At 44.3% G+C, this 101,865-nt stretch overlaps 2 protein-coding genes, 1 long non-coding RNA gene and 1 other non-coding gene across 5 annotated transcripts; 1 reads left to right on the forward strand and 3 right to left on the reverse strand.

Moving 5' to 3' along the window:
• Positions 1 to 3,797: 3,797 nt before the first annotated feature.
• TBC1D2B (TBC1 domain family member 2B) lies at positions 3,798 to 49,195 on the reverse strand. Its single transcript, XM_035130903.3, has 13 exons — positions 48,607 to 49,195; positions 44,066 to 44,219; positions 38,221 to 38,386; positions 30,997 to 31,148; positions 29,671 to 29,888; positions 25,474 to 25,869; positions 24,382 to 24,492; positions 23,554 to 23,747; positions 19,908 to 20,402; positions 17,154 to 17,271; positions 15,841 to 16,026; positions 14,415 to 14,536; positions 3,798 to 8,064 (listed from the first exon to the last, which is right to left on the reverse strand). The coding sequence occupies exons 1-13, from the start codon at positions 49,087 to 49,089 to the stop codon at positions 7,869 to 7,871; spliced, it is 2,991 nt and encodes a 996-aa protein (XP_034986794.1). The 5' UTR covers positions 49,090 to 49,195; the 3' UTR covers positions 3,798 to 7,868.
• On the forward strand, positions 8,875 to 9,008 carry LOC118093335 (small nucleolar RNA SNORA72). Its single transcript, XR_004693626.1, has one exon. It is a non-coding gene; the product is annotated as a small nucleolar RNA SNORA72 (small nucleolar RNA).
• Positions 49,196 to 55,881: 6,686 nt separating the features above from the next.
• On the reverse strand, positions 55,882 to 95,709 carry FAM81A (family with sequence similarity 81 member A). Of its 2 annotated transcripts, none has more exons than XM_035132252.3 (9): positions 95,407 to 95,709; positions 83,010 to 83,079; positions 80,021 to 80,294; positions 78,387 to 78,505; positions 68,907 to 69,036; positions 64,563 to 64,669; positions 63,686 to 63,821; positions 61,999 to 62,194; positions 55,882 to 59,744 (listed from the first exon to the last, which is right to left on the reverse strand). In XM_035132252.3, exons 2-9 carry the CDS (start codon positions 83,054 to 83,056, stop codon positions 59,638 to 59,640), a joined length of 1,116 nt encoding a protein of 371 aa, XP_034988143.1. In that variant the 5' UTR covers positions 83,057 to 83,079; positions 95,407 to 95,709; the 3' UTR covers positions 55,882 to 59,637. The 2 variants fall into 2 exon arrangements, with proteins under 2 accessions (XP_034988143.1, XP_088513421.1); XM_088657295.1 differs by lacking the exon at positions 95,407 to 95,709 and adding an exon at positions 95,038 to 95,212.
• Positions 95,710 to 96,664: 955 nt separating this feature from the next.
• Positions 96,665 to 98,427, reverse strand: LOC148683612 (uncharacterized). The gene is made up of 2 exons (XR_015946824.1): positions 98,126 to 98,427; positions 96,665 to 97,586 (listed from the first exon to the last, which is right to left on the reverse strand). It is a non-coding gene; the product is annotated as an uncharacterized LOC148683612 (long non-coding RNA).
• Positions 98,428 to 101,865: the final 3,438 nt, after the last annotated feature.

Here is a 101,865-nt window from a genome sequence, read left to right on the forward strand (position 1 = left end):
CCTGGAGGGGCAGCTGCCCCCCCAAAACCATAGCTAACTGAGATCCCCCCCAACAACAAAAATCCTGGCTATGCCCTTGGTTGGCTGGCTGATTAACATTAACTTGCATATAAAAGTCAAGAACAATGTATAGGATGGCAATTCATCAGACATATGTAAAATAATACATTTTTACCTAAGTTTTTTATATAATAGGAACATCAGAGGCTGCCTTATACTGAATCAAACATTAGTTCATCTAGCTCTGTATTGTCTACACTGACTGGCAGCAGCTCTTCAGGATTTCAGGCAGAAGTCTCTCCCTACCCTACCTAGAGATGCCACAGATTGAACCTGGGACCTTCTGCTGGCGAGGCTGGCACTCTACAACTGGCCCTTCCCATAATCACTTCTTTCTTTCTTTCTTTTTATTTCTTTTGTTATAAATTGCTTTCAAAGTGTTCTACAGTAAGATAAAATAAAAAAGATTACCAACTCAATAAACTGAAAGCACTAAAATCATTTCTACAACTGCCCAATTAATATTCCATAAACTAACTGGGTCACATTCTAGGGTGAACCTTCTTAAAGAAAAATGTATTTAATAGCTACCTACAAGACTTACACAATTACAGTATATTCTTATTATAAGGCAAGGGAGTAAAGGTCTAATCACGAAAGTACACAATGAACAGCAGTAAGGGTGTCTTCTTCTGTGGCTAATGAGTAGCTATGTACGTATTTCATATTAATGTTCCTATCCTGAAATATATTTTCTCCCAAGAAAGTATTGTCGCTTTGATGTGGTTAACTTTTAAATAAGCTTGATTAGGATCACATCCTTATATAAACCTTCAGACACCCAACCAACCAACCAACCAACCACAGAGAGAGAATGAATTAGTTATAGTTTATATGTGAAAATTGCCTCTTTTAAGCAAATCACACAGGGCAAGCAACAAAGAAGGTGGGGAGGACAGAGAGAAGCTGCTTGTTTGGGAGGCCCTTAACCCTTCCTGTCACCAATTGGGTGAGATTAAGAGATAAAACAATATATCCTGATGGCATACTTACTTACAAAAATCAAGTGCTTTATTTATTTTTGGATCTTGCTTTGCAAAACAGCTTCTCAATCTGTGTAAATCTTTGTGTAGGAAGCATGTTTAGCATGGGAAACTGTTGGATAGTGTCACACCCAGTCTTTAAAATGCCAGAGGATTTTTTAAATAGTTACTCCCCCACCTTTCTTTCTTTCTTTCTTTCTTTCTTTCCTTACTTACTTACTTACTTACTTACTTACTTATTACTGGTTGAAGAGGAATGTTTCACCTGGCACCTAAAATATATAATGAAGGTGCCAGGTGAACTTCTCTGGGGAATGCCTTACATGGTTTCCAGTTATTTTCTCCTCTCCACAGAAAGGGCATCACACAGCTCAGTGATAAAACATCTGCTCTGCCTGCAGAAGGCCCCACATTCAATCACCAGCATCTCCAGGTAGGGCAGGAAAAAGGCTCCCATCCGAGACCCAATGCCAAACAGTGAAGACAATTCTGATCCACCATTGATGGGCTCAGGATAATTAAGCTGCTTCTGTCCATATGTTTCCCATAGGTGGTCCATCCCTGTTTTAAATTCACTCAGCTTTGTCCCAGTGGTGTTGTTTTGTATTTGTTGCCAAGAAACTAGTCTTCTGGAACAAGCTAGCTTAAAATAAAAATATCCAGCCAGCTTTATTCAAGTATATTATGTTATATATGGTATTGTGCTCTTCTAAAAATTCTCATGAGGCCGCTCACAACATATAAAAATTACAACCAGAGATAGTAATGATAGTGAATGTCTAAAGGTAAAGGTACTCCTGACCATTAGGCCCAGTCGCGGACGACTCCGGGGTTGCGCGCTCATCTCACTTTATAGGCCGAGGGAGCCAGTGTTTGTCCACAGACAACTTCCGGGTCATGTGGCCAGCATGACTAAGCCACTTCTGGTGAATCAGAGCAGCGCATGGAAACACCGTTTACCTTCCCGCTGTAGCGGTATCTATCTAATTGCACTTGATGTGTTTTTGAACTGCTAGGTGGGCAGGAGCTGGGACCAAACAACGGGAGCTCACCCCATCGTGGGGATTCAAACCACCAACCTTCTGATCAGGAAGCCCAAGGCTCAGTGGTTTAGACCACCGTGCCACCCGCTGTGCTGCTAATTGTTGACAGGAAACTTAAGTCCCTTTCTGCTCTTCCTTTTTTATATTTGTACATAATTTTTTTCTTACAAAATATGTCCACCCTAAGGCACAAAAACTTGAATACAGCCAGTTACAGCTACAAAGACATGAGGCATAAAAGGCCAGATTCTTGCATTTCATAATCATGGTTTGGGTGGCAAAGGTAGGGCTTGAATATCAAAGTTTGTGAGAGTGCCTTAAAAACAAAACCACATTTTTTTCATTAGAAGACTATGTGTGCAGCTTGCATGTTTCAGCTTGACAGGAGGTGATGGCAATTATTGCATATCTTGTGATGGGAAGTCTGTCTCCCTCCCCTCTCCAAATTTACCTCCGTCTCTAGAGCTCAGTGGTGAGAGGGACTGCAGAGGAAGAATCACCAGGGACCACCTCTTGGGATGCTCCTGACCTGGCAACCCTAGTGCAGGAAGAAGCCCTGTTGCTAAGCCACGAAGTGCTTCCTTGTGCTAATGGAAGTACTTTGTTGGCGATCATTTCTTAAACCAGAGAGGGCTGTTCTCTGTAAAGTCGGGAACAACAGACACCCTATTGCTTTGTATCATGGACAAAGCAATAATCCTGGATAAAGCTCTCACTTCAGAGCCTTTTCTGTGGTGGGATGAAAACTTAGCAAAACTTCCTTCAGAAGGAGTCTTGCCAGCCTTGTTCTACTAAAATTTTAAAGAAAATTTAGGCCTGGGAAAAAGGTCTCAGCCTGAAATTCCAAAGTCACCAGAAGGCTGGAACCAAAATCCCAGTGCCTTAGCATCAAGAAACTGCCGGGCTGCAGGCCCCACTTGGCATATCTTTTTAAATGTCCACCAGCCCCACAAATTAACTGGTGCTACTGAAAAGCAAGGCATGTCAAGCATGATGGGAAGTAAAATGGCAATGTTACTGCCATCGCTGAGATGAACATGCTCTGATCTGCTCTAGGGTTACCTGGGCACCCTGACCATCACCAACATTTAGATTGGATCACTCCTTCCCAAGTCTCTCAATGGCAGCAGGTAACATTCTGGTACTGGCCAGAGAAGTTTAATGTCAAGGACTGGCTGGACAAGGAAGACTGGTGGCAGCCAGTAGTCCAGGAGGCACCTGACGGGGAATGGGATTCTGAACCAGGTTCAGACTGGTGGGAAAGGGAGGAATCTTCAGCAGAGAGTGAGAGTGAAGGGGAGAAGCTTGAGGTAGCCACAGACGCTGATAAGAGAAGGAGCAGGGGGTGCATCTCCTGCTCTGCAACAGATTAATCCTGATTCCGCTCCTTCCCCTCCCCCACTCTCAGCACAGGAAAGAAGGGTTGAGAAAACGCTAGAACATGGCTGTGTGAAGAATCTCAGGCTTCCTCCAAAAGGATGCATATGCTGGTCTTCCGCCCACTGTCATCTCCACCAGCCACATCAACTGCTGCTTCCCAGACCAAGCTCTTCCCAGGCAGAGTAATATTTTGCTCCTATTGGTACTGAATGAGGCTTAAGTATCCCCCAGAACCTTCCAGCCTGAAGGCCCTGGAAAGAGTCCCAGAACACCCACGCCGGATATAAAATCGCTATCAGTCTCAATTTAGCAACAAAGTCAAACTAAAGCATTACAAAATTACTGATTTTTATTATTTTTGGCAAAGATTTCCAGTACAGAACCAGGTTACAGTTCAAGGATGCAACCATTGTGCCAACATCCCTGGTTGTTTCTAATACATAATACTTCCCAAGGGATGATTTAAGAGCTGTACAAAAGTTTAACAACACCAAAAGAGAAACAAGTTTTTAAATTTCTTCATGAGGGACCAAAGCAAAGCATGATTATGAATGTGTTTGTCAAATTGACTAAGTAGTGGTTTGTAATGGCTTGGACAAACGACAAGCCTAATTCCTCATGCTAATGCAGAAGACAACTACAGCTGTAGGAAGAGGAAAGAGTTGTTCAAGTTCAATGTTTAACAAGGGACTTTCCAGTAGGAACATATTCCATGTAAGCCCCACTCAAAAGAGGAAGGCTCATCCACACTTCCTATTCATTTTAGCCAGGCTTGCACAAAAGATGCTCCAGCTCAGCCCTGGCCAACTCAGCGCCCTCCAGATGTTTTGGAGTACAACTCTCATGAGACCCAGCATTGTAGGGTGTGCTGGCTGGGGCTAATTTGAGTTGTAGTCCAACACACATGAAAGGCTCCAGGTTGGCAAATACTGTTCTAGATTAAGGGGACTGGGCATGATCAGTTTCTGCCTACTGAGTAGCACTTGACAACTATAGAGAAAATCTGCCTACTGTGCAGTAAAGGGCTAGACATGTACTGCTTGATCCCCATTCTCTCTGCCTCTAGTGTAATAAAAAATTGGTCTGTGATTTGGAAACTTGCACAAACTGCTTCAGTGGTGTGGATTATACAATACTTAAAAGAGAAATCATGCATAAGATACTTTGCATATATAATATGTAACACATTTTGAAATTCTTTACAAAAAAAGAAAGAGTAACCAGAAAAACCTCATTGCAGTAAATGAGACCTGAAAAAGATGGCACATATTGAGTGGCGGGGGGCAGGGGGCGGTTGTTCAAACTTTCTTTTTCTTTTTCTTTTTTGAAAAACTTTATTGAGAAAAAAAAATCAGATACATCTAATTTTCAGAACCAAAAAGAAAGATTATATGTATCTATATAAAGTGTAGAATTTAAAATATAAGTTGTTCAAACTTTCTTTGTTGATCTCTGCTCTTAGGTTTTCAAATATTCTTGCCTTGTTCGATCCTAAAGTTTGAGGCTTGGAATCATCTCACAGAACTGTGGTCTGTCTCATGGGTTTGATTTCTAGGCCAGCATACAAATGTCAGGCAGCAGGAGCTTGTCATCCAATTTCCAAAGTGGGTCCAACCCCCCCCCCGGGGGGGGGGGATAACTCTTTCACATGTGAGTTCAGGTGCACTGAACATAACCGTCTTTGCAGTGGCAATAACAGCATTTGCAATAATCGATTTTTTTCTGTTTAACTAGTCGAACATCCTTAACAATCTAGTAGATTCAAGGTAAGTAATAACAAAGATGCTACAAAACTGAGGAGGATTTGCAGCAGCCTACAAAATAACATTGGCACAATGGGTGTTGTCTTCACTCTCCACCATCACCTATGTTTAGTTGTTTGTGGGAATTCTTCAAGCATATAAAAGTCAGGTGTTTCAACTACTATTCACTATCCAAATATTGGAGTTTCAAAGAACACAGATGGATCCCCTTTAACAAGCAAGTGCTAAGAAAACAAAAATATTCTACCCCACATTTGGTTTGAGACTCTTTCAGCCCTATCAGAAGACAGTTAAGAAAATCTGACAGCCTGGCATAAATCCAAGTGGTTCCATCTGTGGTTTTCAACACTTCTTACAACAGGAATTGAAGATATAGTACATGTAATACTACACGGAGGAATCTTAGTATTATTCAGGTACAATGTATTTAAAAATGGTAAGTGGCACTAATGTATTCCGAGGCCCATCTGTTCAGCTTGCACTGTATCTATCTCCTGTGTCCTCCCTTGCTTGCCCCACGGATGGTTCCGATCCTGCCGTCAAAGGACTGAGTGCTGCCAGATAGTACCAAGCTGACATGCCACATGAAATAAAGAGTGAAATAAAATGGTACACTCTTGCACTGCTATGAGCACAGGTGAAAATTTCATGGCCAAAATATTCCCTAGCTCCAAAAACCCCACAACAAAATTGTCAATTGATGATACGTTTTAGAAACCATCAGAAAGAGAATGGCCACAGTCTGGAAAAAGAGGCTTTATAACATGCTCACAGATTCTTGCGCATAGGTAGAGAGGTGCTCTTTCTCTCCGCATTCCCTGCACGCCACTCCTGCAAACAATCTCTAAGCCTTTGCTGTCAAGAGCAGCTTACAAGGTGGCAGAGGAGGAAACTGTTCTTCAGAGAAAGGAATCTTGACTGCAGGCCACTTGTCGGATGAAGGTAAACATCCCCAGGGCTGAAAAGGCCATGGCGACTTTTGGAAGGAGAGCATGTAAGGAAGGAATTCTTTTTTACATAAATAATAAAATTATTATTATTGCATTCATATCCGTATCTTCTTCTAATAAGGCAAGTTGGGGTATTACTTTTCCCTTCTCCACACTGTAGTCTACCTTTTTTTCTTGAGAATTATACTGCCTAATAAAAAGGCACATCAAGTGTGGGAAAGATGAAGGGGAGAGTCTCAGAACAGTCATCTTTAATAATGAAAAAGAACACCCATCCCTCAAAAAAATGAACCACCTGAACCACCTGCCTTCATTTTCTCCAGGTTCATCAACTGTATCTAAGATAACACATATTTCTGCAAAGATCAGAATAATACAATAGAAGGAATCCACCTGTAATTTCACTGGCGTTAAGTTTCAGCAAAATGACAGGAGCCAAGCACCTAAAAATGTGCAACAGAAAGAAGTACAGAGGTGCAGAAAGAAAAAGAAAAAACAAGTTTAAATATTATCAGAAATTAAACCTTTCATAAGAGATAGGAAATACACAATTCACATTGTTTGATTCTTTTAGGGTTAATCTTAGCCAAACCTCTCTGTGGCAGAAAAATCAGGTGAATTTATAGCACTTTCACAGGTCATTAAGTCAAGCCAATATGATTGCTTAGTTGAGCAATCTGCCACTCATAAAAAAAATGCATCTCAATATAAATCTCCAAGGATCAAGTGCTCATTGGGATTACATGGAGGGGGAAGCCCATCAGGCAAGAGCACCCTCACCTGGCCAGAACAGGTAGGTGCTGGCAAAACACAACATATCCTTCTGCCATCCTGGAGAGGACTCCTATGCCTTTAAGAGTATCATGTAAGGGAGAAAGCACAATTTATTTCATTCCCATAGTACCCAGAGAAAACTCTTCCAGCAGAACTACTTCTTGCCTTCCACAGTTCTTAAAGTGAGATAGACCAATGGTGTCCAAGGCAGCCTTATTAATAGTCCTCAAGGTGCTCATTTAGCACTATGTGAAAACAGACGTCAGCAATTCTTCTTGCTAAAAACAGAGCCACTAGGACCAATGGAATGATGTCTTCAGAGGACTTTGCTCCCTGGCAAAAGCACTGAAAGGCTTTTGACTGGCTCCATGCAGCCTCTTCACATTTTCATGGTTTTTAAGTACGTGCACAGATATGCTGAAGAACTGTCAATATTTGGGCTGGTTTTAAACAAACATAGGTGGACTGCCAATGAAAAATGCCAGCTTAGTTCAATATTCTCAAGGCTAATGAGGAGCGATTCTCCCAAATGGATTTTGGGGCAGGGGAAAGATTGGGGAAAGCAACCGGGAAATAAGTGTAAGATGGTGGATATTAAAAAGATTAAGGACTTTGCGCTACTGCTTCCTATGTGTAGGCACTTCAAAAATGAGTCCTTCAGAGAAGGGGGAAAGCGGCAGCTCAGATGCAAGGTGCAAGAAAAAGTGCTCTTTAACACTCTGGCAAAAAAAGAGAAATGGAAAGAGAAATTTTAGCAGGGGGTGGAGATTTCTGCAACGGCATGCTAAAGACTTGGAAATCTGTCCTGCAAATTTCCAGCTGATGTTGCTTAGTTTTGCTGGATCCTTACGGAAGAGGCCACTTCACAAAACTTTGGTCAAGCTTCCAGAAAGAGTCTTGTCCCCTGGGGCTTCCTCAACCATCTTCTTCATCATCACTAATGAGGTCCCTTTTATCTGGGTTAGTTTCTCGCTCACGCAAGAAGTCTTCCCGAATGGCTTCAAGTTCCATGAGCTCCAGGCGGACTTTCTCCAGGTGGTAGGCCCTCCGATTTCTTATCTGGCGCAATGGAAAGGGATTCAGATCCCCAAAAGCAATACTGATAAGTTTCCTGGGATAAAAGAAAAAAGAAAATACAGATGACCAACCACATTCCTTTAAAAAGGGTTTGTTGTGTAATCCACCAAAGTTCAGTCCCAAACAGATTTCTGCTGTTGCAACACACTCCCAAAACTCATGAACAAATGATAACCAGCACAAAACTCATGAACAAATGATAACCAGGGATGGGGGAGCCTGGCACAGGGACTCCTTGCTCATTTTTGTTTGTAAGTGGGCTAGACCAGTGTTTCCCAACCAGTGGCCATATGGCCCTCTGTGGGGGCAGGATATTCCAAGGGGGCACGTGAAAATCACGCAAATGGGGGGCACAGAGGGAAGTGAGAGGTGATGGGAATAAAAAAAGGTCCTGATTAATTGGCTATCCGCTTGGCCAATCACAAGTGGGTAAGGGGGCAGCCCACCAGGGTCCAATGCTCCTTTTCACCACATGCTTTTTCTTGGAGCAGCCCTGGTTTATTTCCATAGTGAGATAGGGATAGCTGAGTGTCCCATTTTGACCAGTAGAGCCTGCGATCCAAAACCCCAGGTCACATTAGTGCGGTAGCAATGGGCAGGGCTGGGCGAGCTGGAGCTGCTTGTTGCTGCTGCCAGTGCTGGGCCCAACTCTGCAGAGTGCAGGGCCCTAGCAGATCAGGGCCTTCGGATGTTGCCGAGGGACAGAGGGCCTGTTGGCAGCGTTGGCCCAGCTCTGCAAGGTGCAGGGTAAAATCCACCCCAGCACCTAGCTGAGTGGGGTCATCTGGTGCTGCTGACTTGCATCTAGTAAATAACTATATGTCTACTCAGATGAAAGCCACACTTGCCATTATTCTCGTTGTCCTGATATTTCAGTGATCAGGACAGGCTAGACATTCACTATATTAAAACTATGTGGTGTGTCCCCAGAGCTAGTTTTGCCTCCTTAGTTCTGGTTTTTAACTGCAAGAGTGTACTTCCCCATATAATTAAAAGTTTTGAATTTATGCTAGAAAAGTGTTCATATGAATGGACGTCTAAAAGGAAGAATGGGTTTCTGGCATCTTGATATGAAGAATTGTGCAGTGCCATTTGCTATGAAGTGTTTGTTAAAAATATGTCTTTTCCCCCTCTTCCCCCAAAAGAAGAAGAAAGCCACACTGAGTTCAGTGGGCCTTACTCCCAGGTAAGGGCATGTGGGGCTATAGTGTTTTATCTAGGCAGCCAGGGCTCCTCTGGATGATAGTATATTTTTGCACCATGTCAGTGAGGGCCACTTGCTTTTTAAAATTCTCATATATTCAGAACTCCCTGTGCACCTTTTGGACTAAATCTGTAGGTTTCCTCTGTGTCAAATAACTGGGGTCAAATAAGTGTTGTTTACTTCTGGAGGTTCTGGACTCTCATTCCTTGAGGTTTCTAAGCAGAGGTAGGATGGCCACCTGGCATGGATGCTTTAGCGGAGTTTCCTACATTGCAGGGGGTTTACAAACAAAACATTTAAATAGCTACCTTTCTAGGACGGGAGGGGACATGAGCATAGATTTGGGGAGGGGCTTTTGTATTGATTTTTACTTACTGGGGGCAGCTGCCCCCCTGCACGCCTTGGCTACGCCCATGGGGGGGCACAGAAAGGAAACAAGGTTGGAATGTGGCCATGGTTGGAAAAATGTTGAGAATATGGAATAGATGAGGTCTTAACGTTTCTGCTTTTCATGGAGCTGAAATCTAAAGGGCAACGAAGTGTAAATGTAAACCCACTAAAGATGTGGAAGGAGTGTGCAAAAGAGATTACCCCCCGCCACTGCCTAAATTTGCCTCGTTAAATAATAGGTGGCATAAAGTAGATTGGGAGTGATCTGCAGTAGATTAGCAAGGATTTCTGACTCCCACAAAGCAGATTCTGCAAGTTAGAAGTCTGTTGACCCCAAATATGTATCATTCAGTGCAAGTCTGCTAACCTACTTGGGTAACTTTGCTAAAAAAAAAACCCCACCAAAGCCTCTCTCACGTTCCTAAATTTAACTGGACACACAATTTGCAAAATTAAAATTGCTCAAATGCTCCCAGCTTGTAGAAATTAGCTGCAGATCCAAGTCTAGATCCGGTTTACAAAGAGAGGAAGTCTCATGTTCCTGAGAAGTATGAAGCCATGCTTGGTCTACTCAAGCAGTGCTGCAGGTTCCAGCTGTTTCTCATCATTCTGTCTCCTTTGTTTATGATGAAACATTTCATCTGTCGTGGCAAAGAGGAACTGGATGCTGTTTGCTTATTTCCCTCTCAAAATCTGCCTAGAAGTATACATCATTTTCAAAGGTAAAAAACAAACAAAGAACTACAACTTGAAAAAAGAAACAAGGCATGCACTTTTGTAAACAAAGAAAAAAGTACATCTATCTATCTCTGCCTAGAAAAAACTTCTTGCTGTTTCAGTGTAACTTCACTGTACTCAATGAACCTAAATGCACATTTATCAGGAAGATGAGCTCCTGCAGCATTTCCCCATAATTCTCCCCATTACTTATGCATCACAAAAATCTTAAAGAACTTATACTACTTTGTGTGTAAAATGGGCACAGCTAGTGTCTGTATTATAGAAAAAGTTTTGTATTTGCGTTAGTACTGTAATGTATGATTGGGGTCCATGTAGTGGAGGCAGGAACAGCATAAACAATGACATCAAGTCTATGAAGAGTTCAGAAGTCTGACTGTAGCTAGTTGAATTTAATCGGCCAGGGGGTGCTATATTCCAGCACCATAGATAGTGCTTGAAAAGGACTGACTGCTCTAGTTGGGAATGGGAGGTTTCCAACTTTGCTAGGTCAACAATGCAGAAAGTCAGGTCAGGTTTCTAAACCTTGGCCTTCAGGAACAAACTAACACATTTATTGAGCTTGACACCTACAACTTAGGAACACGGCTATCACTGGAGTTTTTGAGATCTTGTTGGACTGCTTAGTGGTCAACAACCTCAAGTACCTGGGCCTGTACATTTCAAAACAAGAAAGAACATGATGCAATGTAAGTTGGCTAAAAGTCTCCTGAGAAGAGAAGGCAATTCATCTGTTTCTGAATGAAAACCTCAGGTGTCACTCCTGAGGGAAAAATCTGGGACCAAGCTATTCCTGTGTTGAGTTGCCTTTTAAACATTCACCACCCCACTTGCCAGAATGATCAGGACATAACCAGACATGTACCTTCAATAAGTGACTAGGAATGTATCCCTTTTCACTGGAGTCACAATGCACTATCTACTCCCAACATCAACTTGCCTAATGTTCAAGTGATTTTCTGAAGTCCTTCTCCAAGTGCCCCCACAGGGGTTGAAGATCAGAGGCAGAGCCTGTTTGGTTGTGGCACCGTCTGTGGAATGTTCTCACCACTGCCAAATCTTATGTCTTCCCAGCCCCAGGGGAGTGGAACACTTATTACCTACATAGGCATTTAATAATGTTGGATATATCTATTTAATGCTGCTTTGAAGGTTTTAATTGTATTTATAAGCTGTCCTGTCAGCTGTAGAATACAGTCGTACCTTGGAAGTGAAACGGAATCCGTTCTGTAATTCCGTTCACCTTCAAAACATTTGAAAACCAAATTGCAGTTTCTGATTGGCTGCAGAAAGCTCCTGCAGCCATTCAGAAGCCGCGGAAGCCCTGTCAACACATTCAGCTTCCAAAAACAGTTCGCAAACTGGAACAGTCACTTCCGGGTTTGCGATGTTCGGGAGCCAAAATGTCTGAGCTCCAGGGCGTTCGACAACCAAGGTACAACTGTAGAAGGATGGAGAAGATTAAAAATCAATACTGTTTACATTTCCTTTTGCCTGCTTATAGTTTAATATAAATGCTAATTTAGAGCTTTTTAAAGCCCAAGTTGTTCAACTCAGACCTAAAACGTCCCCTTTTTTTCCTATTGTGGCACCCATCTGTGGAAAAGCAAGGCATGTCAGGCCCCATCATTGTACTGCTTTAGGTAGTTGTAAGAATCTGGGGTTTTTGGGTAGCCAGCCAGATACTCGTTTAATTGCTAGCTTTGGGGTTCCTTTTGGGTTAATATTGTTTTATAGATTGTAAATGCTGTATATAATGTGTTAATATGGCATCTGCTGTAATTGTGATGTTTGGCTTATGTCAAGGTTGGAACTGGGAGCAGGGAGCCAGTCAGCAATAACTCTCCAGGTGTCAGTAAAGTTAACTCTGTATTCAAAGAAGAAGCAAAACAGCTCAGGCCTAGCGAGACCAGCAATTCTTCCTGTATTTCCGAAACAATGCCCGTAAGTGGTGTCTCCTGATATCAAGGTAATTGCAGCAGTAACTCTTTATATATCTATCTGTAGTGGCAGTGGCAGAAAGCAATTGCTAGGTGGTGTGCTTGCTTCCAATGCAGCTTTGCTATATCAATCTATATAATGAGGGCTTCTGATATACCATTTATAATGAGCACTTAGCGCTAGATGCCACTATAAATCTATCAGTATAATGAAGAAGACTATAAATCTACTTGCATAATTAGAAGTTGGCATCAACCAGAGGCTAGCCAGCTGGCCTGATAAGGAAAGGAGTCAACTGTGTGACAGGCCTACCTCAACCCAGCCATGGAGCTGGCGCCCAGACATGAACTTAGCTCACCCCAAAAAATATGAAGGCAGGAAAGTATACATCGTTAAGAGCACCTGCACAACCTGGCGTGGAGCCTGTCCAATGTCTATAAATGCTACCCGTCTCAGCAAAGGAGGGAGTTCCAGAAGAAGCACTGAAGAACCAAGGAACCAGAGGGAGAAGAACTGAAGGTGAACTGACGAGGGACTGAAGAATCAGCGGTGCAGGGACCAGCTCACTTACCACCTGCCCACCAGCCTGAAGGGTCAGGAGCAGTCTTAGCAGTTGGCAGGACGTGCAGTTGAGCTTATATGATTATTTATCTTTATCTGTCTCTGTATCTGTTTGTATTTGTGCTTAGAGTCTAGCTTATAGTGTCATATTATTAATATTTATCCATTAATAAACTGCCCTCTTCTTTACCTGGTGGCCTATTGGTTCTCCATCTGCTGTGATTCAGAAGAACCTATTGCCTGCACCTTGCTCTAAAAACTAGGCTAGGCAGCTGGTAATACACTTCCCAGTAGGTCTTGCCCCCATGAGGCAGTTGCAAGGATTGAAGGTCCTTGCCTTCCCATTGCTCTCTAAGTCTCCTCCTCCCACAGGTTCTTCTGAAGCAACCCGAGACTTCTTCTCCTTGTCTGTCTTTGCTCTGCCCTCTTCATACCTCTTCAGATTCTGGGAGATATGGGGGGAGGGGAGCAGGTCTAAGCAGGAAGGGGAGACCCCCTGGCTTCTTCAGCAGCTTGCCTGATCTCTGCCTCTTGCCCCACACCTTCCAGCCTCCACTTCTGCCTCTGATTCTGGACTGCCCTATGCCACTGCCTCTTCCTGCTCACTAAACCCTGTTGCCTCTTCAGCTTCCAACACCTCCTCCCCCCAGTCTTCTCCCTCTGACCACTCCTGGTCGCCCACCACCACTCCCCTGGCTCCGGGTCTTTTTCCCTCCCACCACTCCTCTGCATCCAGCCGGTCAATGACAGCTTATTTTTTAGTTGCTGCTTTGCTAATAGTATTTTATAGGTTAAAATAGTTTTATTGGTGATTTGTTAATTGTTATGTATTATTTTTATGCTGTATTTGAATAAAAAGCAGCATTGTTGTTGTTTAGTCGTTAAGTCGTGTCTGACTCTTTGTGACCCCATGGACCAGAGCACACCAGGCACTCCTGTCTTCCACTGCCTCTCACAGTTTGGTCAGACTCATGTTGGTGGCTTCAAGAACACTGACCCCAAAGAAATACAATAAATCATATCAAACCAATCAATTTTGATGGCTGTTCTGGAACTGTTGTTTGTTTTCAGTTTGTTAATGTTCAGTTGAATTATAGGGCTTTAAGTGACTATTATTGTTTGTTTTATACTACAGTGGTGCCTCGGTTTATTAACTTAATCCGTTCCGGAAGTCTGTTCTTAAACTGAAACTGTTCTGAAACCGAGGCGCGCTTTCCCTAATGAGGCCTCCTGCCACCCTTCCACCGTTCGGATTCCATTCTTAGACTGAGGCAAAGTTTGCAAACCGGGACACTACTTCTGGCTTTGCGGAGTTTGTAAACCAAATCTTTCATAAACAGGACAGTTCTTAAACTGAGGTAGCACTGTATTTTGTTACCAATTTGTTAGTTGCCTTGAGTTTCTTTGGAAAGTTAGGCAGCACAGAAAACTTTACACTAATTTGTTTTAATTTGAGCTCATGGAATGAAGGTCAAGTCAGAGACTTAAATAAAAACAAAACAGAACATAGATATTCTTTCTAAGCAAGCAGCTTCCCAAAAGGCCCTTACCTAGCATCAAGGACTGTGCGAGTGAAGTATCTGAGGTACTTGAATATGGACATTGAGTCTTGCAGTTTTAAGATCTCCTCCTCTTTGTATTTAAAGAGCGCCAAAGCAAACCGGAACATTACCTAAATGTTTGACAAACATCAGGTTACAAAAGAGAATGAGCAGTATTTAAAATTCCTTGCCACTTCAGTTAACTGCATGGAAGAGATCACTAACTATTTAGGCCACAAAAGCCTCATCCCCTCAACTACTAGAAAATTATGGTTAGTCTTGCTTCCCACTCTGTTGGCTTCAGAAACTCCATGAGGCACTGCCCACATGCATTCAAGGCACAAGGACTAGAACCCTAGTTTTCACAAAGAAAGCAGAGATTGGTGAGATATTTAATTATAGCGCAACAGCAGAGTCTCATGTAATTCACACAGAACTATTTGTTAATATCCTTCCAGAGGTAAATTTAGTTCATCCTATCAAATTCTCTAAGCAGTATGAAATATAGTCTTCAGAAAACATTAACACTTAATGGCCTGGTTTGGACATAAAAGGTAAAGGGACCCCTGACCATTAGGTCCAGTCGTGACCGACTCTGGGGTTGCTGCGCTCATCTCGCATTATTGGCCGAGGGAGCCGGCGTACAGCTTCCAGGTCATGTGGCCAGCATGACAAAGCCGCTTCTGGTGAACCAGAGCAGCACACGGAAACATCGTTTACCTTCCCTATTTATCTACTTGCACTTTGACGTGCTTTCGAACTGCTAGGTTGGTAGGAGCTCGGACCAAGCAACGGGAGCTCACCCCGTCGCGGGGATTCGAACCGCTGACATTCTGATCGGCAAGCCCTAGACATAACACTCAACTATTGTGAACAAGATTCAGGCTGTTCATTCATTCCCCTTCCTCTCCTCCCCGTCCCCTGGCTTGGCTGCAGTTTAGCATTATGTCTGAACCCTAAACAGTGATTAATCTGAACTACATTATATTGAAACAAGTCAACTTCATAAACCAAGGTCCAGTCATAGTTGACTGGACACAGCTGGCCAGGGTGCAGCCATAACATTAAACTGCAGTAAGTTAAAACAGAAACCAAAACTTCCTATCTCCTCATGGCTGTACTGGAGGGAGGGAACAGACAAGTCTAAGGCTCATTCACATTATGCTAAATCATAGCTTAGTCTGAACACTGCCAGCAATTCAATTTCTTTCCTCAAGCAATTGTTTCATCGCCAGTCATGAGAGATACAGGGCACAACCTAGCAGAAAATTCTCCTGCCCAAGGCACATGGAAATGAGTGAGACAACTGATCAATTGCACAGCTCCTATTCATTTCACTGTTTGGCAAGAGAACATCCCACTGGGTGGCATCTCAGCTCAGCTTTACCCACAATTTCTACAAACATCAAGAAACATTCAGGGTTATGCCATGTACCTTTGGCCCCTCGTACAAAAAAGAGTCCCATATCTTGAAGAGTATGTCGCTGACCACACTGTCCACAAACACAACAAGGAACCAGTTGAAGGTGATGAGCGAGTAATCCACTCTGTATTGCTCAAAGTGGGCATGCAGCCGAGGGAGTTTCTCACTCATCAAGTCCTTGAAGACTCTCTGGTCAACCTAAAGGAGTGCAAGACAAAGGAAAACTCTCATTCAGGAAAAAATGGAACACACAGTACTACAGTGGTGCCTCGACTTACGAATTTAATCCGTTCCGAAGGCACCTTCATAAGTCGAAAAATTCGTGAGTCGAAAAACGCCATTAGAAATGCGATTTCCCATAGGAATGCATTGGAAACAAAAAAATTCGTAAGTAAAAGCAACCCTATCTAAAAATTTATAAGTCGAAAAATCCCTATCTAAAACCGCCGCGGGTTTTTTTCTGGATGTAGACACATTCGTAAGGGTGCGGCCATTACCCCCATTCGCAAGTCAAAAAATTCGGTTGTCAAGTCGTTCGTAAGTCAAGGTACCACTGTACCTTTTAAAAAAACAAACAAACATGGCAGCCTCACAAGGCCTTAAAGGAAGGTGAATGAACCTCTAATGCCAAAGCAAATTGGTATGTGATTAAAAAGGTGGCACTTAAAAGTAGGGATAATTTCTATAGACCATACAGCCCCATATGCAGAAATTTAATATACATTGGCAGAAGGGACATTTATCAGTGTGAAAGAGCAAAAATCTAAATACATACAAGTCGACTAGTAAAGGGTAAAGGAACCCCTGTCCATTAGGTCCAGTCCTGGATGACTCTGGGGTTGCGGCGCTCATCTCACTTTACTGGCCGAGGGAGGTGGCGTACAGCTTCTGGGTCATGTGGCCAGCATGACTAAGCCGCTTCCAGCGAACCAGAGCAGGGCATGGAAACACCGTTTACCTTCCCGCCGGAGCGGTACCTATTTATCTACTTGCACTGTGTGCTTTCAACTAGTGTGTCTAATTCTCAAAAAAAGCATGAGGCTCGTAACCAAGAGCCAGATTGCAGCTGAAGATTCACATGACTGGATGCTTTTACATGCAAAACAAAAGGAAAGACCCCTGTGTGTAATAATCTACCAAGTCAGGGCAACAGGTTCTAGCCTAACTTCCATTTCAGTATGTGAGTTTTCTATATGCAGGGATGTATATTTGTTGCATGTATGGAGAAAGAGCTTATTGCTTAAGCCCCTACCAAGATTCCTCTTCTGGTGTTTGAGAGAACTAGGCCTTTAGAGGCTGAATTTGCATGCTGGCACACTCCATACCTGGGAGCCTAGAAGGGTTTTAGTATAATAGTCCCGGGGCATGAAGACCTCCACTATTGTGACTAGGCACCAAAAGGCATCTTCCTGTTCCAAGTAGAGAAGCGCAATTGCCACCAGTCTGAAAGACAGAAGATAAAACAGAACCATCTTATATTACAAAACTGCAAAAGACTGGGTGCCATTAAAATTGATGCTGGTAAGTGATTGGCACTAATATATGCATTGACCACAGAGAAGGGCTAAAACGAGCGCTGCTTGGCTTGTTTAAACATATATGCATACGTATTTCACCAGCTTCATCTGGATCCTGGACAGGGATAATCCATCCATTGGGAACCTCAAGGCTAGTTTACTGCAATGTGTTCTATGTGGGGCTGCCCTCGGGCCTGGTTTAAAACCTCCAGCTGGTGCAGAATGTGGCAGCCAGACCACTGATAGGGGCACATAGCCAATGACCTATGACCCAATTGTTAAAACATCTGGACTGGCTGCCCATCTACTACTGAGCCAGGCTCAAGATTTCTGCATTAATTTACATATCACTGAACAACTTAGGTCCAGGGTGAACCTCAGGGACCATCTCAACCCTTATGTCCCAGCTCTTTCACCAGTAGAAGCATTGCTGTTTGTCCCGAGTCGCTGGGGGTCATTTGACATAAACGGTGAAGGACATCATCTCCCAGCATGTCCTCTCCATAGAATGCAGCCTAATGATCCAGTGTGCACTTACAGACAGCATGGAGCCATAAAGGGAGATGTCTGACCAGCTGAAGAGGCAAAAGCACCAGCTGTCCGTCACCATGTTCCTCTGCAAAATACCACCACCAGCAGCAGCAAGTGCATCCGAATTGCAGCCAAGCACTTCAGGATACCGGTCTATTCCTTTGTCTGTTTCCACATCATCCTTCAACGATGAGGAAGACTGAGAGCCACCACTGCCACAATTCCTGCCCATCTAGTAAGTACTGCTGGTTTTTTAAAGGGTTTTTCTAGGGGTTTCAGAGGTTTAGAGGGTATGTGTATTTCAATTACAGTGGTACCTCGACATTCGAACGATTCAACTTCCGAAGGTTTCAACTTCCGAAGTCAACAACTTCGGAAGTCTTTTTGCTGCATGTGCGTTCTGCGCCTGCGCAAAGCGGCGCACGCAGTCGGCGCATGCGCAGAAGCGGCGCTTCGACAACTGAAGACTTCGACTTACCTAGACGCCTGCGGAACGGATCGTCTTTGTAAGTCGAGGTACCACTGTATACACAATTCAGTGTATGTGTGCAGTGCCTTGGAACACAACCACTGTGTAAATTGGGAGTTGCCTGTAGCTCTAGACCAATCTGGTTTATTGCTCAAAGGAATATTGCTGATGCTATTAGAAGGGTTCTGATTATTATTATTATTGAATTTATATACTGCCCTATACCCGGGGGTCTCAGGGTGGTTCACAGAATAAAATAAAGATATAAAACCAAGATATAATTCACCATGCACGTAATTGTAATTCTTCTGTAACTTTAATTTCACTAGACACCTTCAAGACCTATGATTGTATTGAATGGAGTTATTTCAGGAGACTCTTATCAAAGAGTTGTTTGGGAACAGATTTTTACATTTACCGGTAACTGAGCATATTTATTCGGAATTCTAAGTTAACTCCACAAATTTCACAATCAAACAAGGGACCAAACAAGGCTATCCACTATTGCCACTCCAATTTGCAGCGGCAATAGAGGCTTTAGCTACAAATCTAAGAGATATCCAAATTCAGGGAACTGAACATAAACATTTGCACACGATCTGCTAATAATGTTCTATGATCCTAAAAGAGCTCTCTTGCCTCTACAAGACTCTTAGTATGTCTGCTAAGGTTTCTGGGTGTGTGTGAACATGGGTGTGAACTAGATGACCTTCTACAATTCTATGAAAAATCAATTAAAAGAAATCAGTGATGTTTCCTATTTCCATGATTTCAGAACACACCTGGTTACACTCTAATTCTGATTTTAAATTGCTATGTGGTGTATTCAGATATCTCAGAGTAGTTATAACCATGGAGTTATGTCAACTTTGCTGAAGGAATTTTGGGAATATCGACATGAGGCTACAGAAGCATTTAAATTTAAGTTGGTTAGGCCAAATTGGAGCTGTGAAGATGTGCATTCTTCATAAATCTCTATTTTTCTTTCACGCCCTGCCCATAACTATCCCTCTTTCTCAATTGGCTCAAATGGCAACACTTGATTGATAATTTTATTTCAGGAGGTAAAGAAAGCAGGGTGTGCTGTCTAACCCTGTATTGACCAAGAACGAAGGGAGGTCTTGGTACCCCAAATCTTAAGTTGTATTACGAGGCTTTCCAATTGAAACAGTTGACACATATGATTAATAACTCAGCTTCAATTCTATGGGCCAAAATGGAACTGGAACCCTTGCAACTCTCTCTTAACATCTTACCTATTCTGAAAACTTCATGGGCTCACATTAGCAAAATAAGTAACCCGTTTCTACAGCTGACTCTTTGAATATGGCATAAATGACAATCACATTTAGCTCATTTGCCGTCGCCTTTAACTCCTATTTTAGCTCACCCAGCCTTTTGCTTTAACAATAAGTATCACCAGTTCCTATTGTGGAGATAAAGGGGAATCTCTATGTAATTTGTTTCTCCTAACAAAATGACAATAAATATTTCTTTTTTAAAAATTAAATAAAAGTGAGACATGCCAAATGACTACAGAAAATGAAGAAAACAGATTCTACCTGTTGAGACCCTGACAATATCCTATGTCTGGGTTCCGCCAAGAAAATGCAAGCAAGACATTCCGCAGCTTCTGCACTCCTTCAGATGTCAGAGAAGAGTAATGCTTGTTGTTGGGCAAAGTCCGCAGAAGATCTAGCTCTATCTGCTTTGAAGCCGGGTTCTGCTTCTTCAGGGCATTCTGAAGCAGTGCTTGGAAGTAGCCTGGGTCCATGTGTTCTCTGAACTTCTTTACATGCAAGCCAATGCACCATTTCCACATCTGGGAGCGGTGGGCATGCGGAATCCCACACCGAATGAGGTTCTTGAGTTCCACAGAGCGTACCATCTCCCTGTTCATGGTGCTAGCCAGATAGTTTTCCCACTTCACCCCTGTGGACATCTCCTGGTTTTCAGTAAGGGAGAGGGATTTCAGATCCAAGGCCCGAACCTTCGCTACCAGCTTCTCTTCCTCATCATCCTCTGGGACGGTCTGAAACCCATAAATATCATATTCACTGTAAAGGAGAGAGAAAACTGATTAACTGGGAATTTTTGGAATGAAAAAAATTCAAGCAAGAGATAGATTATATTCTGGAAGTCTGCTATAGCTTTTGTGAGCTCAGATAAATGCACTAAGTCCCCCCTCCCCCATTCTGTTAACTCATTCATTTTAGTAAGGGAGCAGATGGTGTTGTGGTCTAAAACACTGAGCCTCTTGGGCTTGCTGATTGGAAGGCCAGTAGTTTGAGTCCGTGTGATGGGATGAGCTCTCATTGCTCTGTCACAGCTCCTGCTAACCTAGCAGTTTGAAAGCATATCAGTGCGAGTAGATAAATAGGTACCGCTGAGGCAGGAAGGTAAATAGCGTTTCCGTGTGCTCTGGCACTCGTCACAGTGCCCTGTTGCACTGTTTAGTCATGCTGGCCTCATGACCCAGAAATCTATCTGTAGACAAATGCCAGCTCCTTTGGCCTGAAGTGAGGTGAGTACTGCACCCCATAGTCAAGTTTGACTGGACTTAACTGTCCAGGAGTCCTTAAACCTTTAGGTATGTGTTGTTGTTGTTGTTGTTGTTTGTTTGTTTGTTTGTTGTCAATTTATTAATAATCTTTTAAGACACTGTCTCAAAGCAATTTGCATATAAGGTAATTATGAACAATGAAAAATACAAAGCCTACGAATACATTTAAAACAAGACAAAAACCCTAGCAAATGGAAAGACCTGGGAAAGCCTGTCAGAACACAAATATCTTCAATTGCTTCTGGAAAGTGCAAATAGTGGGAGTCTGTCATATCTCAACAAGAATACTATTCCATAGAACAGGGGTGGCCACCCTGAAAGTCTTGCTCTAAGATCTTCTACAGACTACAACAATTTACTGGTGGTCTCTTACACTGATTTAACACTTCAAAGCATATGTGACAGATTTAATAGCAAAATAATTGCCAATGGCAATACCAAGGATTTAATTACACCTGTGCTCACCAAAATTATTGAATGCCTCACCAGAATGGTAATGCCATCACACTGTGAAATTAAAAGTTTCTAGTCTCACACATTTTAGCCATTATTTTCCGATGGCAAGGGATAGGACTTAGACTTAGAGCTTCTCCATCCTCCCCCTTCCCAACAGCACTCAGTGATCTTCCTTCACCTCCAGTTTCCAGTCTCCTGTTTTAGAGAATATTTCCAAATATCTTGTGAACCATCCTGAAATATTTTGGTGAAGGACGGATTATTATTATTATTATTATTATTATTATTATTATTAAGTTAAATACTTCTTATAAGTGTTCAGACAACTGAAAAAAATTCTCAAGCTCTCATGCTGATTATACTTGAGTTAATTAAGTTAATCCAGGTTTTTCAACTAATTATTTAAGGGATGGTACACCCCTCTCTCTCTCTCTCTCTCTCTCTCTCTCTCTCACACACACACACACACACAGAACCCACAAAGCGTTTAAAAATATTTAAGGGGTCATCTTGCCAGGGAGGTTGCAGAAGTTCTACCCCAGAGCAGTTCCCCCTAGAAAGGTGTTAAATTCAGTCCCACCGTTCCCCAAAGAAAATACAATGCTACTGGCACCCATGCCAAATGCAAAACTGCAATTAATCCAGAATGCGGCAGCTAGACTGGTGACTGGGAGTGGCCGCCGAGACCACATAACGCCGGTCCTGAAAGACCTACATTGGCTCCCAGTACGTTTCCGAGCACAATTCAAAGTGTTGGTGCTGACCTTTGAAGCCCTAAACGGCCTCGGTCCAGTATACCTGAAGGAGCGTCTCCTCCCCCATCGTTCTGCCCGGACACTGAGATCCAGCGCCGAGGGCCTTCTGGCGGTTCCCTCGCTACAAGAAGCCAAGTTACAGGGAACCAGGCAGAGGGCCTTCTCGGTAGTGGCGCCCACCCTGTGGAATGCCCTCCCACCAGAGGTCAAAGAGAATAACAATTACCAGACCTTTAGAAGGCATCTTAAGGCAGCCCTGTTTAGGGAAGCTTTTAATGTTTGATGGATTTCTGTATTTTAATATTTTGTTGGAAGCCGCCCAGAGTGGCTGGGGAAACCCAGCCAGATGGGCGGGGTATAAATAATAAATTATTAATAAATTATTATTATTATTATAAAAGTAAATAAAGTATTTGCATTGGTGTTTTAACATAACACAACACTTCACACAAGAACATAGGAAACTGCCTTCTAACAAGTCAGACAAATGACCAGCTAGCACAGAACTATCTAGGGCACTTTGCATGCAGAAGGTCTTAGGTTATGCCTGCAGCATCTCCATGTAGAGAAGGGAAGGTCTAGAATTCTGGAGTCATTGCCAATTAATTTCCCCCCCCCTGGTAATTGCTTTTATGTTCAATTTCTAGTACACAAAATGCAGTAATAACAATAAAGAGATCAAAACAAGAAAGGAAAAGGAAGAAGGATATGAGGAGAGAAGAGGGAATGATAGTATTCTAAACATAGAACTCCAGACAATTGTCCTTCATAAGCATCTTATCCAAGAACTGCTGCCAGTCAGTGTTGACAATACTGAGCTAGATAGACCAATCATCTCACTCAGTGTATGGCAGGCATCCCCAACCTTTGGCCCTCCAGATGTTTTGGACTACAATTCCCATCATCCCCGACCACTGGTCCTGTTAGCTAGGGATCATGGGAGTTGTAGGCCAAAACATCTGGAGGGCTGCGGTTTGGGGATGTCTGGTGTATGGCATCCAATTCAGCACAAGCTCTCCAGGATTTCAGGCAGGGGATTCTCTCCTGGAAATTGACGGCTTGAACGCAGGCGCTCAGCCACTGAGGTAGTTCCATAACTCTTACAACAGTCCTAAGAACATGAGTCTTGTATTATCCTAGTACAGGTGGCAACCATTTCGCACAGAGGGCCCAGCCCCAGCCCCCATGTGTGGAGCACGCATAAGCGCGCCCCGTTTCACCCCATCCCGATTCTGCCCTCTTTCGGGTCCAAAAGGACTGCCAAAGGGCAACCAGGCAAAGACATAGTTGCAGTTAAGATTTAAAACTGAGTTCCAGCTCACTCCCTCAGCTGCTACACTGCACTAGCTCTCAGAAAAGGCTGTGGTGTTTTTAAATTTTACTTTATTTATATAGTTGTATCAAATGTGAAGTTATCAAGAGTCTTCTGTTTACCTGACCATGTGAGGTTTGAAGTATGTCTGCTCCAGGTGCTCACTGCTGTCCACTTTCAAGGCATCTTCCAGGAGCTGGGCCACCACATCATGACAAGGACCCTGCTCCTCTGAGCAAACTGGGGTCTTCATCTCTTGAAGCAAGATAAGATACTTACTTTCCACTTGGCAGAGCTTGGCTTCAAGGCTTGTATACTGCAGAGAATACACCAAAGAATTCTTTCAAATTGGCACTTGCAGAAACATTTCAGTGATGTATGGAAATCCATTTCAATAAGCAAGTGTGTGTGCACAAGTTGTCCCTCTCCCATTTAAACAAAACAGGGTTGAGAAACCTCAGTCCCAGAGGCCAAATGCAGCTACCTACACTTCTCTAACTTTATGCCTGGGATTCTCCCCAGACCGTAACACCTCCTGAAGTGCTTTTGCTTGGCCAACCGAATTTTTTGACTTGGAAGGAGGATGTAGAGATGCGTATGTGCAGTAACCAATGATATTTTGCATGGCTACAATCTTCTGCACAAAGGTAAGAGTCACATCCACTTGTGCATCTGCCCTGCCCACAACTGGTGTGTGTCGCCTGGAAGGCTGCCCGTGAAGGAATGCTGCAACCCTAAGACTGAAAAAGGGTTCCCCACCTCTGAGATAAAATGAGGATGTTGCAATTCCAGAAAAAGACAGAGGTTTCTGCAAATCAGCATAACAATAAGTTTTAAGTTCCTCTTTCTATATACTGCTTGAAATTTTCACTTCTGGCAATGAAAGCTAGCAGGATTTTACTTTCAGTGTCAAGTGAAAGCTTTACAATGAGCATCTGTGTTAAGCTGACCTTCGTCATCAAGTCTCTTTCTCTGTTTTCAGCAGTTCTCCGTAAAGCAGACAGTTCTAGGATCTCTTTATTTAAAAATTTGTTCTGGTTCTTATAACCCTGAAGACTATCCTGCGAACAACAAAAGATATGGATAAATATAGGTTATTTAAAAAATCTATCATGAGGAATACAAGCAGTAAAGACTAGCGAAGCTTGACCCAAGAAGCTCTATTTTTCTTTTGTTTTAAAACAGTATATTGACACGGGGGGGGGGGGGGCGACTCCAGAATTACAGAGAAAGTGCGCAAGTGGTGAGCTAGATAGTCAAAGAACTCAAATGCGTGCTATAAGTTCCACTCATTAGAACTTGACACGGTGGACCGTTTTAGGGCTAGAAAACTAGTAAAACTGTGCTCTCCAATTTTGTACAATGAAACTCTAATGACAAAACAATGATCTGATTCACTGACTTCCAACTGTTGCTCAATCCCTCAAGATCATGCTGAGTTTCTTGAGAAGCTCTACTTTAAAAATCAAATGTGTCTCAAGCATAAATAGGGAAATTTTATAAAAGAGTTCTATATTTTCAAATTATTAAACTGTGACTGTTTCTGCTGGGCTTTGCCTTCCCCGAAGACTCGATCTTCAGGTCTGAAGGTTGTCAAATAAGGCAGCATCTTGCCACATATATTATCTATTTCTCTTTAATCCCTGTTTGTATCATGCTATCTGGGTTCCCATATTGTTGCTCTTATGACATTTTGTTACTTATTCTTGGATGTGACCCCATTCCTTAAACCTTGTTTGCAACACCTGTTGTGATCTGAGAATTGGGTCCCCTACAGCTCAACTCAGATAGATGCAATGCCAAAACATGGTCTGGCAAGTCAGGGCCACCTTCAAATGATCCTCAATCCACCTCTCTTCCATTCACATTCTCTACTTGATAGTTTTTGCCAACCAAACTTAGCCCTTGTGTCCAAAATTAGTGAAATGTGCCTTGCTTCCAAACCAAGGTTCAAACTATTTCCTGAAAATATTCAGCTTACAGAAGGGCACATCACATGGAATTCTCATGGCCTCCACTACTGAAGCAAAAATGTTCCTTACTTTCAGCCTGTCAAGCTCCTGCAGTTCTTTGTTGATGGAAGAAGACATGGGAGAATGGGCTGATCCTCCACTCTGGCCAGATGACTGGCCCTCACATTCACTCAGCTCCCTGGAAAGTTTCATGATCACTTCATCTTTGGCTTGAATGGTCTCCATAAGCATGCCCAACTGCTCATTGAGCTCGCCCACCTTGCATTTCAAATTCTTTACTTCCTGCCGCAAACTGTCCTTCTCCAGATTAAGCTTTTCAAGCTGGTTGTTGAGACCCAATATCTGATTGTCTTTTTCATGAAGCAGCTCTAACTTATCTTTGGGGACTCCATCACAAAGATGCCCTACAAAATATTTGTCATACTGTGAAGATCTGACAGTCTGCTGCAGAAGCCGCACAAGTTCCTTTAAGGAGAAGGAAAAAAAGGATATTGGTGAACATGGTGGCATGTGCTAGTTAGATGTGTTTTACCTCTTAGCCACTGTTGATTTTAATTCCTCCTTTGACAGCTTTTATATGCTTGTGCTTAATTATTTTTACGGAGAATGTTTGTTTTCTTCCTATATACATCATGTACATCATGGCCCCCATGCCAACTCCAGTGTGACAAATGGCAGCCAGGAGGAAGGAGAGGTGCTTCACAGACTAGTTTAGCAAGCTATGGTACTCTGAAGCACCTGCCTCCATTAAATGCAGTTGCAACAAGGTTTAACCAAGGCACTTCACAGACGTTTAGCATAGCAGCTCTATTCTGAACCAGGAGAAGGCTGGCAGGAGGGGGGCTTTGGAAAGCGGTTGGCAGATAGACATGGTTGGTAAGTGGAGTGAGCAGAAGCAGTGGTCCCAATATTTTATATTTTTGTAAACTGCTTAGAGGTTTGTTTTACAATAAATAATAAACCAAATAAATAAAATCTATTTGGGTAAATAAAAGATAAACTAGGTCTGTGCAACCAAGAGGGTTCTTAACTTCCATCACTTGTGCTTCTACCCCTCGTGACAGACATTACACCAATTTTTAAATTGAGGAAAGTTTTAGAACCATTGCAACATGAAACTGAATTCTGTTTAAAGAGAAGAATCAAATCTCTGGGTAGATGCCAGCCTTTGGCCCATACCTACAGTAGATCTTCAAAACAAACAATTAGGATAGCAACTGGTACCATTTTTAAACCAAGCCCACCAAAATTCTGCTGCAAGTTAATCTCTCTCCCCACACCTACAAACATTTAAAAAAAATTCTGGACAGCTTAAGGCACGGGTGTCAAACACAAGGCCCGGGGGCCTAATCCGGCCCGCCAGACCTCGTCATGTGGCCCGCGTAGCCACCGCCGACAATATCCGCTGACAGTAGTTCTGGAGTCTGCGATTAGCCGAGGGTCAAAACTGGGGGCGGGGCTGCAGGTGGAGGCCGGGGCGCTGGAGCCGCGCTGACGGCCTTGGCCAGGGAATTTCAATTTCGAATGAGGCTGAGGGAGGCGGTGGCACAGCGGCCAGACGGGGAAGTGAGATGCAGGAGGAGGAGGAGGAAGCCCGCCGAGGAGGTAGGAAAGCCCTACAGGCGCCGCTGGCAAAGTTGGTGCCGGGACGGAGCAGCGCTGGATTTTTTTTTGGCGGGCTTTGCTGTTGTCTCCGAGAGCGAGTGAGGCGGCACTGGGGAGCCGCCGCCCGCCGCTTCCCTTCCTCTCCTCGGCTGCATCAGGGAGGTGGGCGAGCGAGCGGGCGAAAGGGACGCGGAGTGAGCCTGAGGGGGAAGTAGGCGAAGCGCAGCAGCCGCTCTCTTGATGGAGCCGGGTTTCTCTTCCCTCTTCCCCCTTTTTCTCCTCATAGACACTCGGGAGGGTGTCTGGCTTTTGCTCTGCCCCCCACCCCCGAGCCGCCCTTTGGCTTCTCAGTTCCGGCGGAGCTGCTCCCCGGGGGGCGGCCGGGAGGGAGGCGGCAACGACGGCACAGGTTCCTGCTCTTCCCGCTCTGCCACCGCCTCCTCCTCTCAGCCCCTCGTGATGTAGGGCTCCAGATGGAGTCGCCTCACGGTTTGAGTAGGTGGGAGGGGAATTTTTTTTGGGGGGGGGGAGGTTTTCAAGCCTCCTCTGCCTGCAGTCCCGGTAGGGAGAGGCGGCGGCGAAGACGACAACAGCGCGGGTGGGGGGAAGAGCAGCTCTGAGGCGAAGATGCACGTCCGCTGAGGAAGGAGGATGCAAAAGCAAAGCAGGGAGTTGGCGCTGCACCGCATGTTCCTGCCCCTCTCCAAAGCATGGGGTGGGTTGCAGCGTGTGGCATCCTGCCTAGCGGGGTTTGGGTGTGCGCAGGGCGGGAAAGGGAAGCGCTCTTTCCATCTGCAGGTTTTTAATCCCAGCAGTGGCTTTCTCCTTCCTGCCGAAGGTTTAGTTGAGCGCCCCCCCCGGAAGCCGTCAATCCCCACCTTTTGTTCAAATTTCCCTCATTTGCATCCCCTCCCACACACGCGCCACGACGCAGGAATGTGATCCGCGTGGGGGCGGGAATGAGCTTACGTTATTACAAAAAACAGTAATAATTGAATGCAGTGACAATAATTTATGATAATAAAGAGTGGACACATAGTCCTACAGACGCAACCGGCCCTTTGAGGGTGACCAAACTGCTGATGCGGCCCCCGATGAATTTGAGTTTGACACCCCTGGCTTAAGGCTTTGATTTGGGGACAATTGGCGGTGTGGGTTAAACCACAGAGCCTAGGGCTTACTGATCAGAAGCTCGGCGGTTCGAATCCCTGCAACGGGGTGAGCTCCCGTTGCTCAGTCCCAGCTCCTGCCAACCTAGCAGTTCAAAAGCACATCAAAGTGCAAGTAGATCCGGCGGGAAGGTAAACGCTGGCTCTCTCGGCCTATAGAACAAGATGAGCGCCACAACCCCAGAGTCGGACACGACTGGACCTGATGGTCAGGGGCCCCTTTACCTTTACAGGTAAGTAAAGTGAGTTCTTTCACTCATTATAATGCACATCAATCTCTGACTGGGTTTCTGGGTGTTTTCCTGTTGTTATTCTGTCTCTCAATAAACCTACCATTAAAAATATGGACTGGTCATTTCTTCGTCAGAGGGCAAACGGGCAAATTTAGCAGGGGATCAAATACTTTCCCCTCTCACTGTAGATAACAGGGGTAGCCTTCCCCCACATAGTACTCTCCAGATGCTGTCAGACTCCAGCCCTAGCTAGCATGGGCAGGGATGATGGGAATTGAAGCACAGCAACATCTAGAACAGGGATGGGGAATTTGCCCCACCGGATGCTGCAGAACTGCAACTCCCATCATCCCACAGTTCAGCAACATTGTGTCGGGGAGGACAAATGTCACCCACTCAAGATCTAGAAGAATGAGGGTGGGAAAGGCTGCACCAAGGCACAAGGATCATGTTGGGCTGGACAGCATTTTAAGCAGCCATCTCTAAATTTCTATTCAGCTCCTGTGCATGACAAAAAACAAACAACCCTCCCCCAAAGTTCTTAACAGCAGTGAGGTCTCTGTAATTCTTTAAAAATGTGTTTAAGAGGTCAGCTAGCTATTTTTAAAAAAATGCATGCTAGTTACTGTCTTCACATAGGCTACAGAGGGAAAACCTGGCCCACCCCTGGGTCTGGCAACTGCACATTTGTAGTATAAAGAACTCAGGGCAGGTGCAGAATGCCTGGGGCTGGGTCCCAGAAGATGCACATACAAAAATTTGGGAGTGTTTCATTACATCCTCTAACATGCCTCTAAGGTGAAGGACCCCTGGACGGTTACGTCCAGTCAAAGGAGACTATGGGGTTGCAGTGCTCATCTCGCTTTCAGGTCAAGGGATCTGGTGTTTGTTCACAGACAGCTTTCCAGGTTATGTGGCAAGCAGGACTACACCGCTTTTGGTGCAACAGGACACCGTGATGGAAACCAGAGCGCATGGAAATGCCATTTACCTTCCCACTGCAACAGTCTTGCACTGGCGTGCTTTCAAAATGCTAAATTGGCAGAAGCTGGGACACAGCAACAGGAGCTCACCCTGTCAAGCAGATTCAAACCACCAACCTTCTGTTCAGCAAGCCCAAGAGGCGCTGTAGTCTAAACCACCCGCCTCTAATGTGTGCCAGGCAGGTTTTCCTGTACTGCTTAGCAAAACCTGCCATATGATGCCAATGCTGGCTTCATCTCCAGCTACTGTTCCTCTCTAGCTTGTAGACCAGCTACCTTTTGACTCAACAGCTCCTTCTCGAGACTCTCCAACTCTTCCTGTTGGCTCTGGAACTTCAGCTGCATCTCGGAAGCCAGCTTGTTTCCATTACACTCATCAGGAGGAGACTCTGTGCTATTCCGGTTTTTGCTGCTTGCAATCATTTCCTTTAAAGGACGCCTTGTTCTGTGTGGAATGCGGCCAAAATCAAATGGAAAGGCTGGACCAGACACGCCTGCACAAGGAGATATATATTTTTTCCTCATTCAGACCAAAATGTATTTGGACATATTCCTCACTTTGTTAAAAGAACACAACTGTACTCAATCACCAAATCTGGAACAAAGACTGGAACAAGCACTTCCAAGTTGGTTAATTAATTGTAACTCATCTGTTCCCTTCACTTCTCTTCTCCCTGTCCCTTTTATTCTAAGCAGCGAGACCATGCACAATTAAGAAATCATATACCAGGACAAAATTAGAACTGAAAAAAGAAGTGCCTGCTACTTCAGTGGATGTTAGTTTTAACTCTTTTTGCCACTACAAGGAAGTGAGCCCTTAGTATGCACTCTCATTTATCCTCTGTGGTTTGTGTTAGTACTAGGATTACATTTGGAGATTTAGCCTCAGAATCCGTTGTCTGTAGTGAGCTCCAACTCAATACAATAGGAAAGGAAACTGAGTAGTGAAGCACGTATTTCCTTCATCAGACTAACCACAAGTCACCACAAACAACTCTGATCAGATGGAAGACCTTCCCAATTTAAAGTTGAAACAAACTCCTACCATTTTTTAAATCATCACATTTGTATCCTATCCATCTTCCTCCTCAGACTTCAGACTGACCTACCTGTAACTGAAGTTTAGCCACAATTGCCATGGCTGAGTGTGGATTTGAACTCAAGTCTCCCCACCTCCCACAACCTCTCTACTTGAATCTAAACCCCTATCAATTCACTCTTGCATATAGTACAATATAACCAATTTGCAACATATCGTTTAATAAAGAGGTATTTGTGCTTAAAAGTACACTCAAGAAAAATGCCTTGACAACAGCATGGATCTGATGGAAATAAGTCACAGCAGTGCAAGTTTGAGTCCAGGTATCCCGGTAGCTAAAGCAGAAGAATCCAAAGGCAAATTATAAAAATCAGTTTCCAATAAGAGATATTATCAGCATTCTTTATCAATGGATAACCCATTTTCATGGTGTGCCTTTAGGAGTGGACTGCATTTTCATCAACTCCTAAGGGTCAATGGTGTAGAAATATAAAGAATCTTAGAAAGTACAATAGTAGAAAAGATAGGGACGGGAAATGTGGGGAGAAGGAACACTGGAGTACCTTTGCTCTGCTCTGCTGAAAACCTCTTCCGATCTTGAACTATCGACTCCTCCAAATCCTTCGTATCTAGAAATTCCCACTCCTCTGTATAAAAAATACTCTTACGGTTGTCATTGCTTCCTTTTCCAGTTCTTAGTGAAGACACAGAGTTCCTGGCAAGTACAGAAATTAAGAAGTAGTTATACAAACAGAGAGAAGTATAATTTTTAAAATAAAGGATACACAACTGTAGAAATCAAAAGCAAACAAAACTACGGTTTTGTTCAATTTCCCTTGGTTCCAAATTTACTCCAAAGCAGAGAACTCGGTTGATGCAGATGCCTACACAACAAAAGTTTGCCAAATGTGCATTTAAATATCAAGGGCTAAGAGTTTAATTTATACACTTCTGATTAAAAGTTATTCCCAGGATGATATAGAAAGGTGCTCAGCTGACACGCACTGGCTATGGCTGATGGGAAATGCAATCCGAAACATCAAGTGGGGAAGGTTGGACTAGGCTTCAGACATTTCCCACCCTGTCAATGACAGCCTGCTCCAAATAATCCTCATAATGCCATTTGTAGCATATGGTAATGCAATAAGTGACTCTGCTACAATCTATGACAGCAACAATGGATCACTCAAGGAGTCCCTGAGCCTTTCTACTTCAAATAGTAAATCACTTCCTACTACACTTAAATTCAAAGTACTGGACAACAAAGATAAGCAGTCATAGAATCATAGAGTTGGAAGAGACACCACAAGGGCCATCCAGTCCAACCCCCTGCCAAGCAGGAAACACCATCAAAGCATTCCTGACAGATGGCTGTCAAGCCTCTGCTTAAAGACCTCCAAAGAAGGAGACTCCACCATACCCCTTGGCAGCAAATTCCACTGCCAAACAGCTCTTACTGTCAGGAAGTTCTTCCTAATGGCCTCTAGAAAATGATGACATTTTGTACCAGGGGCGTCTTAACCATAGGAGCTAGTGGCACAGGGAACCACGACACCAAGTTCTGGAGGGCGCTGTGGAAGAGGCGGAAGCTGGACGCTGCACCTCCCAGCATCAGCTCGCCGCCCTCATCCACCTCTGCCATGCCATGCATGCCCGGAGCCTCCTCACTGCCAGAGGAGCAGCCCTCCAGCTCCTACGGCAGCGCCACCCTCACCGGCCTCTACCATGCAGCACTGAGGCTGGAGCCTCCTCCCTGCCGGAGGAGCTGCCCTCCCGTCGCTCTCTGTATGCATGCATGTTTTGGAGGTGGCTCCTGGTAGGCGCTGTTATTTGGTTGCAGTTGCACTTCTTTTCTCCCCCCCCCCGCTTTCCGTCTCCTTCCTCGCACCGCTAGGTCCGAGAGAAGGGGGGCGGGTGCCGCTGCTGGGCAAGCGGAGAGGTGCGCGAGTAGAGCAGCAGGCTCCTGGCTGGCGGCCTCGGAGCTCCAAGATTCCCCTCCTCTCTCCCACCTCCCCTTTGCTCCTTCATTCACAGCTTTGGAGAGTGCAAGGGCTGCTGCTAAAAGCAGCCGCCGCAGCTGCTTGCCTAGCAAGCAGCAGCCCTCTTGGCTGGGGGGCGGGGGGGGCCTCCTTTGCACAAGACCCAGCCCAGATTTGGGGCCGCCGCCACCACTACTACTGAGCGAAAGATGCACCGAGGTTGCAGGGCTCAGACTAGAGTAGGGCAGGGAAGGAAGGGGGAAGGGGGCACTTTTCCTACTAGGGGTGGTGGTGGTAATTTCCTCCTCCTTGCCAGGCGCCTCAGTCCCCCATCCCCCCCATTGTAAGAAAAGAAACCCACCCAAGGGAATTGTTTCATTGTGGCGTTAAAATTTGTTCTCGCTGGCCACAAGGCTTAATGAGAAGGTCAAACTTAGCACGGTTTTTATGTATTTGTCTTTTTAATCGCGTTTCAGAAAGCTTGAGTCCCTCCGATTTACAAAGAGGGGAAAGAAAGGAGCATGGCTTTTTGCAAATGAACACAAAGCTTTTCTTTTCTTTTAGGAAAATGTTTTAACTCGCACCCCCCCCCCACCTGTTGGCTTCTTGTCGTGTTCCGTTGTGTCTTTTTTGCAAGATTTACTGGGCGACTGACACTGAGAATGAGGTGGGAGAAGGAATCGGGGGTTTTCACCCACCTCTCTAATGGTACATATGTTGTGTTCTTTTGCTTCCCCCCTCCTTTAAAAAAGCTGGGTGCCAGGAAGAATTAGACCATGAATCTTTTGTCATTGTTATATCCAAAATCTTGTGTTTTCTGAGTCTAGCGGACACGTCCAAATCTAGACGGTTTGCAATAAAGCTTGTGGGTTGTGTTTTTTTAGGGCAACACCTCTTATGGATTTGAGAGAGTAAACATTTTATGTAGAGAATGGTGCTATTTAGGCTCCCTCCAGCTGCTGCTGGCCCGGAGGGAAACATGGGGCCAGATACCGGTAAGCTTGAGATGGCCCTGTTTTGTACAAACCACCACCTGAAATCAAACATCAATAAAGATTCAACTGCAGAGCTAAAAACCAGTGGAAGCAAAAGTTGTACTTCAAGACTCAGCATAACAATCAGCAGATACAAATCAAGACATGTTAAATAATTCAGAGCAAGAAGTAACACTCAAGAGGTTTTAAGACATTAAAGGAGTGGTAACGGATTGGTTACAGTATTATCAACTTAATGAGATATTTAAACTAGATAAAAGGAATGGTGTTACAAATCAGAGCTCACAATCTGAAAGAGAGCTCATAGAAAATAATGAGAAAGTAATTTCAAAAATGTTTAAATTGCTATTGGAATAGGAGACTAAAGACGAGCTGGTAAAGTCAGCATTGACACCACACTAGGCAAGGAATATAGGTCACAATAGTGAAATGTGTGAATGGGAAAGACTCTGGAAAAAGGATTTAAAATGTACAGCATGTTGGGCACTACAAGAAAATTCTATGAAAATGATATATAGGTGGTATTTAACATGAAGTAAATTAGCAAAGATATATAAAGCAGAATCAGATAATGCAAAGCAAAAGAGGTTACTTTTTACCATACATAGTGGTCATGTAAGGTAGCGAAAGCCTTCTGGGAAATGATCTATAATGAACTGAAGAAAATGCTGAAAATATATTTTATTTTTGAAAAACCATAAGCTTTCCTTTTAGAAATAATAGGTTCAGAAGTACTCAAAGAACTTGGGGGGGGGGAGTGTTTATGTATGCAACAAAAGCAGCCTGGATAATTTATGATCAGAAATAGAAGGAAGATGCAGAACTAAGGAGGACTGGCAGATAAAATTGATGGACTGCGCAGAAATGGCTAAATTACTGTAACTGGAAGAGTAAGAAACCAGGAAGAAAAGAATTTCAATAGAGAATGGGAAAAATTGAGGATTATCTGAAAAATTATTGTAAGCAACTTAAAACGCTAGCAGGATTAGAATAAATTCAGCTGTTAAAATATAATTGTAAGGGGAAATGTTGGAAGTAAAATAAACAAATAAGGAAAAATGTGGATATGCAGAAAAAAAAATGGAGAAAAGGAAGGGAACCATAGAAGGGGAGGAGGGAAGTTGACCTAATTTGTATGTTTTAAATTTATAATTTATTCATTGTAAAATTGAAAATGATAATATATATATTAATATATATATATTAATATATATTAAAACAAATCAAGGCATGTAAAGCAACTTTATAAAGACTATGAGGAAACGTATAAAGAGTGAAAACTGCCATTTGTTAGTTTGATATAAGAATTCCGGTTGCAACATCTCAACATATGATTACACCACTCAAGGGTTACTACAGTACATGCATTTAAGATATGCTAATCTGCACCGAGCTTCAGGAAGTTTACCAGAACAGATGTATTTCAAGCAATCATGTTTGCCAAGAAATGAAGTCAAAAGTGCAGTGTTGAATTTGTGTAACACAATCTTGGTAACAGCAACCACTCTTTACTATGGATCTGCAACAACTGTACTAAAATTGCTCAGTAGCTGTTAAAACACATGAACACATTTTGGCTAATTTTGCAGAGAGAAACATTCAAAGCACATGATAAAACTGCTGCATTTCTGAAAGAGAAAGCCTGGTAATTTTGTTAAGCAGTCAACAAGGGGGAACTTGGTAAAGTTAATGTTATTTCCCTTGGCTGACTCTACAATTTCTGCAAGATCTTGGAACCTCCTTCATATATTTGGGGAGGGAGTTAGTGGTAAAGTACTTGTGAGAGATGCTAACCAGCCTTTGTCAACCTGGTGCCCTCCAGATGTTGGACTACAGCTCCCACAGCTCTAGACATAAAATCTGGAGGGCACCATGAGGCAAGGTTGAGGCAGTGGCCTCAGGACGGCAGGCTCCACACAGCTGCAAGGAGCAACATTTCCACCTCCTGCACTTGTTTTCTGCCTCCTTGGCTGCACACCCTTCCCCTTGCTTTCTGGCTTTCCTCTTTTTCCCTCCTCACCCCCATTTTTCTTCTCCATTTAGTCCCCCTTGCTTCACCACAATGTTTCTCCTCCCCATTTCAGAGTCTTACTTCCCCTCCCTTTCTATACCTCTATCAAACCTCTAGCCCACAGAGTCCCACTCAGCTTCTGTGCTGTGTGCACAGCTCCCTCCAGACATGCAGGCTTCCAGCTTTGCAAGAGAGCAGCTTCAGCCTCCAGCCAGGTCAGTCAGTGGAATGGAAAGAGGAGGCATGGGGGGATTTTTGCAGGGAAGGGGGGTGCTCTTCTACCACCACAGTACCGTCCTCCATCCAAAGAACCATTTCAGTCAATAAACAAAACAAAACAAAACTTGAGGGTGCAAAGCAGTACTGGAGAGGGGTGGCCTGAGCCCCAACATAGAGGTTTGGAAGGTTGCATTGGTCCCTTAGCCTGATAACCCTTAACAAACCACAATTCCCAAGGACAGCATAATTTTCTGGTTCACCTCAGGCAGCAAAGTATCTTGGGCAAGCCCTGGAACCAAGTTCGTGAAAGTTACAGTGGTGGGAAGCCTGTGCCCCTCCAGATCTTGAGGCATCAACCCACAATATCATGTAGGTGTGGTCAGAGAGGATGGGAGTTGTAGTCCAGCAACATGTGGAGGGCTGCAGGTTCCACACAATGTCCACAAAAGCTTGATCCAGCCAAGAAAAATGTTCATTTGATTTCCTAAGTAAGGAGTACCATACAAGCATGCTGGCTGGGGCTGATGGGAGCTGTAGTTCAGGACATCTGGAGGACACCAGGTTGGTAAAGGCTACTTTATGCACACAACCAGTTTGCCACCTAGGAACACAATTTGACCAGTAACACAAAACAGATGGTGGCTGAAGTTCTGTGCAGGGCTGATATTTCCCTATGTTATGCCTGAAGTAAAAGTTAACATTATACACTAGGAGCTAAAAGTCATCACATGGAGGGAGGATATGGAGTAATTCAGAGATGCCTTAGTTCTCCTACAAACAGTATGCAAGATTCAGAATCCCATTGTGGACATTTTTGTGGTCAAACTGACATGCAGAGAAAAATTCTTAGACCATATTCAGAATTGCACATCCAACGTTTTCCTTTCAAAAGCCTTTTTGTGCAACTCAATAGCATAGGGGTGGGGGTATCAATCACACTCATTGAAAACACAAGAAGGATGTGGTTTAATTTTTCCAGAGCGAACAAGGCAACAGTTGCCACATGTGCCCTGCTCCTTAACCATCTGGAAAAGTAAGCAGGGGGGTAATCCTCCAAGTACTGAAACTTTGCCCCCTTGCAAGACTTACTCCCCTGGGCAGCCTTTCAGCATTAATGAAAGGGTGCGAGTGGGGATGGTAAGAAATGCAAGAAGAGAAGTGATTGGAGGTCAGTTGCCACAAAACTGTTGCCAGAAGTTGGCCAAGGTCAAAACAGTGACTTCAGCAGCTGCTCAGGCCTTATAAATGGTTACTTCTTAGATATTCAATGTGCCTTTCCCACTGTTTAAAAAGAGAACACAAAGGCAGAGATATATTTATGGGGTGTTTCTCTTTACAATGTTTCAAGACATTTGTTTTAAAGTTGTATCAATCAATCTCTTTATTATGGTCAATGACCAATATTGTTTCAAAGATAAATGATCTAGAACTTTTTAAACAGGAGTAACAGTGTATTATGTGAACAGGGTATTATGTCCTTTTCGAAGGGCAATCAAAAGAGCTGGTGCAGCATGGTGGGTAAGAGGCTACATTTCATCATTGCTAAAACTTTCTCCTTACCAGAAAGCTGAAAGGTACCAATGTATTTTTTTATTATGAAATTACAAATCTGCCAACTAAATTCTGCTCCATGCAAACTGGTGGAAAGCATCAGTGAGGAAAAAGCTGTTCAACAAAAGAACCACCATTTGCTCATAACACAAACACGGTATGGAAAATAATCACACCATGGACAAAATTTCCTATGAGAAGAGATTTTTACTCAGAGATGCACCTTGTGCAGCAGGTTCTAGTACATTCTAATCCAGGGGTCAGCAAACATTTTCAGCAGGGGGCCGGTCCACCATCCCTCAGACCTTGGGGTGGTGGGGGCCGGACTACATTTTGAAAAAAATATATGAACAAATTCCTATGCCCCACAAATAACCCAGAGATGCATTTTAAGTAAAAGGACACATTCTACTCGTGTAAAAACACCAGGCAGGCCCCACAAATAACCCAGAGATGCATTTTAAGTAAAAGGACACATTCTACTCATGTAGAAACATGCTGATTCCCGGACCATCCGCGGGCCGGATTGAGAAGGCAATTGGGATGCATCTGGCCCCCGGGCCTTTGTTTGGGGACCCCTGTTCTAATCACTCCATTTCCACACCCTTGAGATGCTTTAGGTAGCAAACTGACTTGGGAACTGGACTCCCATATGGATTTTCATAGGTTCCCACTGTTTTAACTTTGTCTTAAAGCCCTGTTCCCTGATCACTGGCATCTCTAGTCAGCTTAACTCCATCTCCACAGCCTTGCTTAGATTTAGCCTACATGTTTCTCCTGAAACATAATAAGGTTATTATGGAAGCCAATGGGCTGCAAGTTGAATGTTGCTGCTGGAAACCTAGGTCCAAATGTTACCTCTGCTAAATCATGAACAGCTTCAGTTCCAAATGTATTATTTTGGGGGTGGGGAAGAAATATAATCTGCTCCACAGCCTTAATCTGAACATAAACATTTTTGCAATCACATAGTAGTATTTATGCCAATCCCATCAGATGAACACTGAAAGTAACACAACACACAATACTCACTTGATATCTGTACCAAGTTGCTTCAAAGAAAAGTTAATGGCACTTGGCTGGCCTGGGGCTGGTTGGCATGCTGCCTGTTCTCCCACCAGTTCTGTGCGTGCTGCCTCCGTCATTAGGACATTTCTAGCTTTCTCTGCTGATGCATTTGAAAACATGGTGGTCCAATCTAAGAAGGGCAAAAAATACCACCAGAACTTAATAATGCAGCTGACACCCCGGCAGTCCACATCAAGGCTCATGGAGGGCAAATACAGAGGACTTCTAACATGTTATGAAGGAAGGTATTGAGCTCCCCTCATAAGTAGCTCAGGAAACTATTGCAGTCCAAGAACTATGGTGCTGAAGAGTTAATACTTGCCTCAAGGCCAGCTAAGAAAGTCATGCAAATTGGCTATAACTCACAGCATCTCATGCAGCCATTAAAGCAGAGCTTTCCAAACTTTTCATATTGGTGACAGACTTTTTAGACATGCATCGTTTTGTGACACAGAAATTCAGTTTTACTAGCAAACTGGAGGTTAAACTAACCCGTTTCCAGCCCTGGGAGGAGCATGGGGAACATTTGAGTGACACACCTGCACACTGCAGCTGACACACTAATGTTTGAAAAGCTCTGCATTAAAGTTTAGAGAATAAAACTGGAATTCAGAATGAGTGTGGGGAAGGGTAACAGAAACCAACCAAGATAAACCAACAGTTATGTCAGTCTCTCACAACAGATTCTAGCACATGCAGGTATTCTAATGCTTCAGGTACCTAAGGATTAGGCCAAACATTAAAGGTAAAGGTACCCCTGACCGTTAGGTCCAGTCGCGGACAAGTCTGGGGTTGCCACGCTCATCTCGCTCTATAGGCCGAGGGAGCCAGCGTTTGTCTGTGACTAAGCCACTTCTGGTGCACCAGAGCAGTGCATGGAAACCCTGTTTACCTTCCCACCCACTTAACGTGCTTTCAAACTGCTAGGTGGACAGAAGCTGGGACCGAACAATGGGAGCTCACCCCATTGCGGGAATTCAAACCGCCGACCTTCTGATTGGCAAGCCCTAGGCTCTGTGGTTTAGACCACAGCGCCACCCGCGTACCTTTAGGCCAAACATTATTTATGTGTAATTGTGTAGCCCCCCTCCCCACTAAATGCACACAGGTATTTAAAAGTGCAAATTCAAGAGTTCGAATGAGTACATACCATCTCAGGAAGTACAAGAGGTACACTCATAATGGGCCATATTCCTCCTTTGCTCTGTCAAAGGGCCCAGAGCATGGAGAGGAGCTGGCAATCATTGGGCAGTCTAGCAGCATCTTTACATACACCTTGAAGCTTCCTCATTTATTATGCCACCTGAAGTGGGACAGCCCACCTCCAAAGTTCTGCAGGCACGCGAAAGCCATAGGGCCCAGTTTTCTTAGCAAGGAGGCCCTTCCTTCCTTCACCTCCCACTAGCCCTCAGTGTTATCAAGAGTGATAGATTAACAGGTAGTCCTTCCTAGTACTCTTCCCTCTGTCATCAGCATCACAGAAGAATAGAGCAAGAAAAAGAGAGAAAAGATTATTGAAGTATTCCTCCTCCTTGCACCAAATTGCATACATTTGATGGCTGCACCATATAAGACTTTGTCTCCATTAACAAGGGGTATACCCTGGATCTAAAGCATTCAATGATTTACAAGTTTCAAGAAAACCACTGCTCCAAGGTAAGCAAAGTTTAGAGCTGTAGACACACCTTCAACAATTTCCACTACAGTACAAAGTTATCAGCACTCTGCTAAAATGAGTACTGTGTGAAAACCAGCCGGATGAAGCAAAGCAAAGCAATTCCCCTCCCCAACCAACACGGCCCAAGGAAAGAATGCTCATGCCCAGTTAACAAGACAGTTTGCAGAATGCCCACACTTCTTGCTGTTTTATGACAGAAATGCATATACAGTAATGTAAAACCACATCACATTTGTATGGATTCTCTTCTCCAGATCACAACCAGTATGAAATCCACAGGAATGCTGGAGTGTTGTGAGGACATTTACATAACCTACAATCAAGGACACAGTCTTTCAGCTTGGATGAAGCCAAAGATCTGCTTAACACTCAGTTATTAAAATTACATAAAACAGACTACAACCATCAACGATTCGGCAGGAAAAGCTTTTAGCCAAATAAAATGCTACATCAGTGGAAGACAACCAAATACAACCTTTCTAAGTTAAGTGAGCTCTGCATGTTCCCAAATATTCATCATGTAATGTGCCCCCACAACATGAAGTTCCCTCACCTTCATTCTTGGGGCTGTTGTGATTAGCAAGGGAGGAGAGACTCCTAGGTTGAGACACAAATCTAAACAATGTCTTAGTGGCATGTGAATGGGTTGATCCTCCTCCTGGAACCTTCTCTTTCCACAAAATGGCTATGAGGAGTTTGGGAGCTTTCACTTTTTGTTGTTTACGGTTTCACCTGAACTGGGGAACTTGGGTGTTTTAAACAGGCTAGCTTGTTTAAAGTGGGCTTGTTTTGAAACAGACTTTTGTCAGTGGTCAGGCCATGAGGAAATGGGAAATCATAGTTAACTGAGAGTAAAGGCTTCCAAAGCCTTCCTCCCAACCACATAGGAGGAAGAGCATGGTAGCAGGATAGGCTCATTCACTTCATGAAAAACCATGGTGTTGGAAGAGATCAACCACAAAACTCTCAGCCTGAGAGTGCTTGCAACTGTGGTCTTGGCAGGGTAATTATGAGCTAGAAGGCGATTAATAAGTGGCATTCCCTACTGGTGACCATAGAAAAACAGTATGATGAGGCAGCAAGTTATTCAATTGCTAGGTAATTTATGTTCAACTTACTCTTAATACAAACACTGGAAGGGAGTGCCCCATATCATCTGTCCATTGCCGGTTTAATCATGACTAGGACACCTGTGGCATTCTACTGGAACAACAGGCTGTTGACTGGCATGAAACCTTGCTTGGGTTCTCATCTAGGTTTTTTTAAAAACATCTACTCAAAAGGATGGTTTTGGTGGGACCTTACATAAAACTTTTACCAGCACAGAAGGTGTTTCAACAAAAGATACCTCCACTACTTATTTTATATCAATTATAAATACAATTTAACCTAAATGAAAATGATGCAGTCAGAAATGTGCTATTTAAATTACCTTATGATCTGATAACAGCACCCGATGAATACATACAATTTCCTCAGTTATCTGTAATACTGCAGTTATTTATTGCTTGTATTCACTTACATACAAATATAGGAATGAAGCCAGAAAGACAAGACTCTGCACACAAAATCTACCGTAAATCAGAGAAAGCTCAAAGCAGTTTTCATTTGGAATAATTTTCCAAATGCTGGTAGTACAATGGTCCCCATACACAACATTGCACTATATTTTACACCCACTGCCCACTTCTTTGTAAACATGAACATTAGGAAGAAAACTACCATGAATGCCTTATTGTTTCAGCTGGATGACAAACAGTAATGCAAAATCACACTTATTGTAAATTGTAATATAAAGTTTTCATTTAAAATATTTAAAGTATCTGTATCTTGACTTATAAACATGGCAGTGCTGTCTACAAAAATTCAGTTAACAATAAATTACTTCCTTGAATTACAATCCCTAAAAATATAAGTCATAGAACAAACAGCAAAAACCCCAGCAATAGTAGATTGCCAACGTATCTCATTTTATTTATCGCAAAGTTTTTGGGTCTAGAAAGGTACAATCGGCATAACTGAATAACTATCATAAAATCAATAAGGTTTCTAAAAATGCTATTTCTCAAATCAGCTTCAAAAAAGTTGTACAGTTGTACCTCGGCTCCTGAACGCCTTGGGAGTCGAACGTTCCGGCTCCCAAACAAAAACCAGAAGTGAGTGTTCCAGTTTTCGAACGGATTTCTGGAACGGATTCTTTTCGACTTCCGAGGTATGACTGTACTTATTCTGCAGCAGATTTATGAAATTCCAGGAGTAATGAAATTAAAAAGATGGCCCATTAAGTAGAAAATCCCACTTCCCAGATCAATTGTGTTAAAAATAAAACTGCCAAGTAACTTTCAGAAGCTGAATGTTTAAAGCATGATACTAGTTGGGAAGAGAAAAGCAATCACACCCACATATAACTGTATTTTGGGTAAGGATATTACTAAGGTACCTATTTTGTCTCAACAAAATTTGACCAATTATAATTTGGCCTACTGGTCAGAACACAGACATTTGGCAATGCACTTACAGAATTATTTTGGCCCAATTTACATGTACTTTCTTTGTTGTTGTTTAGTCGTTTAGTCGTGTCCGACTCTTCGTGACCCCATGGACCATAGCACGCCAGGCACTCCTGTCTTCCTTTACCTGATCTTAAAGATTCAATCCATGACTTGTGTGAGGAAACCTCACATTCTTATGGGGAAATCTCACTCAAGCTCAGTATTCAAAACCTGGGACAACGAATTGCGGCCATTTCTGATAAGATAAGTTAACTCTTGAAAGGCACTGAGGACCTAGAAGCTCTCTCTGCTACTTAGTGGGGTTTTATTGCTTATGCCAATAATGCTGATCTACAAAGTCTATTGCCAATACAGTGGTACCTCGGGTCAAGAACTTAATTCGTTCTGGAGGTCTGTTCTTAACCTGAAACTGTTCTTAAGCTGAGGTACCACTTTAGCTATTGAGGCCTCCCGCTGCTGCCGCACGATTTCTGTTCTCATCCTGAAGCAAAGTTCTTAACCCGAGGTACTATTTCTGGGTTAGCGGAGTCTGTAACCCGAAGCATCTGTAACCTGAGGTACCACTGTATTGACAGCTAAAATTTGGAACTCTTAAAAAATGTTACATGCTAGATACTTTCTGTTTTCAGTCAGAATAGCATTTTATAGCTTTTCTAAATCTTGGTTTCCATATAGTTAATATGGTTTGTTTTTGTATTTTTTTTAAAATAAAAATCTAACTAAAGAACAGAAATTGTGAAAATGCAGTACTGTATTTTCTTCAGAAGATGACCTTCATTGGTCTGAATGCGGCTGGATTACTGGCACAACTCCACTATTTCCGGAGCTTTCTTATAATTAAAACCACATTTTGGAGGCTCTGTGCTCTACCTAATGTTCATGTACTTATATACTGTATATCTTTCACAAAAATATGGAGGGGAACCAGTATTACTATTCCCACCCATTTATAACATACACATATTATACTACTAGCACTGAACATCACACAAAGGTTAAAACATACCTGGGGCTGCTTTGAAGGATTGTGGAGATAACACTGGGACTTACAGGGCGATCCTATAAAAACCAACAAGCAACTGGGATGACCCTTGAATTGTTTACTATCCTAAGATTTCCTGTTCCAAATGTTATTTACATGAGACTGATAGATTTATTTCTTCTTTATTTATTTCTTCTCAGGATTAAGAGAATCTAATGAACTTCACAAACCTTGACATCTGTGATGGGTCGAACATGACAGATTTTATGTTTTAGCATATAGTGGTGCTGGTGTCATGCCGGTGACAAATTAAAGTTTTACATTGCATTTTATGCCACCAGTGGTTGAAATGTTCCAACTCACCCTGAGAATTTGGAGCAGGACAGGAAATCAAATTGAATATTAAATAAAGAAGCCACTAAAAGCTGAATAAGCAGTTACAGCACAATCCACTAAACATTATCAAGCACCCTCTCTACACTTCAGCTAAATGTGCCCACCATCTACCTTTCATGAAAACTAAGTTGAGCTATGTGCAGAGTTGGCAGTTGCACTTAGAATTTGAAAAACATTATGATACTGCCACCAACAAAGTTATATGAATCACATTCTCGACCGGTCTCAACATTAGCTTACCAGTATTGTCTTTGGCAACAAGCCCTTTGGAGGAGTCACATGGTGTCGGTGAAATTTGACTGACTCTCTTAGTTGCATCATGGCTGTTACAATACTCCCATCTCCTCTGCTGAAGCTCCTGAAGCCAGTACTTCATATCCTGGTGTGTTGGTGCCTGTTACACACACAAGCAAAAATGCTGAAAACATTACAAGAGGAATAATGCACAAGGAATGGAAGGTGCCTGCATATGCAGGGACACACAATAAGGTGTCTGTCATCTGTAGGAAAATACAGAAAGGCTGGTCGGCCATAAGCTGCACTAAAATGGAAATAAACCAACAACTGTGTTCAGGGATATGCATCCTTCTATGCTAAGTATTCGTTTACAAGATAAAAGATGCAGTTCTGATATGTGAATGTGGCTCATGCAGTCCAAATTTCATCTAAGTTGGGGACCTGTCAAGCAAGCCTAGCTATTGCATTTTTTGCAATGGCTTGGTATCCCATTACATGTCTACCTCTCTCTGTAGTTGACAACAGGAATATTTGACTACTATTGCCATGTTGTTATTGGAAGGCATCAGCACAGTGCTCTATGTGTTCACACTTTATCCATGCTTGCCACTACTTTCTTCAAACTGATCTAGATTTCCCCATAATAATAATAATAATAGGATCATGTTTAGTAACAGAATGAATACTTTCAGAATAATGAATCTCATATAGAAAGCAACTTGGGGCAGATGGGGAGACCACAATGGACCCTTGATTATTGGGGAGTCCATTTTTCATGATGTGGTTTACATTTTTCAGACTGCCTTTCCAAAACTTAAAATATCTGTCTAATGATGAATGTTTACAGTTTGTCTTCCTTATAAAGAAAACATGTTACACATCGATAAGATCGAGGAACAGGAAAGAAAGCTGAAACTTCAAAGAAACAGGCAACCACAACATATGCTGTAAGTTAATTCATCTTCCTGTCACAGCAAAAGCAATAAAGGTCAATATCACCCAGGCAAATAAGCATCTTAAATACTTATGAATTGATTGTGACATTAGCTTTCATAGGCACGAGCTCACTTTGTCAAAGGCATGAAATTATCTGGAAGAGACAGTGCTTGATGGCTAGTTAAGGGAAGGGATGTTCTTACTCAATAGGAAAAACCCACAAGAGGAAGCCAAATGTCAAGAAACTGCATTGCACCATGCTTGAATAACAGCACCATTCTCAGAAGTCCCACTGTAACCCCTGTAACTTTTTCTCAGGTAGGCCTAACAAGATTGGAGTTCAGTGGCGTGCATGTCTGGGTAAACAAGTACTGTATTCAATTAGGATGTACAACATTTACTTGGAAGCAACTCACAGCAACCAGTGACACTGCGACAGACACAGCTTTTCTGCAAAAAATTTTTTTGCTGTGCAACTTTTCAGTCATAACTGTCTATCAAGGTTGAGCCTGTGGGTTCTTATCTTAGGATTCAGGTTAAAAGGTAAAGGGACCCCTGACCATTAGGTTCAGCCATGACCGACTCTGGGGTTGCGGCGCTCATCTCGCATTATTGGCCGAGGGAGCCGACATACAGCTTCTAGGTCATGTGGCCAGCATGACAAAGCAGTTTCTGGCGAACCAGAGCAGCACACGGAAACACCACTGACCTTCTGATCAGCAAGCCCTAAGCTCTGTGGTTTAACCCAGAGTGCTACCCGCTGGCAGACCTAAAACCATTTTGCTCTTTCCTTATGGCTTTCACAACCTCCAGCTTAAGCCAATATAGTTCAGAAAGCATCATCACATCATTACCTACATCACATTTTGCACACTTAACATATCTGACCTTGGAACAGGAGGCTGCCTAAATGAATAGCACCCCAATGCAGCCAGAAGCCACACTGCACTAGTACAACAGGCCTGAAGTTGCTTTACACAAGCACAGCACAACTGCTAGCTGTAAAGTGGTGACTTGGAAAAACTCCCCAAAGGACACAGATTTAATATTTCCAAGTCGTTTTTAGTGCTCCTATAATATTAAGAATAATGGATGGGAGAGTCCAGACAATGATACATTCAGAAACCGTGAATAAGCAGCAAGTTTAGGAATATTAAAGCATGTGAGCATGAAGAAGCCTATGTTTGATTTGACTTTCTTCCTTGAAAATATTGTTCTGCTCTTATACAGAGTTTTTCCTTGAAAGGATAAATCCAGTAAGCTTGAAATGTAAAGCACAAATTCAGTAATGGGCTCCGTTTAATCCTGAAATAAATATTTAGGAACACCAACGCCTAAACTAAACATTTGGCAGCAAAAATATTATTCTTTTAATAGGCTTTAGGAATCCTCTTCACACCCAAACCCTAAGAGCCAATGTAGTAGGACAAGATGCTTGGATATTCCAGGATGTTCTTTCCACAGAGCCATCATTGGATTTTTTGCAAGATAAAGGAGGTTATTACTATCGTGAACAGCTACAGAACATGAAACCATGTTTCATCAACCATAGTTTCCCAGCTTGGACAAAACAGGGAGCTATGGCTTGTTTGATCACTCCTATGTGGAAAAGAATGAAGCAGCAACACATGAATGAATAAGGTTTGTTCATTTAGCAGAATGTTAAGATGAAATACAGTGGCCCGAACACAGCTAAAGAATAAGTGTAACAAGTCACAGAAGGTGGCTCAAAGCCAGCTCAGCAACATCAGAGCAAAAGGGAAGAGAAGCCCAACAAAAATGATAAAACTAACAATTAAGGAAGAACCAATTGACCACCTTATTCTTTTGTCACTCCACCCCACCAAACATTAGTGCCACCTGGTACTGTGAAATTACTGCATTGATACTCAACTAGAAAAGGGAAAGGTATGCCTCTTGCAGTCACAGGTCAAGGCTACTGGCAAGGCAACATTCAAATGTTGGAAGCAGGTACATCCAGGGTGCATTTTAACATACTGTACTCATCCTGGCTACTGAAGCAATTCATCATTTTACAGTCCCACTGTAAGTATGTTTACTCAGAAATAAACCCCACAATGTTCACCAGGACTTAATTCCAAATATGCTGCCAGCTATTATACCACATTTTGCCTTCATGCTGTATACAGATTGCTGTTCAGGCCCTCAACTCCAACCTACTGAGCAAGATGCTAGAATTCTCAGAATGATTTTGTAACAGAGCACCTAATACCTACAAGAGAAAATTACTTATGGAAACTTAACACTGAAGAGCACAGCTCTCTCAGAACTGGTTAAATCAGAGAAACATTTTCATTTACAGTTTTAAATGCATTGTTTATTAAATTATTTGTACATGGATAGCAATACCAAAGGCAGAGCAGTAAATGCAATTTCTGTTTTTTATTACTGTTTGGACATGTTTTGGTATTGCAGTTACACGTGGCATATGGCTTCAGGCACAGACAGCACTGAAATACTTTTTATTAGCTTGTGGGGCTAGACTACTCTGCTGAAGAAATAATTCTGGTATGAACTGTGGAGTAAAAGGTCTAGCTCTGTTCTGCAACTCAGTTTTTTCACCTTGCTTTTCTTGTTTTATAACGGGGAAGTGAATTGTCCCAGTTCTTCCTCAAATGCTGACTGATGGTTTCTTGGCTTACACCACACACTATCTGGACAGAGGTGCCATGTGGTCTTTGCCACCATCCCAGCTCAGCAGCTCTCTAGGTACTGCCCACAATGACATTGATAAGTGTGCACTTTAGCCATGCTTTAGGGATAGGTACCTTTGGATATGAAACTGGAAGGTTTTCCTTTCCTCAGTCTTTCTTGCTTGGGTGAAAGAGATTCAAAACAGAACCAGAAGTTATCAAAGGGGAAAGAGAACAGGTGATCCAGATTAGTTAATGCTGATTTGTGTGTGTGTTTTAGTGTAATCATATTGGTAACACAAATACAAGGTTAGGCAAACCAAATTAAATTCTCCAACAATCTCTTCCTCTGATCCTGCATATAGATGAATAAGGATTTCCAAGGAAGTGCCAGACGATATGCCCAGACAGGTTAACCTATCAGGAAAGAATATCTCTGTGCCAGAACATGCTTTGCATACAAACAGTCACAGGTATATCCAGGCAGGGCTGGGAAATACCCATTTGAAATCCTGGGGAACCCCTGCTAAGCAGTCAACACTAAGCTGGATGGAGGAATGGTCTAACTCTGCTGAAGGCACTTGCACAAACCTCTAAGTAGAAGCAGGCTCTGCTTGAGCCCAGATGATTTTGGGATCCGGTTCCTTCAGACAGGGCAATTGGTGGAGGAGCAGAGATTTGAAGGTTTGTTTTTACCAACAATCAAGCGGTATGTAAATTTTATGAAATAATTACTGTAAGCGACCTTACATGAGGAACTTACCTGAGAGCAAGCCCCGCCCCACAAGCCTAAGGGGGCTGACTTGGAGGTCCATCCCCGCCTCGGAGAGTTCCCTGCCCCGCTTGACCCTCCCTCAGGACCCCTTTGGGGAGCTCCCAACGACGAACGTGCGGCGGGGCCGGCAAAGCGGGGCAGCTACCCCGGACCCACCCTGGGGGGGGACCCCGTTCTACCTTGAGGACGGTGACGCCGCCGGGGTTGTGGATCTCGAATGTGCTGCCGAGGGCGGCCTCTACATCCCCGACACCGACGCCGACGCTGCTGCTGCCGCCGCCGCCGCCGGAAAAGGAGCAGGAGGACGAGGCGGCGGAGAAGGAGGCGGAGGCCGGGACGGCGGCGCTGGGGGCGGCAGCGCTGGGGGCCTCGGCCGGCTGGTGGTAGCTGAAGGAGGCTCCGGCGATGTCGAGGCGTCCGAGGGGCACCGCCTCCTGGGAGCCCTTGAAGTAGTAGAGGGCGCAGCAACGCGGGTCGAAGGCGAACCAGCGGCTGCGGAAGCCCCGCAGCGGGCCCTTCCCCGTCAGCTTCTGCAGGTAGCCGCAAAGCCGGGGCCTCTCCGAGGCCGAGGGGGGCGCCGCCGGAGGGCTCGCAGAGAAGGGACATTCCCCAGGGGCGGCGGCGGCGCCTTCTGCCTCCTCGCAGCAGCCCGCAGAAGGCATCGTGGCGGCAAGAGCAGCAACAGCGCCGCTGCCACCACCGCCTCTCTGCGCTCCTGAGAGGGTGTGAGGCTAGAGGGCTGGGCTGCCTTCCGCAGCGCCCTCCCCAGACCTGGCTTTGCCCCCGGAGCATGCTGGGACTTGTAGTCCGGTCTTTCTGAGGCGAAGGGCCTGGCCGCCTCCGCCTCCGCCCTCCTCGGTAGGCCCCGAGGAGGGATGGGTGAGGGCTGCCCCTGACACATAGGCCAGGAGGCGCGCAAGGGGGTTCTGCTTAGTGGTGGTGGGGTTAATTTAAATTATAAGCATTATTGCTGGCTTTTTAGTGGTTTATTTCCTGAAATCTTTTTCATACCGCGTTTCTTACAAGGAGCTCAAGGCATACTGTATCAAAGCATACTGTATATTTATGTGCTACTATTAACTTGTTTCCCATGGTGCTTCTCCTGAAACCATTGGATCAATACCGGTAGGGAAGATTGGGACACATGTAGAGACAAAGAAATGTGGTCACCTATTGACCTATTTTGAATTTTGGATTTCACAAAAACCTGATCTATTCAAAGACATAAAACACATGGGGAAACCTTCATACCTACTTTTAAATAATCTGGTACAACCCAATTAAATACATCAATTTACAGTTCCAACTAAATTCAAACTACCATATAACACAAAATACCAATTCTATATCTAATTATTTATGGAAATCTCTTGGTCTTGAAAAAATTCTTGCTGCTTTCACAAATATCTTCAATCTCCAGGAGCTTCAACTCTTAAGTTGTAGTCCAAAAATATATATTTGCAAGTCACCTTCCTCCAGGCCCCCCTTTGCCTGCCACCCCACAAGTCCTGGTTTCATGCAGATGAAAATAAATAGCTGTTGATACTTTGCTGTTATCTGGGAAGCCTTAAGCTTGCAATAAACACATTATTCTAAATAAAAAAATTCCTTCAGTAGCATCTTAAAGACCAACTAAGTTTTTATTTTGGTATGAGCTTTTGTGTGCATGCACACTTCATCAGATACCACACGAAAGCTCATATCAAAATAAAAACTTAGTTGGTCTTTAAGGTGCTACTGAAGGAATTTTTTTATTTTGTTTCGACTCAGACCAACACGGCTACCTACCTGTAACATTATTCTAAGTGATTTCCTGGCAGATTTCTTCCATTAATCAGGAGGGTTGAGATGCATCTCTGGAGCACCTAAGTCTGCAGAGAGAACAAAACTGCTTCTGGGACTGAAAACATAGTTAGTTAGCATGGGAGGGGGTTACAAATGATAAACAGGTGAAGGGTTTTCCAAAATGATGATCCTTTTTTTGTAAGCCGTAAACCATATAAAGTTTTTAAGTTAGAAAATTTATTCATCCTAGTTTATTTATAACTGTTCCTGTTATCTGCTTAATTTCCTTTACCTAGTTGCCAGTGGGAGGGAAGAGAAAGAAAATCTTTTTGGTAATTCAAATACAATAGAAAACATTCTGCTGTAGAGAGCAGTAAGAATTTCCAGACTCCTTACCTGTAGAAAGCAAAATTATTATGGAAGAAAAAACTGTTACAGTTATGGGCAGTTATTTTTACTCCAGGATAACTTATTTCCATCATGGGTTTATTCATACAAATTTTTAGCAGTGACAGATTTATTAGAAACAAAGTTTATCATTTATTCTCACATGATTAATCCATACCATGTGGGTTCAAAATTAGAATTAAAATTAATTAAAAAATTAATCAACTCTCCCTTACTGAGTTGATGCACATGTTATTTATATGTACAAGTTTGGATGCTGAACTAACTTCCAGGCTTTCTGCCATACAAACACAAGAGTTCTAAAGTTGGAGTCTCAAGTCCCATGACCCATTATTCAAGCACATAATTAAATTAATTATTTACCATTTCCGTATTGAGATATCCATTTTGAGTTTTCAGTTTTTGAACATTTCAGAACTTGAACGGTCTTCTGGAACGGTCTTCTGCAATCAGGACCGTTAGATTTTGACAGGCAGCCAATCAGATGTTGCAAAACAGTGGCCCATAGTGTCTGGAACACACAATAAGCAGGGAAGTTACTGCAATGCCCGTGCAGGACAGCCAGCTCAGCCTTGCACAGTTCACTGGGTGCCTCCCATGCTGTGCATGACGAATCAACAATGGGAGTAGAGTTCATAAAATGTATCCATTCTGGTTTTGATTGCTTAATGTGATGTAGTGGTTAAGAGCGGCAGACTCATAATCTGGTGAACAGTTTGCTTCCCCACTCCACATGCAGCTGCTGGGTGGCCTTGGGCTAGTCACACTTCTCTGAAGTCTCTCAGGCTCACTCACCTCACAGAGTGTGTGTTGTGGGGCAGGAAGGAAAAGGAGATTGTTAGCCCCTTTGAGACTCCTTCGGGCAGTGATAAAGCTTCTACTCCTTCGGGTAGTGATAAAACTCCTCCTCCACCACCACCTCCTCCTCCTCCTCTTCTTCTTCTTCTAAGTGATACAATGTAGTTTTGAACTTGGCTGAGTAGAAAATACATATTGTACAAACCTTCAGAAATTAACAGAAAATCAGCGGTTTAACCCATGGGTAGGCAAACTAAGGCCCGCGGGTCAGATCAGGCCCAATTGCCTTCTGGATCCAGCCCACGGACAGTCCAGGAATCGCCACATGGATCGCCAGCACACACGTTCTTTCCCTCTCCCGCACACGGTGTCACCACCGCCGCCTCCCTCCCTCCCTCCCTCCCTTCTCCTGGCTTCTTCCCGCCCTGCCTAGAGGAGGAAGGGGACTGGGCTTTGTTGGTGCCAGCAGTAGCAGCGCTTGAGCGGCTGTCATTTTAAGCAGCCCCTCTCCGGAGCCCTTTTGCACCCCACTCATTGTCCCTCTGCCGCTCTTGCATAATTCTCTCCCCCCCCCCATTATAATCTGGCCCGCCACAAGGTCTGAGGGACAGTGGACCAGCCCCCTGCTGAAAAAGTTTGCTGACCCCTAGTTTAACCAATCCCCTCGGTTCCAATGGCATTTTGCTCCTGTTGGAAATGTGGATCCAAGGCACCGCTTTCCTCCATAATCCTCCAAGTGTACAGTCACATACTCCCTACCCCTACATAGATATTAACACAATAGGAGACAGGATGTGTTTGGGAGTAACAATGACCCAGACAGAAATCCATTGGTAGAGTGGATTGAGACCAGGTACTGTACTTTCAAAGCCTGAAAACAGGAAAGTCCAGAGTCCAGAGGAAAAGTGTAAATATTTTTATTGTTCTTAGGGAAGCTGCTAATTAGGTGTGGAAAATAGGGGTGATTGACAGGAGTGGGTGACAGGCTCGAATTCCACATGCCACCCCCTCCTTCTATATGACAAATTTGTGATGTACTGATAATGCTGTTGGAAGTATATGATTGGAAAGGTGGGGAGAGAAGTTTTAAAAGTCTGTGCAACCCCTTGCTTGGGGTTCTTACTCGCTGTGGGTTTTGAACCTTGTTGCAACAATAAAGAACTGGGTCTATTGACTGCTGTTTTGCTTCTTCTAACTTGACTGGAGACTCTTTCTTTGCTGACCGGAGGGACCCGCAAGGAGTGGCACCCTGACAAGCTGGGCAGCGGAGCAATCCCACATCCCAAGTTTTGTTTTTCCTTATCACCAGAAACATGCCTCTGAGCTGTCACAGCATCAGTGAATTTTACTTCTGCAGGTTAGTTCTTCTGTGGAAGAAATACACACTTTCAAGCACAGATCTGAACCACATTTGTTTTCTCCTACAAGGCAGAGGTCCAGCACCCAAGAGCAAAATAAAAATGTAAGGAAAAGGAGGGAGAATAACGAAACAGGGCACCTCTCAGTTTATCTTAGCCTGGGAAATTGTTTTTAGTTCCATAACTGATATCACATTCCTTTCATACAAAAATCTATTCCTGGTTTCCCCCAAAGTTGCTTCTTTTAAGCAGCCTAATTTGGATTGAGGGGGTGAGGAGTTACTGTTGTTAAACAACTGAGAATCAGGAACCTCGATAATTCTACTGCAAATCACTAAAAGATATACCAAGAGAGCATGATCTCTACCTTCTGCCTGCCCCTGAGTATATTTTATTGTGCCATTGTTTTGTTTCTGCATTGCTATATTTAATCTTGCTGATTGCTTTGTTGTGCTTTTTAAAAGTTGTAAAAGTTTATAAATAAATGTTAACAACAGTACACGGTCCTGTTGAAGATCATGGGGTTGGAAGATTGACACATACCGGTATGCAAAAAACTTACTCTTTCTCTCCTTAACATACACCCAAGTTTCTGGGTTTGCAGAACAGAAGGTTTCTCATCAACAACTTCGGAACTTACCATTCATATTCTGATTTAAATTACTATTTGTTGAGACAGGAAAAAATACAGAGTATAATGTATAGCATGAAAATGTCAATTTTATTCAGATTTAAATGATTTTTAAAATAGATAATTCAAAAACCAGGTAACCAACTGGAATGTCTTAAGTTGTATCTAATTGTCTGTGCAAAGTTTTACAGGAAAAATTATTCAAATCTATACATATTTGTTGTTTTCCTCCATTTGTCCTCTCACAGTTATAGTTTTTACAATACCAATAAACTGTATTTTATTGTTTATAAAAGGCTAAATGGACTTTCTCCTAATATTTATGGCTGCATATTTGCTAGATTGATAACTAAAATACATGTATTTCTTTCCCCTCACAATTCTGTTGAAGAAATACCTGGAAATGTTTATTCATATCATTAGCTTTGTGTAAACAGGACAAGATTCAGCTGCCATTTGAATTTGAATTTTAAAGCAGTTATACTTCATTAACAAAGTTGAGTCAAAATAGCCTCTGGTAAGCTCTTTTGCAAGATGTTGCAAATCAAGGTGCACAGCTGGTGGGTAAACACTGTCGCTTGACAACTTTTTAATTTTTCTTATAATGGAACTATCATCACTGAAGAAAAAAAATGCTCAGCCCTAGTTTTGTGAAGTGTTTCCTCTGTGATGCTTTATTCACAATCCTGGTGGTACAACTACCTTCTGTAGTATCAGGGGCCCACTCTGCTCTCCAGATATTGATCCTGAAAAGTGAGTTCTACTGCACAAACAAGGACATAAACTGAGCTGTAAGGTACTTGTAGTGTTTTCTGGGCTGCTGCAGGACTGGATTGTACCAACAACAGGGCAGGACAGTCTCAAAGCACTGAAGCAAAGAGCTTTTTATTTGACTGATCCCCATTGAGAAGTAAGCTGGTTTAAAAATCTGCATACGCAGAGTGTACGTAAGAACAGTTTATGCATTCTAACCCATGGATATGAGCCAATTCTTGAGCAAGCACCATTGAAAGTAATAGGGGACCCAGACAGCTGTCCCTCTGCAGCTCATGTCTCTCTCCCAGAGAATCCTTAGCACAGATACTGTTGGTGTGACATGCCTGTTTCCTTAGGAACCAAGCTTTTCAAGTGGGAGCTCAGGCCATAGCCAATTGCGGAGAATGGTTGGTACCTTCTGATTTCCCCTGCAAGGGTAAAACAGAGCAAGTCAGACTGCTCTGTGCCATCCTGCTGGTGCAAGGAGGAAGAAAAATGAAAGGGCAGTCATGGGCAGAGCAGCCCACGGCCCCAGAACCAGTTGTGATGGCTCTCATCTTGATCCAAGTGCTTGGTGGGTTGCCAAGTTGGAGGTGAAAGTTGTGGGCAGAGCGGAGTTTGGTGCATAAGCAGTGAGGCTGCAAATACACCCTTGGATTGTGGGAAGGTGCTGCCCTTTAAGACTCACTGGCTCTGTGCGCCACAAGAGGGAGAGAGGCCTGCTGCAACCCCTCCCTCCCTTCTAGGGGTTGGCTAGATTGGCCTCTACCAAGGGTGCAGGCCCAGGAGGGCGCAAAAATCAAAGCTCTCCACTGTTGCTCAGAGTGGCTAGGAGCCTGCCTGCACATGCGCACACTCCCTAGTCTGCTCCTAGTCTGGAGGAGCACACAAGGAGCTGATACAGCTCCTTGCCAAGGGTGCAAGGGAGCCTAGGTATGGCTCTGCTTCTGCAGCAAGTGTTTCGTGCATTTTGGAGACTCTATCACTGGAATCCAAAAGGAACAGAACTAAACTTGGATGAATGCTCACCCACACACCTCCACCGTGCTTTCAGGAATTTACAGTTACCCAGTGACTGGTAAATAATGAGGTGCCGCCGATACTCACAGCTCGATAAAAGTGTTGTGGCTGCCAGTGCACAATGGCTGCCATGGGCAACAAGAAAAGAGGGGTCAGTCAAGTGCAGTCCAAGAGTATATCAAGAGTGGCTTATTTTAGTCCTTTAAAATAGTTAAGTGTAGGGCTGAATCTGGAGATAGCAACTTGGACTATGAAAAGTGTCAAAGCATGTCTGATAAATTTGTTACTAACAGTAAATTAATCAGCCAACCATAGCATCCCTAAGACTCAGATGAAGGGTAGTATATAAATTTAACGAATGAATGAATGAATGAATGCATTTGATGCCATGAAACACTCCTGCATGGCTTCTTCCCACCACCAGCTAAACCATCAAAGTAGAAACTGCAAATGAGCAAACCTATCAGGCTTTGCTGTTGATCAGCCTACAGGCATTCCAAATCCAGTGCAGGTGGGATTATTGCACAAGGAGCCCCCCAAATTAGGCAAGCAATGTGACTGAAGCCCATAGCCAGAAATAGGGAATACTGTATGCGGGGGGGGGGGGGGGAGGAGGATCACAGTATGTCATGCAATACAGGAAAGCCCTATGTTGCAATTAACTTAATATGTCTAAGGTTGTTTACCCATGCAAGATTGTAATAAAATCACATTTTAATAGAATTATGAAATAAACATCAAACATGTCAGTCAAACTAGTGCCTTTGTGCTCATTGGTCAAAACAATGGGAGGTGGGAGCAAGTCTGTGACTTAACAGAGTCTCTGATAGAATTCTGCCTGTATATTTTTTCCCTTTAAAAGGGCTAAAAAGGTTTAATTTTTAAGAAATTAAAGCTGAAAATCAGGAATATAGGAAGCTGTCAAATACTGTACATGAGTCAGGCTATTGCTTTATCTAGCTCAGTATTACTCACACTGACTGACAGCAGCGGCTCTCTAGGGCCTCAGACGGTGGGTGGCTGGGGAGACTTTCTCAGGCCTACCTGGAGATGCTGGGGATTGAATCTACTCTTCCACTGAGCTGTGGCTCTTCCCTGAATCTCCATGAGTGGGGCAGACCCACCAACATATTCCCTGGCACAACCAATATACACTACACTTCTGCATTTTCTATTCACTTGGTGTATCTCTTCATTATACTCTTATGAATCAGAAGGAAATGTTGCACAATATCCAGCAGCACCGTGCGCTATTACAAAAAATTGACCCTTAATCTTAATGAAACACAAGAGAGAGAAAAGGTGCTTGCTTGCCAAAGTACCTGTACAGAGTCACCTGCTGTTCTGGCTGAAGACAGCAGGGAAAGGGTCCTGTAGAAAGGCTCAAACACAAATTAAACCGAAGGTTTGCAGTGGCAGTGCAGTGTTAAGTATCGCTGATTTCAGTGGGAAACAGCTGCAGGCACGGCTGGCCCAATACATGTTTGCCTTGAGGCGAACCACAAAATGGTTCCCTCACCCCCACCAGGGAAGGAGTGAGTGAAGATTTACATCAGGAACGGGAGTTGGTGATAAACATCTACATTGGGCCAGCCCTGGTTGCAGGTGTGTTTAATTCCTGTGAAAAATAAATGGGGCTTCAAAATGCATAATTTGGACACGCGTGTGGTCTTGGCATTAAAAAACAGGCTCTGGTTTCTCCAGCAACAATTAACCATGGCTTTTTAGGGATGTGGGTGGCGCTATGGGTTAAACCACTGAGCCTGGGGCTTGCCGATCAAAAGGTTGGAGGTTCAAATCCCCGCGACAGGGTGAGCTCCTGTTGCTCGGTCCCAGCTCCTGCCAACCTAGCAGTTCGAAACCACATCAAAGTGCAAGTAGATAAATAGGTACCACTCCGGCGGGAAGGTATTCCGTGTGCTGCTCTGGTTCGCCAGAAGCGGCTTAGTCATGCTGGCCACATGACCTGGAAGCTGTACACCGGCTCCCTCGGCCAGTAAAGCGAGATGAGCGCCGCAACCCCAGAGTCGTCCGAGACTGGACCTATTGATCAGGGGTCCCTTTACCTTTATATATAAATTTTACATGCTTGGGTATAGAAGCCCATTGCTGCATTAGCTCTAGGCTCCCCTCCCATTGAACAGAGACCCCCATTGCTGAAAACAGCCCCCACGACAAAATTAGGCTTAGAAAAAAGTATTCTGCTGGCTCCCTCACCCACCAAGCCCAATTGTTGCAGGGTGGAAGAAGCAATCTGCTTCCTGCAATCTCCAGGAAGAATACCTCTGCCTCCTCCAGCAGTTTGGCTTGAAAGCAGCCAAAATACCCCTTTTCAGCCTAATTGCTGGCGTGAGGGGAGGGGAGGGAATGCATACATTAGTGTGCATACTCTTTGCATGCAAGTACATGTGTGTTGTACATGTGCTATTTGGCCATGCCCACTGTGGCCTCTGTCCCTTGGAGGGTTGGCCAAGAGGGAATTCAGCTCTCAGGCCAAGAGGTTTCCTCACTCTGTCTGAGAGAAACTAAGGCAGGAGTTTGATAACCTTGGTCTAGATGGCTTGGCAAGCTTTTGTGAAGCAGCGGGGTCTCATAACAGATGAGGGAATTTGGTGGCAGTGGACATAGACAGCTGCCTGTAGGGCAGTGTTGTCCTTTCTGAGCAGCTTATGGTTCTCCAGAGTTTCTGAGAGCAAAATGTCTTCCCTTTCACTTGTAAACTTGAGGAAGGGATAGCAGCAGAGCACCTGCTTTGCATGCAGGAGGTCTCGGGTCCAATGGAGGTCCTCGTGGCATCGCCAGTTGGACTGAAAGGGACTCCCTGCCTGAAACCCCCGGAAAGTCGCTGCCTATCATCCTATTAAGGGATACTTTTTCTAATCAAAGAGGCTTCTGGGAATTGGCCCTGGCGTCTCCTCTGTGGAAAGCAAGTGGCCATGAAGCCTCTGGCAGTGATTGGATGAGGTAGCCTACCACGACAGAGGGGCCTGGCAGGAGGATGGCAAAGACCTGAGCAGTTCAGCCAGGGAGAAGGCAAGAGCTCTGAAGGCAGGAATAAGAGTCTGAGGGAGCCAGGAGGAAGGCATAAGACACAAGAAGATACAAGAGTTGCAAGAGAGAGTGGCCTGGAAGGGGAGGGGAAAATTAAGGATCCCGGGAACAGTCAGGGCTTATCCACGCTTACCTTTTGCTCTGCCCCTTCTAGGCAGAGGTCAAGGCTTTAACGCTCCCTGTCCAAGTGTTTTGTTCTTGTTTTGCCTTGAGCTTTCCCCATGAAAACCTGCTGTTTGAAGCTGAATTGGAGCAAATGTCAATTCAGGTTTTCTGTGGATTGAGCTTTAAGAGATTATTTTCATGGGGAAAGCCCCAAAGCTGCAAAACATTTGCAATAATACTGTAACCTTCTCAATACCTTCCTTGCATGGAAAATGGACACAGAGCAGCTTGGGCAATCGCCTCATCACGCCCTGCAAGCTGAGGTGGCCTCTCTTTCCCCCCAAGAACCGCCTATAGAAGGCTGGCCAAGAACTATCCTTTCCAGAGGCAAGGAGAGATCTCAGATTCAAAAAGCTTTCTTTCCCTGTAGCTTGTCTCTTTTACTTGTACATGGTTTTAACTAATACTTATTGTTTTAACATTTTTATGTAAAGCCGCTTTCTGAGGTTTGCCGAGCAGCGGTACGTAACTAAAGAGATGGGCCCCCTACTCCCAGCAGCCAGCATGGCCAGTGATCAGGGATTGGGGGGGGCATTGGAGTCCCACAACATCTGGAAGGACACCACAGGTTTCCCATCCCTGTCTTAAATAAATAAATTAAACAAGGCAGGGTATACATCTGTGCAACCAACGGAGGAGCGTAACATGCAATAGAGCATCAGCCCTTCAGCAGCAGGCTGTGTTGCAAACACCTGTTCTGGCCAGCTGACTGATTATGGATGTTCTCTGGTGGATTTTTGTTCTTGATTTTAGTGGAATATAGATTAGCACTTTTATGCCTCACAACAGAAACCAATGATGGCAACACAGATTTAAACCCAATTCAGTCCCATGGTGGTGAATGAAACTTGATTGAATTGACCTGAATTGCTTTTAAGTGCCCTGAAGACTGGAGATCTTGCATCCTTCGGCATGTTGGAATACATGGCTCTGCTCAAGCATTTGGAGTCCCTGACAAAAATCTGTGACCCAAGTTATGTGAGATAACTCTTCTGGAGTCAATGGGGCTTAGATCTGGAGTTACAGGGCAGTGGTCCTCACAGGTCTTCCGTAAAAAGTATTTTTTGATAGCAATGCTGTCTTTTTACTATTTACAGTAATCATACAGCTCCACACGATCGGGAGCACATAGCTCTGTCCATGCATCAGATTTATATCGCAGCTTGGATCAATAACATTATAGGCAGACCAGATCCATTTTTATTCCAGCTGCTCAGGTGAGCTGCATTCAGATGCCTTTACTTCATTTGCTGAATCTGCTTCTGCAGCTCTTCCTTATCCAGTTTCATTTTGGTTTCAAGAACTTGCCGCAGGGATCCAATGCTCTCATAGATGGTCGCAAATCCTAAACGGGAAGAATTGAAATGACATTTGCTATCTTTTTTATTTTGAAACAAACTATGCTGACACTAAAAGCAAGTCTCATCTTCAGTTTATCTTTCTCAATCAATCATTTTATTGTATATAGCCAAAGGCCTTTACAATGTGCAGCAGGGGATAAGATCAAGGCTGAAATCACGCAACATGACCTATAAAAGTTGAAACATGAAAATTTTCAGTTTGAGGTTTTAAAATTAGGAATCATTCACATATCTAGAACTTATTAGCTGCCAGAGTAAACTTAGCTACCGGATGAGCAATCTTGATATCTGTATCGGCTAGGAGCTCAACTGTCATCTCCTGGGGGGATTGCCCTGAGAAACAGTCAAGAACCAATGATAAAAAACATTATATGGGCATTGAATTTAAAGGGCAAAGCAGCAGGAAATGTGCGACACCCCCAGCTTGATTGTATCCATATATGCACCTGTGTTCCATATGGGGAATTCCCAGGTATCTCCCCTCTAAATACTCTGAGGGCATCTGTTGGAACCTTAGTTCAACAAACGCCCTACACAGCTGCGGGAAAGTCAGTGTCTCAAGGTAATGGGGCCTTGAGTGGTTGATCTTGATTTGGGGGCACCAAATAGAATAACGGGCAACCATTATGGATGGTCTATCTTGGTTGGCATCCTGAGCAAATATCAAATTTCTTAGGTCACATGGACTGAGGACTAAATATTTATCCACTAGGTGTACCCGGCCCCGCGTTGCTGTGGCTCAGTCAGGGTCCCTGTTTCCCAGGAGAGAGGGATGACATAATGACACCCCTCTCTCTGTTGCCCCCGGCGCGTGGCATCATCTTCCCCCCACGTTACATGACCCTCCACCCCAATCCCTCTCTCCCCCTTGTATATCGTATGCACATTTTGGGAAGGGCCTGGGTGGTTCCCCCGGGGGATCCTGGTGGGCGAGGGGGCAGGCAGTCCAGGTGTAGTCCCTTATCGAAGGCGGACATACTGAGGGTGGGGGGGAGAGGAGAGGCGGTGGCGGCGAAGGGACAGGATCCAGCCCCCGGTCTCCCAAAAGGAGTCGCCTACTGTATGTACATTTTGGGGAGGGGGTGGTTGATTCCCCTGGCAGATTCTGGCAGCCGAGGGGGCAGTCAGTCAGCTGCAGGTCCTTATTGAAGGCGGACATGCCGAGGGTGGCGGGGAAAGCCGAGGTGCTGGCGACAAAGGGAGAGGATCGAACCCTTGCTCTCCCAGAAGTAGCTGCCGGCCATCCACTCCTAGTACCTTTACGTGGGCGCACCGGAAGGACGCCACTGCGTACCCCAAGGCATCCTGGGAGTAAAGAACTTTACCATAGGGTGTGTTGCTTTGACGTCCAATAGATGGCGCTGCATTTCCAAAAAACCATATTTTTACCTGTCACAGGTGTTACATCTATATAATCTAATAATCTACAAACACTCCCATATTCGATTGGAACGTTGTGTCGAAATTTCAAAACAATCGGTCAAGAACTTTCGGAGATTTTTGATTTTGTACAAACAGACATTTACTTTTATATATATATAGATTTGTAGATTGTAAGCCCTAAGCTTATTAACACTTTTGCACCCAGCCACCTGTTCTTAGTTGCTCTAACTAACAGAGCTTGGTAAGGATATGGTCCTCAAAGGCATTAAGTCTGCACCAGATAGGTTTGATCTATTCTGGCTGTCATTGAGGGGAGACCCAATTGGGCTCTGGGGTGAGTTGCCAGCGTCGCTGGTGGAAGCCCCAATATCTGCCTCATGAATTTATTTTGTTGGGCTTCTAGTTCTGATTTGATACTGCTTCCCCAAATCTTAGCCCCATAAAGCATTTGTGCAATGATCTTTGACATATAGATCTTGATGGCTGGATTAATTGCCCCACTTTCGTTGTGGAGGAACCTGTCCAGTAGAGTGGGCAGATAATAGCTTGATTGCATCCAGACAGGGTTTCCATGAAAGCTTTTCATCAATAAGTAATCCCAATTTATTTATCAGCATGAAAGGTTTTTTAAGAAAAAGGCCGCCTAACAGGGCTGGTGGAAATTTTAATTTATATATTTATTTGGACACCTTAACCGTAGCCCCGATAGTCGCTCTTTCTCCAATGCTGAGTTGGCCCCATTAGTCTGCTATAGAAACGTTCACTTCTTTACTTCCAATAAAGTGCCCCTGTTGTCATTTTTGAGTGGGAGCCACAATGCTGGCCAGGTTATTACATCAATAAACGCATTCTTACCAGCATTAACCTCGGCTTTCACTTCTTTTATATCTTCATTAATATCCATCTGAAGCTTGCTGAGCTGGATGTTGATTCTGTCTTCCGTCTTCTTTGCTCCGTGTTCTTCTGTGGTGATCTTTTGCCCGTCTTCCATTTTATTAAGTTTCCCTTGGATCTCGCTGAATTGCATCTCTAAGGCGCTGCTGTCCATTTCCTGGGATCAGTCAAACAATTTAAGACTTGCAATGATAAGATAAAACTGCCACATGGTTAATTTCTAGGCTAAGTCATTCAGGAAGACCCCACATGAACCAAGGCCTGTGGTCTGCAAGGGTTTTTTTCTTTTTTGCAGGATTTCCCTGGCACAAATAAAGGTGAGATGGCTTGCCTCAGGAGGCACTAAGGCATCACAGCAGGAGGCACTAAGGCATCACAGCAGGAGGCTGAAACTCAGTTCAAATATAATGGGGAACTGGCTCGCTCTTATGAGAATAAATCTGCTCAAATCTCAGGCTTACATGCTCTTTTCATTCTCCTTGGAAAATGGAAGCTTCAGATTTGGTTTAGGATGAGATGGTTTAGGGACCCAGGTGGCGCTGTGGTTAAACCACTGAGCCTAGGGCTTGCTGATCAGAAGGTCGGCGGTTCGAATCCCTGTGACGGGGTGAGCTCCCGTTGCTCGGTCCCAGCTCCTGCCCACCTAGCAGTTCGAAAGCACATCCAAGTGCAAGTAGATAAATAGGAACCGCTACAGCGGGAAGGTAAACGGCGTTTCCATGTGCTGCTCTGGTTTGCCAGAAGCGGCTTTGTCATGCTGGCCACATGACCTGGAAGCTATACGCCGGCTCCCTCGGCCAATAATGCGAGATGAGCGCGCAACCCCAGAGTCGGTCACGACTGGACCTAATGGTCAGGGGTTCCTTTACCTTTACCTTTACCTTTACCTATAGTTTTCTATTACATCTGAAATCAGGGAACTGTGTTTTTTTTCTAATTATGCTTAGTTAAAAGAAACTAGGATCAAATATGTATGGTGAGGGGCCTCAGAACCATTCTATAGAGGGCATAGGAAGATTTGGGGAGGTGTTGAAGTAACAATACATTTCCAGAGCCCATAGCACTGGTGTGGCTAAGCGATTTTAGGCCTTGGACTCAGTGGTCCCCTTTAGGCACAATGTATATTTATTAAGTTGTAAAGTTTTACATTCTTAATATATTGGAGCAGAAAACAAAAAAACAGTTGGCAACTCTGATCTTTTTATAAAAAGAATACTCTACAGAAGTAGTTTCTCAATTTAAACTCACAACTCAAAAGTCTACATTACATCTGCAGGAAGAGAGTGGAGTTTGCTTTTGCTAATTAAAATGAACATCTGTAACCATGCACATCCCCGGCTGGCTACCCACTAACTCTAAAATGTTTTAATAATTCAGAGGAAAGCAAGGATATAATAGTGACCAGCATCGGCCCCCGGTGGACCCAGTTGCTGATGGTGAGTCTGTTTGCTGCTGCCTCCTGGGTGGTTATTTGGGGGGCCCCTGGGCTGAGTGGCCCTGGATATCAGGCATGAGGTCCAGCCCTAATTGCACCATAGCAAGATCTAGAAGGGGGGGTTGTGAAGGTCTTTCCAGGTGTGTTTGTGTGGGTGGGTGGCCAGGATTGTAAAATTACTTTTCAGGAGCTTTTGGAAGACAGGAAACGTACACTTTTTTCCTTAATGGCCAGGGACAGTTGATCAATCTTCTGCAGAAACTCTTTCTCAAACCGGTCATGCTCCTGTTCCATCCAGCTTCGTGCAGATGAGATCTGGTTACTGAGGTAATCAATGGCATCCTGTAATCTAGGGGAATAAAATGAATTAAGAGAAAATATTTTTTAAACATAACCTCTGAATGAATTTGGCAGAACTGAACTGAATTTCCTTGCAAATATTCAAATTTATATTGTTCTAGTGTGGCTTTTTGTAAAAGGAAAAAGTGTAAAATACCAAATGTTGGCAAATTAATCAGTTAGTGATTTAAAATCTGAGACAATGTTAATGTTTAATTACACAGTACATCATAAATGAATTTTAAAACAATAATTTTGGATTCATAAGAGACTCTGACCTGAGGAAAATGAGCTTATGTTGAAACATGCAAGGTTAAAGAGGCAAGAACTACCCCATTGCTTCCTTATAGCTCAGCATTCCACTTTCATTTGTGGTCAGCAGTGAACAGTAGCCTGGGGAATATGGAGATCACACAGAAGCAGCCCTCCTCTCCACTGTTGTTCATCCCCTGACATCTGGTACTTAGAACTACACTGCCTTTTAACAAAGAGGCTCCATTTATTTAACTAACAGACTTTAATAGGCTTATCCCCAATTAAGTTGTCCAATTTTTTAAAAAAGGTTTTGTAGCGTGAAACCTTTTTCCTGATTGATTTTTTTCCCATTATGCAAATATAGATAATTGTGGTTTGCAAACAAGCCTTTTATTTTAGTTCTCAGAAGGTTGCTTACCCAAAAGTCTTCTGTGGTTTCACACCAAACTTTTACAAACTTAGAAAACTGGATTTTGAAATATATGGTGACACTCACTTTGTGTCCAGAAGGTGGAGCTGTTGGTTGCTCTCTTTATAGGTGAGCTTCAGTTTGGCTTCCTGTTGCATGATTGATTGTTCTATTCTGCTTAAAAGGTGTGAAATCTGAAAGGGAGGAAAGAACATTTCTTCCGCTACCTGTTTACTTAATCATGGTTTCGAAGGATAAAACACCTCTGCAAATGAGTGAAAACTGATAAACTGATAAAATTGAAAGTAGCTGAAACTTAAAACAGCTCCTTTCATTTTGCTTTTATGAAACTCCTCAACATCCTTCAGGAAAACAAAAGGCCACCCAGTGAATGAGAACCATCCTGTAACAGTGATCCACAGTGAGAGATTCCTCCCCCCCCCCAAAGAATAGAGACCCTTTGGATGGAGATGATCTTCCATCTTGGCCCTTTCTCCAAGGGAGGGGACACCTGTGCTTATACCTTTGGTTGCCTGGAATGAAAACCACCTGAATGATCACGCAGAAAGTGGCTGTTTTGGAGGCTAAACAGATGTCTTGCCTATGAAGGCTTAAGTTTGGATTTTGTCACTGTTGTGAGCTTTTGCTAGGGACTAGCAGAAGCACTGTACTGTATAGAAAAACACCCAGCAGAAGCTGGGGCAAGAGGAGAGGGAAGCACTGACCACCCACACATTCCTAGCTAGAGAGAGAGAGGAGAGATCAGAAATAGACATCGCAGATGCCTGTTCCCAAAGCCAGGTAACCAACCATGGGGTTATATATAGATATAGATATATGTATACATTCACTTACGCTGATTGCATTTGCTTGCACACTGGGGACTTTAAGTGCTCATGAGGTGTTGCTTTGTTGCAGACTTGCAGTCAGCAGAATTAAAGCTCTCATTCCACGCAGCACTTAAGAGTGTGTGCTCCCTTATCCAGCGGTACCCTTACCCACAACTAAGATGTTTTTGTAATGTTTATTCCAAAGTACATCAAGGTCAGCAAAGGTCCCTTCCAGTGTTGATTAAACGTTTCCTGCTTGCAGGACCCTTGTCCCCTTTCACGGCCCCTAGTAGGGAATCACTCCCTCTAAAAGCAAGGTGAGGAGGCTGAGTACTGAAACGACTGGAGTTGAGACAGGTCCACTGAGACACAAGAGCTTGGCATAAACCCTGATATTTGCAGTAGTTGTTTTTTTAAAAAAGTTTTAAAGAAAAAACGAAGCCCTCCCCACCTGCCACTGCCTAAAACACTCCAGCTGAATGTGGACCAAGCATGTTCATCTGTCAACGGTGAATATCAGAAAAGGAAGATGGAAAGGAGGGAGGGTCAGGAGGGCGGAATGGAATGGTCCTCTAGGGGAGAGCCTGGCTGGCAGGCAGGACCACTCCTGAGAGGATATAAAGAATGTACTGTAACATTTTGTTTCAGGTTCCACTTGTTACTCGTGAGGAGCCTGTTACTTGCTCCTTGATGAGCCTCTCTGAATTTCTCTTTCATGTTGTACATCCTTGTTTCTCCACTGGGGTGGTGGTTGGGGGGGTTAATTATTAGTTTCTTCTCATTCTTCTTCTTTTTAACAAATAGCAATATATATATACAGAAAACAGCAAGATAAAATGGGCTGACTGGCTTCCATGTAAAAATGGAGTGAACCAAGGATGACAATCCCAAACTAAACTGCTGGTGCAGGGAGCAACTGAAAATTCATCTCAAGCTCCGTGAAACCAGTAGCACTAAACTGCCTCAATCCAGATAATGTGTACTTATTTATATATTCTGCCTTTGAGGGCAAAGGTAGCCTTCCAGGGTAGCCTGCAACAAGCAATAGAAAAAGCAGTGAAACAATAACAATTTTATTTATTAAAAAAATATCTCCAGCCACACTTTTTGGCCACACTCAAAAGGTAGCAAAAAGGAACATATCTGGTTGATTTCATTGCAGCCTCCCACAGCTTCTCCCACACCTGGGTGGTGTGTTTAGTACCACAGTGTAAGTGTGATGGGAGGTTGTTTGGAATTTCAGGAGCAAAAGAGATCCACCATCCCTGCTGCTGAACCTCAAGACTGCACAGCATTTGGAAGATGAAAACTAAAATGGGTCAACTGGGGGCTAATTTCCCAGTTTAGAATCTGAATAGCCAGGCATAGCCAGCCTGCTGGATTTAGGATGACCACCTTCTTCCCCTACTGAGGAAAACCACAGATGTCTAAATACAGTACAGATGTTTTGGATGTCATGGGATCGTTTTTCCACTGTGACTAATAGACCGAAAGCGCTGCAGAGTAATGCAGGCTGGGTATGTTGGGGGGGGGGGGAGAGATGATGACTTTACATATTTTTATGGAACAAATTTCCTTGCAAATGACTTTCCAGATTGTGAGTGGGCCTTGGCAAGGCAGGATAAAAAACACGAGCTTTCTTCAAGAAGACAGATGGGTCAGAAGACATTTCCAGGACCTGTTTGCAGTTTTCCCAAAGGCATCCGGCAGAACGCAGTGGGGGAGAAATGCAGGATTGTGGTGCATAGAACTCTAGATAGAGTTGGGAGTTATTTCATCTACGGTAGTTCATCTAGTCCATTGGTCTTCAGCTGGTATGTCCAGACCCACTGGTGGGCTGTGGCCTGATCCAAGGTGGGTTGCATCAGGGGCAACACCACCATGCAAATATATGGCAAAAGATTAACAAAATGGGTCCCCAATTGCACATTTGGGTTAAAGGTGGATCCTGGGTCTGAGAAGGTAGGAGATTGCTGATCCACCTCGGCTAATACAGGAGAGCCGCTGCTACAGCATGCCTGGCAGGTGGCTCATTTACATTTTCTGTTTGTGACATTTTCTCCCTGCTGCCTTCCAATCCCAAAAGAATTCCCCAACCCAGGTGGTTTCGAACAGATTTCAAAGGATATAAGGCAGTTAATAAAAATTACGAAACAAGGCAAAAGCATCAGAACGGCATAACCTCAACAACTACAGATAGGTAGCCGTAAACTCAGCTCAACAACTACATTAGCCCACATCTACAAACAACATGAGAGTCATCTGCCACAAAGACTTTCACGAGCTGTCACCTTCGAAAGGTGAGCAGTGATGAAGCCAGGTGGGCCTCCAGCAGAGGGCATTGTAGAATTCTATTGGCATTGTGTGCATCTTTGTGGGCTGCCTCAAACAGAATGCCAGTACTGTAAAGCCAAAACGAGCTCCCACCTTCCAGCAGGTGTACAGTCTGGATTTGGGTTTCCCCTGGAGGACCTGAGGTGTTTTGTAACATTTGGTTCATATTCACATATACCAGCAGAGCATAAGTGGAGGGAAAACAGGTGGCACTCCTAGAAAGCAACAGATCCACTAACCCAAATCAGATTCCAGGAGAGAAGCCTCTCAGCTTCAAGGTGTTTTCAGCTGTCTCACAGCTCTCTTTGCCTCTCACTCTCCATTGCCAACCCTTTTGCACATACACTGTTGGCATCAGGCTCTGTCCCCCACAACCCCTTAGCTGGAGGTGGAGGGTGTCACCTACACCAAGCTGTGGCAGCACTCTCTTTTCAAAACACTCAACAGAGATTGCCACCTCTCAAAAGACCCTCCCTGGACAATCAGATCCCACCTTTGTCAGTTATTGCTCTTCTAAATGGTCAAAGCACATCTCTTGTTTACATAGAATTGTCACAGACTCTTGTCTTTTGCATTTCATGGCCATCTGGGTGTGTGTGTGTGTGTGTGTGTGTGTGGTTCATATGTAGCAATAAGCCAAATCATGGCTTAGTGTGGGTGTGTGGACCCAGACAGATCACAGCCACTTTGCTCATCTTCTGGTCCTGCTGCTGCTGAACAGCTGGCTGCACTAAACTATGGCTTGGCTTAGCATGCTTGTCAGCTCCTGAGCTCATGGTTTGTCTCACTCCAGTTTGCTTTCCATCCTTGGTGTTAGTCCTGCCCCTGTGGCCCGAGAGAGAACAAATGCCTGCTCCATCTTTTGTGTGAGAGACATCCCATCAGATAGCTAAAAACTGCCCTACCCATCTCCCCTTCAACTGTTCTTCTCCAGGCTAACCAGGCCCATATTTTTCAGCCATTCCTTATAGGACTTGGTTTCCATCCTGATCACCCTTCTCTGGACACATTCCCATTGGTCTACACTCTTCTTAAATGTAGTACCCAGAATGGAATAAAGAGTAAATGTGACTTTTCAAGATCTGGACACTATGCTCTCCTTCATGGAGCTGAGGGTTGTGTTCACCTTTTCAGGCTGCCCTATGCTGAGAATTATTTTAGGACTGGGAAATATTCCAGTTTTCCTTGATATTCATAACTGAAAAGCAGATACATCTGATACAGTAACTAAGAATTATGTGGGATCCATTGTTTTTTCATATCTTACCTGTATTTCTGCTTCTTTTATCTTAGACTCCAATATCAACTTGGTCGCCTGCTGATCTTTGCTTAGGTTCTGTAGTCTTTCATAGGTAACTTTGTGTTCAGCAGACAATCTGGCTAGCCCAGTATCACACCTATTCAGGAACAACAGGGATTATTTGGAGTTGTCATAGGCACTTTTTCTCTTGCCTCCCGGCAGCTTATTCCAAAAATACTCACCTTACCTGCCATACTATCACAGACTAGAATGTCATTTAATTGTTGATAATTTTATTACCGTGCTCTTTAAAAAAGAAGAAGTTTGAATTCGGACACACTTCTGGCACATGGGGGTTTTCAAACTCGCACTCTGAACCTATGCCAACTTACTCATAAGAAAAGCAGAAGGTTTGGCAGTAGAGTCAGAGCATTGGTCCATCTTGCTTGGTGTTGTCTATGACTGCAGCAATTAGGGGCTGCTCTACCCAAAAAACCAATACAGAATGGAAATGTATAGGGGAATACATGAAAAATATGGTGTTAATGCAGAACTTCTAATGGGCAATTGTTAAGTTATGTAAGGATAAAAGAAGCAATCGCAATTCACTAGACATTATAGAAATAAGCTCTTATGCCATTACTGTATACTAAAGCAACTAGAAACAATTTAGTGACAGTAAGATCTCACACAGGTGAAGGGAAGCAATGGGGAGGAGGGGAGGGATAGATAGTATTTAAGAAATAAAATAACATATGCGAGAGAAAAGGATGTAATAGATTCTTACAGAATAGCAACACAATGTAACTAGAACAGAAGCTAAATGAGGAAGTGAATGTATTTTTATTAATGTATTTATTATTATTATTCCTTATTGGAAGAAGGTTATGTTGACTTAGTTTCTCTTTTGTCTTTTTCTCCCCCCCCCCCCTTTATAATGTGTTGCTTGTATATGGTGTATGTGCAGAATAAATAATAATAAAAATAGTTTGGTGTTGTCTACAGTGACTAGCAGCAGCTCTCCAGGATTTCAGGCAGGAGGTTTCCCTCAGCCCCACCTGGAGATGGAACCTGGGACCTTCTGTATGCAAAAGAGGTGCTCTGCCATTGAACCCAGCCACAAAGGTGTCAGAGCTGATTCAGTGTTGATCCTCTGTGCAGTGTCCACATAGAGCCAAACTATTTTGAAAATGGGTTCTCATGTGAATCCCCTAGAGCCCGGGTCTCCACTTCCTTTTGATCCTGCAACTTCTCCACATGTGTAATCACCTCCTCATTCACTGATCTCCCTACCTGGCCTGTTCCTGTTCATAATACCAACGGCTGTTCTCTTCTGGCACAACTGTGTCACAGTTGGCAGCCACTGGCTTAGTTACGCTCACATCAGAGAGAGGTGCTGGACAAAATTGTATCTGGTAACTGAGTTGTATAACAAACATGGGGAATGGATTTCCATGTACACAATTAACAGTTGTTGAATATAGAAACTGCTAAGATAATAGACCTAGCTCCTGTGTTTTATATAAAACTAGCTGGCCCTGCCAGGCCCTGTAGGCCCTAAATGGTCCCTCAGAGTCCCCCTTCAGACCCCCCTGTAGGCCCTAAATGGTCCCTCAGAGTCCCCCTTCAGATCCCCCTGTAGGGGAGTCTGAAGGGGGACTCTGAAGACCCCTTTCACAGACAAAACCACAGGGGGGCCTACAGGGGGGTCTGAAGAAAGACTCTGAGGGCCCATTTCACAGACTAAGCCACAGCAACGCGTGGCAGGGCCAGCTAGTTAATGATAAAAATGATAAATTGGTGATAAAGCTCATATACAACAGTGGACACAAACCTCCACTATAATATGATATAATGTAATACAGATATGGATAACAACCAATAAACAACTGAAGACCCGTGTATCAATTAAAATGCATCATGATACTAAATTTAAGTTTTATTGAAGTTGAACAACCAATATGAAGGCTATCTAAAACAGAAATAACAGTCCATGAAAACTGTAACATAAATAATAGTCCAGTATAAGTTATATGAATTCCGCATATGTGAAGTCAGGTGACATGTCTGATGCATCAAATAAAGCTGATGTACAGATTCCATGTGGCAGCAAATTTAATAGGGTGAAAATTCCAGAATACTGTATGTTTTCATTTTTGTGTTTCCTCAGAAACTACTGTGATGGATGGCAGCCAAGCTTGACTCTTACCAAGAGATTCCTAGTTGCACAACAATACAAAAATCCATAGGTAACATAAAATGGTAAGCCCTCATGGCAGATGTTCTGGGCTACAAATCCCATCAGCCTCAGCCAGCAAGGTTATATGATACTGGGACTGATGGAAGCTGTGATCCAAAACTTTTGGAGGACATCAGTTCAAGGAAGGCTTCTGTTCAAGAAACATCCAAATCTGTCTAGTAAAAAGTGGACTTGGGGTACACAGTCCCTCTTTTGAACTGGCTTTTGCTGCCTGCATAAAAGCTACCAGCTCTCCCCAACTTTCAGGAAAAAATGGTTCCTGAAAAGCTTTCTCTGCCTGCTACCCAGAAATAAACCCCATGTATGCTCCAGATATATCCAGATACAGAGGGGACACAGGTGGTGCTGTGGTCTAAACCACTGAGCTTAAGGCTTGCTGATCAGAAGGTTGGTGGTTTGAATCCCTGTGATGGGGTGAGCTCCGGTTGCTCGGTCCCTGCTCCTGCCAACCTAGCAGTTTGAAAGCATGTCAACGTGCAAGTATATAAATAGGTATTGCCCCAGTGGGAAGGTAAACGGTGTTTCCGTGTGCTGCTCTGGTTTCGCCAGAAGCGGCTTAGTCATGCTGGCCACATGACCCGGAAAAACTGTCTGCGGACAAACGTCGGTTCCCTTGGCCAGTAAAGCGAGATGAGCACCGCAACCCCAGAGTCATTTGCAACTGGACTTAACTGTCAGGGGTCCTTTACCTTTACCTTTATGCTCCAGATAAGCATGCTAGTATAGTGCGGTATACAAATTTGATAGCTAGATAGCTAGATAATTGTCTGGCTTTAGCAATCAACACCTTTCTTACACACACTCTTTTGCCTAGCATAATCCTCTCCTCTGTGTGGCATCCTCTATAGGCCAATGGCCCATCTAGTCCAGCATTCAGTTCTCACAGTGGATAGAGAAGTGTCTGTGGGATGCTGACAAGCTGGACATGAACACAAGAGCACTCTCTCCTCCTGTGGCTTCCAGAAACTAGTACTGTATTAAGATGCCTGCAAATGACTAGCCTGCTAGTGTTCCCTCTACTAGCTTAATTTGTTGCACTGGGAGGGGGGGCCTACTAGGGAAGATCTGTCATTACACCCTCTCTTATCCCAAGAGCGAGGGAAGAGGAAATACTGGTAGAATCCCAGACTTAACTGCAGCTCTGTGCCCTAGTGTTAACTTTCCTGCCCTTCACACTTCCATTTGTCTAGGCACAGGTTGGCAGTAAACAACAAGTTTTCCCTATGAAAGCAGTAGGACAAAATAAAACCTATTGGACTCGTGCCTAGGAATCGCAGCACAAACGGAAGTGTAGATGCGCCTTAGGTGCTGCTGAATCAGCAGCTGATGCCGCTCTCGGTTCTTCCCCTCCTCCCCGCAGAAAACCTGCTTCCCAGAAGGGCTAAAGGTAATGGTCCAGTCGTGACCGACTCTGGGGTTGCGGCGCTCATCTCGCATTATTGGCCAAGGGAGCCGGCGTACAGCTTCCAGGTCATGTGACCAGCATGACAAAGCCGCTTCTGGCGAACTAGAGCACGGCACGGAAACGTACCTTCCCGCTGTAGCGGTTCCTATTTATCTACTTGCATTTTGACGTGCTTTCGAACTGCTGGGTTGGCAGGAGCTGGGACCAAGCAACGGGAGCTCACCCCGTCGCAGGGATTCGAACCGCCAACCTTCTGATCGGCAAGCCCTAGGCTGAGTGGTTTAACCCACAGCGCCACCTGCGTCTGTCACCTAAATGCAGTTCTAATTTCACCACGGCAGCGTCAACATAGCGCATGCACGGAGAAATGGGCTAAGCCCACACACCATTGTGGTATTTGAGATGGGCTAAGCCCACACACCATTGTGGTATTTGAGATGTTAGGATTTCTGCTCCAGGAAATAACTTTTTCCAACGAATAGGTTTTTTCCCCCAGGAAAGCCGAATAAGAAATATATTTTTTGGCATAGGCTAACTTGAAATGAGGTCATTTCTAAAACATAATGCAGTATTCAAATTAGGAAGAATAAAAAACTTTCCCCCATTTTCTTTAGTTGGAAAAGGGTCAAGTGTTAACATGTGCTACGCAATATACTTCACAACTGATTTTTATTTTTTTTTAGTTACCTGATTTTTTCCATGGGCACAGCAGTCAGCAAATCAAAACAGTTAAGTGTGTTGGCTTATAATCTCATGCATTCTTACTAGGAAATAAGTCCTACGGAACTCAGTAGGACTTGCTTATGAGGAGGCGTGTATCGGATTGCACTGTGTGCAAAGTCTTAGGCAATATGAAAGGTTGAATTACAATAAATCAAAAGATTCAGTGGAATGTGGGCTGAATTAAGATAGCTTTTTTGAGAATGGCCCCTGTTAATAATGTAACTACACCTTCTGTACTTTTGCCATAATAAATTTGTGAGCATCCACAGACTAGCATGGCTACTGTCATCCTAAACACACTTAGCCCTACAGAGCACAGTGGAGCTTACTTCTGAGTAAACAGATGTAGGATTGTGCTACACATGTTAAGATTTGCCTGTTCTAATGTGATTTATTTATTTTTACTCAAGCACTTTTTAACACCTCCTGTTTTGGATATGTTTCCCAACATCTGACTTGGACTCATAGAAAGAAATCAGTTTGCAAACCTCTGAAAGGATCTGGATTTGAAAAGCAGCAGCAGCAGCAGCAGCAAGCGGGCTCACCAACACAAAAGCAATCGGAAAGAGCTGGTTTTTGTGCTAGATAGTATAATCTTGACAAACCAGAGTGAGTGTCTAAAATAAACTGTAAAATTATGGCACAGTGCTGTCTTCCAGATCTCAAAGAGGTAAAGGGAGGATTTCTTCCACTGTGTAGCTGAAAAGCCTTTTTAAAATCGCTGACAGTTCTAAGAAGCGGCTGCATAATGTGAAAAAACTCACTGTTCTATTACTTCTGCCAAAGCTGTGCCAAACAACACGCCTTGCGCTCTGTGAGGAAGGCACAGAAAAGATGTTTTGAAGTAAGGTGGGCCCTCCCTGGCCTCCATCGCAGCATGATGTTCCTCTTTGAACAGCCTGTTCCAGTGCAACAGAGGATGGTCAGTGTGACCCTCCAGAGTTCCTGACACAGCTTTGAAAGGGGGTTAGTCAGATTTGCAGAGGATTAGTCAGTCCATCCTTGGCTAGTAATGAGAGCTGCATGAAACTTCCACATTCAGAGGCAGTCTAACATTCAGAGCCAGTTATGGGGGATAGAAAGCAATAGCAGGGAGAATGCGACCTCCCTCTGCCCACAGCTCAGCTGTTACACACACCAGTGTCAGTGTCAGGACATACTGCAAGAGCAACTAAAGTGGCAAATGAGATGTGGCTCAACATCCTCTACTAAGCTGCAGATTCAGGAGCTAAGAACCCTTCACCTGTGGGGCATGCAAGCTAAAAAGCCTCTCACAGGGCTTTGCAGGGTGTGCTGTGCAATGTGAGAACTGTGTTGTTGGGACGTTGGATCCTGAACTATGTTCCTCAGGTCTTACACTGCCATTATTCTGAGCAACAAAACATCCTGAGAGCGGTAACATGGCTAGCCTTTGGTCATGTTCACACAACACTGTAAGCTGTAAACCGTGCCCATTTGATTTCCTCCTGGCTTGTGCTGAGAATAAACAAACCATTATCCCTGGCTTGGTTCTTACACCCCAGCCTTGACAGAGTACTCTGAGGAAGCTCTACAGAGACTCATCTCCATGGAGTTTGACCTTATCATCAGCTGGATGAAGACTAACACCTTGGGTCAGAATGTCCCAGTGGTGCAGTGTTCCCTGCCTGCACCCGGGGCATACGCATGCAGGGGCCAGCACACCATGGGCGGCGGGGGGGAGGGCACACCGCCAGAGCAACCCCTACCCACTGCTGTAAAGTGGGGTACATTCACGTTGCCCCACAAGCTCAGTGTTACTTTGCAAGATTTGCAAAAATGATGCAGGGTGCCCCAAGTAGGTGTGCACCCTGGCCCCTGCAAGCTCAGCGCTGCTTTTGTGAGCGGCATTGGGCTCGCAGGGGCCAGGGTGCATGCCTGTTGCGTCCTTGTCAGCTGCCCTCAGGATGCAACAGCTCACAACGGGGCAGGGCACTGTGATGCCCCCCCCAAATTGCACTCAGGGTGATGGCCCCCCTCAGCCCCTCTCCACACCATGCCACTGAGCACTCCACACAAATCAGCATTGGTTACCACATTCTTTAGGTGGTAGATGATTTTGTCTACTTGAGCTCCACCATAACCAGCAACCTCTCAATTGACAATTGACAAAAGAGTACTGGTAAGTATGTGAGAATGTGAAGCTAACAACCAATACCAAGATGAAGATCTACCAGGTTTGTGTGTTGAACACATTGCTTTATGGAAGCGAGTTGTGGGTAACTTACAACACTCAGGAGTGATGCCTAAACACTTTCCACATGTGCTTGCGTCAGGAAGATTTTGGGCATCAAATGCCAGGACAGAGTCTCAAACAAAGATGTGCTCTCTCAAGCCCACATTCCCAGCATGTTCACACTCCTGTCTCAGCAACATCTACCCTGACTTGGTCACGTCCACGGACTTGAAGATGGCAGGATCCCCAAGGATGTGCTCTATGGGGAGCTGGCTTCAAGTACCAGGCCCACTGGCAGACCAATTCTGCAGTACAAAGATGTCTACAAATGTGACATGAAGGCTGGCAACATTAATTGTGCCATGTGGGAATCCCTCGCAGATAACCACAGCACCTGGAGATAATCAGTCTGATTGTGTATCCACAGCAGTGACCAAAAGAAGAATGACCCCGGGAGGAGCACAGAAAGAAAAAAATGCCATCGTGCATCTGCATCAGCACAACTGGATGCCTTCAACTGCCCCAGCAGCAACAAAACATGTCTCTCCTATATTGGTCTCTACAGCCACAGCAGGTGCTATAACTCTCCAATGGTTTGACTTCACCCCCCCAAAGGCACACTCTTCCACTGTCTTCCGAGACAGATGGGTGCCAACAACAACACATTATAAATGAGCAGACGCAACAACTGTGTCACAGGGAAACACAGAAAAAGCAAGAGTGGAATGGAAGGAGAAATCATAGCTAAATGTTTCGGATCCCTCAGCAAAAAGAAATAGACTGGTGGTGGTGGCTCATAGGTTGAATGGAGTCCACCAAGACTCTCTATCAAACTCCCAGGACTTTCTCCAGGCCACAATCCACGTCAATCCTGCTTCACACTCTGCTTAATTGCCCTTGCCAAGCTAGACTATGTCCTTACATTTTAATAATGCCTCTTGTGCCCTGGATGGAGGATGGAGATGGGGGGGCACTAAGTCCCTGAAAGAGCTGTTTCCATTCAGAGTAGACCAGCCTTCCCCTAACATCTGGTGCCCTACAAATGTTGCTGGGCTCCCAATGCCACCAGTCCCAGCCAGCATGGCCACTGGTCAGGGATGATGGGGGTATCTGGAGCATGCCAGGTCAGAGAAAGCTGGAGTAAGCAATTCTGGGGTAGACTGACATGTGGCCTGGCTTAAGTCTATTAATGCAACTTCATGTATGTTACCACATGTGTCATTAGGGACCGTTGGGGCTGAAAAATGATCTGCCAAGGAGCTATGATCCCTCCCCATAGGAGGTCCCAGGCTCAGTCCCTGGAATCTCCAGGTAGAAGGATCAAGTAGCAGGTGAATGGAGGAGGCAATGCAGGGCTGGATGGACAAATAGCCCATCCTGTTGTAAGACATTTCTGCATTCTCAAGAATGCATGTGTATGCATATAATGTACATGTCAAGTAGTAATTTAACTGGTGATTGAACCAGCCTGCCGTCTTAGGAAATACAGTCAAAATTATAGGAATAAACATGGAATGGATGAATCTGCCAATTTTGGTTCCCCCTCATTGTTCCAATCTCAAATTTGGTTTAATGCACCTAGCCCATCATTTGCAATTAAAAAAGAAAGTCCTCCCAAACAGTTGTCAGTATTTTAGTGACTATTTAGCCTAACGTTTTCATTTAGGATGCAATTTTGCCCAACACACACATTTTTGCAAACAATTTTCCTTAATAGAATGCATGTTTTGTGTTGTTTTCACAAATTTATGTGTTTTCTGCACACTTTCCCCTAGCATGTTCAGAGATGTGCCTTGCTTTGTGTATTGCTTTCAGTAAGGGCAACTTTAGAAGGTTCACATAGAAAGTTTTGCAACCATAATCAAATCTCTCTCTCTGCCCCATCCTTGTTATAAACAGATCTGAAACTGCCCTTGAGCAAGGCAGTGGCAAGCCAGTGAATGGCTCAGACCCCCCCAAGTGGGTGTGTTTTTGGTCCACAACCGTTTTCTCACATAATCTTCTACAAAGAAGGATAATCTGCCATGCTGCAAGATACCCCAAGTTCTACCACCAAAGGGCAGCAGCCTGCTTTTTCTGACTCACAACAATGCACATCCCTGATCACTGGCACAATTACACCTACAATTTTTCAAAGAATATGATGACACCTACAAGGAAGAAAACAACAACTAGCTTTCAGAAACACCTGACAGTTTAATGTGCAGAAGCAGTAGGCTTCAGTGTGCTATTTTTGCTTTCCTTGTGTGGGAGAACAAATGATCAACAAATTGTCATGGACAGGGAATTTTGCTGATTGCTCCCTTCAGCTGGTCTTCAGCTGCTGAGCTGTGACCCAAAGGCAGTCATTCCCCATCAGTATTGCCACCATTTTCTCTTTGTCTTCTTTAAAGTGGGGAAGGCAAAAAGATAGTGGAGAGAAAACGAGAAACAGACCTCCACTAGAGACTTTGCCTGAGTCATTGCTTTGAAAATACTGATCTTTTACATGTGAAGAACTGAATGTTTTAGGCTGGGATGAAGTCTTTGCAAAACACCTTGTTGATTACTATTGGTGTTGTGCGTGACTGGAGAGGAACCATAACACAGTATGTAGAATATGCAGCAGCCTACCCCAACCTGGGGCACTCCAGATATTTTGGACCAAAACTCCCATCAGCCCCAGTCAGCACAGCTGTATGATGTGAGAGCTGATGGGAGTTGTAGTCCAAAATGTTTGGAGGTCCTCAGGCTGGGTAAGGCTGATCTATAGATTATATTCAGTCCCAAAGCATACAAAGCTTTGCAGAAGCAGCTGCTTCTCTGGTTTGCTTCAGTGCCACTGTGGTTGCAAGTATGGCTGATTCTGCCTGCCCACCTCCCCCCAAAAAACCCAGAAATCTGCTTTAGCTGCTAGAGAAATAACAACAACAAAGAAAAAATTACCTTGCAACCCGACCTCTGAGATCTCCCAGACCAGATAACTGACGCATCTCCAGGCTCTTCAGTGTCGAATTCGTCCCGTAACTGAGGTTATCCCTCACACGGATCTGTTCCTGTAGAGCCTATAATTGCAGAGGAGTGAAATGGGCAACTCCCCTCTTAAGTGTGTGGTGCAGAGAGGCTGATGGAGCGTGTCAGCTGGCCAGAGTCCTTCACACATGCTCCAGTTACCCCGGGGTTTGACCGCAGGACCCGTAATCCCCATGCACATTCATGCATCTACCCAAATCTTATCATAGACCATGCTGGCTGGGGCTGATGGGAACTGTAGTCTAAAAACCACTGAAGGGCACCAGGGTTAGATGGAAGGCATGGAGAATGGATCTATCACTGGCAGTTTTGTTCACATTCAGCCGCACTCTGCTGCTACATACCAACTGTGAGAGGAGGGTGCTCCCTTCATGCTGAGATTGTGGGCTACCCAGAGATATCTGGTTGGTCACTGTGGCAAGGAAGATGCCACAGAGAGAGGCCTTTAGTATACCTAAGCAGGACTCTGTGCTGACTGTGTATACATATTGTTGACACATGAAAGACACGCATGATCAAGCCCATCAACCTGGCTTGTGAAAGAACCACACACACAAAAAAAAAAATCCCTCCCATTATTTGCCCGTATACCACAGCCAGTTAGGGTTGCTTCACTGACAAGTGGTGTGTGTGTGCGTGTGCGTGTGTGTGTGTGCGTGTCTCTTTGTGATTTTGGGTGAAAAACCAGAAGGTGGTAATTATGCATCTCAGATATTTTGATTAATTAAAAACAAGTAGACTGCAATGTACCTTAGTGTGGATGGTAATTATCCCAGACTAATTAACACTGTGTGTAAATGTGTGATCTTATGTGTGTGGTACTCATTTGCTCTCAAATAGAACTGTAAAGAATTTGTCCCAATTCTTCCTGTAAATAAGCCTGCACCTTAGCCTAACGGCAGGTACATGAAACAATTGCATGTTTCTTCCCTGTGTATGTCCTATGTGCATAACAGGAGCCCCCCTGGATCAGGCCAATGCCAATGGCCCATCTAATCCAGCATCCTGTTCTCACAGAGGCCAACCAGATGCCTATTATGGGATGCCCACAAGCAAGTCCTGAGTGCAACAGCAGTGCTCTCCCCACCTCTGCATCAGTCTCTACTTTCCTCTGTGCAGAAATTGAGACTGTAGGTTCTTTGGCAGCAGTGAACTGTCTACTTGTACACTATAAAACACTAGGCACGTGGATGGCACTATCCAAGCAATAAATCCAACATTTGCTTTCTCTTGATTAAAAAGGAAACATGAAGAAGGGCTGCAGATTCTTAGGTTTGAACCACTAATGTGGTGTAACTCTTAGTGTTGGATAATGACCTGTAAGGCCTGGGTTCAAATTTCCATGAAGCTCACAGGGTGACAATGAGCCTACCTCACAGGGCTGTTGTGAGGATAAAAATGGGGAGGGGAGAACCATCTATACCACGTTGAGCTCCTTGGAGGAAAAGGTGGTATATAAACGTAATAAATTTAAAAACAAACAAACAAACCATGCACCTTCAGAAATTTTAAAATGTACACCATACCACTGGAGAATTACCACTGACCTCAATGTCCCGGTTCAGCTGCCTGACGATGGCTGTGATGTTGCGGATGTGCTCCTCCAAGAGCTGCCTGGCCAGCCGGTCCCCTCCGCCTTTGTTCTGCATCCTATGCAGCGTGCAAACAATGTCCTCCTTGATGCGAAAAGCGTGTTCCACAAGGGCGGCTGTCGTCTTCTCATGGCTGAGAATCCTGTCTTCTAGCTGGTCCACGAGTCTTGCTGACCCAAGAGGAATGGCCGTCAGAGCTTGGCTGTGGAGGGGGATGTTCCGGATTCGTCTAAAAGAAGGAAGTGATGGAGATGCTTGGTTTTTGGAGCAAGTGCTCATCCAACACCCTGCTTATTTCTACAATATCTTATCCTCCCCCTCCTCCAAGGAGGTCAATAAAGCACCTCCTGCCATTTCATTGTCACAATGACACTATGCGGCAGGCCAGCCTGAGAGACAGTGACTGGTCTAGGGTCACCCAGTGAACACAGAGTGAGCGAGGATTTGAACCTGACTCTTGCCATACTTAGTGCAGCACTCTAACCACTACACTACACTGCTGAAGCCATTATAATTAACTGTTTGTTGTGCACCAGAATCAGCCAGGATATGCATTGGTCTGTGTATTGTGCAGCATTGTTGTGAGCCATGAGAGGAGCAGGATTATGCTCCCAAGGACCAGGAGGGATCCATCCACACACCTGGTAGTGAATCAGTTTCCCCTCATCTGGACTGGTGAAAACTGATTTTTGGGTCAGGCTCAGATCTTCACCTCAGCAAGAGCCAAATTCTGGCCTTTTCTCTGTGGTTTTTAGTCTCTCCAAGCATCAGTGCTTGTTCCTCTTCTGTCTCCAGGTGTGCCAGCCAGTTGTAAGAACCTAATAAGAGCCTACTGGGTCTGGCAGAAAGTGGCCCATGTAGTCCAGGACCCTGTTCTCACAGTGACCAATCAGATGCTTCTGGGAAAGTCACAAGAAGGACCTGACCACACGAGCACCAGCCCCTCCCATGGTTTCCAGCAACTGGATTCAGAAGCACAACTGCCTCTGAAGCAGAGTATAACCATGATGGCTAGTAGCCATTAATAGCTTTCTCCAACATGAATTTGTCTAATCCTCTATTATACACACCTATCTTACTTGCCTTTCTCTAAACCACCCCCCCCCCAAAAAAATACTGCAACCTTTCCTCATATGGAAGTTGTTCTATCCCCTTGATGATTTTGGCTGCTTTTCTCCCATGTTTCCTATCCACTTATTCTGCGGCCAAATGCATCCTTGGCCCAGTCCTCCTTTGAATACACCTCTGTGCTCAGATATTGGACTGCTACTGATTCCACTGCCAGATGGGCACTAGTGCTTTTGTGGCTCTTAGGAAGTGTCCTGCCAAGTCAGAGACAAGATTAGGGCAGGGCGATATCTGGTTTTCAACATCGTGATACATCACCAAATAAACATTGTGATATATCACGATGTCTGAAATAAGGATGGCGCTATGTAGAGACATTGGCTGGCAGCACAGTTTTCCTCACATTGTGATTCCTGCATAACACACACACACACACACACACACACACACTATGATTTGCGATGTATTGCCAGGTGAAAAATTATGAAACCAATATCACGATATGGACTTCAAACCGGTTTTGGATGATATATCAATATATGGCCCAGCCCTAACCAAGATCCATAGAACCCAGCATCCTCCTTCCCACATCAGCCAATCAGACGTTATCAGGAACAAGCCTACAAAGAGAGCTGGAAGGCAAGAGGCCCCCCTCTCATGGCTGCTCCCTAGCAATGGGCAAAAGCAGGCATCCCCAAACTGCGGCCCTCCAGATGTTTTGGCCTACAACTCCCACGATCCCTAGCTAACAGGGCCAGGGGTCAGGGATGATGGGAATTGTAGTCCAAAACATCTGGCATAGCTGCCAATTCAGCATAAGGGAAAATCCCTTTAAAAAAGGGATAACTTGGCAGCTATGATCTGGAGGGCCGAAGTTTGGGGATGCCTGGGCAAAAGTATTTGGGTCCAAAGAGGCAAATTCTCTTTTGACTCCTCTCACATTCAGCTGAGCCAAACCTGAAAATGCACCATAGTGGTGAAACATGAACCCTGTGTGTTTCCTGACATGCACTGAACCTGGGACGTTCTACAAGCAAAGTACCAGTTCTTTTGCCCCTGAGATTTGTCCTGACCCTGTAAGAGCTCCATGGAAGGATGGGCATAGAGTAAATGGGCCTTCCTCACCAAATCTTAAAAATCTTTAAAAGCAGAGACATCACCTTGCCAACAAAGGTTTGTATAGTTAAAGCTATGGTTTTCCCAGTAGTGATGTATGGAAGTGAGAGCTGGACCATAAAGAAGGATGATCGCCAAAGAATTGATGCTTTTGAATTATGGTGCTGGAGGAGACTCTTGAGAGTACCATGGACTGCAAGAAGATCAAACCTATCCATTCTTAAGGAAATCAGCCCTGAGTGTTCACTGGAAGGACAGATCCTGAAGCTGAGGCTTCAATACTTTGGCCACCTCATGAGAAGAGAAGACTCCCTAGAAAAGACCCTGATGTTGGGAAAGATTGAGGGCACAAGGAGAAGGGGACGACAGAGGACGAGATGGTTGGACAGTGTTCTTGAAGCTACCAACATGAGTCTGACCAAACTGCGGGAGGCAGTGGAAGACAGGAGTGCCTGGCATGCTCTGGTCCCTGGGGTCATGAAGAGTCGGACACGACTAAACGACTAAACAACAACAACAACAACAACAACAACAACAACAACAACAACAACAACAAATGTTGTTTGACCTCCAACTCCCATCATTCCCAGCAAGTACATTCAATGGTTGGCAGTGATGCAAACTGGAGTCCAGCAACATATGGAGGGGGCTACTGGGTCTGGGAAGCCTTCAATAAATAAATATTTCAAATCACACACACACACCCCACACACCCTTTGCCACCTCATTGAAGCCAGTTCCCTCACATGCCTCAGGATACCTTTCAGTTGGGCCAAGTGTGGAGAATATCGGGCTTCGCTGTGCCATCCTCTCTTTCCAAGAATTTATGCCTGTTGGGGAAACAGCAACACAACATGACTGAAGCAGTTAAATTCATCTGTTTATAGCTGGCACAGAACAGCCACTTTATGCCAGCAATGCCACCGTTGGAGGGCACTTTTGGAATCTGCACAGCCAAGACAGCACAAAACTTTCCCATGGAGAAGGCAGTGGCTTGTGGAGACTCCCAGGGTTATCTGCAACATGAGTTGGGCAGAAGCAAAACACATGGGCCAAGACCCCTGGCATTGCACCAAAGAGCCTTAGGGCTACGCTATCAGAAACACATGAGGACGCTGTTCCTATATTTAACATGCAGGTAAAGCTTACCTGTGTGCAGAGGTCCAAAAGAGGATGTGTTAGGCCCTGGCACTCTGATGGAATACAGGAAGGCCCGCTAACATTGAGTCAGGAGCAGGCCCATGTCCTGATGGGCAGCCCTGGTTCTCTAGTCTAGGATTTCGGTTACCTCACCTTCCCCATCACCACCCAGAGTGGTGAAGGCACCTTTCCTCCACAAGTGGCCACATTCACACCACACATTTAAGTGCTATGAATAAATACCATTGAAACAGTCATGACTTCCCTCAAAGAATTCTGGGAGCTGTAGTCTGTTAAGAGTGCTGAGAGATGTTAAGAGACCCCTACCCCCCCCCCAGCTACAATTCTCAGGGTGGTTTAACTGTCAATCTCTCTTCACAGGGAACTCTAGAACTGGAACTCTGTAAAGGAAATATGGGCCTCCTCACAACCCTCAGAACGCTTAACAAACTACAGCTCCCATAATTCTTGTGGGGAAGCCATGTTAATTTATAGCAGTATCATTGTGCTTTAAAGGTATGGTGTGAATTTGGTCAGAGTTGAGGGTCCCAGAAGCAGGGGAGGGAAGGGAGAGAACAGCTCCAGTACTGCTCTACAGCGCTGTGTGATTAAGAAGTTTAAAATAATATATACATTTTAAGCATCCCATCCCTTAGGCTGATGCCAAGCCTTTTGAAGGTGACTTCTGACCCTTTTGTATCTCTTTGGCTTGGGCTGTCTTTCTGGGCGTTACTTTGCACCCCTTTCTCCAGCCCACTGGTCAGCAGCCACTGCCCAGATACCTTCCTGGAAAATGTCCAGATCTTACTCTCCCTCTGATCGACCATAGGTTCCCATTCCAGCCTACTTTCTTTCTGCCTCTCAGCCAACTTTCATGTGACTGTGCAAAAGGAAAGCAAGAAAGAGAAATAAATGGGAGGGGAGCTGATGGAGCAATGGAAGGAGGGGGACCCCTCTGCAAGTGACCAGTGTGGACCCCTGGAGACAGACTCCTGGCTGTCCCCCAGCAGCCTGCTGGGTGGGGAAGAGAGGGAGAAAAAAAGGGGTAGCTCAAGCCACTTTTTGTCCTGGCTCCATCTACCACCTAAACACCTCACATTGTTCCCCTGTATCTGTTTTAGATTGCGAGCCACTTGAGGACAGGGACCTTTCATACCCATTCATTGTAAAGCACCCAGGCGGCACTATGCAAATCATCATAATCATAATAATAACAAAGGCCCATTTCATTCCAGCACAATAACCTGCAATAAAAAATTAAATCAGACTCCCTGCTTTGCTTTCTGAATGGAATTCACAAAGATTAGTTAGTCACCAAGGCCGGCTACCAAAAAAGAAAAGAAAAGCTGGACTGGAGTCCCACTTGCCACCTCAGAGGCCATTTGCTCTGAGGCTGATCTCACATGCTCTGAAAACACTGGAACACCCACTGAAACCTGGCAGGATGTGCCATCAGGAGGACTGCTTGGGGATTGCTGATTAAACATGATGCAATATGGTGCGCAGATGGAAAGGGAACAGAGGGGTTATTTCGATGGAAGTGCCAGCTTTGCAGAGAAAAACCCCCACAAGGGATATCCTGCAAAACATCACAAGATACTGCTTGTCCATTAACCAAGGCCATGCTTCCCAAGCACTGCATAGAAAAGAAAGACTTGCTGTGTGCTTCTCCACTCAAAATGATACCACTTCTCTTGGAGAGAGCTTTTGAAAACAGGGCTTCTTCCATGTCCATAGGAACACCATATACATTAGAAATTGCCTGTCGCCTGTCAGCCCCCATCCCACAAGCTGTTGACTGAGATTCTGGGGGTGCCATGGAATTCTCCAGCTGCTTAGGGGAGAGTTATCAGCAACAGATTGTCAACAGGCAGTGCTGCTTATGAGAGATGAGTGAGAGGTCATTTGTTGGATAGGAGAAAAAGATATCTAGCCTATTGGACTTGGAGGGGTTTGACTTAATATACGGTTGGCATGCGTACTTATGGTATGACAAGTACATAGAGCATGGGTAGTTAACTAAGGCCCAGGGGCCAGATCCGGTCCAAACGCCTTCTAAATCCGGCCCACGGATGGGAATAAGCATGTTTTTACGTGAGTAGAATGTGTGCTTTTATTTAAAATGCATCTCTGGGTTATTGTGGGGCATAGGAATTCATTCATTATTTGTCTTTTCAAAATATAGTCCAGCCCCCCACAAGGTCTTAGGAACAGCAAAAAAGTTTGCTGACCCCTAACAGAGAGGGTTCCTAAATCATATAATAAGGAGGAGTTTATACAATTTGGATAAGGTATAAGGACCTTTTAGAAAGGAAAACACCACGATGGTTATCACCTGTGGAATTATATATATATATAATTTTCCAGGCTAATAAATTTAAAATGGCCTCACAAAATAAGAATCTGGCATAGACAGCTGGCCAATCAAGGAAAGGCTTTATCCAAGAGGGAGAACCAAAGATGGACCTTGTGGAGGTAATGATGGAAATGCGGAAAGATCTTCAAAGCCACACCAAAGTGGTAGGTGAATTATCAACAGAAATAAAGGCTCTTGCAAGTAAAACAAGTAATTTGGAGAAAACAGTGCAAACTCTTCAAGATGCAGTTCAAATAAATAAAGAGGAAAATAAAAAAATAAGGAAGGAACAGGAAAATATGCTGGAGGAAGTTGCGGCAGCCAGAGCAACTCAGGAATTAATGGTGGATAATTTGGCCTTAATTGAATTAAGGCAAAAAGCGATGTTTTTGAGATTCAGATCTATTCCTCAGCAATCAGATGAAGTAATAGGGAATACAATAACTGAGGCATTTCCATCTTTGCTTGAGATGCAACAACAGGACGTGGATACAGCTATTGATTGCGCATTCAGGGTTAAATTTCCATATGCTAAGAAGAAAATATTTCCAGGGACTGTCTGGTCCTTTTTAATTCTAGAAGTATCAAAGACAGGGTGCTCCAGACATTATTAGAAAGGTATTGAAATAGATGATGAAAGGATTATAAATTTTAAAAGAGATTCCAGTAAAACTATTGAAGAAGAGAGAGGATTACAAATTTTTGACAGAGGCCCTTAAAAAGAAAAAATCCCGCTTCAGATGGGAATGACCTGAAGGGATTTCCTATACTTATGAAGGTAAAAAAAAAAATAGAGGTGTGTAGAACCAATGAAAGCACATGCCTTTGTAATGCCTTCGTGGTGAGATTTTGGAAGAAGAAGAGGAAGAGAAGGAAGAAGAACAGGATAAACAGTAAAGAGGGAATGGGGTAGAAGGAAAACTGGAACCGTCAAAATATATATGTATATATATGTGAATGATAAATAAGATATAATAGAAAATGGATCTTATAGTTATTTCATGGAATGTAAATGGACTAAATAACAAAATGAAAATGAATAAAACGGTGCATATATTGTCAAAGCAGAAATTAGACATCATTTGCTTGCAGGACACACAAATAAAAAGACAACATAGAAAACTACTACAGTGGTACCTCTGGTTGTGAACGGGATCTGTTCCGGAGGCCCATTCGCAACATGAAAAGGCCACATCCTGAAACACCGCGTCTGCGCACACGCCGAACCCAGAAATAACCTATTCCGGGACTTCCGGGTTCGGCGTGTCCATAACCTGAAAATATGTAACCCGTGGTGGACATAACATGAGGAATGACTGTAATAAATAAATATTTATAAATAAATAACAAATAAAGGTCTGGGGCAAGAGTTTATATCTTCTGATAAAACCAAAAAGGAAGGGGTAATTATGTATGTTAACCCCAAACTAGATCCTAAATTCATCTTTAAAGATGAGGAAGGCAGGTTGATGGTTATTGAAGTGAGACTAGATGGAGAACCAATTACTGTAGTGGGAATTTATGCCCCCAATGAACGGAAAACTGATTTTTTTAAAAATGGAAGAGAAATTGTTTGATTTGTGTGGTTGTAAAATAATAATGATGATTTTAATTGTGACGTTTTCCTTGACCTAGATATAACTGTACGGAAAACAGATTCAAAATAAGGGTCATTGCCGAATGCCTTTTTTGCTATGGTGTCCAATTTTGACTTAACTGACCTATGGCGACTTAAGCATCCATTAGAACACAAAATTACTTTTTTCTCGAATGCAAACAATTCTTCAAGCAGAATACACATTTTAGGGGCTTTGAAAGAGTTAACAACTAGGGTAAAAAGGGTAGAAATCCAACCTAAGATATTATCTGATCACAATGGCATCTTGATGACAATAACAAGAAGGAAATATTTTTCATTTAGGTGGAAGTTAAATGGTGTGGTATTGCAAAATGAACAAATTGTGAGTAAGGGGCAACACTCCCTTACAAGAATTTTTTGATCTCAATCTAAATAAACAGATTTAATTGTAGTATGGGATGCCAGTAAGGCAGTGGTGAGAGGTTTCCAAATTCAACAAAATATTTTTCAAAAGAAGAGAAAGGGGAAAAAAGAAGGAGGAGATATTAGATGCCTTATTGAATAAGGAGAAGGAGTTAATCGCAAATCCAAATGATAAAGATGTGTGTCAAGTGATTAAAATACTGCAAGCACAATTTTCGCTGTTAGTTAATCAAGAGACTGAGATGAAAATTAAATGAATTAAACAGAATTTTTTTGAATTTGCTAATAAACCACATAAATTGTTAACATGGTAACTCAAAAAAGAAAGAAAAATAGCACAATAAATAATATGGTAGATGAGGATAAGCATTTGTCTAGCCCAAAAGAGATAAGGAAAGCGTTTTAAAAAAATATTATATTTCATTACAGTATATCATTGTGAGAAAGAGGACTTTAAGAAAATGGACTCCTATTTAAGAGACTTTAACATACCCCGAGTATCTAAGGAAAATTGGCAAATTTTGAATGTACCCAAATCGATAGTGGAATTGCAAATGGCAATAAACTGAATAAATATGGGGAAAGTGGGCGAGGTCCCAACCAAAGAGGACTGACAACTTAAGTTGACAGAATATGCAGAATTTGCAGATTTAACACACATAATAAGAGAGCAAGAAGAACATATAATTAAAGAAGAGTGGAAAACATTTATTGAAAATATGGAAAATAAATGTATAAAGCTGAAAACACTGGCAGCAATAAGATAAATTCAACTGAGTAAATAATTTTAGATATAAAAGTGGAAAACAGAAATGTATGATATGTAAAATGAACCATGGAAGGAGAAGAAGGGAAGTCATTGGATATTTTAAAATTGGTAAAATGTTTATTTTTAAATGAAAAACTGACAACTTAATTTTAAACAATTAAAAAAACAAGTCCCGCAAAAATAGACTGGCACAATAAGCTAATAGAATACGTAGAGCTAGCAGTGTTGATTGCAAAGATAAGAAAGCAAGATGAGTCTGATATAAAAGAAGACTGGGAATACTTTGGCAAACATTTAAAGAAATATAACAATCAGATAAACTTCCAAGTGGGGTTAAGCTTCCAAGTGGAGCAGCAGTTAAAATAAGCAGAAGAGGGGTGGTAATTAAGGAGATGCAGCTTAAAGGTAAAGGTAAAGGGACCCTTGATCATTAGGTCCAGTCGTGACCGACTCTGGGGTTGCGCGCTCATCTCGCATTATTGGCCGAGGGAGCCGGCGTACAGCTTCCAGGTCATGTGGCCAGCATGACAAAGCAGCTTCTGGTGAACCAGAGCAGCACACGGAAACGCCATTTACCTTCCCGCTGTAGCGGTACCTATTTATCTACTTGCACTTTGACGTGCTTTCGAACTGCTAGGTTAGGTTGGCAGGAGCTGGGACCGAGCAACGGGAGCTCACCCCGTTGCAGGGATTCGAACCGCCGACCTTCTGATTGGCAAGCCCTAGACTCAGTGGTTTAACCCACAGCGCCACCCGCGTGGAAGTCAGAGTGTAAGATAAACGATGACAATTGTATAACTGATGTACTGTACTAAGATATGTAAAATGCATAAATTTAAAAAAGGAGAAAAAGATATCGGGGCTGGCAGGCGGGAGTGACTATTAGCAGGAAAGGGATTCTGAGAAAAAACTAAGAGGTTGGGCAGATGAGATACAGTGTACCTAGCAGAAGAGGGTTGAGGGACCTGAAAAGAATAGGCCACATGCTCCCAGTTTCCCAGGGGAGGGCCTCTCTTCTCTGTCCCCTGCTATCTTTGCTACATCCCCGCCACCATTCTTCCCTTTGAGGGAGGGATGCCTTGTGGCAATGTTGTTACTGTGCATCAGCACTGCACAGAAACACTGACTGGTTGGGAGAGCAAATTATTCCTCAGTACAAATGGAAATAAAATGAGAGGCATTAATGTGGGGGGGGCATACCGTAGCTGTCAAGTTTTCCCTTTTCTTGCTAGGAAGCCTATTCAGCATAAGGAAATTTCCCTCAAAAAAAGGGAGAACTTGACAGCTATTGGGGGGGGGGTTCCCATGCTGTGTGTAGTTTCAGACCTTCCAAGTGTCCCTGTTTTCCAGGGAAAATTCTGCATTTACAGAAGCTGTCCCAGTTTCTGATTTGATCCCAGAATGTCCCGCTCTTAGGACATCCCTATTTCCATCAGAGAAATGTTGGAGGGTATGCAGTTTGCCATTTCACACACACTGCCATTACTGAGGTCTATTTTGAAAGTTTGAAAACATGATCTATGGCAATTACAGTTGTCTAATATATATCTTTGGTCAAAAGAGCTGCTGCCCTCCTAGCTTTTGAGACAGGCTGATGAAGAGCAAATGTGTTCAGCTCACAGCCTTCAGCAATGGGCAGGGCTGGAGGGGAAGACTCGGCGGAGTTTGGAAAAGTGGGTGCAGGAGGCAGAGGGGTGGAGGAGATGAACTTCAGAGAGCCCAGCAGAAAGGTGGGCTGGCACAAAACCCTCACTGCAGACCCCAAAATAAGTAGCATATTGTGGCATCCTAATGGATGATATACAGCACATGCCAAGTGATGTGGGTTAGAAAATTTTCCATTTTTTTTCATCAGGTCATTAGTAACAATAAATGGGCGTCAACAGCAAATACAATATTAGCTTGGAGATTTCCCCCCTTTTTGCTTTCTTCACAAGTAAAACGAACACTATAGGTCTTCAGGAAATTTCGCAGTGCAAAGTAGGCTAATTTGCATTGGAAATTTTTCCAGTACAACTTATTTCCAGAGAAGTCACATTACTAGCACAAGCTTTGCATGCAGAAGGTCTAAGATTTCATAATTATTAAAGGCAACCACATTAGTTATGGCATGAACTTCCAAGGACTAGCAGAATCTCCTCCATCAGATGCATGACGAGTTACATCAGATGAAGCGGCTTCATTAAGGCTTCTGCTAAATTTGTTAGGCTTTATGATGCTGCCAAACCCTTTGGTTATTTTTGCTCCAATAGAATAACACAGGCTTCTCTCTGGAAGCTAGTAGAAAAAAACCTCAGGAACAGAAAATGGTTCTAAGGGGGGGGGCAGGCTTCCTTTGAAATGCTAATGGGTGTTTTGAACTGTGACAGGAAAAGAGAGTAAAACCCCTCCCTCCCAGCAGTCCTGGGGCTGCTCAGGCATTTGCTATTTGCTCAGCAAGAAAAAATACATGTTAACTGTATTCACTTCACACAACATAAGACCATAAGAAGAGCCTGCTGGATCAGTCCAATGGCTCATTTAGTCTAGCATCCTGGGGAGGGTGTTAAAAGGCCTTTCACAGTGCGACATGCTTCATGGATGGGCTCTGTAGCTAGAAGGAGACTCGCTTTGCTAATCACAGCTGTCAGTGGTGGAGCAAGGTGACAGGAGGAGTTTTGCAAATCACCTGAGGTTCAGTTGCAGAACCAAAAGGCTGGACATAAATAGTTTAAGCAATCTCTCTCTCTATATATATATAAATGTTCCCACTGCGTGCGCGGAGGTCACAGCCTTGCCCTGTAACCGCTGAACAAAGTGGCGCTGTGGTTAAACCACTGAGCCTAGGGCTTGCTGATCAGAAGGTCGGCAGTTCGAATCCCTGCGATGGGGTGAGCTCCCGTTGCTTGGTCCCAGCTCCTGCCAACCTAGCAGTTCGAAAGCACGTCAAAATGCAAGTAGATAAATAGGTACCGCTACAGCGGGAAGGTAAACGGCGTTTCCATATGCTGCTCTGGTTTGCCAGAAGTGGCTTTGTCATGCTGGCCACATGACCTAGAAGCTATACGCCGGCTCCCTCGGCCAATAATGCGAGATGAGCGCGCAACCCCAGAGTCGGTCACGACTGGACCTAATGGTCAGGGGTCCCTTTACCTTTACCTTTAGGACAAAGCATACCTTGCCCATCAGGGAGGGATCGGGCATATTTCCCCCCCCAAAAGCACACCTTTCACGCCTAAAATAATGATTAAACACAAAAAGGCGCCCAAATTATACATCACCAACAAAAGGTCTGAAGACTCCAGCAGCATCCAATAGAAAGATAGCACACTGCCTCCAAAGCCGCGCCACCAGATGACATCACAAAATTTCACAGCAACCAACTGAAAATAGGCCTTTTGCAGCAACAAGGCCCAACATTGCCCAGCAGACTGAATAGGCCGCAGCAGACTAGGCCGCCTTCCAGACTAGGCCAAGTGAAGGTAGGAGCCTGCCTGGGGGGGCGAATAGGGAGCACGGATATGTAATGGGGTCAGAACAGGGGGGAGGAGACACAGGGATGAAACCTGCCCTCTCCACAGTATCTCGCCTCGGCATTTCAGACTAGGGCACTTTCCATACTAGGCCAAGTAGAGGTAGGGGCCTGCCTGGGTGGGGGATGGGGGGCCAAAAAGGTCATAGGTTGGGACAGGGTGGGCCCAATCACAGGGATGAACCGGGGGTGGGAGGAGGAGGGACAGAACAGGGTGGGGGGGGAGACACAGGGATGCGCCTATGTAAACATAACACATGAAAAACAGGGGGATTCTGAAGGTGAGGGGAGTCTGAAGTGGGACTCTGAGGCTCCATTTAACAAACTGAGCCACCGCAACACGTGGCAAGGACAACTAGTTATTTAATTAATAAGCTGCTCTCCAAGTGACAGAGGGAAAAGTTGAGAACTTGGGAACTTCCCACCCACATGTACAGATGCCTTCATGAACAGCTGTCTGGGCAAAGGTGTTGGGCACCATTCAGGGTGGCCTAGCAGCAGACCAGAGAGAGCTGACCCACAGCCTAAAGAGGGAGGAGGCGGAGAAGGCGGAGGGGTGATGAAGAGAGTACCTGTTGCTGAAAAATCAGGTTAATCCATCTCCTTGGAGGTGAGGCCAGGAAGTAATGGCTTTTTCCACCTGCCATGCCCCACCCTCCAGCCCTAGGAGATCTTATAGGGGAGCTGTTTCTAGAGGAACAACTGTGAGGGGAGAGAGACACTGTTTTCCATCAGGGGTGGCTGGTTTCACCTGTGCTGCCCCATATCTGGCCTGAAGAACCTTCAGAAGGGAGTTGCTACCCATGGGCATTATGTGCATGTGTACTTCAATGAGCTGAATAGAGTGAAATAATGAGTCGTGGGAGTGTGGCGAATGTGTGCAAGAACTTAACAGTGCTCAGTGTAACTGACCTGTAGAAAGGACTCTACGAATTGAAAAGAGATATGCTTATGTACCCTTTTTAACTATGAAAATCCTTTTAAAAAAAGAACGATTATTTAAAAAACAACAATGCTTAGTGTATTTTTTGGCTGCTACTTTGTTAATGTTACTATGAAGGTTGCATTGATTTGTTAATCATATAATATGACTTTTGCTTTAATTGTGACGTATAGCTGCATTTTTAGTTGCTGCTTTGCTAACAGTGTTTTATAGATTGTAATTGCCTCACTGATGATTTGTTAATTACTCTATATGATCTATGCTGCATTTGTGATGTTCTATGATGTTTCATAATGTTATTATTTATTGTTTGCAAGTCACTTTGGGATTCATTTGAATGAAAAGCAGTATAGAGATATAATAAATCAAATCAAATCTCCAGGTAAGACTCCCTGCCTGAAATTCTGGAGAATTCTATGATTCTATGATTCTAAATCAAATCTCCAGGTAAGACTCCCTGCCTGAAATTCTGGAGAGCCGCTGCCAGTCAGTGTAGACCAGGGGTCCCCAGACTACGGCCCCCAGGCCAGATGCGGCCCAATTGGCCTCCCAATCCGGCCCGCGACGACCCCCGCCGCCCGCTGCCGCCGCCCGCTCTTGCAGCGCGCGGCGCGGTGGCGATCTTCAAAATCGGGGGGAAATCGCCGAAAATCCTTTGTGTGCATGCGTATGGGCCTCTCCCGACCCAGAAGAGGTCATTTCCGGTGCACTTCCGGGTCGGGGGAGGCCCATACGCATGCGCACAAGCGATTTTCGGTGATTTTTTTCCGACCGTGTGCGTGTGCGCATGCGCACGGGCGCGCACTCCCCCGCCCTCCGGCCCGCTGCGCGCGCACTCCCCTACCCTCCGGCCCGAAGCCCGGTAAGTCTGGGGACCCCTGGTGTAGACAATACTGAGCTAGATGGACCAATGGTCTGACGTATTTCCTATGTTCTATTTCCAATGATGAGAGGAGGGGAAAACCTGCTCGTAGCTGATGGAATGGCAAACACCAGGGATGGCTGTGCTCTGCCTCCAACTGGTATCCACGGTCTGGATACCAGTTGCTGGAAACTGCAAATGTGGAAGAGGGCTCTTGCATTCAGGTCTTGCTTGTGGAATAATAATAATAATAATAATAATAATAATAATAATAATAATAATAATAATAATAGATTGTGGACCATGATGGGCCTTTGCCTGGATCCTGCAGGGCTCTTCTCATGTTGTTATGAAAAGACAGAGGCTGCAACTCTCCCTGCTTTGGCAGGGCCAGCCATTGAGCCGGCTACCAACAACTGACCCCCCCTGCTGCTGGGAATGTGAACTTTGGATAACACTGTACAAACGAGCATGTTGGATGTTGGAGAGTAATAATTAAGCAGAGATTCCTGCCACCCACCCTCAGACACTGCAGAAATATCTCCCCACTGTAAGAATAATGTCAAGCAAGTGAGATGTCTCACTCTTACCTTGACTGTGTGTGGGGGGGTGCCTCAACAGGGGGCTGGATCCCTGGGTCCGACTTGCAGACTTCCACTGTCAAGTTCTCCTGCCCAAGCCTCATGGAAACAAACGAGAGATGAGCAAGAAAGCCCTTACACCTCTCCCATTCATTTCTAGGAAACTTGTGCAGGAGAACTTCTCAGCTCATGCCTCATTAGGAATGGGGGAGGAGGAGGTGCTATTTGGATTCCCCACCTCAGGCACCAAAATAAGCCTTGGCCCATCTCATCCCAGCCTGAAAGGCATCTTTTTTATGTATGTACATCAGCCCATTACAATTAACACAACGGCAAACATACCCGAAGAAAGAAGCCCCATCAAAAACTGCTTGTCATAAGGTGCAAAAAAGCTCCCCACCACCAACACAATGCACAGATCTCCCTGCTGTTGATTTGTTTGTTTCAAGTCACCCGCTGAAATGCTCCCTCTCAGATGCCAGTTTATTTTGGATTTTCAAAGGAACATTTCTTAATCCTCCACCCCACTGTACGCTATTTTGAGAGAAGTCACAAATGTACAACACATCCCCTCCCTAGGGAGACCCCCCCAGCAGCATCCCCCCCACAGCCTAAGAAACTCACAACAGAACATGCCACAGCTGCATCCAGGGCCCCGTTGACAGCATTCAACATGGCTTTGTTCCCGACGCCTCAAACTCGTGTCTTCGGAAAACCAAAAGTCGTTGGGATCATGGCATGGTGGAGGGAGGCGGCATACAGTGTCTCCGCTGGTCTTGACAGCGAAGGCTTCCCTCATTCCCCGCCCCCACTCTGCTTCCCCACCCTCATGCGAGAGACGTGTGGTCTCAGTGCCAACACACCTGAAAATATGGAGGTGGTGGGAAGCAAGGATGACAGAAATGAACCGAAGGTCAACGCCAGGAACCTCAGCACATCCGAATGCAAGTTAAAAGTCTGACTGGAAGCAAGTTGTCTCCCAAGGCTGCTTACCTGGGTCTGGTTAGGGCATGGCTGGAGTGCCCCAAATCTGCTTCTGAGCATCATAGCAGCATATTCGATTACACTTCTTGTTTGGGGGGGGTGTAGGTATTTTTCAGGTCAGCAGCCACACCTAAAGGCTTTCCAGGATGAAGCTGGGATGTACTGGTGCCCCTCTGTTGCTGCTTTCCTGTCTCCACCGCGGCAACCGAGGAGCATGGCAACCGAGCAGCCCCCTCGCCTCTTCTTGGCTGGGCCTCGTAGAAGGAGAAGCAAAGCAGCAGCTGGGAGTTGTTGCCAGGACGCTGTCGCTATAGCAACATGCATCTCAACCTCCATGAAGCAAGGCCCTCCTCAAGAGGAGAGAGAGAGAAGGAACTTATTTATAGGGAACAAAATATCAGCACATACAAATCCTCTTTGAAGAGGCTTAACCCCACAATTATTTCCTAGCGGGGTCAGTTTCTCTCAGAAGATTGGCAGGGGGAAGAACAGTTTCTTCCCTTTTTCAAAAGCAAATTGCCAGCTGTGACGAATTCTAATCCAGGCAAAGCACAGACACAGAAAGAACATTTTGGCTTCCCATAGCTCAAGCTTATATGCTGTTCAATGTGCGCCACAGAATTCCTGCAGGCACACAATGCTCGGCTGTAAGGAAATGAAGTTGGTACACATAAAAGGTCCTGGTGACATTTCTTTGGGCTGTCATTCACAGAAATTAATTACCCCCTCTCCCCCCACCAGTAAGAGAGTTTGGCCTGGTGGCAAAGCAACATGGTGGCCAACCAAAGTCAAGACAGGCAGTATTGTTTTTTTACAGAGAACTAAAGGAACCCCATGCAGGGCCATTGAGGCAACCTTCCCACAAGGAGGATGTTGGGCTCCATGAAAGGCTACAAACCTCAGCCATGTAGCATCATCCCTTGGGAAGTTCTCCTGCACAAGCCCCCCCCCAATGGAAAAGCACACACAAGAGTCCTTACGCAGGATAATTTCTGGCAGGTTGTGCCTCCAATGGGAAAACTAGGAGGAACTGTCACTTGGCATTTCACCCCAGCACCTCAATGCTATAGCAAATGGCCTGCTCCAGGCAGTCGGGTCCTGGGACTGGCTGCGAAAGACATCATTCACATTTGGGGTTCAAAACAGGCAGAGATCAAGTTTCAGAGCAGCAAATGTGAGAGGCTGAAGGCAGGTGTTTAGGCAAAGCCAGGTGGGGCTCAAGAAAACCCACTGCAAAAAGTGGGAAAATAGGAGGTTGGCAACAAGGTTTTTGCACCAAATATGATATTTTTTATTATAAATTTCTGTACCAGCTTTCCAAAGATCACAGGGTGATTTACAATATCAAAACACAAAAATATACACCAGTTTAAAAGGCCAAATATTGTTTAATTAGCCATAGGCCTTGGAGAAGAGACATGATTTTGCTTGTAATGAAGGCACCAGGTGAGCCTCTCTGGGGAGAGCATTCCACAAGTGGGGAGCCACTGCAGAAAAGGCCCATTATTGTCTTGCCACCCAGTGGACCTTTCATCACAGAGGAGGCACACGAAGAAGGGCCTGAGATGATGATTGCAGGGTCTAGGTTTATATGGGGTTTATATGGGTAGCGGCATTGAGGAATTATGGTCCTGAGCCATTTTAAGACTTTATAGGTCAAAACCAGCACTTTGAACTGGGACTGGAAACTAATTGGCAGCCAATGCAACCAGGTCAGGATCGGTGTAATATGCTCAAACAGTCTTGCCCTGGTGAACAACCTGGCTGCCAAATTTGGCATCTTCAGAGGCAGCTCCACATATACATATAATGCGTTGCAGTGATCTAACCTAGAGGTTTCCAGAGCACAGACAACAGAATTTAGGCTAACCCTGTCTGGATAGGGGCACAGCTGGGCCACTAGCCAAAGATAATGGGAAGCACTCTGCACCACTGAAGTCACCTGAGCTCTGGAGCCAGGATTTATGGGATCTGCTGGATAGAAATAGGTCCCTTTGGGTCAGCTGACAGGCTGCTCAGGCAGGCTGGTACTGCAGTCTAGATGGCATCCTGGCTCAGCTTGCCAGGATTGCAGTGGAAAGTGGAAGTCAAGCCTGGTGGTGCAGGAAGGGCTGCAGCTCAGCAGCAGAGTATCTGTTTTGCATGCAGAAGGTCCCAGGTTCTGTTCTCAGTGGCATCTCCTGATAAACCTGGTAAAGAGAAAGACCCATCTTTGGAACTCTGGCGAGCCATTGCTGGTTAGTGTAGAGAATGCTGAGCTAGATTAACTAATGTTCTGACTTAGTCTAAAACAGCTTCATATGTTCCTGCCTTTTTAAACAGTCACAGATCCGCTGCAAAGAATCCTGGGGATTATGTTGCGTGAAAATGCTGGCAACTATTCTCAGGGTTGCCTGGGAAAAGGAAATGATTTAAAAACCAGTTTAAGCCTGCAGTGTAGACATGTTCATAGTTTTTGGTCCCCCAAAGAATCAGTCTTTAGTACTATTGCCACCACCCAAATTTATATCCCATTTTTCAGTTCAACAAGTTTCCAAAGATGCATATAACACATTTCAAAATGCAAATATAATAATGAAACAACAACACACGACTCGGAACCAGCACAAAATAATGAAAACATCGGAGAAAAACATATAATTTTGCAGCAGCACATGAAATGGTGGCATATGACAGCAGGAAAATAACAAATTACCCATCAGTTGCAGAAGATAAAACTCAAAATTACCATTCAAATATCAGGCTGTACCTAGCCCCTAAAGCTTTCAGGGTGCTGGGTGGGTGTCTCTGAGAAGGACGTTCTAATAAAGGGGAGCCACAACTGAAAAGGCCACTTGCTTCTCCCCTGAAGGAGGATGAGGCAGCACCCACAAGAAGACTTCTGACATAATGTTTTGGCAGGTTCATATAAGAGTAGCAAATCCTTCAGAGCTGTCAAAAGGCTGGAACTGTCCAGGAAGAGATCTGTCTATAAAAAAGGAGCTAAATAAATAAACATTGACAGTCACATCACCAGCTCCCTGCCTAGCCAAGAACACTAAATTCAGAGTAAGCCCTCCCTCCCCCCACCTACATGTATTGGGACAGATTACAGGTTAGGACATCTCCATGGCTATCCTAGCAGCCATGAAGTTATTGAAAAATCAGTCGGAATAACGAGGTCCCCAAGAATGAGCGTGGCGTACTAAACAACAAGCCTCACCTTTCTGAGACCACTTCTGTTACTGAAGATGCGAACATTGATAGCCAGGTTTCCTGGAGGAGATGGGACCATGATGTTCTACAGTAGAAAGCCCTCCTGCCCCATCAGCGAGCATGAGAGCTAGTGTGGCACAGTGGTTATGGTACTGGACTAGGACCTGGGAGAGACGGGGGTTGAAATCCCCACTTGGCCAGGAAGCTTGCTGGGTGACCCCTGGCCAGTCACTCACTCTCAGCCTAACCTACCTTGTTGTGAGGATAAAATGGGGGAAAGGAGAACCATGTATGCCACCTTGAGCTCCTTGTAGTGAAGGTAGGATATAAATTAAACAAACAAACAAACAAACAATGGCCTGGAGCAGAGCTTTCCAAACTTTTCATGTCAGTGACACACTTTTTCACACTTTTTAGACATGCATCATTTCGTGACATGGCAATTCAGTTTTACTAGCAAACCAGAGGTTAAACTAACACCTTTCCAGCTCTGGAAAGAGTAAGAGGAACGCTCGTGCGACCCACCTACACACTGCAGCTGACACACTAACGTTTGGAAAGTTCTGCTCTATTCTGTTATTGCTGTAAATAGGACTGTCAAAGGTAGAAGGTAACATTGCTCAATAGTTATGAACTTCTGTCCAGTGTGGCAGCAGGCTGTTTTTTGGACAACAAATACAATCAGACTGAATAGGAAGCTGTGACTTATTTGGAACATGGAGGAAACAAGACGTTCTCAGAAAAGAAAAAAGAGCAGAGCAAGAATAGCAGACTAGGGGCAGAGCTAAGGGAAATGTGCCTCCCCAAACCCATACTGTGCATACTTTAGATTTTAAATAATAATAATAATAATAATAATAATAATAATAATAATAATAATAATAATAATAATATATTATTTATACCCCGCCCATCTGGCTGGGTTTCCCCAGCCACTCTGGGCGGCTTCCAACAGAAAAATGAAATAAAATAATCTATTAAACATTAAAAGCTTCCCTAAACAGGGCTGCCTTCAGATGTCTGCTAAAAATCTGGTAGCTGTTTTTCTCTTTGACATCTGATGGGAGGGCGTTCCACAGGACAGGCGCCACCACCGAAAAGGCCCTCTGCCTGGTTCCCTGCAACTTGGCTTCTCGCAATGAGGGAACCGCCAGAAGACCCTCGGCACTGGACCTCAGTGTCTGGGCAGAACGATGGGGGTGGAGACGCTCCTTCAGGTATACAGGACCGAGGCCGTTTAGGGCTTTAAAGGTCAGCACCAACACTTTGAATTGTGCTCGGAAACATACTGGGAGCCAATGTAGGTCTCTTAGGACCGGTGTTATGTGGTCTCGGTGGCCGCTCCCAGTCACCAGTCTAGCTGCTGCATTCTGGATTAGTTGTAGTTTCCGGGTCACCTTCAAAGGTAGCCCCATGTAGAGTGCATTGCAGTAGTCCAAGCGGGAGATAACCAGAGCATGCACCACTCTGGCGAGACAGTCTGCAGGCAGGTAGTGTCTCATTTTCCATACATTTTAAACTACAATGGTTTGGAAAAACAAATCTTGAGTTTCACTCAGTGCTGAAAAGCATAATTTGTTTGGGCTTCATCTGATTGAGGTAGATCTGAATTATGTGACTCAAGGAAAGGCAATGCCATGAGAAGCACCTGGGGTCTGGCTTGAGCCAGCGACAGTCCTAGAGATTCTGCTCATCTCAAGGGGAATTTCATGTTGGAGTCAAGTTGTTTCCCACTCACAGTCCTGGCCCAATTGCTAGCTTATTGCTTAGCATCACGACAGTTATCCCTTGTTAATGATAGGTGCTGTTGGCATTAGGTGTATGAAACTCACTACATGGTGGGCAGGATGAACCATTAGCAACATGGCTGGAGTGTGGCCAGTTCAGCCCCAGAGAAGTACTGAAACCCTGTTAGGCCAGCTCTGGGTCACTTGATTCCTCAAAAAGTTGATGATTCATAGCTGAACTGTTTGAACTGTCTCTACTGGAATGAAAACCACTTTGTCTGAGGGTTGGATAAGACCCAGGTGGGCTTACCACCTTAAAAAAAATCACATGCCTAGCTTGTTCATTAATAGGGTTGTTGGGGTGGATGTCTAGTTTTAATTTGAGACGGGCTGGATCTTAACCCTGTACCTGCATTTCCTCCCTTGGATCCATCACTACAAACACTTTAAGCCCAGCTCACGCTGCGAAAAAAGCTCAATTGGGGAAGTAAGTGGAAGCTTTTTCTATTTATTGTGATTCAGCAACCATGGCTGGCCTTGTCCCATCAGTCATCACATCTAGTTTGGTCCTGAGGTAAAGTGAGGTGGGGACACAGAAGCCTTCTCCGTGGGCCCTTCTGGTTTCTGCTGACCCGTTCACATGTCCGAGTTATCCACTTGCTGTTGCAGACATTAAGAAAGACAAACGTCTTCCTTGGGAGAGAATCAGAGAATCGTAGGCTTGAAAGGGACACCAAGGATCATCTTGTTCAGAGCTTTCCAAATGTTGCATGTTGGTGACACACTTTTGAGACACGCATCATTTCACGACACAGTAATTCAGTTTTGATAGCAAACCAGAGGTTCAACTAACCCCATTCCAGCTGTTGGGAGCATTTGCGTGACACACCTACACATTGCAGCTCACACACTAATGTGTTTCGACACACAGTTTGGATAACTGTCCTCGAGTCTGTTTGACTTGCCTGCTGTTCTGGCTCATGCCCACTAGAGGCCACTGTTCTCCCTGACAGGTTGGACATCCATTCCCCCAGATTTCTGCTCCACTGAAAAAGTGCCCACTAACTTTACAAACTGGACACTTACATTTAAGCAGATCTTTGGGAGGTGGGGTGAGGGTGTTAGAGGAAAGCTGCTCACTAGAGAAGATGATTTATGAGCCTATGGTGATTGTGTAGGGCATGTGGGTGTAAATGCAACCATTACCTCTCAATCCCAACAACCCAAGTTTCAATTACAGTCATACCTTGGTTTAAGTACGCTTCTGTTTGAGTACTTTCAGTTTAAGTACTCCGCGGACCCGTCTGGAACGGATTAATCCACTTTCCATTACTTTCAATGGGAAAGTTCGCTTCAGGTTAAGTACGCTTCAGACTTCTGGAACCAATTGTGTACTTAAACCGAGGTACCACTGTACATATAAACCACGCTGTCTCCTGTGTTCCTTGAAAGCAGGAACCTGGTTGTTTCCTTTCTTAAATTTCTTTATGAAGTTGGATCAAATACCATAACCAAAACCTAGCCATATCTAGTACAAGTGGGGGCA

This window comes from Zootoca vivipara, chromosome 13 (assembly GCF_965207765.1).
Source record: "Zootoca vivipara chromosome 13, rZooViv2.hap1.1, whole genome shotgun sequence".
NCBI classification, from domain to species: domain Eukaryota; kingdom Metazoa; phylum Chordata; class Lepidosauria; order Squamata; family Lacertidae; genus Zootoca; species Zootoca vivipara.

Bases quoted from the DNA above. Each gene is read 5' to 3' on its own strand.
- TBC1D2B (XM_035130903.3), bottom strand. From the start codon at position 49,089: ATGCCTTCTGCGGGCTGCTGCGAGGAGGCAGAAGGCGCCGCCGCCGCC. The intron at 44,220-48,606 runs GTAGAACGGGGT...TGTGTGTAACAG, and splicing joins GCGGCGTCACCGTCCTCAAG to GCACCAACACACCAGGATAT. The intron at 24,493-25,473 runs GTAAGGAACATT...TGTTGTTCGCAG, and splicing joins AGGAGCTTGACAGGCTGAAA to GATAGTCTTCAGGGTTATAA.
- FAM81A (XM_088657295.1), bottom strand. From the start codon at position 95,212: ATGAGGGAAGCCTTCGCTGTCAAGACCAGCGGAGACACTGTATGCCGC. The intron at 83,080-95,037 runs GTGAGTTTCTTA...TTTCCCCAACAG, and splicing joins CAGCTGTGGCATGTTCTGTT to GCATAAATTCTTGGAAAGAG. The intron at 78,506-80,020 runs GTCAGTGGTAAT...CTGCAATTATAG, and splicing joins AGCTGAACCGGGACATTGAG to GCTCTACAGGAACAGATCCG.